Source organism: Medicago truncatula, chromosome 1, assembly GCF_003473485.1.
Source record: "Medicago truncatula cultivar Jemalong A17 chromosome 1, MtrunA17r5.0-ANR, whole genome shotgun sequence".
NCBI classification, from domain to species: domain Eukaryota; kingdom Viridiplantae; phylum Streptophyta; class Magnoliopsida; order Fabales; family Fabaceae; genus Medicago; species Medicago truncatula.
This window is the reverse complement of record NC_053042.1, coordinates 46,026,544-46,129,487: the sequence shown is the minus strand read 5'-3', so window position 1 is coordinate 46,129,487 and position 102,944 is coordinate 46,026,544. Positions and strand designations below refer to the sequence as shown.

Below are 102,944 nucleotides of genomic sequence, written 5' to 3'. Positions count from 1 at the left end.
ATAATGGATATTACTAGCCTTGCTTTATTTGTGTATGTCTTTTGTTCTTAGACTTTAGTCCTCTCATCTTTTAGTTTTTCCCTTTTTCTATACTATATTATTATGAGTTATGCCACAATTTAGTTGTTTACAATTCAGTTAAGGTTCAACGTTCTATGTTTGAAGTTAATTTTTAATTTTTGGAAACTTGTTTACGTAAATAGTATTTAGGATATTAATTATTAATTTTTTAAAACTTATCATTTTTTCATAATTTTTATGTATTCAGTTGCACACGATTATTCAGTTTCACAAGACTTTATTTAAAAGTGATTTCAAGAACTACAAAAATAAACAATTGGTGATTGTTTAATCTATCATTTCTTATCGTCAACAATAAAATTTTAAAAAATAAACATTTCTATTACTTTTTAACAAAATTGAACCATAAGGAACTAAAACTTAGAAATTTCTTTATATTATTAAAGGTAAACTCTTGCATACTTTAGAAATAAAGACGTTGCTTAGATGATTTTACTTTTTTTTTTTTTTTTTTTTGGTGTATTGTAATTGATTTTTTTTTTTTAAGAGGCTAAAATGAAATATAATACCAACACAAAATGTCATTCCTAGCATAAGGTGTGCCAAGAGAGAACAAAAACAATGTCTGAACAATATTTACAGAAACTGAAACAAAGAAACAAAACGACAAATACAAAGAAAAGAAACAACTAAGACATGCCTAACAATCAAAGCGGACGCAGCCACTAACTATGGTAATCGTAAGGACAGTCTTTTTCGTCTTCAACCACCGATAAGAAAACAACTTAATTTTGTCCACTAGCACCGTTATCGAGCACTCTTTAGCATTGAAAATTCAAACCAAATCAAATGCAAGATAGATTGTCGCACCTTAGAGCCACCATCATTGTTTGTAATTGAACTCTATTGCTCTTTCTTGACACATCTTGACTAAGAAGCATCTCTTGTAGTTTAATGTAAGTTCTATTTTGGTTTGTTCTAAAAAATTTACTTTGACTGTGATCTAATTGTATATAGTAAAATTCTGGTAAAAAAAATTGTATATAGTAAAAATGGTTAATTAAATATTTTGCAGCTAGATCTGCCAAAAGATTCAAACAAACCAATCTCGTTTGTTTTCCTCTTGGTAAGTAAATAAAATTAAAATTAATAATAATATATAAGTGGAAAAAAAAAATCTAGCTGTAAACAATTAATTTCTTTTTTTTTTTTTTTTTTTTAAAGACTATGAAATTTTGGTGCTCTTCTTTTCAAATAGGTGGCCCGCTGGCCACGTGAATATTGTACGGAAAATGCTTTCAAAAATAAACGTTAACCAACGGAAAACAAAAGCAACCAACCACCCAAATGAAAACATTCACAAATTAAAAATAAAAAGAAAGTTCCCATTTTTCAGATGGGTTTATATATGCAGTTTTTTAAAAGATTTATTATTGATTAAAATTTAGAATAAGGAGATGATGATAAGAAAGACTTTATAACTCAAAATGCACTTAAAAAAAAATGTACATTTACTCTCCTTCAGAGATATTGTAGAGTTTAACTCCAAAAAATCGATGTTAAGAAATATCATTTTGATTTAGATTTTTTTTATTTTTATATGAAGTTGATTTAATGGTTGGATGAAGGAGTCAGTGAGTTTGCAATTATGGAGAATAGGTGTTCGATCTTGGCTCAACATAATCCCAATAATATAAACATTTGTTGTTGTTTTGAAAAGAAGTTATCTCATAAAAAAATATAGTATATATTGTAATAGTAAAAGATTTTTTTTAAAGAATATTGTAATAGTAAAAGGTGTGAACATAAAATGTTCTGAATAGAATAAGGGTCTGACTACTTCGTTGCATGTTACTTATTTGTTAAGCTATAATATATAAATAAATAGGGTTCATATAATGTGGACCTCTCCAAATTCCTTACCATATAATTTAATTTTCAACATTAAAAAAAACATTGAAATAAGAGTTAATTTTTTTTTTGAAGAGGTTAAAATGCAATATATTACCACAACAAAAATGGCCTTCCTAGCATAAGTTGTGCTAAAGAAGAAACACCAAAATACAAACAGAATTCTTCACAATATTTACAAGGCAAAAGCCAAACACCAAGCAGCGAAGAAAGAAATAAAGACAATTAGCCTACTCCGAGAATAGAAAACGGACTTAGCCACCAACCATGATAATTGAGGGGAAGACTGACGTGTTTCCCCTTCAACCACCTGTAAGTTAGTGACTTGATTTTGTCCACCACCTGCGAAATAGAGCAAATTTTGTTGTTCAAAATCCGATTATTTCTTTCTTTCCATATTTCCCACACTGTTGCAAACCAAATGACCTGTATGATAGACCGACGAGACAAAGCCACCCCACCAATATGACTGAACTGATAATAATGACTTTGAGCAACCGACAGCAATACCGCGGAAAAACCCATCCACCTAAGAATGTGATTCCAAACTGATCCAAATAACAGACAATGAAAAAAAAGGTGAGAAGATGTTTCCACCTCCCCGCACCCTCCAATGCACAACTGAGCATCAAAATTAATGACACGTCGACGAAAAAGATTATCTTTCGTAGGTAGCCTATCTCAAAGCAGGCGCCACACATATAAAACAACCTTCAATGGTACATCCTTAAGCCACATAGAAGAAGCAGGAACCTCAGAATCAACATGAACATTAGCATTAAAAAATTTATAAGTGCTCCTAACAGTATAAAGTGAAGAAGATTCCAATCGCCACGTCCACCTATCACTCCTATCCACCTGCAAAGTTACATTAAGAAGCAAATGTCTAAGTTCCCCCACTAACTCCTCTTCCCACACAAACAGTCTACGACACCACCTCCAAGCCTCCCCATCCACCCCAACCTAACACATGCATATTAAACACAGATTCTCCCTTCAACTCTAACAACTCATATAATCTGGTAAAGCGATCTTTAAAACACTCTCCACCAACCCAAGTATCCGACCAAAACAGTGTATTTTTACCATCACCCACTACCTGATCAACATTCCCTTGAAACCACTCCCCCGACCGCAAGACAGAGATTTCTCTCCACCAAGCTGAAGCCTCACGGCCTCCCTCCCTCACCCTACCATCCTCCACGCCATATCTAGACGACAACACCCTAAACCATAACCTATCTCTCTCCACCAACAATCTCCAACACCACTTCCCTAAAAGAGCTATATTAAAGTCCCTAATTCTCCTTACCCCCAAACCGCCAACCTCCTGACTCCGATAGATAGACTGCCAATCAATCCAAAAAAATTTCATGTGGTCTACACTCCCCCCAAAAAAAAATATTAAAAATAGATTCAATAGAGGATACGATACCTGACGGAGCCTTGAAGAAGGAAAGGGCATAAACAGGCAACGATGACAGGGCAGACTTCAACAGGACCAATCGGCCACCCAAGGACAAAATTTTCGAACCCCACAATGACAGTCTAGCCTAAATGCTCTTAAAAAGCTAAACGACGCGCATCACCACCTATAGGCAGGCCAAGATACACAAAGGAAAAAGATCCAACCTTACAGTTCAAACCATTGCTGCTTCAGCTAACCAAGAACTAGGAATATTCACCCCGACAAGAAGGCTCTTTGAAAAATACTTAATAAAAAAAACTATGGTGCTGTGTTTTCGACGGTAAAAATCTTATTAATTAGTTTATCAGTATATTATATTTTTTTTTATATTTGATTCACTCGTTAAATTAATGTTACATTTAATGGTTGGATGAAAGAATTAATGAGTTGAGTAACAAACATATTAGGTATTCAATCTCGTCCCAACATCAGGTTGCGGTTGGTGAAGCCATGGACTTATTTGAAGCTCTTCAATGCTTAGTGATATATGTCTTTCAACAATATCGATTTCGAGCTTGACTCCAAAGTTACATGTGATGCTTTCCACTCCTGTCGAGAAGATGTTTTTGTGTTTGGACATGTCATCGCATCTTGTAAAGCTCTGTTTTTCGCTTTCTTTACAAACTCCAGGGTAGAGTTCATAAGCAAATGTAGCTGCTCATGCGCTTGCAGGAGAGACTACATTTCTAGATAGTCTCATTATTTATTATCATATCCCATCTTGTATTGAAAATATTATTATAAATGAAATGCAATGAGCATGTTTCCCTCAACAACAACAAAAATTCTTGTCCCAACATAATCCTAACAATATCAAGATCCGTTGTTTTTTAAAAGAAGTACTTCATGTGTTCCTCCGTTTCAAATTATACGTCTTTCTAACAAGATTTATTTGTTCTAAATTATATGTCATTTTATAATATCAACACATTAATATGACGTATATATATATATATATATATATAGATATAAGTTAGAACGGAACGGTGGGAGTATCTCATAAAAAAATGAGAGTGTAATAGCAAATGATATGAATATAAGTTAATGTGAATAAAATAAGGGTTTGATTATAAGTTTATGTAGAAGAAAAATTGAAGTATGGTGGTCAGCAAATCATAATTGGCTAATTAACTTTCAAAGTATGATTGCTAATGACTCAAGAACATGGTCAATTTGATTAGATTAAAAAAGAAAAGAACATGTTCAATTTATAAAGAAATTGTTCTGACTTCTCTTTGTGCATTGAACACGGAACCAACAGAGAGTTTGTTGCCACTGAATCGGGTTCTCTGCTACCAATATTTTTTCCTGCCAATTTCTATTATTTTTTATACAGGAAAATAAGTAACTCTTGACTTGTGAGGAAAAAATTAACAGGGAAGTAACTTAAATAAAAAACTATAAACGTATAGAAAGGTAATGGGTGACCAATTTTGAATGATATTGATTTTCAATAAGTTTTTGAAGACTAATTCATTTCTATGTGCTCTATTTTCAATTCAAGAACTAGAAGAGATTGTGTGGAGTTGTAATGGCAATAGGAGCCCAAAAGAGTTTAATTTTAATGATTTCATAAAATTCTGCTAGGATATAGTAAAAAATTTGAAGTGGTTTAATTTGTCCAAAAGTTTCATGAAATTGTCATTTGCCTAAAATTGAAAAGATGGGTATTCAGCAAGGGAAATGGCTCAATTCTCATTTTACAATATTTTTATAAAAACTCTCATCCAACTTTAATGTTTGTGCAACTACCAGAGTGGTTGGAAGCAAGTAAAGATCGATGTCTAGATCATGGTTCAAGTAAGGTTTTGTCATGAATATAGTACAAGGTGGAGAGAGCAATAAGGTGGTTGATGATTAATTTCACATCACCATTAATTTGAAGACTAAGGTGCAGAATGATTGAGATATGCATGTTAAAAGATGGAGACTAAGGTGTATAAAATGCCAAAACTTATATTTCGTTGGGTGATATCACCGAATCAAAATAGGAGGCTTTTAGGAAAAGGTATATGTTAAGGTTTGATGTCTTTTGGGATGAAGAAGGTTTGAGAAACACAAGGGAATTAAATGAGTGTGAGCGATTTGTGTGCAACTATGATGAATCTTGAGAGATCATAATATGATGTCTTTTGGAGAGATTCTATAGTTGGAAAATAATTTGTAAATATCTTGAGAGAGTGAAAATCATTAAGTGATTGTAAGAGGGTAAACGGGAGAATTTTAGAGAATGTTTTTAAAGAATATTTAGAGTTAAATTTTTAGGTATCTTTTGTAACTCTTGATTTAGGAAAGTGAGTTGGAAAATGGTAGAAAATATATTTCTCTTATTCTTTTGTATCTGTTATTCTTTTGTCGAATTATCATTAATTTAGAATCGAAATTTCTACTTAATTGACGAGGTGGTTGTTTCTCTTATTCTTTTGTTTCTGTAAAGATTTTCAAGTATAAATTTTACAATAATCTATTAATAGTAACACTGCCGATAAAGTTAAGAAAGGAGAAAATGCCTCACTGATGGCGAACAACCTAGTACTACTTTATTTTATTCTATGGTAGCTCTCATATTGAGATCTAACTTTAAATATTTTAAAAGGACCGATATATCAGATTCCCATCATTGAGATTGAAAAGCTAAGTTCATGTGATTAATATATCCTTCAAAGAAGAAAAAAAATGTGCGTTCACATATGTAATAATAAAAAAATATTGATAAAAAATATAATATCAAAATAGAATAAAATAAAACAACTAACGAGTATTGGGTGGGTTTAATGGTAAAATATATTAGTTTTTCATGACGTCGGAAATCAATATTTTTTTTATTTAACGTCACAAATCAATATTGGAATAAAAGAGATGCTTGTATTTAAGAAGGTTTTTAATATAAAAACTAAATTTTAAATATCTTTTGATTCCCGTGAGTTTGACTCAGTTGACAGGGATATTGCATATTATATGAGGTTTGAACCCCAAACACTCAACTTCTTTACAATTTAATTGTGCGAGCTCTAACCATTATGGCTCGTTTGGTGCGCAGGATAAGAAGACAGAATATGATAACACTGTCATATCCTACTTAAATCCGTTGTTTGGTGCATCAGTAGGAAATGATAAAATAAACCTATTACTAATAAAATAAACCTATTACTTATCTTATCCTATTGCTTCTTTGTAATTTTAATCCTTAGTTTTTGGTGGGTTAACAACCTGATAGCATAAAGCTATCAAACGCGCATTCTCTCTTTATGAGGAAACCTCCTTCGACACCCAGCTTCAACGTTTTTCATGTTCTATTCTTTTTTCTTTTTTTTTTTTCTTAAATTTCTTCCCAATCGATATCAAATCCAATCACTTTTCTTCATGCTTTGTTTCTCCAATAGATTTCCTTCCCCAATCAATTTGGTTGCTGCACATGAATTGGAAAATACCATTTACGATTTTCCACTATTTTCTTCATATGAAAATTGGCTATTTTGTCTAATTGATTTTCTGCAATCGATTTACTTTTCAATGTTCCTCCAATCATTTTTGCACAATTTGTTTTGCACAATTTTCTGCACAATTTGTTTTCTCCATAATTCTTTACAATTTTCTTCATAATTCTGTTCCCAATCTTTCTAAATTACGATTTTCTTCATAATTTTTTTTCTTCATAAAATTACAGTCAATATCAATTCCATCATTTTCTTCCCAATCTTGTTACCAATAGATTTAATTACGTGTGTAAAATTAAAGTTATGGAGTGTTGTTATTTTCATCATATCAATAATAAAAACTATGCGCCAAACACATGATATGATATGATAAATAATGCTATCATATTTCTTATCATGTGTGCACCAAACACATGATATGATAAATGTCTATCATATCATTATCATATCATATCTTTATCTATTTTCTAATCCTATCATGCGCATCAAACGGCCCCTTAAGTACTTGACAAAAAAAATCTTTCCACCACCGAATTTCACCCTCAACGTACGAGGCCGCTGCCGCACAAATTTCACTTAAATTCTCTAAAGTCAATAATCCAACTAGAGAGGGAAATAATTGAACGATTCGTATATATTTCCCTACCAATGGCACGTCTTTGCACAGTTCTGTTTTAGCATAATGTATTCTATATCTAATCACGCTATTTTGTTCTCTGTTGCAAAAGTAATAATCACTACACTATTCAACCATATTTTAAGAGAAATCTCTGACCTATTGACCACGACTATATAATTTATAATATAATATGGGTTTTGTTAGAAGCCGCACATAAAATTGTCTTTTAGCAACTCACACCTCAATGTATACTTTTCACTTTTTAATTATAATTTTGTTAAAAGACACCTTCATAAAAATTAGTTGGTGTCTTTTAGCAAATGCTCATAGAATAACTTGTTAAAGCACATCTTCATAAAATGTGTCTTATAGGAAAACCATATATATATATATATATATATATATATATATATATATATGTGTGTGTGTGTGTGTGAGAGAGAGTTTTGCTATAAGCCACCTATGATCCATGAAGGTGTCTTTTAGCAATTCACACCTCAAGGTGTGATTTCCACTTTTTAGTTATAACTTTGTTAAAAGATACATTCATAAAAATTAGTTGGCATCTTTTTAGAGGTGTAATACATTCACACACACACAAAGGAGGGTAATACATGGTTTTAAGTTGGTTTTCTCATCCTTTAAAAAAAAATTGTAATTATACCCTAAAACAAATTTATATATATTGTTGTTGTCATTAAAAAATATAAGAATTTATATTATATTTATAATATCGTTTGTGACATTGCAAAAGATAAGTATAGTTGTTACAATATAAAAGTGTAAAATATTTATCCTATATTTTTAATCAAAATCAAAATTTCATAAAAATTATTGTTTGTAATTTAAACGCATTATTGCCGGAAAAAAAAGGATGAACGGACACAGAGTATCCATCTTAACAATAGTTATTATAATGGTTGTAAGTGTATTAATATATTGATCTATTAGATCTAAAGGAGTGATATGAACATTTTCTCTGACTCTCACTTTTTTTTTAATTGAAACATATGCGAGTCTCATACTTTAAAAATGAATCACACATAAATAATGAAATTCACATGAGTTTCACACAATAAAAAATTGAATGTTAGATAATATTAGAAAGATAACGTTCTTATCATTTCTCATTGGTTCTAAAGATTTGTTTAGATGTCCTCTAACATGATTAATTTGTTTAGCTAAAAAGACATTTTCAAAAAGCTTTGGCCTTATTTATTTAAACAAAAACACCTAATTAAGTTGACTTAGATGTGGGCTAATTAGTGGTATCTCCTATGTTTTTGAAAACATAACATTATTTAAAACATAGCCAAACGAGAAAGGGTCGATCCCCTTTTCATGTGTTGAAACTTGAAACAAAAGCAGCAGGTAAATCCAACGCAGATTAGGTTCAACGATCGATTTTTTCACATGGCATGCATAAACAATGCATTTATTTTTGTTACTCATAAACAATGCATATATGAACTGATTAATCAATCTCACATTTATATCTATTAATATATTAATTTTATTCTACTTTTATATATATATATATATATATATATATATAACTTTGGGATGAAAGGATGTTGTTTCGGTCTATTTTTTTGTCAAGTAGTCTAATAGTTAGAGCTCACAGAATCTAATTGTGAAGAAGTGAGGTGTCCGAGGTTCGAATCTCATCCCCTGTATATAATATACAATATCTCTACCAACTGAGCGAAACTCACGGGGATGTTTTGGTCTAACTTTTACTTTTTGAGTAATGTTAAAGAATGTCTCCTGGACACTTTTTAAGGATCTTTAATGGTAAGATTTTATGAAAATTTGTATATTCAATGAAACTTATAATATTTGAATTTTTAAAAGAATATATTTTTAAATTTGAAATGCTTAAAGAGTGCTTCGAAAGCACTCGTTAACAAAACCCTTACTTTTTTTATATAAAATTTTAGGATAAAAGGATATTGTATCTGTCTAACATAAAGAAGACTTTAAAGTTCAAAGAACACTCACACAATATTTATATTTACTTTTTTTATAAGAGGATTTACATAACTCAAATTTAAAACGTACATCATCCGGTCATTATTATAAACAAAAGTTTACATTTTAAATTCATTTAATTAATCACGTATAACGTCTTTATTATATACGACATACTCCTTCCGTTTTAAAATATAAGCAAAATTCACTTTTTAGGTTCATTCATTTAATGATGTATGTGGTCCACATACATCATTAAATGAATGAACCTAAAAAGTGAATTTTGCTTATATTTTAAAACGGAAGGAGTACATCATTTGATAAATAAATTTAAAATGTCAATTTTTACTTATAATAGCGACGGGAGGATCCGTGTATAAATTGAGAGCAATGATATTTGAACAACCATTTCTTGTGACAATTTGTTGGACAACTAACTTATACAAAGAAATTTAGGTAGTGACACAAAAATTAAAACAATAAAGAGATAAAGTAAAATAATAATGTAAGTATGAGAGAGAAAGTTGTCACAAAAGTTATATATAAATGGTTATTAAAATATCATTTCTCAAAAATTTAAGGTTTGTCCTTTACCACCGGTTTATAAATTATTTTATTCGCTTCCATTATGCAATCATGTTAGGTGTCTTTATTTAACTTAAATTAAACACGAAACATTAATCAATTAGAGAATCTCAACTAATGATCTCAAACTGATTAAGTATCAATTAATACATATAAAAACATGCTTTAACATTGGTTTGATAAAGTGTGGTTTTGAGCTTTCGGCTTGAAACCGTGGGCGGTTTCGGCTTTTAAAAATGTGTCTGATTTGAATGAGATGATTAAGATGAGTGATATAAATACTCTTTTTAATAATTTAATATTTTTTTGACACCCACTCTCTTATTTGATGAGAGATAAAATTAGAATAGACTACTTTATGTGAGACTATTTTTAAAGTGAGAATTCACATTAATTTAACCAAATAAAAGATTGAGTTTTGAAAAAAGTGTGAAATTTTTGAAAACAGGCTATGAAATATTGTTTCATCTAAAAATCGAATTTAAATTCTTTCAAATGATCTGCCATTTAGTGAAATTTATTAATCACTTGAATTTTATCACTTAATTAATTAATGTATTCTTTTATTTGACAGAAACCGTTAATGAATTCACACATATTCAAATACTATATTCCAAATCCTACATTTAGCTCTAGTCATCTACATCCGATGATTCAAATATAGAATCTTTTTTATTATTTTTGTCCGGTCTATTTTGAATTTTTAACTATATTTAATGAAATTATTTATATATCCAAATAAACTAATAAATTTTTTTATTTTCAATTATTTATTATCTCATTTCACATATTTTTCTTAGATAATATTTGTCAATAATCTTAGATAATATTTGTCAAAAATGATTATTGATATGATTTTGAACTTTTGAAAAGGACAAACAGTAAACATAATACTTTTAAAAATTAAATATAAAAATAAAATGAGGGGTTATTTCTTATCAATTTTTTTAGTGAATTGAAATATTTTATTACATCTTTTTATGTAACTATCTATAATTACTCCCTCATATTCTATTCATAAGAAATAATTGACTTTTTAAATTTATTAGACAATATATAAACCATATACATCAATTGTCCAGTAAATTTAAAATGTCAATTTTTCTTATAATTAAATAGAACCGGGTGATTTGTACCCAAAAAAAATAGAACTGGGTGAAGTATTATGATTTAAAAAAAAAGTCAATTCTTTCTCTTCAAAGTAAATTGGAAAACAAATATTATCGTTAACAAATTTAATATACTATGTCAAAAAAAAAAAATCAAAACTATATCAAAAAATCTAGAATAAGCCAATAAGACAACAAAAATAAAAAGTTAATGAGTTCATGGATTCAAAAAATATTAGAAACAAGGGGCTAAAATCATCATCATCATCATCATACAATGAAGGGGTATAGTTAAGTACTTAAGTTTCTCTCATGCGACCTAAATGTGATATAGTTAGATGAGTTTTTTTCTCTATACTTTTATTTTTTTTTCAAGGTTTTTTTCCTCTATTCTATGAACCAAATAATTGACTGTGATTTTTTTTTTTAATTATTATTAGACTCAGCGGACCAATTCGCTCTACTCCTTTTTTTGGAAGGTTAGATGGAATGAGCCAAAATTTGAACTTACCCCGTAAAAAGTAACGGATTAAACAGGTCGTCTCGAGGAACTCAAACTGTTTTCTCATCTCTTATATTAACCTTCTGGTTCATAGAGGAGGGGTCTCTAACTCAAATTCTTCAACACAATTCGTCAATAGCTGAAATTCCTTAACTACTTGAATTCAATCACTTTAATTGACATTCATATATTTTGGGTCTTCCTAAATGGACTTAATAACTATCAAAATATGCTCAAATTCTAATCTGATGAGTAAAATATGAGCTTTCATCCATTGACCACTTTCATCAATTTTGTCATTTGTGGAATAGAGTCAACAGACGCAGCCAATAAAAGAATTTCGGAAGCAAGACAAGAAATAAAAAATGGATAGATGGTGGAATACAACATAAAAAATGGCTAAGATAATGACAGCTCGTTACTCAATTTTTTATGAGCTTTGGGATTTAATGGTAGTATTCAACAGGGATTGTGGTTTTGTTGGGTGGTGTTGGGAGAAAATTAAGGAGGTGTATTTAAAGGGATGATTGGCGGGGATTTTGTATACTTAGGTTTTTTTGGGAGAAAAATAAAAAGAGATTGGTGGTGTACTTATTAAAAAATGGGCGGTGTAAAAAGAAATACTCAATACAGTGAGAGTACTACTCCAGAAAGAGTGGGTAATTGTGTTATGTGTAACTCATAGATAGATTATAAATTAGGAGCAGCATTACTTGAGGCGATGCGGGTTGTGTTCCAAGAGTGATTCTTAAATTCTAGTCAATACTGTTTACTTGAATCGACAAGGCTCATATGAGTTTAGTACAATTGTTTTCGGTATTGTTTCTTTTCTCATTATATTTAAACTTTGAGGTCAAGTTTATTAAAAGACAAATGAGTATGGTTGTTGATTCCCTTGTAAGGGAAACCACTTTCTTATCTAGCCACCATAGTTTTGAGTTATTTCCTTCTTATATTGAGTAATTTTTATTAATGAAATGACTTAAATCTATTTTGGTAAAAATAAATAAATAGGAGCAGCATGTCATGAACCTTTTATAGCATTGGGCCTATTGGACTGATGTATTTGTGCTACGAAAATTACTTTTTTGACATGAGAAACTTCACATTGACACAAGTAAATTACGTTAGGGCCTCTGACATTAGTTAACTACCGTTGAGAAAATCGGTGGCAGTTAACTGTCGTTGCATTCTGTATCTTAAGGGTGTGTTTGTTATATGGATGAAAAAATAAAGCCTTGGAATGAACTTTCCCAGGAATACAATAATGAAAATTATATTCCTAGGAATTTTTTAAATAGTGTTTGTTTACCATTTTAAACCCTTGGGATTTTTGTCAAAATATAAATTGTTTTTTAATTAAAAAAAAAAAAGAAAAATCATTAGCTACACTTTTTAGTCATCGTGGGAAGATTAAATGGTAAAATAGGGGGTATTAGTTGGTTATATAGTAGAACGTGGGTTTTTTCTCAAAAAAAGAGTAGAACGTGGGTTATCATTTCTGGGAATTCAATTTTCCCAACCTTTTTCATGGGAATAAAAATAGCTAAACTTTGGGTAGAATAAATTCCTGGGTATTATTCATTCCTGAATATATCATTTATGTTCCTTTTTACCAAACACAGTAATGTTTTTTTCCCATTCTCTATTCCCAGGAATGTACTTTTTATCTCCCAAACAAACGCCCCATAAGAATGCATAAAACTTCCAGTTTCTGGTTACAAGTTCAAAACAACACAAAACCAACTTCACCCAAACTTCATCCCAACTTCAATTGCATGGATTTGCGTCAAATTTCTTCAAGTAATTAACAAGTAAGTTATTTTCTTCCTATTTACATGAAATGTAGGTTGTTTAGGGTGTTAGTTTTCATAATTTTAGCAAAATTTTAGTGTTTAGGTTAGGTTTTTGAAATTGCAAATTATGTTAGAATTTGATGTTATAATGTAGGGTTTTTGCTGGCATTATTGTTTAGAGTAGGTTTAGGTACAATGTAGTTGAATTTGATGTTGAATTAACACTAATTGTGCTAGTATTTTGAAATGCACATAAGGTGTTTGATGAAATGCCTAAGTGAGAAAATCTTGCTTTTTTTGTGAAATATTTTTGCAAATATGTTCAATTTTATAATGTATGTATGTTATAATAATTATAAGTTTGCATTTTTTTTTTGACAAGTTTGATTAGTTTGGACATAATGATATAATAACCGTATATTTGTGTAATGCATATATGTTATGATGTTTATAATTTATTTTTTTTGGCAAGTTTGATGAATGACATAATGTGGTATGTTACATAAAGTTTGATGAATGTGTTATATTAAATTTTATGAATGCCTAAGTTTAATTTATCATATATGCTTAAGTTTAATTTGTGATAATGTAAGGGCTAGAACATTGCTCCATAATTTTGACATAATGATAACCATAATGTGATAATGTAGTTAGATTAGATTTGATGAATGCATAAGTTAGATTAGGATAATGTAGTTAGATTAGGTTTGACGAAATGCATAAGTTAGATTAGGTTAGAACCATTGTTCCACATATTTATGTTTTTTTAAATTTGTTTTGTAAATATATTGCAGGGATGAATTTTGGAGCATTTGCCAGGTCCTTACCCAAGGGAGCCTAACCCGGGGCGGAAGCCGGAGAGACCATGTGCTGGGAGATGACTTACTAGCAGAGGGCATAAAGATGTGCACCATCACCGCTTACGTATGGATCGCTTGGAGGTGGATGACGTCAGGTTTTCTACTTATGGTGATCATAGAGACGTGCATCCATTTCAGCTTCTGTGCACTTACTCGGGATGGCTCATGTGCGGGAAGGAGATGGTGTACCGTCATTTACCTGAGTGGGTAAAGAGGCAGTTATCCTTTGTATAGGACGTTCCCAGACATCCGTCAGATGTCCCTCAGGTGCCTACGCAGTTGCTGACCACTGTGTTGATGGACGCTCAGGTGTGGTTATTCCCTACTTAGGGAGATGGGTGTGAGAGACCATGGCATCATGCGCCTGGCTACATGGCTTGGTATGCCAAAGTCTCTCACCCTCGTATTCTCCCACCTGATGAAGGATCTCCTCCTAGGTCGGCCAACGTGGATCCGATCATCGAGGAGAAGCATGCCAGGGAGATGTCTGACACACTAACGATCATCCGGGATGTGGTGCATATAGCTGATGATATTGTGGTCAGGAAAGCCGAGATGACTAACGAGGAGATTGTCCAGGAGGTGATGCGGATAGCCGGTACTGGTCGCCCTGCCCTTACGTATTAGATTGTCAGGCGGCGCAGGGAGCCGAGGCATGCTAGGCCGCATGGTTGATTGCGATTAGGCTTTTTTTATGTACTTTTTCACTGTGATGTATAATTATGACATGTTTCGTACATTTTGGTATTTCTATGATATTTTCCAACATACCTTTATATTATTTCTTGCGTTTTAATTTTATTTGTTAAATATTATTTTGTACGTACGTTTTAATTTCCCGACATATCCTGGCTGTTTTCTTTAATTTGCAATTGGATGCAAAAACAAGAAAAATTCTCCTGGATAACCTGGTCTAGTTTACTGGTATGAACGACAGTTAACTGCCGCTGGATCCAGCGGTTGTTAACTGTCGGTGCTTTATCCAACGGTTGTTAACTGCCGCTAGATCCAGCGATTGTTACCCAAAGGTTGTTAACTGTCGTTGGGGGTATTTTAGTATTTTAATTATGTCAATATGAAGTTTTCATTGTCAGAAAAGCAATTTTCTTGTGCTACTACCAGCGTAAATAGTCCATCGATTTTGCCCATTTCACTTTCGAAATTGCTCTTTAACACGTTGAAATTCCCGTTACATTCAAAACACAAAAAACAATCTCTAAATTCTCTAAAACATCAAATTTCTTCAAATTCATATCACCCATCAATTTTTATAATCTTTTATCATTGAATTGAATGTTTTATATGTTACGTTTTTTCCTTTAAATTGGTAATATTTTAGAGTTTATGTTAATTTATATTTTTTTTTAGTAAATGATTAAATATTTGCATGTTTGCATTATCAATGTTTTTTAAACTAAATTGAATATGGTAGTTTAAAACTTAAAATAACCCAATGAACCAATAATATATACTTTGCAATTTAAGTGTTTGATCAAATGTTTAAATGAACTTTTCATTTTTTATGTTGTGTATATATCTTATTAGGTAGATATGGACAAACTCCTAAGAAACATGAACACTTATCTAGTAGATCTGAATACCAAGTTAGGGTTCTCGGTAGATCGAAAAATCTATTATTACTAGATCGTTTACCAGTGCTACCGCACAGGTCATAAACATTGAAGAAATAATAAAAACTTAATATGGTATATAAGATTGATACATGTCAAATCTTTTCAAGGTCAATATTAAATCTTTTATAGTAAGCACAAAGAGAAATCTTCATACATTGTGGAAATCCTCTCTGTAAACAACATTAGTGGTATTGTTAATGCAATCACCGCATTCAATCTGAGTTATGCCTACAATATGATTTATACAACAAACCACCAACTCCATTAACAATTAGACAACATAAAATTAATTTACCATGAAACTATAAAGAGGGCGAAAGTTAAGGCCATTGCTTTTTGGAAAGACGCCAAGTTAAATAGTGTCCATAGTTCATGAGGTGATTATAGACTTTTGAACAGTAGTAGGAAATCATGTTTGCCAGATTTGGAGAATGACGAATATAATTAGTTTACACTTAAATTTGAGTCACCTTCAGGAATCAATATAAGTTGCAGCAGTCAATTAAATCAGCTAGCAGAAAGAAAAAAAAATCTCATTATCACTTCAGCACGTTTTGGCGCCATTCAATTTTAACCGAGTAAGGCTGCGTTTAAAAAAATGTCCAACAATTCAATATAGGAAAACTGCTCTTTGCGTTATGAACTGATCTGAATCTATCGCTAACAGACGTATTTAGCATCAATACAGCTGTTAAGAAAACTATAACATGATGACTGATTTGAATCAGTCCATACTTCTTGAAAGGCATAACTCTAAAACGAATTATATTCAACTAAGGCACTGCGCATATCAACCTATACACTAAACGAATGGATTGAAAATTCATTCCTGAAAATTGAATATAAAATATCCCATACTGTTGTATGGTCCTAACAAAAAGGAAGCTAAAACAATATGCTATGTTAGAGAAAACCAATGAACTTGTTATCATACTTGATAAATTCAAAGAACATGATAAGGTCATACACAACAGAACTTGAAAATTCACCATAGATGGCCAAGCAAACAAAACAACGCAAAAAAAAAAGACTTGCTCCAAACATTGAATCTAGGCTGCAGTTGTGACTCTATAACACACAAAAAGTTTAACAAAACATCGGTAACATTCAGTAATCTACTTCATCCATTTTTTCTGCCTTTGGCCTAGTTATGCTGGATGGCAGGTCTCCATAAACATTTTCAAAATCATCTCCTCCAACATTTTCAGCAGACCTCTTAGCTGGCACCGTGCTACATGGTGTTTTATCACTTTCCTTTTGCTTATTGTCACTTTTAGTTGAATCTCCAGGCTCAATCAGCAGTTTATGGATATGAATAAGCAAGAATGTGTCAGTTCTAATGTCTTTAATATAATTCAGAATCATATTTTATTAGACAGTTCTATTACCTCAAAAGTCGCATCATAAGACAGACTCTCCTCCTTTGCACCACGGTCATCAACTCCATCTTCTTCAGCAAATGTCTGCATAAAGTTATAAAATTAAAAGTGGTCATCACGAAAAGTGGCCATCATCAAAAGTGGTCATCACAACTCCATGACATTGCTGAAATAATTAAAAATAAATGATTATGACATGAATGATCTTATATAATTGTATGCGCATATGAAAATATTGTAAACATATAAGACCTTTCTCTGGTGACTCAATTAAATCCTTGATCGTCATCCTTCAATGTTGAAATACGCTGCATTATCATATAAGACCAAGTCAGTTAATCCCCTACCTGTCAGATGCTTTACACCCATTTGATATAAATATGCAATTCAATAAATGCCAATTTCAACGTGCCTGATATAACTAACAATGTTAAGAGAAAGGTACATAACAGATTCTTTGCTATAACAATGAATTCTCTTCAATTACTAATGTAGAAAGGTACATAACAGATGCCATTAAACCATGTGACTCATTTACCTGTTCAGTCGGATTCAACTAATTCTTTGCTTCTCCTTTGTCTGGTCCTTTTCTTTGATACTGTGCAGCGGCTTCTAACTTGCGCATCTTCATCTGTTAAGAGAAAGTGGAAGGTTTAGTAACATATGAGTTTGTTGGATTTAAGTTTAATTCGTGGTGGGATCTGAAAATATTTTGTATTCTACATAATGAGTTATATAGGTTCTCACATCAAATTCATTCATATATAAGATGAGTGTGAAGAAAGGGAATGCATTTCCAATATGTTGTTTCGAGCTTGATCATGTTTCTCTGTCAATTAAAACATGTCAGTTGGCAGGGCAACATGATGAAGTTCAAAAGAATATAGTGTATTGCATTTCTTTTTGCCAGTACTCATCTTATATGATGAAATTTGATGTGAAAACCTATATAGCTCACTAGGTGGAATATAAAATATGTTCTCTTCATTTTTTGAGTTTTTGAAGAGACGGTCAAATCATTACATTAAATATAAGATACTTCAATGTCAACATTTCCATAAACTTCCATTGATTAAATAAAATTCCACATCATAATGTGATACAACATCCTTAGGGATAATGTCATGTAAGACTTTCTTAATTGCGTTTATGTATTATAATTGCTCAACTTAAATAGAGATAAAATAAAACCATAAATTTTCATCTGTAATTTTCTGTTGTTTTACATGCATATATTGTTTTCTTTTGTCTTAAGCAAATGAAAAGATGTTGGTTTGTGTTTGGAGTAGTGTGGGAGAGAATGTTGCTATTCTGGTGCAAATCAGAATGCACCGACAGTTAACTATTGCCGCTTGAAGTATTTTAAAATTTTAAGGGTGTTAAAATGCAAATTTAAATGAAAATAGAAGAACATAATCCAAAAGTCCATATGTACCACCTTAGGTCCTTTTTGAAGAATTTAATTTGTTAACTACTTAAATTCAATCACTTTAAATAAATTCTTTTACACTAAATTTGTTTACTGAATTACTTTTGCACAATTCTTTTACAGAATTACAATTGTGTTAACAAACAGTATTTAATCAGGTCTGAGTAGATCGAGTTTTCAATACCAAATAACTTTTGAATCAAATAACTTTTTGCCTCAAAATCAAACTAAATCGCATCATCAACATCCTAAAATATCCTAAAGATATAAGTCCAAGAGTGGTGATAGGCTTACCACCCCATACACCTTCCACGTGTCAATTTTTTTTTTATAAAATAATCTTTTTAGGTCTTTATTTTATTAATCAATTAAAAACAATACAACCCAAACCACTCACTTTTCCTCTCCGGTTTCTCTGCCTCGCCGGCCATCGATCACCAGCGACGATGACGGCGCCAAAATACAAACAAAAAAACCCATCACTGAGTCACGTCCACACCATACCAACAAAAAACCAGACATCCTCACCGGAAACTTCATCCTCACCGTCCATCATAGTTGCCGTCGACCAAGAGAACCAAATCAACAACCTCATCTCAGCCACCCACAATCCTCACCACCAGTGTTCTTCCCACCATTGTCCTCGCCACCGTAACCCACCACCGTCGTGTTTTTAAGCTTTTCAGATCCAGAGGTCACATCGCCGACGGTATCAGTATTTCCGTTCAGATCTGACGATTTCGAGTGAGATAGTTAGTACGACAGCGATAAGCGGAGGGCAGCGGGGGCGGCGGCGCGGTTGCTCGGAGAAGAGAGATCAGAATTGCAGAGAGAGAAAGTTGTGAGAGAAATTCAAAAAGAGAGAGGGTTTTGAGGAGAGAAGAAGGTCTGAAATAAAAAAGAAAAAGAAAAATTAAAGAGGAGAGGGATTTGAGTGAGAGCTTTGTGTGAGGAAGAGAGTTACAGGTAGGGAGAGGTTTGAGAAGAGAGAATGGTTTGATCGGAGAAAAAAGAGGGAGAAAGTGGTTTGATGAAAGAGAAAGTGATTATGCAATTTTTTATTTTTATTTTTTTGATTAGATGAGACAAAAAAAAATTGAAGGCCACGTGGGCAGTGGTAGAAGGGGTGGATGAGAATGGGTGTGTCGATGTATCTTTTCCCATAAGTCCAATTCACATAGCTACCTTGGTGATTTCTAAGATCCTCGTATATATTTTTGTAACATCTAAAATCTAATCAATACACGTAAGATTATAAGACGTGTAAAGGACCGGCCAAAATAATAATATAACAATAGGTAAGCTACTACAAGAACACATGGCCCAATCACAAGGTTCCATGTGCCATATATGAGGTTGTTGAAAGTCAACTAGTTTAAGATTTCCTTCACTTCAGTTTACCAAATCAGAAGAAATTCCTTGATCTATCTATCTATTGCATTACTGTTAACTTTTCCTTTATGCATGTATGCTTCGCAAATCGCAATATAAACTTGGACTAGAATTCAACTTTTTGTGATGCACCATTATTAATGGCATGTAAAAATCTTTATGTCATCCAATTTTTATAATTGTATGTATATTAAAAATAATTCATGTAAGCTTAGCTCAGTTGGTAGGATATTACATATTATATACAGGGGCGGGGTTCGAACCTCGGACACTCCACTTCTCCACAATTTAATTGTGTGAACTCTAGCCACTAGGTTACTTGACAAAAACAAAAAATGAAACAAATATCAACAACTTAACTATTTTCTCTCCAAAAAAAAAAATTAACTCTTGGTTTTGAAAAGTCATTATGCTCCATTTTATAATGGTTTTCAAATGGATTTGAATTTTCTTCTCAAAAATATGGATTTGAATCTTGTCATTTGAGATGATAAGAACAAACTCTTACAATTGAGTTGAAACATATCTAATCATTGAGAAAAATTATTATATTTAGTGACAATGTTTTTTTAATGAGACTTACATTCAATTTCAAGGATAAGTAGCAGCAACATATATACCATGCCATGTATAGTTTAGTAATGTTGGGTTTTAAAGACTGGTTTAAAAAACTAGATGCAACTATATCTTTTAAGCCGAAACTCGCTAATTTTTCTGAAGTATCAAAATAGATTTATAACTAAAGAATAAACACTTAAATGGAAAAGTAAAAATTCGGTCATGAAAATGCAGCATTCAAATTCGGTCTTGAAAATGCACCACCGTTAAATTTGTTGAGTTAGAGCTTTAGTGTTCATTGTCACTCTATCTGATTCGAGAAAGTAGTCTCTACCGCTGTGTATATGATATTCAAATTAAAAAGAAAATTAAGAAAGAGAGTGCATGGGTTGGTTATTTCAATCCAAAACAAGAGGAACCAAAAAAGGGTACAAGAAAGAACATAACCGATAACCTATTAATATTTCATATGAAGACATTCAATATGATTCTCCACTAGTGAAATATACAAGGTCCTAGCTGAAAATGACTTCCAATATGGTACCATGATGCACTCTACAATTTCCATTTCATACAATACAAGACTATGTGACCAAAATACAATCATATTTCTATGTGACCAGATTCCGAGAGGAAGGAGTTTCTAAACAAAAGTCATCACCATCGACGACTACTGGTTGGCCAGAGATTAGACAATGCCCTGTTTAGCGGCAATGGGAAAACTGTTCTAGCTAACTTTCTTTATTGACATGACACCAACATAATAGTGCAAAAAAAAAAAAACAAATTTGATAATCAATAAATGTTTATGTTATTTTTTATCGATATATTTTAATTAGAAGGTAATGATGCATAGGTCAAGACAAGTGAAAAATTGTAATTTTTTTATAAAATGCACAAATTCCATTATAAAATTATTTATTTAATATAAAATGCACAAATTCTAATATAAACTTACTATTTTTAACTTCTTATACTATGTAAGTTTGCGCATGATAGAAAAATCCATCATAAATTTATTTATTATTGATTTGATCGACCATACTTTTATGATAATATTGGCTCCAAATCTTAATATTAAAAAGAAATAAATAACTAAACATGACTAATATGTGTAGTAAAATGAGTGGTGTAGGTCAATTTTTGGAATCAAACTCGAGACTTCTTGCTTAAAACCATGGGCGGTTCTATGGCCCGGCGACCTCGGGCACCTGCCCAAATTTTTTGCTATTTCTTATGTAAATTCCTATGAATTTCTTATATAAACCCCTATAAATTGGGCAATTTCTTTAAAAAAATTTATTATCTACTTGCAATTTCTTATGTAAATCCCCTATAAATGTGTTGCAATTTTTTTTTCCCGGACCTTACAATAATCCTGGCTCCGCCACTAACACTCATTCGACGTCTCTTAGCTTACCAAATCAAAGGAAAAGTCATAAATTTTTTTACTAAAGAAAAGTCATCATTTTTTTTTTTGAAAGAAAAAGAAAAGTCATCATGTTAGTATAAGAATATTATTGGATGTATAGTCAAAGATTCAAAGGTAATTAATTAAAGAAGATAGTTATGGAAGGCACGAGCATTACTTCCATCTTCAAAAAAGTGAATGCAAAGTCACATTTCTGCCTCAACAAGTTCAATTGCCAGCAACAATGCCTTGCTAGCAATGAGTTGGTCGTATCTAAATCTACTTCTACTCCTCATGACCCTATTTAAGACCTCCTTCCATCCAAGCAATACACACTTCACTTCAATAATTAACCTTTACACATATCCTTAACATTATATCTATTTCAAACACTATAGCTAGCAACCAAAATGTCCATAATTAATGTAATCTCAAAGTTTATGCTTCTTCTCCTCCTACTTTTGAACCCTCATTCCAATATTACTAAACGGTGTAATTATGCACCCTTTTATGTGGATGCTGCAAGACCCTTAGAACAAAATGTTCCTAAATATATAAACTTGAAGCCAGAGAAAGGCAATGGAGAAGGAAGAGTTTTCCAAGGTAGGAACGTGGAAGATTGTTTGCCCAAAGGATTTCGACGTTCTTCTGCCCCAAGCAGATATATTAATTATCAACCTCTTGGAAACTCATGTTCTTCAACCAAGACTGTGGTGAATGGTCCTTGATCTTAAGCAGTGGACATGTTATTCAGCAAAGATTCAAATTAAGCTTTCTTGAATTAATGTACGTATACAATCGTACTTGATATTTGTATTTGTTGTTGTGTATAATAGACTATAGATTATTATATTCAGCTATGTTGTTGAAGGTACTTAAGTATTATCACTTTGTATGTTAAATAAGTATTGTACATTGAGATCATTATGAAACATAGGAAAACATTCAAAGAAGAAAGTATACATATGCATAACCTATAAATGCTTGATTTTCTATTACGTACGTAAATTATATTGTACTTGTTTTTGTTAACAAGGACAAAGTGATAAGTTATATTTACTAAAAAAATGAATTAGGTAGCGATAAAATTTTGAGAAAGACAGCATAAAATTGGTATTTAATTCGTTGTCCATAAACGCAGCAAAAAAATATTTAAGTTTATACAAGTTCTGCAACAATATCATATGTTTTTGCAGAATTTGAGATAGTATTCAATAGCCCTGAATATATCGAGCCTCCAAGGTATGCTTAATGTAGTTGTAGGTGATCATGATATAAACTATTGTAAATTGAGTAATTGACCAAGCCTATGGTTAATTCAAATCCCAACGTGATTCATGATATAAAAATCATCGCCAAGTTTTTTGAGGAATGACACTATCTTAGTTGACAATATCACGTTGAGGATGAGTTTGTCATGGTTAGATCTAAATTACTTCCTCCGGTCTTATATATAAGAAAATGTTAAAAAAAAATTTGGTCCAATTTATAAAAAAAAATGTCACAACTTTTAAGGTGTAGTGAATGTTTAAAAGACTTTTATGCCTTTTATTTAACGTTTGTCTTTTTAATATTAGTGAGTGTATTTAATGCTTCATAATTTTTTATGAGGGTATATTTATAAAAATATTCAAAAAAATTACACTAATTAGTAATTAATGATTGCATTATTTTGATGTTTTTTTTTGTTTTTCTTCTTATAATAAAGACCGGAGGGAGTACAACGTATAAATTGATATAAAAAAATAAAAACAAGGTATAAATTGAGTAGAAAAAAAAAACCTCTAAAACTTGGAGGACATCATCTAAGTTAGGAGTAGTCTTAAATTTGCTTAACATGACTTTTGTTTTTGTCCCTCCATATTTTGTTCTTTTCTATTTATTTATTCACTTTTATAATAATAAATAGATTTTTTTTAAATTTTTAAAAAATGTACTCATGTTCATAGAGAAATATAGAGAGCTAGAGAGAATAAAATATTTTGATGTAGGGTGGAAAAGTGTATGTTGCATTTTGTTGAGTTGTGAATGCTTTGATGTTAAGATATTTTTAGATGAGAAGTTTTATGCAAGCGTTTGTGAAAGTGAAAATGTGGTGTCCTAATTTATTTTTTACAATATATTAGAAACGTCACAAATCTCTTTCAAAACTAGTGGATTTAATTTTACATTCGTATTTGGGATTTAGGGTGTCATAGTAATTATTTTGCTGAAAATAAGAGCAACATTTATTTTAAGATTCTCTCACCTAAATGATAAAAAATTCCTAATTTAGTGGGTTCTCATTTATGCAAACGTAAAAAAATAGAACACTTGTAGGAAGTTCTTATATTTTGGCGTTCATTGATGACTACTTCATAGAGATTTGGGTATATATACACCTTGAAGAGTAAAGATTATATTTTCAGAGTGTTCAAGAAATTTAAGCCCTCAATTGAACATGGAATTGGAAAATTGCAGTGCATACACACATATAATGGAGGTGAATATTTAAGACCATTAGACACTTACTTACGGTAGAGAATAATGAATTAGATATTAGAAGTCTTTGTAGTTGAATGATGTCGTTAAGAGGAGGAATAAAACATCGATTGAAAGAGTTAAATGTAGCTAGCAGAGCTTCCATATCCATTTTGGAGTGAAGCATTGAGCACATATTGCATGTCTTAATTCTTTCATCGTGTATTCCTTTGCAATATGAGATACCATTGATAATTTAGTCATGTAAGAATGTTTCTCATGATCATTGACGTCCTTTCAAATGTAAAGCATTTGTAAAGAGTAAACTAAATATGTTTATTTGCTTTGAGCTAGATGGAGCTAGGTACAATTTACGATCTTCTTATGAAAAATCTTATTAGTTGTGATGACGAGTTCATAATATATAAGCCAACGGTTAAAGACATTTTGAAACTCTTAAAATTATCACATAAACAAATGCAATCAAATGTTGAATCCATTGCATAGATAAAATCCACTCAAGTAAGAAATTTTTTGAAGAGGATAATTGCCGAATAATTTTTTACTGCAATTGATATTGGAGCACTTAAATCTCGGTTATGTGAGAAGATTGAGACATTGTTGTTGGTACGACAACTTATTGTCCCACTTGAGTCATGAGCGAGAGAACCGTTGAATGGATCCCTCTTTAAATTGGAAGCCCACAAATTTAAAGGAAAGAATATATAAAAAAACTCTAGAGGTGCTCCAAATCTCCAACCATCATTTGCTTTTAATCTAATGGTCTCAATTAATCATCAATTCACCTTAGGTTATCGCTGTTTTTGTCTCTCATTCCCATGTCGTATAAAAAAGTGCTGTTCTTGTTTAAAAATCCTTCATATAGCATTCCAATTCTTTGGTCATTTTAATTTTATTATCAATTAGATATCTGTTTCAAATATTCGCATGGCTGCACTTGAAATCAATAAATTACATTGTTTTTCTCTTCGATCCAAAAGCATCGACCCTCCACTCTCCTATCTCCTCAACTGTGTTTTTGGGTATAATAATAAAACACATAATTCAAACTTATCCAACCATAAGAAAATCTGAATAAAAAACGAATGAAAAATCCAAAAATCAGATCGCACGTCCTTTTTTACCCTCCTATGTAAATAAGAGAACCATATGGTACAAAAGATACTCCAATTTGATACAGCTAATGGTCTCAACTCAAGCCAAGAAGAAAGTCTAGAGATGGTGGGAGTCAAAGAGAACCCACAAAAGAAAACAACAAGAAGAAGACATAAACAAAAACAAATAATACAATGTCCACAAATAAGGATTCGGTGAAAACAATAGAGGATTGTCTAATTAAGTAAGTATGTAAGAAGGTAACCATTTCCATGAAAATAATTTTATTTCATCCACTAATTAAAGATAACGTCGATCATTTCACAACATTCAAGTCACCTACACCACTGAATATCAGATCAATATAAGTCTTTGTTGAGATCGATGTCAATAACAAAGAACGAAAAAAAATTGAAAATAGAGTGATAGTTTAACCAACTCTCGCCTAAATCATCTCGATATATTATACCAAACTCGGAGAGTGGTCTCACACACTACAAGTAGATGTTTTTTTTTATAAGGGACAAATAGATGTTTTATGTATGCGGCCTTTGATATATTTTGATTGACAATGTTTTGGATTTGTCATCCCATATTATTTGTTGGATATGCATGTATTTGTCAGTTTTCACGGGGCCAACAACATTCTCATTCCCCTTATGGCATTTTTTTTGTTTGATTCGTTCCCCATATGGTATAATTAATGGGCGATTGAGATATGTATTTTTAACTCACGAAACAATTTTTTAGAGTGTAAGATAAGATGCTTTTGCACACAATCATAAGACATGCATGCTCGATATACATGTTAATTACCAATAGGGACTTGCTAAATTTTTCTACCCTCCATTTACTGATCATAAGTTCATTTATAAGATAAATAAACACAAATTGAAGATTAGTGTGACCTATTAGTAAAGTTCACTTTATTAAAATATGTTCCAATAATCTATCATTTATGTGTCTGTCTTTCATAAAATGATAGTCAGTTGAGCTTAAAGAGAAGTAGAGCAAATATGAATTCTTTAATTATATAGGTCGATACATAATTTAATTTTCACTTCATCCTTTCAGGAGTTGATAATTTCCCTTTATATTATGCACTAAGGAAATGATTATATATCCATATAAAAAATTTAGATTGGTCTAAAGAAAACCTGTCCTATCTGCCGACACACTAAAACTGTATTTGTAGACGTCCATATATAGACATGAGTAATGAACTGTGAGTATATGTACTCAATAGTTTTTAGTTTATTTTTCTTTTGTCAAATAATCTATACTAATTAGATATGGGTCATGTTAACCAGTGCCCCCGGAGCAGTAGTTAAGAAAATCATAAAGATAAAATTTTAAATTAAAAAAGACATTTTATTAATTTTTAAGGGATTGACAACACAATTTCCAATATAATACATACTATATTTGATTCGTAACTAGTGCTTCAGATGAACTAATTAACATTGCCCATTATATATTTATCTCTCAAAAGTAAAAATTATGGAGATTTTGAAGTTTAAACTCCAACTGCTGCAACTATAATGTTTCTATCTAATGAGTTAAGCTCACATGAATTATATACTTAGCAGTAGATTATATGCAATATAATCAACATTTTATATCGTATATTCATTCAGATCTCAAATATAAGCAAAACAAATCGAACAAAATTGATGTATTTTGTTTATATTTAAGGTCGACGATATACTATAGCTTGTCAATTATGTAGAGCTAGCATCATCGGTAGAATATAGTAGAATAAAAACTTTCATTCAATTTTTATTTTATTTTTGATAAACAAGTTTTATTCATGTTACTTCACTTTGACATAAGGATGTCCCTTTGAAGGTGGTGTTATTTGCTCGGCGTTTGTTCCGGATCGCCTACTAAGAATAACCTCCATCGTCGTAATATTCTAGCTTATGATGATCAACTCTGCGTTGGAGGATGTGGTGTCAATGAAACATCAGTCCATTTATTTTTTCATTGTAATTTTTTTGGCTCGGTTTGGAACCATGTTTTGCGATGGGTTGGTGTTGTTGCGGCTTTACCTCTTGAGGCAGCAAGTCACATTAATCTTTTTAGGTGGCGCTGCTAAGTCGAAGCGTTCTATTTTACAGGTTATTTAGTTTGCAACAGTATGGAAAATATGGAAAGAAAGAAATAATAGAACTTTCAATGCGAAAGAATGCTCAATTATGCAGGTTGTGGATAAAATTAAGTCGGTAACTTACAGGTGGTTGAGGGTGAAATGTACATCTCTTGCCTTCAATTATCACGGTTGGTGGCTTAATCCGTTCACCATTATAGGTGTTGGCTAACTTCTGGAGCTTGCTGGGTTGGTTTTTTGGGCTCAAGCAATTTCATTGTAATTCTTGTAATTATGATGTTTACCTTGTATTGACTCAGGTGTTTCTTCTTCGGCGCATCTTGCGCTGAGAAGGCCTTTTTGTGGTATATAATTCATTTTAACGTCTTAAAAAAAAAGTTTTATTCATGTTGCTTCAACATGTATATCCTCGCTTTCATGTTACTTCAAACTTTCAAGTAAGTATATGTCCTATCCTATACTTAAAATTCAACAAAAAGTCCTTTCCTGAGGAATGCAGTGGCCGCGAATTGGTTCAATAGCTTTGATTTTGGTGGGAGTGATTTGGTGATTTCCCATTTGCAATATGTGGATGATACTATTTGCATTGGAAAAGCGTCGGTTCAAAACCTTTGGACTATGAAGGCGGTTCTTCGAGGTTTTGAGATGGCATCCGGTTTGAAGATTAATTTCTCCAAAAGCACGTTGATAGGGGTTAATGTGAGTGAGGAGTTTATGGCAATGGGATGTGATTTCTTGAATTGTAGTGAGGGTTGTCTACCGTTCAAATACTTGGGTCTCCCGGTGGGGGCAAATCTGAGAAGTATGTCAACTTGGGAACCGTTGGTGGAGACCTTAGGAGGGAGGCTGAATTCGTGGAGTAATCGGTATATTAGCTTTGGTGGTAGAGTTGTGCTTCTTAATTCGATGTTTAATTCTATGCCTATTTTTTATTTATCCTTTTTAAAGATGTCGGTGCATGTGTGGAGGAGGGTTCTTAGGATCCAAAGAGAATTCCTTTGGGGTGGTGTGGGTGGGGGCAAGAAGATTAATTGGGTGAGATAGAAGTCAGTGTGTCAACAAAAAAAGAATGGGGGCTTGGGGGTGAAGGATATTAGGGTGATGAATATTAGCTTGTTGGCAAAGTGGCGGTGGAAGTTGCTTGAAGGGGAAGAAGTGTAACGCTCCTATTTCTATTAAAGCAATTAAACATGCGAATAATACATTTATTCAAGAAATAGAGATTACGTCTTATTCAAAATTCAAAAACCGATAGACATGTATGTAAACCTCAACAGTTACAGCGGAATATAAATCAGAGTGATCAAATATATACATGCCATGAGCAAATAAATCATATCCAAAAGATAAATCTCAAAACCCAAACATCGGGTAGTCATCAACAAAATAATAATCCCAACGAAAATATAAACAACCTAATCTAGACCGACACGACAAGCCTAGATCAGAGCCGACACGACACCGATATCGGAGGAAGCTCCCGATATCCCAAGCAAAGACTCACCGAGACTACTCCTGCACAACGTCTACTCACCCATACAGGCAAGTAGGCGGTTAAAACCACTGGGGGTAAGCATTACATTATCATAATCCAGATAATAATCAAATCAAATAATATCATGTATTTGAATAATAATAGTCATGCATAAATACTTATATCACAACTTGATAGTTCATATCCACAGATATCAATCACATGAATAATTATCCAATCATAAATATTCATTCACAACATCAATCACAAACAATCATTATCAACTTTCATTCTTCTCCATTCATCACCAATCACATATTTCACATAGGACTCATGCTATGATATGCACTTATTGACACATAAATGCATGTGGTACCAAATCTCAACAAGGTCGTCACCTCCGATGGACAAGTCAACATCGCATGTAAGGCTCACCTCTGCCTTACAATAATCTCGAAGTAAAAGATTCATCCCTTTTACAGCAACAACGACTATGATGCATGGACATGTGTAAGGACTCGATAATGCGACAACAAATCACAATCTTAACTCAATATATAGGACAACACCCAATTATATTGATTATCTCCACAACATTGCATTATCAAGAAAACATGCCCACACAAATAAATCATAGAATTCATCATCACACATCAACATATTATCAATAATCAACAATGTCACTCAACATCAACTATATCATATAGTTTCACCAATTCAAGCATTCTCATATTCCAAGTAAGATAGCAAAATATATCTCATGATCATTATCACATCCCAATTACATATTTACATACTCAATTATTCCCTCTAATACTTCATTAAGCCCAATATCAAGTTTGGAAAAGTTTCACGACTCATAGAAAAAGTTATGCTAAGTTTTCACAAAAATTCACATGACCCATGTGTAGTAATTTGATCATAACTCGAGTTCTAAAAATCATTTGGACCTGAAACCAACGCCATTAGGAAGCTAACAAAATTATCTAAAACTTTCATGTTTACACCAAAGGCCAATTCGAAACAGAAATAGGTGAAAAAGACGCAAGAACGCGAAACAGGGAATGCTGGAACTGGCAGTTTCGCTTCTTGAGAAGCTTCTGGCCTGCTTCTGAAGTATGCTTCTGAAGTACGCTTCTGAAGGGTGCTTCTGAAGTACGCTTCTGAAGAGTGCTTCTGAAGTGTGCTTCTGAAGGCTGCTTCTGAAGTGTGCTTCTGAAGGCTGCTTCTGAAGTGTGCTTCTGGCCTGTTCGCTTACAGCTTTTCCAAAAAGTGCGTTTTTCACCATTTCGCGCGTAAAATGCAAACCGTTAATCGGATTTTGATGCCGTTTTCACCTACACGATCCTGACACTTGACTCTAACATAATCTATAAAAATTTCATGTTTCAACTATCCCCAAAAGTCATTTTCCAAAACCTCACATAATCACTTATTGGCGAAAACGCTTAAACATCGACATTTCACACGAAAAACCCGTTTTCTCCCAAACGACTCAACTAACATAACCACAACGTGAAAACAGAAATTCTCATAGGTTCAATTCATCCAACAATAACAAAATTTCAGTCAACAACCATATATATATCAAAAAGTTCATTTTGGTCCTTCACATGAACACTTAACTCAACGTCACCAATTTCACAAAACCACCAACAACAATTTATTTCTCATCATCAATCCACAATTAAGTATACCCAAATCATAATTCACTTACAATAACATCAGTTAACAATAACCACATTAATGGAATATGAATCACATCTCATTTCAATCAAAACATATCAAATTTCATCAATTAAGCATAAGTTCATAACTTAACATTTATACATACTTTGAAACATGTAATTCCACCCATAAACATACCATAATCATCAATTCAAACACAAGAAAATAGCATTACAGCAAGAGCACGAATTTAACAACAATTGTCCATCAACCCATTTTCATACAACATGAGAAAATGCAAAGATTGTACATGATTATGATAATAACTAACCCCCTTACCTTTGAAGTTGATTATCCTTAATCCTAGCTTCACTTCAGCTCCTAGGTCACCCACTTGATTCCTCAAGCTTCCCCTCCAACACTCTTGTTCTTCTCTTCACTCTTTCTCTCTCTACCTCTCCTTCTCTCTAGGAAAATGTTTTGTGAAGTGAATGAAAGATATTTTCCTATGACAACCCTAATGTTATCTCCCTTAATGGGCTCAACTCAAAATGCTAATGGGCCTAACCCATTCTAACACAATTCAAAAGTTTCTATACACTCAACGGTAATTACTAACAACGGTAAAATATAACCAACGGTCACTAACGGTAAAAACTAATCACTACACTAGTAACTTAGTAAAATAAGGGTCCTCACCAATTAATAAAATAATTCTCACCAAAATTACCATTTTACCCTTACCCGTCAAATGACCAAAATACCCTTCTAATACGGTAATCCATTTAAATGCACCCAATGACAATTAAATACACACAAGCACATTTAATCACACACAAACACAATTAAAAGTAATTAAAATAAATCTAGCTAAAAATTGGGCTGTTACAACTCTCCCCCCCTAAAAAGAATTTTCGCCCTCGAAAATTTACCTGAAGGAAACAACTCCGGATACGAAACTCTCATCCTACTCTCCGGTTCCCAAGTGGCACTCTCTCCAGTTGGTCCAACCCAAATCACCTTGACCAAAGCAATCTCCTTGCCACGCAAACGCTTCAACTCGCGATCCTCAATCCTAATCGGCAAAGTCTCAACCGTCAAATTATCTCTTACTTCCAACTCATCCACTTGAATCACATGAGACGCATCATGCACATACTTCCTCAACTGAGACACATGAAACACATTATGAAGATTCGACAAAGACGGTGGCAACGCAATCCGGTATGCTACAACCCCAACCTTCTCAATGACATCAAACGGCCCAACAAAACGAGGAGTCAACTTCCTACACTTTAAAGCACGACCAACTCCGGTCACAGGATTCACCCTCAAAAACACATGATCACCAACTTGAAACTCAATATCCTTTCTCCTCTTATCATGATAACTCTTCTGTCTACTCTGAGACGCCTTCATCTTCTCCTGAATCATCTTAACCTTTTCCGTAGTTTCTTGCACAACTTCCGGCCCAAACAAAGCACTTTCTCCGGATTCAAACCAACACAACGGTGTCCTACACCTCCGACCATACAAAGCCTCAAACGGTGCCATACCGATACTAGCATGAAAACTGTTGTTGTAAGTAAACTCAATCAACGGTAAACATTCGTCCCAACTGACACCTTGCTCCAAAACACAAGCTCTCAACAAATCCTCCAAACTCTGAGTAGTCCTTTCTGTCTGCCCATCGGTCTGAGGATGGTAAGCAGAACTCAATCTCAACTTAGTTCCTAAAGCAGCTTGCAAACTCTCCCAAAATTTAGAAGTAAACCTCGGATCCCGATCCGACACAATACTAGAAGGAATACCATGCAATCTAACAATCTGCTCAATGTAGATCTCAGCCAACTTCGCTACCGACATACCAGTCTTGATAGGAACAAAATGCGCTGACTTCGTCAACCGATCAACAATCACCCAAATCGAATCGAAACCCTTACTAGTCTTAGGCAACGCTCCAACAAAATCCATAGAAATGCTATCCCACTTCCACTCTGGCACAAACAACGGTTGCATCAAACCCGACGGTCTCTGATGTTCAATCTTCGATTTCTGACAAACCAAACAAGCATAAACAAACTCAGCAATCTCCTTCTTCATTCCAGGCCACCAAAACAACCTTTTCAAATCCTGATACATCTTAGTTGCTCCTGGATGAATACTCAAACTACTTCTATGACCTTCGTCCAAAATTTGCCTCTTAAGCTCAAACACATCCGGCACACAAACTCGATCACGAAACATCAAAACACCAGTCTCACCCAATCTAAAGTCTCCACCTTTTCCTTGATTAACCAACGTCACTCGATTCACGAGTTCCAAATCTTCCTTCTGACCATTCTTGATCTCTTCCAAAATATTGCTTGTCAACTTCAACATACCCAACCTCACACCATCAGGTGTCAACTCACTGACCAAACTCAAGTCTCGAAACTGCTCAATCAATTCCAACTCTTTAACCATCAAAGCAGACATATGCAAAGTCTTTCTACTCAAAGCATCCGCAACAACATTAGCCTTTCCGGGATGATAACTCAACTGAAAATCAAAATCCTTAAGATATTCCAACCATCTTCTCTGCCTCATATTCAACTCTTTCTGATCAAACAAATACTTCAAACTCTTGTAGTCACTGAACACCTCAAACTTAGAACCATACAGATAATGTCTCCAAATCTTCAATGTATACACAACGGCTGCCAATTCCAAATCATGAGTCGGATAATTCTTCTCATGCACTTTCAATTGCCTCGAAGCATAAGCTACAACCTGACGATTCTGCATAAGCACACCACCAAGACCCATCTTAGAAGCATCACAATACACAACAAACGATTCCTTCGGATTCGGCAAAATCAACACCGGAGCTGAAGTCAACCTCTTCTTCAACTCTTGGAAACTCTTCTCACACTTGGCATCCCAAACATAAGCCTGTCCTTTCCGAGTCAACTGCGTCAATGGCAACGCCAACTTAGAGAATCCCTCAATGAACCTCCGATAATAACCGGCCAAACCAAGAAAGCTTCTAATCTCAAAAACAGACTTAGGAGACTCCCACTGCAACACTGCATCAACCTTGGAAGGATCCACAGAAATACCACCCTTAGAAATCACATGACCAAGGAAACTCACTTCCTTCAACCAAAACTCACACTTAGACAACTTGGCACACAACTGGTTCTCTTTCAAGACTTGCAACACAATCCTCAAATGCTCAGCATGCTCTTCCTCAGACTTTGAATACACCAAAATATCATCTATGAACACCACCACAAAACGGTCCAGATAAGGATGAAATATTCTATTCATGTATTCCATAAAGACACCTGGTGCATTAGATACTCCAAATGGCATCACAGAATACTCATAGTGTCCATACCTCGTTCGGAACGCAGTTTTGGATATATCTTCCGCCTTTACTCTAATCTGATGATATCCTGATCTCAAATCAATCTTACTAAACACCTCTGCACCCACTAGCTGATCCATCAAATCATCAATCCTTGGAAGTGGATACCGATTCTTAATCGTCACCTTGTTCAACTGTCGATAATCCACACACAACCTCATGCTTCCATCTTTCTTCTTAACCAACAACACTGGAGCACCCCACGGTGAAACACTCGGTCTAATAAACTGCTTCTCAAGCAACTCTTCCAACTGATTCTTCAATTCACCCAACTCCGATGCAGACATCCGATACGGCGCAATCGAAATAGGACTCGTGCCTGGTACCAAATCAATTGCAAACTCAACTTCCCTCTCCGGCGGTAACTCGGTAATATCCTCTGGAAAAACCTCAGGAAACTCTTGCACTACCGGCAAATCACTAACCCCTTTCTCACCACCAACCTTCAAAGATGCAAACATCATAAACACACAAGCCTCACCATCTAAAGACTTCTTCACTTGCTCCGCGGTCAAAAACTTCCTATCTAACTCTTCTACCGACTTAGAAAAAGTCACACTCCTAGTCAAACAATTAATGCTAACCCCAAAAGCTAACAACCAATCCATACCAAAAATCACATCCATATGCTTCAACGGAAGACAAACAAGATCCAACTCAAAATCAACATTACCAAAATTAACAGGACACTTAGCACACATAAAAGAAGTAGTCACCGAACCGCTAGCCGGGGTGTCAATAACCATTCCACGCAACAAAGGAGTTACAACCAAATCCAAACGTTCAACACAACTAGCCGAGATAAAAGAATGAGTAGCACCAGTATCAATAATTGCAATCAAAGGAGTACTATTGATAAAACACATACCTCGGATAAGATTATCCGGCTGCTCCACCTCCTCGGCGTTCAAAGCAAACACCTTTCCCGCCGCCTTCTTTGGCTTGGTACATTTGGTACTAATATGACCCTTCTCTCCACAATTGTAACAAGTAGTCTCTCTTGCAACACCTCTGCAATCGACCGCCTTGTGACCCGCTTTCCCACACTTGTGACAAGTAAAATCATTCTTGCAATCACTAGCATAATGACCCATAGCTCCACACTTAAAGCACTTGACTTCCGCCAAACTTGGCCTAGAGCCTCCACCAGCTTCTCTCTTCTTTCCTTTGTCCTTGCTGTAAGGTTTTCCAGCCCCATGTCCTCTTCCTCTCTTTTCACCCTGAGCCTTGTAGTAATTAGACTTAGCTTTCCCAGCATCATCAAACATACGACACTTATGCACCAAAGTATCAAAGTCTCGGATCTCCTGAACACACATGTACTGATAGATGTCCGGCCTAAGCCCACTTTCAAACTTCACACACTTGGAAACCATAGCATCCTCCGCATTGATGTAGGGACAAAACCTTGCAAGCTCCTCAAACTTCGCCGCATACTCGGCCACAGACATACTCCCTTGCTTCAAATTCAGGAACTCCACTTCCTTCCTAGTCCTCAAATCCTCTGGAAAGTACTTCCTCAAAAACTCAGCCTTGAACCTTGTCCAAGTCACAACCTCTCCACCAATCTCAAGTCTTCCCTTAGCATTGGTCCACCAATACTCTGCCTCCTCAGCAAGCATGTGAGTAGCCAACCTCACCTTCTGATCATCACTAGTCACCATAGCACGAAAGATCCTCTCCATGCCTTGCAACCATGTTTGAGCTCCATCCGGGTCGAACCTTCCCTTGAACGTAGGTGGATTGTTTCGCAAGAAACGATCAAGCCTCCGCTCCTCAGCTTCTCCCTCATTCCGACGACCAATCGCCGCTTGCTCATTCGATTGAGCCAAAACCTGAGCCATCGCTGCCAAGGCTTGTGCAATCGCCGCATCATCACGACCTCCTGCCATGTTCGCACTACACAACCATCTAAACGATAAGAAACAACACAACAAAGATTAATCTAAACGCGACTAACCAGGCTCTGATACCAACTTGTAACGCTCCTATTTCTATTAAAGCAATTAAACATGCGAATAATACATTTATTCAAGAAATAGAGATTACGTCTTATTCAAAATTCAAAAACCGATAGACATGTATGTAAACCTCAACAGTTACAGCGGAATATAAATCAGAGTGATCAAATATATACATGCCATGAGCAAATAAATCATATCCAAAAGATAAATCTCAAAACCCAAACATCGGGTAGTCATCAACAAAATAATAATCCCAACGAAAATATAAACAACCTAATCTAGACCGACACGACAAGCCTAGATCAGAGCCGACACGACACCGATATCGGAGGAAGCTCCCGATATCCCAAGCAAAGACTCACCGAGACTACTCCTGCACAACGTCTACTCACCCATACAGGCAAGTAGGCGGTTAAAACCACTGGGGGTAAGCATTACATTATCATAATCCAGATAATAATCAAATCAAATAATATCATGTATTTGAATAATAATAGTCATGCATAAATACTTATATCACAACTTGATAGTTCATATCCACAGATATCAATCACATGAATAATTATCCAATCATAAATATTCATTCACAACATCAATCACAAACAATCATTATCAACTTTCATTCTTCTCCATTCATCACCAATCACATATTTCACATAGGACTCATGCTATGATATGCACTTATTGACACATAAATGCATGTGGTACCAAATCTCAACAAGGTCGTCACCTCCGATGGACAAGTCAACATCGCATGTAAGGCTCACCTCTGCCTTACAATAATCTCGAAGTAAAAGATTCATCCCTTTTACAGCAACAACGACTATGATGCATGGACATGTGTAAGGACTCGATAATGCGACAACAAATCACAATCTCAACTCAATATATAGGACAACACCCAATTATATTGATTATCTCCACAACATTGCATTATCAAGAAAACATGCCCACACAAATAAATCATAGAATTCATCATCACACATCAACATATTATCAATAATCAACAATGTCACTCAACATCAACTATATCATATAGTTTCACCAATTCAAGCATTCTCATATTCCAAGTAAGATAGCAAAATATATCTCATGATCATTATCACATCCCAATTACATATTTACATACTCAATTATTCCCTCTAATACTTCATTAAGCCCAATATCAAGTTTGGAAAAGTTTCACGACTCATAGAAAAAGTTATGCTAAGTTTTCACAAAAATTCACATGACCCATGTGTAGTAATTTGATCATAACTCGAGTTCTAAAAATCATTTGGACCTGAAACCAACGCCATTAGGAAGCTAACAAAATTATCTAAAACTTTCATGTTTACACCAAAGGCCAATTCGAAACAGAAATAGGTGAAAAAGACGCAAGAACGCGAAACAGGGAATGCTGGAACTGGCAGTTTCGCTTCTTGAGAAGCTTCTGGCCTGCTTCTGAAGTATGCTTCTGAAGTACGCTTCTGAAGGGTGCTTCTGAAGTACGCTTCTGAAGGCTGCTTCTGAAGTGTGCTTCTGAAGGCTGCTTCTGAAGTGTGCTTCTGGCCTGTTCGCTTACAGCTTTTCCAAAAAGTGCGTTTTTCACCATTTCGCGCGTAAAATGCAAACCGTTAATCGGATTTTGATGCCGTTTTCACCTACACGATCCTGACACTTGACTCTAACATAATCTATAAAAATTTCATGTTTCAACTATCCCCAAAAGTCATTTTCCAAAACCTCACATAATCACTTATTGGCGAAAACGCTTAAACATCGACATTTCACACGAAAAACCCGTTTTCTCCCAAACGACTCAACTAACATAACCACAACGTGAAAACAGAAATTCTCATAGGTTCAATTCATCCAACAATAACAAAATTTCAGTCAACAACCATATATATATCAAAAAGTTCATTTTGGTCCTTCACATGAACACTTAACTCAACGTCACCAATTTCACAAAACCACCAACAACAATTTATTTCTCATCATCAATCCACAATTAAGTATACCCAAATCATAATTCACTTACAATAACATCAGTTAACAATAACCACATTAATGGAATATGAATCACATCTCATTTCAATCAAAACATATCAAATTTCATCAATTAAGCATAAGTTCATAACTTAACATTTATACATACTTTGAAACATGTAATTCCACCCATAAACATACCATAATCATCAATTCAAACACAAGAAAATAGCATTACAGCAAGAGCACGAATTTAACAACAATTGTCCATCAACCCATTTTCATACAACATGAGAAAATGCAAAGATTGTACATGATTATGATAATAACTAACCCCCTTACCTTTGAAGTTGATTATCCTTAATCCTAGCTTCACTTCAGCTCCTAGGTCACCCACTTGATTCCTCAAGCTTCCCCTCCAACACTCTTGTTCTTCTCTTCACTCTTTCTCTCTCTACCTCTCCTTCTCTCTAGGAAAATGTTTTGTGAAGTGAATGAAAGATATTTTCCTATGACAACCCTAATGTTATCTCCCTTAATGGGCTCAACTCAAAATGCTAATGGGCCTAACCCATTCTAACACAATTCAAAAGTTTCTATACACTCAACGGTAATTACTAACAACGGTAAAATATAACCAACGGTCACTAACGGTAAAAACTAATCACTACACTAGTAACTTAGTAAAATAAGGGTCCTCACCAATTAATAAAATAATTCTCACCAAAATTACCATTTTACCCTTACCCGTCAAATGACCAAAATACCCTTCTAATACGGTAATCCATTTAAATGCACCCAATGACAATTAAATACACACAAGCACATTTAATCACACACAAACACAATTAAAAGTAATTAAAATAAATCTAGCTAAAAATTGGGCTGTTACAAGAAGCATTGTGGAAAAGAGTTTTAGTAAAGAAGTATGGGGAGGGTGTCTCAAGTTTGTTGGATGGGAGTAACTTGGTGTGGCCGAGATACGCGTCTCTTTGGTGGAAGGAAGTAGTAAAACTAGGAGACTACGGTGGCCTCGATTGGTTTAACTCGGTGGTAAAGAGAAAGGTGGGAAACGGGTTGGCTACAAGTTTTTGGAATGATAGGTGGAGAGGAGATAAATGCTTCCGTTTAAAGTACCTAAGGCTTTTTTCGGTTTCAAATCAAAAGGAGGCTTTGGTAGGGGAAATGAGGGAGATTTCGGAGGTAGGTCCGGGGTGGAAATTTCTTTGGAGAAGAAACCTTTTGTGTGGGAGGAGGTGCTACTTTTAAGTCTTAGACATAACTTGGAAGGGATGGTGTGGTCTCAAGAAGCGGATGTTTGGAGGTGGGGTTTGGAAGATTCGGGAGTTTTCACGGTGAAGTCGGCTTATCTTAGTTTGGAAGAGGTACTGTTGAGCGAAGATAGGTGGCGGGAGGATGAAAAAGGTGTTTTTAAATGTCTTTGGAAAATTCCGGCACCTTCTAAGGTAGTAGCTTTTGGTTGGAAGGTTTTTCTTAATCGAATTCCTTTTAAGGTTAATCTTGTCTTGCGACATGTGCTACCCCATGAAAAATCCTCTTTGTGTGCGGTGTGTGCAAGGATGGAGGAAACTTCGCTACATATCTTTCTTCATTGTGATTTGGCCATATCGATGTGGTTGAGAATTATGTTGTGGTTTTGTCATAAGTATATGCTTGTGTCATTACTCTATTGGGTTGTTTCCTTTGTTTAGGGGTGGTTTTTAAGGGGTTTTTGTTCGAGTCGGTGTTTTAATGGCAACCGATTTCCCGTTGTTTGTATTTTTTTTTTCACCCGAGCTTATTAGTGCTTCTTGCACGGACTTGTTGGTTAATAATATTTGCCGATTAAAAAAAAAAAAAAAAAGTCCTTTGCTCACCTCACTTGTGGATTGGCCTGTAACCGTGTGTGAGGGTATATAGCTAGACTTAAAACTAACAGGTTTTGTATAGTATAATTCAACTGATAATATCAGCAATTTTAAGTTGGTATTTTCGTCCAAATTTGAATGCGGAACCTTTTAATTCAAGAATTTTTGTGGTAAGTACATCTTCATCTATAGACAAGAATTTTTTTTTATTAGTCAATTTGTCCTTCAACTATTTGAAAATTTTAAATATACTTCTTTTTTTAAAATTGATTCACTAAACTTGTCAAAATAATTCATAATTGGTTACTTATTTTTTCTTTTTTATAAAAAAACTATGATAGATCTCTAAACTACGATCTACTAACAAATTATTGAAATGTTTTTGGATTAGATTAATTTTTTAAGTTCATCAAGAATGTAATTACATTTATTGACAGGTTAATTTAATGGCTCAATATAAAAAATCATTATTCTTTTTTTGTCAAGTAACTTAACTTAAAGACTAAAAATTTACCTCTTAAAATGAATAAGTGGAGAATTTAGAGTTTGAACTTTAATCCTTGCGTATGCAACGTGACATTCCCTACCAACTTATATATAATCACATGAACAAATAATTATTCTATCCACATGTCTAAAAAACTTCAAATAATTTAAATATCTCCAAATACTAATTAACAATTATATGTTAATAGCATATGTATTAATTAAGCTAGAAAGCGGCGGTTATCAAACATTTCCCTTACCTATTAATACACCAACAACCTAAAATTTGCTTATACAAAAGATAAGACAAAGAGAGGGGGATATGAGTGCATGACCATAACTTGAAGTAGTTTAACTTTAAGATTAAATTCTCTAGATTTTTTTTTAATACTATACAAACACTAATTTCTACAAAAAAAAATCGTAGTAGACTTCCTAAAATAAAAAATATATCTAGTAGATATACATATTAGAGGCTGTCTACTTTTTAATTAAAACTTTATGGACTTAACATAATAATAAAAAAAATAAAAATTTATGAGCATATTTTCCCTCGGTAATATAATTTCCTTCAACTCCAAGCAAGGGGTCATTCATAATCTTTCCAACAAACAAGCATTATGATACACTGCCGGAGAATATAGAACCTGGCTCTGTGCTCCTTCATCGCCCCACTGCATCTCCGCCTCAACGATCTAGAACCTCCATAAATTCTGTACTGCTTCTCTTCTTGCATCATTGATCTCTAAAATATATATATATATATATATATATATATATATATTACTTAATGTTTTCTTGCTACTATAGCTAGTACTTTAATTAAACAAAAGTACTGCCTATAAATAAGAGTGATATATAGTTGAAAGCTGAGAGGGAATCAAATTATTATAAAAGAAGATTGAAGGGCATGTTTTCAAATGGTTTTTGGTGATGGATGGAAAATGTTCATCTATTTATAAACATGATGATGTATGTGGGAAACATTCGTACTGTTGTTTTGGAGTTTTTGTACTGCAGACGAAAACGAAAGGTTACTCCTCTCAAAGCTATACACGTACGTAACAATGGTTTACCATAGATTAATTCAGGAAATTTTTTGTGTACATGTTGTGACAAGACGAAACATGAAACATCTTAGTTTTATTCTGTGTTTGGACCTTTGGGGGCTTCTAGGGTTATTGCGGCATCAACGTTATTGAATTTAAGTGAATTTGGATTTGGATTGGATTTGTCTAACACGGCCCTTATGAAAAGGGTAAACTTCGTTTATATATTGCTGCGATTGTCCTCGTGAGCTTAACTTTGGTAGGGGCAATGCATAATATATGTAAGGTCTGGAGTTCAAACCCTAACCACCACCAAAAAATATATATTGTTGTGACTTTTGATAAGTAGGCATGGCAATGGGGCAGGGTGTGGACGAGTTTTACCTTCCCCGCTCCCATACCTGATTCTCATATACTTACCCGTTACCCTACCCATATCCAACGGGGATGAGAAATTGAATCACATCCCCGTCCCCGCATTGAATAATTTTTTTAATAAAAAATAGAAGTTTTGTTTGCATCCCCATGAGCAACGTTGTAATACATTATCCAACAATAAGCTCACTTTCACATTTGTTAGACAAAATGATTTAGTTGATCCTTTAAATATCAATGATAGTTTTTATTAACATGACAATTATCAAACAAAATAACATAACATATCAACATAAAGTAATTTTTTACATTTGGGATGAGTTTGGATATGGGTTCGGGGTGGGTACCTATATACCCGTTACTCGTCCCATACCCATGTTTTGAGATCGGAAAAAATTCATACCCATACCCAAACTCAGTCAAAATGGAAAAAATTTGTCAAATTGAGTTTGGTTCGGGCGGATAACCACGAATATGGATTTTGTTGCCATGCCTGCTGATAAGCAACCGTGGATTTGGATCATTACATAGGTTAAGAAGAACCACATACAAGTGAATTTAAAAATCTCATATTTATTCAAAAGTTTAAGATATTTGATATATGAGTATTCTAATAACTTATATGTTACTCAATATTTAATGTTATGTCTAATGTGAGATTTTTTTAGAGAATGTAGTGTGAGACATGCTTTCTTGATCCAACACCATTAACCACTCTCACTCCTAAATAAATCAAATTTTGTCTGAATGCCAGTCGACACTTTACATAAACGGTTGTGAAATATTATTTAAATACAACTATCTTGATTCTTGCACTGTGTGTCACTGTAGTTAAAGTTTCTGTTTGTTTGGAGTTTGGATTGATGTGCTATATAAGTATTTGTATTTTAGTAGCAATAGCAACAATTATTTTTGTTTTTTTTTCTCTCTATTTTAAAAGAGCAATTATTGATGGGTAAAAATAACTTATCTTTGAACATGATCATAATAACATATTCCCTTAAAAAAGTAGTAATACATTTTTTACCCGTTTATAAAAAAAAAGTTGTACTCGTGTCGCTTAATTTTGCTCATATATTAAGTTAGGGTTTATGTCCACGGATCATACGCATACAAGGGATGTTAATTTACATCAATCTAAAATCACTAAGTAAACTAGCAACCTACAAACACTTGATTTTAACTAAAAAACCACTGACCTTTGTTATATACTAGTGTAACGCCCCGTGCCAAGCACGGGATACATTTTATTTAAAAAAATTTAATATGATTTAAATTTTAACATATTTTTTAAATATTATTGTTTTTGTTTCTTTTCATCCATAATTTTGGCGTTATGTGATATTTTATCTTCGTATTTAAAATTGAACAATAAATAATCATTTATTGAGATCAAAAAGTTAAATTTTATAGATGACTATTTTTGTGAGTGATAAAATAATCAACAAAAGTACAATTAAATCCAAAAGATAAAAACACTATAAATAATTAATATATTTCTAAAAAATTAACTAATTAGTAAGAGTTTGTATTAGCTTTGGTTTGTCAGTCATTCAATATATCAAATGGATATGATTACCTATGTTTTAATTTTTCACTCTTAATAAAAATATTAATTTTTTACTTAATCACAATGATCTCTACGATCACAATTATAAATAAAAAAAACCTAATTCAAAATTTTAGTTACATCTATTATTTTTATTGGTTTCATAAATAATATTCATTGACATTATTTTTTTAATTTATGAAAATAAGCACATTTTTGAATAAAATTTACCTCATAAATATATGTATATTTTGTACTTCATTAAAAAAAATGAATTTTTATGTTAAATTTTGAATATAAAAAAAGCATTAACAAATCATGTTTGGTTTTATATTTGTGAACAAAAAATAAGTTTAAAACACAAAAACAATATTTTTAAAATAATAGGTTATCGCTAATTATTCACACTTAGTGAAACTTAATTTTTGTATTTACTTTAGAATTTGTGTAAAGTTTAAGACAAAAGTAAATTGAAAATATGGAAACTGTTTTTTTTTTTTTTTATTGAAGTGTCAATACATGCAACAAAAACGCTTTGTTTAATTGAAAATTGAAATTCCCAAGACAATAAAAGAGGTGCCCTACATCACCATACAAAATAACATTATACCAAAAGGTGTGCAAACTTTACCAAAATAGACCTGTAATAAAAAAATAAAAAAAAAAAGCTTATTAACATTCTTCAACTCCTCAATAGTGGTCCTAGGAGTAAGTAAGAGAAACTCCTCATGTACAGATATGCAAGATGAATTTGGTAACTGGATCAATCCCGATGCAGGAGAATTTGTATTTGCACTAAGAAAGCTGTAATAAAAAGTATGAATCAATAATATTATAACTTAAGAAAAAAAATGTTATATTAAAAAATATATATATACCTTTTCCTTAGTTCCTTTGTTTCACCAATTTCAGGATTGAATGTGATTCTAGTGGAAGAAAATGCATTTTACAATGCTCGTTTTCCTATCATTAAGATTCAAAAGTATATGAATCAAGTATATATATTCGTATAAACAAACAATCACAATTGCTAGTCATAAATTATTACCTTGAAACAATTTAACTTTTGTCCACATAATGGCTACAACAGCATTTTGAGATTCACCGGAAGATAGGAAAGAGTTCAACTCCAACTCAATGACATTCATATTTTAGTTTTTACACCATCTCTTTCGTACTCTCTTTCAACTCCAACTCCAATCATGACTCCAATTACATCTGCATATATAACACACATTAAAATATCAATCAAATCACTATTTATTATTAAAAGAATATAACGTACAATTGAATCATATTAAACAAAACATTATTAATTCAATATATAAATTATTGTGTTATTTTTGTAAGCAAAAATAATATTTAAAAAAATCTACATAAAGAAAATTATAGTCACTTACCAACTAAGTAGTTGTTGTCGTAAAATTCATTGAAAACATCAGGTGCAGGTGTAAACGAATACACGTTTGTTGGGACCAAAACAGTTATAGATAGTTTGACTTTTGTGTTGATTGTGAAATTCAGTTTGTATCCTTTGCGTGATGGTCGATACAAATCACTGTTGCTAGCAACATTAAATGAGGAAATCGTGAACACCATTCCCTCTTGGAGTTGATTCTTGAACTTGTAGATCAATGTTCTTCGTATAGACGCACCAATTTGATCACCCTAGATAAAAAAGATGAGAACACTATAATTTAAACAAAAAAGAAAAACAATATGAAAAAGGTAACTTTCGATCCATTAGAACCAACTCCATGGAAAATGGTAGTTTTTTATTTTTGTAGTCTTGACCAAACCAAGCACGAACAACCTTCACAACCAATGTCCACGATTGTTTTCTTGGCGAAACATTAGAGATGAAGTTGTGTTTCGTTGACATTTTCCTTTGCAATAGAAAAATTATAGAAATAGTTTAGAATATAGATATCAGAGCACCAAAGAACAGAAAACGAAGAACTATATTTTGTGATTGTTGTGTACTCATACCCAAAATCTCTACTATTTATATAGAAAAATAGTATCATAACGGTTAATATAAATTAATTATCAATTTAACCGTTTTAAAATTAATATTATCAACGTCTTTAATATTATAAAACGTGCATTAAACGATTAAATTATATTTCATGTAACGTACAAAAAATTAACTTCATAACATTTGAAATTTAATTTAATATTTAATAATATCTTATAAATAATTATGTAATATAGTTTTGTAACAAACAAAAATTAATTATATAACCTTAAAAACTAATTAATACAATGAATTTTTTAATTAGTAAGTTAATGCCTTAGTGTAACGTCCCAAAATTCAAAATATAATTTATTCAGTTTATTTATTATAATTTTGTAACCAACCAAATTTTGAATGTTACATATAAATCTTAATTGAATACTAATTAGATTAATAATTATTTGATTTGTAACGTTCAAATTTTTATTGTAAAATATAAATTTTAATCGAAACAGTAATTATATTAATCATTATCTGATTGTAACCAACTATTTACTTTATGTACAATTTAATGTTAAATAAAAAACGGTTTTTAATAATAATTAAAACTATTAAACTTGTATTAAAAATTAGGAGGAAATTTAGGAACATATGCCAAGTAGGCTTTTGATGAGGTGGACATCCTTAGAGGAAAGGAATTTGAATTAGGCTATTTCTAAGAACTCTAAATTGTTAGTATAAAGATTTAAAACTCACTCACTTTGTTAATTTACACCAACCTTTCTTTAAATATTTATCACCCATTTTATTAATTTGCATCCACTTTCTTATGTTTGTTTATCAAAAAAAAACTTGTGTTGATCATTTTGGAATGTTGAAAGTGGGTGTAAATAACTAACAAAGTAAGTGTAAATAATTTGATAAAAATTATAAAAGTGAATGTAAATAATCACGTGGGTGTAGGTTGCTAACTTACTCCTTAATAATAGTTTTAAATACGAGTAAGTTATTAATTTACTCCTTCGTATTTTTAAGTTAGCAGCTCCCTATATATATATATATATATATATATATATATATATAATTAATCTAAGTGATACAATAGTATAAGGAATTTGAATTCTTACAATCTAGCTCTTACCATGGTGAACACAATGTTCTATATTTATTATGAACAAATTTGTCTTATCTAATAAAAATATTTACTTCCAATCTATAATATAGGATTATGTTTGGCGGACACACCTTTTCCATACCTCTTTTCTACCACCTTTATGTGGCATTCTCAAAAAAAAAAAAAAAAGGGAAAAAACACAGCAACGTAACCCCACTCTCACTCCCAGCCACTCACCCTTTTCCTCTCCTCTTTCTCCACCATGTCTCTGCCGGCATCCGGCCACCACCTGCTGTCTTCATGCCTCTCTCACCCCATCCACCACCTACCGACGTCTTTTTCTCTATCTCACGGCCACCGGTTCTCTTCCCCCCTTCGTGTTCTCTCCTCCACCTTCCTATTTCATTCTGTGCTCCTCCTTGTATTTTCCGTTTCAACATCCAATGGCCACCACGATACAGTTCCATGTGGCCAGAGCTCGCCGTTGTCGTTGCCGTGGACAAAATGCAGTTTTTCTTGTAGTATGAGATGTGGTGGTGGACAGGGCCGGCCCATAGCCCGTCGAGGCTGGGCGACGACACCGGGCCTCCAATTTTTTGGGGCCCAATTTTTTTTTTTTTATATGTAAGCCACGAAAATAATGGTTATATATCTATTAAAAACAAATTAATTCAATTTGTATAGATTGCTTTAGTGGTGTGGCCACTTTTTGATGAGTGTGAGGTCATGTGTTCAAGACCCACAAAAGTGTGATTTTTAATATTTTTTTTTAAATAACTTATTTATTTTTTTGGGGCCCAGATTTTTTTTTTTTTTTGCATCCCTTGTAAAATTAAAATCGGGCGTATGAATTTGTTAAGACGGTCCTGGTGGTGGACAGATATGAGGATAAGACAGTGGTTGTGGTGTGAGATATGAGGCTGATATGGCGTACGAGGGTGGTGGTTGTGACGGCCAGTGGTGGAAGACGGTGGTCAATAAGAGAAAGGAGGAGGAGGTGGTGTGGAAAAGGAGAGAAGAGAGAGGAAAAATGGTTGGAAGAAAGAAAAGAAAGAAACACGTGAGAGAGCTGGGTGAAGGAAGAAAGTAGGAATGGACAAAATTACCCTTACTGAAATTAATAAAAAATGCCACATATGACTCGTACAAGAGTGGTTTGCCACATTAGGTGGTTCACCTATCACCACTCGTAATATATATCCGCCAAACATTCTCATTTTCTTTAACTAATTTCTAATTTAAATTTAATCAATTTACCTTTAAATTTATCAATAATGTTTTTCATATTTAATTATTTTTGAACTATAATTTAACTATTTTAAAAAATAATTATAGTTACTAGCCCCAACGGGCATTGACGTGATCGTCTATTGTTTTTTTTATTTTACTTTATTGTATATTATTAAGTTTACACTTTCAAAATTTGATTTATATGTTTATAAATTTGAATTTAAATTTATATCATAAATTCAATTGAACTTCTAAATGAAGTATTAATGGAAAAATGTTCAATTAAAATATGTAATTAGACTACAAATTCCCTATCATTAAGTCCACAATTTATATCCCTAAAAAAAATCCACAATTTAAAAAAATTAGGTCTCCAATCACAAATTAGTTTATAATAGATTCTCTTAGGATGCTTTTCTTTAGAATTTAAAAAAATATATATATCATTTTTTACACTAAAATGAAAAGTTATTAAAATTATTTTTATCGATTTTTTCTTCAAAAAACAAGGAGGTTACACATAAACCAGGAATTTTTTTTTTTTTGAAGTGATTTGTGAATCCCTTCAATTGAGTGATTATGACCCCTTATTCTTTTAATTATACGGTTTTGAATTCCCTAATTTCAATTGAGCGATTCTAACCCTCCTATTTTGTCCTTTTTTTTTTTAATTTCATGGCCCAGCGCACAAATTTTGGCAAATTATAACAGCATGAGATTTTTATTTAACGAGGCTTTGACTTCTCCCACGATTACAAACACAATTTGTTACTATCTCCATCGTTAAAAAACGTTAGGTTTTGTTATTTCCAACATTTCTTTGTCTGCTTTCTTTTTTAATTTTTCCATATTCTTACTCATTATTTTTCCTGTTCTTGGTGGTTCATACAAAAGACATTGACGTTTCCAAAGGTTTAAGGTTGGCAAGTGATAGAGATTTCAAGGCAGTCAAGTTACATGTTGATTCTGAAGCTTTGGTGAATTGTGGTAAATGAGGAAGTATGATGAGACTTCTTCAATTTATCATAATGTTTTTGCGAGTAAATAGACAATTATCCCCTCGAAAATGAACCTTTCGTCAATTACCCACTGACATTAACAAAACTTCAATTACCCCTGAAATTGTACAATGTTAATCAATTTACCCCATCCGTCAAATTCTTCTATTAGTCAACATGACGTTTTGCAAAATGCCCTCGAACTTAAAAATTTATATTATTTTTTCTTATCTTTGACTCAAAAGTTATTTATAATTTGAATGGGGTTTTTAACTCTAGAAAACATTGTCATCTAATGAGATTTTACAACAATGTAATAATGTCTACATAATAAGGAACGAAGGATTGAAAGGTTGCACCAGTACTGAAAGAGTTAGTAGCAAGAAACCTTAAAAAAAAAGCTTAAAACCAAAGATAAACCTTTATTCCTTTGAGTTCTTTACTCAGTTCAGCAAGTATGGGCTGGGGAAAAAACCCCGCAGATGTATGATAAACTTGTCAAGTGTAGGAACATGAATCAAGGCATAAGTGTAGTAACAACTTGAATCAAGAAATGCATGGAAAATATTTATGATATTCTCGGTCAATTAGGAACAAACATGATATTTTTTGTCTTAAACAATAAGTTGGCTGATGTGAGATCTAGGCAATGGTCTAAGAGGTTGCTAAAAAGATAAAAAGTCATCCTACATAAGGCATTGATTTGAAAAGTACATATAAGTTTTTCAGCAAATGCCCATATGACCAGTATCCCAAAAAATTATGTTCCTGATCTGATTATAAGAGGGCAATCCGGTGCACTAGAGCTCCAGCATATGCAGGGTTCAGAGGGGGTAAATTGATTAACGTTGTGCAATTTTAAGGGGTAATTGAAGTTTTGTTAATTTCAGGGGGGTAATTGACGAAACTTACAATTTCGTGGGATAATTACCTATTTACTCAATTTTTTGGATTCAGATTAGGAGATTAAAATTTTTCATTCCTTTCGTGAGTCTAACGCTTGTGCAGATGCTTCAGTCAACATAAGTATTAATTCAGGTTTTAGTTTAATTGTTTATAAGCATTGTCCGACTCAAATTAGTCTTTTATTATTAGTTGACTGTATTGGTGTTTGGTCTTAACCCTTGATCTCTAATTTAGCTCCTAGCTTTGACCATCCTTTATTCAAAATTCCAAAAATAAAGATAGGATGTTGAAAATCAAATATTTGAGATGCTAAAAGCCAAAATTAGTTAATTGAAATTCGGGTCGAAATCGTATAATTGAGAAACTATGGACTAAAGTGCAATTAAACCAAATAATTAAACAAACATTATTTCTTTTTTCATCAATGTGGCATGGAAGTGGAAATCCTCGTCCTCAAGGAAAGCAAGATATACGACTCATATTCAATCTAAGCATCCATCCATTAACGAACGAACCCTCAATTTCAACTTTCCCAGATATATTGTGCTTCCTTCTCTCCCAACCAACCAAACCAATTCTCCATTTTTTTTTACATCAGCGGTTTGGTTGTGTTGTTTTTTGCAGCATCACCTAACGACCATGGGTTGCGGCTCCTCCTTTCCAGGTAAAGTTTTCAACTTTTCTTCAAATTCTCAATTTTTGACCTGCAGCTGTAAAGGGGTTGGAAAAAAATTGATTTATTTTTCTTGTATGGTTTTGATTTGTGATTTTGGGTTTGTGGTTTAATGGGGTTTGGTTTAATTAGAAGAAATTATTGAATTTAGGGTTTGATGGGTTTTTTTGGTTAATTTGATTTTGTGTTTTCAGATAGGGATTCAAGGCAGCTAGGTAGACCCAGTCCCGAGAATGGTGGAGGAGACGCTAAAAATCTTCGTGTTAAGGTATTTAATTTTATGCTAAATTCTTTAATTTTGAAAACATGTTTTTTGTTTTGTTTTGTTGTTGTTGTTATACCTGTTTTCAACATGGTTTTGTTTTCATGTTTCTTGTAGAATTTCTATTTGCTGTTAATTGAGGAGGTAGTTTGTTGCAATAGGTGCATGTTTTTTGCTGCAGATGGTTTATTTTGGATTTTTGTTTCACCCTATTCAAATAATTTTAATGATTGTGATTCTATGCGCAAATCCGAGACTTTGTATTTATGCAGTAAATAGTAATTAGTTCAGTTTTTGCTTGGATTTGAGTAACTTTTTTCCAAGATGGTAAAAGACAAAGGAAGTAATACAATTTTATTAAAATAACCACTGAAAGTTTAAAGCACAGTTTATTTCGGTTTATTTTTTGTTCCTTTGGAATGAAGCGAATTATTTTTTACACGTACTTTCTTAGTTAACTGTCCTATAAGGTCTGGTATAAATTTTTGTCGTGAGTTAGTAAAAGAATCACATCAAAGTTTGTGTCGCACGTTATAATTTCTATGCTATGGCAAAGAAATAACTATCAACCACTCTTACATTCATTTGTCAAACCTGCAATCGCATCCTTAGGAGCAGTACATCCAAAACAAAACCATGTGAGCATCTCAGTGATGACAATTTTCACCCATAATTAATCTTTTGTAAAACTTGGTCTCGAAAATATGCACAGCATAGAGCCATATATTTTATAGAATATATGATTTTGATTTGAAGTCGGATGTTGCCAATGTAATCATGCATTCACTTGCCAGAAATTAATTCCCAATAATAGCCATTAAAAAGGAAGGGATTTAGTTGAAGTTATTAATAAAAAATTCCTTCATACCTCAAATATTTTAGTTTAATCTTTGAATGACTCAATAACTAACCTTTAATTGTCACTGAACACAGCTTGTCCTCTTAGGTGATTCTGGTGTTGGTAAGAGTTGCATTGTTCTGCGATTTGTTCGTGGTCAGTTTGATCCAACATCCAAGGTAAGAATATGTGGCTTTTATCATATCTTTTTTAGTGTAAATTTTCCTAATATTGAAGGAATTGGTTATATGAAGTAGATTTAATGCTTACTAGATATGGTAATTATTCCATGTTGGAGTTCTTATAATTTTTAGACTTTGTAATGTAAGGTAACTGTTGGAGCTTCTTTCTTGTCACAAACAATCGCTCTGCAAGACTCTACAACAGTCAAGTTTGAAATATGGGATACCGCTGGTCAAGAGAGGTAACTTTCATTTATCTTTCCAGATTGCGCATCATTCACTCTACAAACCATTACAAGTGCTTATTTTGTTTGTCTTAGAGCCCGTTTGTTATAGCTTTTTTAAGGAAAAAATCACTTTTTTAAACAAAATAATCACTTTTAAAAGTATTGCATGTGTTTGTTACAGCTTTTTAAAAAAATCAGAATCTAAAAATAATCTAAAAACAGTTTCAAATGAGAAGCTGTTAAGAGCAGCTTCTCAAAAAATAGATTATTTTTAGAGGAGAGAGAAAATCAAATATCAAAAGATTGAATTTGTTTTGTAACAAAAAAATCCCTTTTATATAGATGTATCCAAACAAACTAAATTATTTATTTAATAAAAAGTGATTTTTACTACAATAAACAAACGCAAAATAAATTCTGATTTTTTATATAATCTATAAAAAATAATCTCTAAATTATTTTATGTCAAAATCACTTTTATTTTAATCCGTACGGGCCCTTAATATACCCCCTTTTCTCCCTCAAAAAAAAAAAATACCCCCTTTTCTTATTTCAAGATGTACACGTACTACACGCTGAAGTAAAATTTGATTGCCAATCATCTGTTTCAGGTATGCTGCCTTGGCACCACTGTATTATCGTGGTGCAGCGGTTGCAGTTATTGCCTATGATATAACAAGCCCAGAATCTTTCAGCAAAGCACAGTACTGGGTTAAGGTATATTTGCAGTCATCACATGTTTCTATATTTTAATTTCTTGTTTTGTATAGTTATTACTTGAATGATGTGATTAACCAACATCAGTGAAGACAACACAGTCAGTTTTAATCCTTCTTATTTATAGTCATTGTAGTTTAGTAATTTTAAGTTACCAGATAAACGTATATCTCGTGACTTAATGACAACACCCTTACCTCTTAATGGGTATAATATGTAGAGAAAAGGTGGTAGAATCATGTCTAGAAGACCAATAGCAGCCCCAGTAAGAAGAGTTGATCATAGAATAGCTCAAAATTTGTACAGGAAAACCAAGAATCAATGGCCTCTCCAAGGACCCCATGTTTGATAGAACACACCACCTCGTGAAAAATGGATTTTGTTTTTGTTTTTGTTTGTAGAAAGACAAGAAGTTCATAAAACCTGCATGTTAGGTGGGAATAAGTATGTACTTGGTTATTAGAATTAGAATTGTTCACCAAACCTGTTTTATTAATCACAGTGAAGTAGCACCAATATTTGCCTGTTCTGTGCTCTTTTACATTAAAAAATCAACTTTCTGCCCCTATAGAGATTGAAATAAACCGGTTTCCTTCGTTACTCCTTATGCACGTAAGATTGCATTTTTTGGTTTCTGTTGGAGTTGAAAGAAATCCGATCATTCTCATTACAAGATAAGTTGTTGAAAACGTTGTCAAAAGAATAGAAAATAGGTAATAATTGTCTTTGACAAACTCATGGTCAGTATCTATCTTTTGATGTATTGCCATTGCTCACACATGCGCAAGCGTGCAGACATACAGATACATGCATATATTTCTACAATTTCTGTCAGTTTCGTTTTAGCAGCTGAAATATATGTAAATATTTAGGAGCTACAAAAACATGGAAGCCCTGATATAGTGATGGCATTGGTTGGTAACAAAGCCGATCTTCAAGAGAAGCGGGAGGTTGCTGTTGAGGTAATGCAACAACCCTAAATAGTATAACTATCTACTAAATAAAACAATGAATTGTTTTCCTGATATAGTATGCTTTTTGTTTCCGTGAAGGATGGCATGGACTATGCAGAGAAGAACGGAATGTTTTTTATAGAGACATCCGCAAAGACAGCGGATAATATAAACGAACTGTTTGAGGTACCTTTGATGTTTACATCCTTTCAGTTTTTCAATTTTAAATTAATTATGGGATTTTGTATTTGATGAGAATGAGAATGAGTGAACAACAGAAAATAATCCCTTAGCTCGGTTGGTGAGCTAAGTGACTCTGAAGGTGTTTTAAGCAAGAAGTCCAGAGTTCAAATCCTGAAAACTAACATAACCACTAACTTACTAACATTATCCTGTCAAAAAAAGAAAATAATCTGTTATTTTGATTTTTATTGAAGTTGGGAATGGAATGGACATTCATCACATCTTACTCTTCTAACTCTACAATTGTTTTGAACCATGTTTTGAGTATAAGGTGCCAAAATGATATGGTCTGGTTTTGATGCTGATCATGTGGTATGAAGCTTGGTCTTAGGAAGTTCTGTTTATTATTGACTTACAGATCTTCGGGACTTTTCAAAGGCTGTGGTAGTAGTAAATTTTCTCTTTTAACTTTTGTCTTTGGTCTCTTAGGACATTGTTGACTATGCTACTAGCAAGCTTCCCTATGATGTTCTTGCTGCCTGAAGATAGTTGTAGCAAACTCATACCTATTCGAGGAGCTAAACATGATCTAGAGATTGGTATCCCATCCTACAAAAATCCATTTAATTATATCTTTTCCAAACAAAGGTAACATCTTGGTCTTGGAATGCATAGGGATGTAGGGAGTTTAGCCAATAAATAAACATTCTAGGCCAGAAAAAGAGAATTAGAAGGCCATGGATCACATTTTAAGGCTATGCAAGATTTCTACTTATAGAGAAGCTAAACAAGCATGCTAGAAAGTACAAAGACCAAGCCCCTCAAGAATTGCTACCATTGGTTGTCTGCTTCTTATGCATTGAGGATACAAATGAAAACATGATTTTGCTTTGAAAATAACACCGCTTTGTTATTCAGAAATTAGCTACAGATTAGTTAAGGACAAATATAAGTTCTTTACATCCTTGCCATCAAGTTCTCAAATCAAATTCTGACATTTGGATATATACTTTTGCAATATAAAATCGCCTTCGTTAAGAATACATTGTCAAATTATCAACAAAAAAAAAACATCTAGTGTTGTTGAGATCCGAGATTCTATAGAACTGTTATGAGTGGTTGAACTACCGTACTCGACAAAAAATGTAGAGTAGACCAGGGGGTGTACTTGAAAGGTTATTCAAACACGTAAGTTAGTGCTTGATTTGATCTAGCAACAGTATAAAAAAATGTGTGCTTGAGGGAGTCTGTATCTTCTCTTAATTCAGATGTCGGATGCAGGTCAGTGACAATTTGTTCACTATAGGCCAAGTTCCTCCATACTTGTTGGACGTGGCAGGGGGTTGGGTGAATCCTAGATTATGGACGACGAGGATAGCTTCTGCTGATGGAACGGTGGTGTGCATCTTGGATGTATCTAGAAGTTGTTGACACAACATCTTTGAAAAATACTCCCCTATTGGGTAATGAGTGTCCGCACCATACCAACAATCAGATATGGCCCCAAGGTGGGTCCTAGACATCCGGACGCACTTGAGTCTGATACTGGTGGAACCAACATGTTGGGCCTAGCTGAAACAATGCCATTGTTTGCTTTGGAACTTGATGGAAAGATGTAAGGAAGTTTATCATTGTTGCAGTTCAAGAAATGCGATTTGTGCAACTTGTCTAAGACACGTTATGTGGTACTGGACTGTAGGCTAATATACAGGCAAATTGACCGATGGTTCAATCTTGGGTTTAAGTGGTTTTACTAAGAGACTTGGTGGCTTGAGTCATTTGCTTTTGTGTACCATTGTTAATGCCTTGGTGTGCTATAACCAAATTTAATTGTTGTTATTCATGTCAGCATGCTTGATTTGTCAACTAATTTACTCAGTATTGCAAAATTCTAAATTCATGTTGGGTTGAATTTGTCTGTTGCTGTCAAGTTATTATATTTTGTGTTTATCATGGTAACCTCATTGAGATAAAGGTCTAAATACTGGTTATGATTGCATAAATTGAGAAACTTTGGAATGATAGAATTTTAGACAGAAAACAAAAACTTGCGTACTCTTTATAGTAGTTGGTTCAGCTTTTAAAGTATATCTTTCTTGTTATGAATCCTATGTTTCATTTCTGAGCTTTATAAGAAATTATCTCGATTTTGATATATGATTATGAATTCACTGTATTACTCAAAGATTTCGTAGGCAGTGGTTGGTTTGAACTTTGAACATTCCCATAAGGCACAAATATTGACATGTTTCTATTCACAGGAAATTGCGAAAAGACTGCCACGCCCATCGGTTACTTGATACTGCACAGAATGCATTTCATTGAAGGATTTGCAATTGCTTTGGATCCCTTAAAATTGTAATGTATAAGTTGTGTTTATGTATATGTTGATTAGATAATACCTCCGATCTTGTAATACTATTATGGACACAATGTCACAAGTATGAGTCCTGTCTATTATTTCATATTCAATTTAGGATGTCAGTCAGACACACGACGCCTTTGGTGGTTGTTGATCATGCTTTGTTGTGAGAATTTAGTTGAACCGCATAATCAATACATTATATAAACATCATTATTAGGTTACTTTTGGTTCCCTTAATTTACTCATCTCATGTAATTGGTCTCTCTATTTCAAAAACATTCTTCCCCTCTTTTATTTTTTTTCACTCTCTCCAACCCTCATTTTGACCTACAAAAATGTTGATGTGTCCAGTTTTTTGATGAGGTGTCCAATAAAATGCTTACTTGGCACGTCGCGGAAAACACTTATATATGTCAACAAACCATACTTTATTAATTCATAAATAACAATTATATTAAAATAATAATAGAAGAATTGGAATTATCAATTATAAATTTTGAGACTAAGAACCCTAAATCCCAATTTTTTAAAATCAGTGAAACACGCAAATCCTCTTCATACTTCTTTGATCTGTCTTCTTCGATCTTCATCTTCTTCTGCCTTCGTTTTGGTTGAGCATGGTATATTGTGTTGAGAAACTATTGTTTGTCACGAAGAGGGAAGAGGAAACATACTATGTTTCTGGGATCTCGAATTCCCTCTTACAAACCAGGGTAATAATGGTGATATCAGTAAATCTACTCTTTTTTTTTTTTTTTTTTTTTTTTTAACATTTTTACAGTTGCAGCGACGAAAAAGATGCACTTTCTTTAATTGGGTTAATGAAGAGATGACATTACGTGCAAAGGAGGTTATTTTTATCACTAATGAAGAGGATTGGTGATAACAAATATTTTAGTACTCAACATATAAATAATCATTGTAATAAGTATTTGAAAGTTGTTCAATTCTTTTTTTTTCCCCATGATCCTCTCAGTTTGTATTTACCTGATTTGTTTATATACGTGAGATTGAGAAAAATGATTTACAAACATGTATCAAATACTTTATGGCAACAAACAAATTCTGGCCGTGAAGCTTTATGAATCAGAGATATCCCTCTGGTTTGAAACTTTTAGTTCGCTTAAAACATGAATTTTACATCATTGGTAAAACATATTGTATGATCTAAAACGAGGTCTTTATTTTTGACTCAATGCAATTATAGTTTATGTTTTGAATTGACTGACTACTTACCCTAAAATCTTCAATTGTCAAAAGATAAAGGGTCGCGGTAGAATTTAGAAGTTCAGGTTTCGGTATCAAAAGCACTCATAAATTCGTAATCACAAAAAAAAAAAAAACAGAGAAATTATAATTTTTCTCTGTGGGAAAAGAAATTATAAATTTGTAAGGTTTTTTTTTTGGGTACATATAAATTGGTAATCTCAAAATTAATCCTATGCTTATGTATACAAAATTACTACCATTCTCAAAGTCTTTTTTTTTTTTTGGGTACATTCAACTCTCAAAGTTGACTCAACTGCTAATTATTATTTTTTTGAATATAAAAATTCAACTAGTAAATAATTGAAAGTTTGAAACACAAATATGAAATGAAAATCAACTTTCATTAAAATATAATGAAAATTACTACATGTTTATTGAGACAGCCACCGCGTCTATGCTCTCTTACCTAAGACACGACACAAAGACTTTGTCCAAAAAGGTCAAACACAAAAACCATTTCTACGTTCTAACACAACACAAAATCTTTGCGTTATTTATTCCAATTTCACTCTCTTTCCTAAATTGTCTTTCAAGTAACATAAACTTTCTTCTTCTGTTCCATTTTTCAACTCTTCATCACAATCCAAATTTCTCATCTTTCATCATTTTCCTCATCTGGGTATTCTCCATCACCTTCTAAATCTGAACAAAGCTCGATTTTTTTCATCAAAGTTTGCACCTTTGACTTTTTCTGCGTGTGTCTGAAAATGGGTGGGAGCGAGAATCCAAAGGCTATGGTTGTGGGTCGTTTGGCTGATTCAATCAGAGAGATTTCTGGGTTACCTGAATGTCAAAACGTTTGTAAGAAGATGTATGGGAATTTGATTCGTAGGGTGAAGCTTTTGAGTCCTTTGTTTGAGGAATTGAAGGATTGTGATGAGTCCCTTAGTGATGAAGAGATTGAAGCTTTTGAATCTTTGAGGGTTGCTTTGGATTTGACTATGATTCTTTTGAAGTCTGTTAATCATGGGAGTAAGCTTTATCAGGTATGGTTTTTTTTTTTTTTAATCCCTTTTGGTGTTTTAATTGAAAGAGTTAACTTAGTTTTGTATTTGATTGATGGAGAATTAAAAATTCATGATAAAGATATATGTTTATGTTATGTTCCAATTTTGAAGGAGGCAATGTTGATTCTAGAGGTGTGGAATTGACTTTAACGTAATGTTTGGATGTTCTTGAGTAAAATTGATTTTGCCTCCGAGTTGATTATAGCTTAAGCTAGAATTTAGAGCTTTTGTCTCTAAAATTGAATTTTAGCTTCAAATTTATTGGTCAACCCACTTTTACGTGAACGTGTTCAATCATAAACCACTTTATATTCAACTCACTTTTAGTCGGAATTAATGTTGCCCAGTAAACTCATTCAGAGTCAACTTTATTTTTACCGTAGAACCTAACACTAGCTTTATCTGTTATAGTAGGAGATTCAAATGCATTGATTTTGTTTTATAATTTGCTTGTAGCTCCTAACACTGCTAATAAAATTTATGTTACCCTTCTATTTTGTGGGACTGTATTCTAGTCTTTGGGTTGTATTATGTGAGATGCCAGTGCTTTGTACCAGTACCTTTCTTTGTGCACATGGAGAAAATTTTCATTTACTTCAATTCTAAGGTGTGCAATAAATTCCCATGTTTAATTTGAAGTGTGCATTGGTGCACGAGTTCAATATTTGCTTCCATCCTTTGTTCAAGTATGTATGAACAAATATTCAAGCTCAATTGCAGGAATACCCAATTTCTTAAATTCGCGTTGTTTCCTGAATTTGAAGCGTGTATTCTTGCGGTATAACTTTTTCGATCATTTTTATATGCAAATTTTCAAGTTTAATTGCAGTAATATCTAATTGCTTGATTATAGAGACCTGAATGTGAGGGATAAGGGAAAAAGGGGCTATTATGTAATAAAGAGTATGGTGAGGTTATATGGTAAATGAAGAGTTGATAGGATGCTTAGTTCGCAATTTTGTTATGCCTTAGTAGTATAAATAGTGAGGTGGGTAAGTTTAATTGGAATGCAACATTATTGCTAGGACCATTATGGTTAGGCAAAGAAAGAGTGTTCTCTTTCTTTGAAGGAGCTTTGCTCCGTGGGCGTTAGGATATTCATCCTTTTGCTGTTATCTTTCAATTACAGAAATAATATACTGTTATTCCACTATTTGTGCATTTTAATTCCCTTTTCTGTATTCTGTAAGTTGCGGCGATTCGGGCAAGCAACACTTAAGTTTGTGTTGTTTCCTGAATTTGAAGTGCGTGTTCATGTCGTATATATCAAACATATGACAACGGTTTTGAAACTCAGAAATTATGAAAGCTCCTGCTTGACTTTCATTGAATCTAAAGGCACTCTGTAGTATTACTTTTCTTTTCATGCATGACCAATGTGGACCAATGTGGTCATCAGTTTTTCTTTTCTCTAATCTGCAAAGTAAACGGTGGATAGGAAAACCTATGAACTGAATAGAACAGATGCTTAAAGTTTAATTTCGGAAAGAAAAAAAAAGTGTATTCCTCAAATCAGGCCTGTTCTGTGCAAGTTTTTTCCTTTCATGCGTTCACAGTGCACTAGCTGAATATTTCAATGTGGATAAATATGTCTAGAAGAGTGAGAGATTAACATCTTCAGATGTTATATGCTTTCTGGTTCGGTTTTGTTTACCAAACATGTATCTTAGTCAATTAAGACTGCTAATTTTAATCTAATTGTTGCTTTACATGCCACAGGCTTTGCGGAGGAATGATACCGCAGATAAGTTCCAACAAATTACCGAAAAAATTGAAGCTGCATTGAGTGATATTTCATACAACAAACTTGAGATATCAGAGGAAGTTCAAGAACAGGTAATTTTATTGTACATTAGATATTCACTTGCTGTGATTTTGAAGTTCTGCATAGTGCTGTTTCTGCCAAGGATAAAGGGAAGCATCAATTTACTGATAATTATGTGCCATATTTTTTTTTCCCGACTGTTTTAATCTCTTTCAGATTGAACTAGTGCACGCTCAATTCAAAAGAGCTAAAGCTCAAACAGAATTTGCTGATTTACAACTGGACTTGGATATAGCAGTAGCACAGAAAGATAAAGACCCTGATCCTGCTATACTCAAAAGACTCTCTGAGAAGTTGCATCTGAGGACTATGAATGATCTAAAGAAAGAGTCCAGTGAATTACATGAATTGGTCATAACAAGCAACGGAGAACTAGGAGACAGTTTTGAAACCGTCTCATCTCTTCTTAGGAAACTGAAAGACTGCGTGCTCGCAGAAAATCCTGAGGTTGATACCTATGACAGTGAGAATGTTCCAATTAAGCACCGGTCTCCTGTAATCCCAGATGATTTTCGGTGTCCTATATCTCTTGAACTAATGAAAGACCCTGTAATCGTCTCAACCGGTCAGGTATTATCGACAATCCTTTTTGTGCGAAACAATGTTCTGATGATGTCAGCTATGATTATTGATGAAATTCCTACTTTATTTTGCAGACATATGAAAGATCCTGCATTCAAAAATGGCTTGATGCTGGTCACAGAACCTGCCCTAAAACACAGCAGACACTTTTGCATACAGCCCTTACTCCTAACTACGTTTTGAAGAGTCTGATTGGTTTATGGTGTGATAGCAATGGTGTTGAACTACCAAAGAAGCAAGGGAGTTGCAGAACAAAGAAATCTGGAACCAGTCTTTCAGATTGTGACAAAACTGCTATCAAAGCTTTATTGGATAAGCTAACAAGTAATGATATTGAACAGCAAAGGGCGGCTGCTGGTGAGCTCCGGTTGCTGGCCAAGAGGAATGCAGATAACCGAGTATGTATAGCCGAAGCAGGAGCAATACCGCTTCTCGTAGACTTGTTGTCTTCCACAGATCCTCGAACTCAGGAGCATGCTGTTACAGCACTTCTGAATCTTTCCATCAACGAGAGTAACAAAGGAACTATAGTAAACGCAGGAGCTATACCAGATATTGTAGATGTTTTGAAAAACGGAAGCATGGAGGCTAGAGAAAATGCAGCTGCGACTCTCTTTAGTTTATCAGTTCTTGATGAGAACAAAGTTGCAATAGGTGCAGCAGGAGCCATCCCGGCTCTTATAAAGTTACTTTGTGAAGGTACTCCAAGAGGCAAAAAAGATGCAGCTACTGCTATATTTAATCTATGTATTTATCAAGGAAACAAAGCTAGAGCTGTTAAAGCCGGGATAGTTGCTCCGTTGATACGATTTATGAAGGATGCGGGCGGTGGGATGGTTGACGAAGCACTAGCTATACTGACGATCCTTGCAGGTCATCATGAAGGAAGGACAGCAATTGGTCAGGCCGAGCCAATCCCTATTTTAGTTGAGGTTATACGAACCGGATCACCACGCAACCGTGAGAATGCTGCTGCTGTTTTGTGGTTGGTATGCACGGGAGATCTACTGCAATTGAAACTAGCAAAGGAGCATGGAGCAGAAGAAGCACTTCAGGGATTATCAGAAAATGGAACTGATAGAGCTAAGAGAAAAGCTGGAAGTATATTAGAACTGTTGCAGCGAATCGAAGGGGAGGATAGTTTGCAAAATACCTAGCCTCTCGAGTGTAACTTTATTATTCATAGTTCAAATATAGATATGGTCAGAAAACTGTTCATAAACTTCATAGTAATTCATAATATGTTTGAATGACATTTGTTCTTAAAGGGAAATGTTGTAAATTGTCTTTTAATAAATGTTATGTGAGGATTGTAGATTCATTAAGTTTTTGTAAATTAGCTTTTATAAAGGTTAAGGATTATTGATGGATAATTTTCTGACATTGTCCCTCTAAAAAGAATTGGCAAAAGTTGTTACAGTGAATGGCAACATTTCAGAGCCAATTAACAATGCAAACGACCAGAGTGGAACTAGTAGCATTTCAAGCTTGTTCTATAAAAATCAAACATTTACCATAATATAATTTCAAAATTAAAAAATTGCACTGATAATGATCAAGGGAAAGGAAATCATGCGTGACACATTATCAGTCAGTCCTTTTAAGTCTAAACTTTTATCCAGATTGGCCTTTTAAGTTTTTGTTTTTCTGAATTGGTCTTTTATGTTACATTATACTTCCACGGCTGGTCTTTTTAACAAGTTCTGTTGAGATAAATCATGTGTGACATTTTAGTATCGAAAAAATTTACATACATATCCATACCATTTCTCTTATCACTTCGCCTTCAGAAAACTATTTCTCCTATCGCTTCATATTTGAATCTAAATTTTCAAATCCAAAATCTTTAAAACCAAAGTATATCATGTTCGCAAAAATGTCATTTAACAAGAATTGTTAAAATTTACGAACTTAAACCACGGTGTGAGGCGCGACGAATGGAAACATGAATGTTATTTATCATCAATTGTGCAATTAAACTTGTGGTTTGCACAATCACAAAATATAACATAAAGGACTACAATGAAACAAGAAGATAACACAAAGGCTAATGTTGCAAACAAAATGTATTAAGGACCAATTTGAGAAAAATATAACTTAAAGACCAATCTAAAATAAAGTTAAACTTAAAGGACCATATGTCTATTCACACTTTTCAGTCCATGTGACATTTTTCTTAAGCATTTTAGAGACTAAAAATGTTGATGGAAAAATTTTATAGGGACTAAAAATGCTGATGGGAAATTTTCTAGAACTAAAATTGTTGATGAAAAATTTTATAGGAACTAAAAAGTGTTTTGTAGGGACTAAAAACAAAATTTTGAATATTTATATGGACCATCTACTTAATTAACCCAAATTTAAATACTAGTTATAAATTAGTTTGTATATTTGGCGCGTTAACCCACCCGAGCTCTAGTAATCCAAAGAGTTGTGCGCAAGAGAGATGCTAGCAACAGATGCTCAAACACTCTCTCTTCGTCACACGTTTTGTGATTGGGCTATGTCATCCATATTTTAAACAATTTATTTGGCCACCGGTTAATCAAGTATTGCTTGTGTCTTCTCTGTCCAAACACCACCACCACTATCTACTATTCTTTCTGCTTAAAACAATCGTCAACAACTATGCGTGTTCAAATTTGTAACGTATGACCAAATAATCATAAAATTAAAGGTTGCACAAAACTAATATTAAGCTAATCTGCGTCAATTTCAAAAGTTCCGTAAATTGAAAATCAAAACTTTGAGAGGCTTAAGAGTCCAAGGACCTGCTGAAAAACATCCTCTGTTACTTCCTCAATGGAAAACCATTATTTTTTGGAATTTCTTAGATGGGTTTTGTATTATAGGCATCTGGGTCTTTATTTCTGCCATCAAAACTAGAACTTGGTAAGGTTTGAAGATGGGTGTTTCAAATAGGACTTCTTTCATGGATTTCTCTTCTAGTGATGGAAGGGCTTCTTCATGGGTTTGATTTGGATAGCGAGGATCTTAGGTTGGATTGGTTGATTTTGAACGAGTTATGGTTATGGGTTTGTGACTACTGAAGCAATAACAAAGTTGGATTTTTTTTTTCGTTTTCTTCTTTATTAGAAGGGGCAAGATATTGAATCTAGAAAGGTGGGGTATAGAGTCCAAGGATCTGCAGTCATCTATGGAGTCCAAAGACATCGTTGTTTTTTTTTTTTTCAGAAACAAAGGCATAAGAAAAAAAAAATACACAAACTGGTTTAGCCGGTTAACAAGTATATAGATTGATAAATGGGAAGACGTGGCAGTGTAAATGGGCGTGTGTTAAAAAGCGTCTGTCCAAGCGTTTGTTATTAGCATTAGTGCCGTTAAATGTAACGTTGACATGGTATTCTTTAGTAAAAGGCGAAAGAATAATTCGCTATGTCATCATCACACAGCTCCGTGCCTAATACCAGTGGAGATCACTTCATTTTATATGCAAGCACCACAGTTTCTATTATGCATTACTCTATGTGGGACATTGGTCAGAACATAGACACCCACCTATTCAATTGACCTTTCTGTTTTAAACAAGCATTTCATGAAACCAATTGCATGGATCAATGTCTTGAATGATATTTCATGAGATATCAGAGGCAGTTCAAGAACAGGTAAATTTCAATCTTTTCCTGTCATTTTGTACAATTTCCCTTACTGTGATTTTGAATTTCTTCAAAGCATTGTTTTTTGCAAGGATAAAAAGAAAGCATTCACACGTTAATGTGGTAAAGAGAGTGTTTGAAGGATAAATAGAAAACGAAACAACTATGTCGAAATTTGTAGTGGGAATAATTAACACGTGAAAGGAACCAACATTTTATCAATTATGCAAGGATTTTTTTTTATTTAGACGGGTAATATTTTATAAATCAGGATTTGCCTTATCTGTTTTACTCGTAGCAATATTTACATGATAATGTGGTAAAGAGAGTGTTTGAAATACCATTCGAAATGTAGTTTTAGATACCATTCCATTTTGTTTTCTTTTAAGTCATTTATGCAGTGGATCATTTAGATAGGACATGGTTACAATCCTGTTAACCACATAGGACCGAGGCCATCTGATCCCTTTGATTTAGGGACATTAATCCAAGACCAAATTAATGGAAACAAGTTTCTCCCTATAAGTAAAATTTTCAATTAAAATGAAAAATAAACTTTTTTTTTTTTGGGTGGTGTCCTAGTTCGAACCCCAAACCTTGCATATATTATGCATTATCCTTATCAACTGAGCAAGCTCACTTAAAAACAAGAGAATATGCACCCAACGCTAGGCCATTTTGAATAAAGTGTGATGACTTAAGGAAGAGGTGACTAATTAATTATCCAAAACAATATCGTTTTCTTTTTTTGTATTTCATGTGCATTGTTGGAAATAAGATTTAAACATAGTAAATTTGAGGTACATTTGAGGCTTGCTCTTTAGACACCTAGCAATTGTTCACAGGCATCTAAAATACGCCGAATGGTGCTTAATTGTCATTCAGACACTTTTTAAATTGGTTGAACCAATTTAAAAAAATGAACAGTAGTTAACTAAGTACCATTTTGGAGCGAACAATAATTAATTGCCGTTCCGTAGGTATCTGTGAGCAAATGCTAGGCGCCTAAAGAGCAATCTTCGATACGTTTTATCCTTACTTCGGGCTCTTGAGGTTCTGTTTTTGTAAGCAACTGCGATTAAACTAACTACCCCAAAGCTTGTTATAAATAAATTTATAATATATCAAATAACATCCTTAGTCAAGAGAATTTTAATAGGAGAAAAAGTGACACTTAAATACAAGCAGTGCACAAGATGAGCTACTAATAATTGTGCCAGCAATAAAATCTGAAGCCAAATTTGGTGCGTTGTATGTAGCAGCTTGTTAACTTCCCTACTTATACTATATCAACAAAAACCAGCATCGTAGTACATTATCCGGATCCCCTTCCAAGATTACAACACCCTTGCTATCATCGCTTGGTCCTTTAGTACCAAATTGGCTCAGCATACTACTAGCAAGTAGTTCTGCAGCACAACAGTCTATTACAAAAAGCAGCAGCCAGTAGTCTTTGCAGACATGACAAGTCGATAATTAACTAGAAGCAGCAAGTAAAACCAATATCAAGGCAAAAACACAATAAAAAGTAATATAGCAGAACCAATTTGTTCATCAGCTGCAGGATAAAAACAAATCGACTACCTAGCATCCCCATCATCAACTTAGCTACATTGTCGCGAATCGTTTTAATCGTAGTAGATCTTTCCTCCATAATTTCATAGAGAATTGTTTGGGAACTCGTTCAAATTGTTAGATAAGGCATCAAATATCATTTTTTATTTAGATATTTTTTCACCACTAAATAACATTAACCTATTAAAAAAGAAAATAGTAATTGACACTTTTGTCAAACACATCCATTTTCATTGTGATTACTGTACGAAACAGTATAGAAATTGTGATGTTGATAATTTGTAATTGTAATGAGAAAGGCATACATAGACCGTTCAGCCTACATAGACGAGAAAGATTACTTTTGCAAGTGTATAAGCAAATTGCAAGTCCACTATTTCAGCATGTAAAAGCACAATCAATATCATAGCAAACCCAGATTAAAAAGAATAGCAAATTGCGAGTCCACTGTTTCAACATAACAAACATACTTTCTGAATACAATAAAAAGAAGACCACAACAGAGCAAACATTAATCGAATTGCCTCAAAGCAATGGCTTTAATTCAACCATCAATATTGCTGATAAATGGCAATACACGGAATGTAAAACACGAGGCTTCACCAAAACAACTCCACCACATATCTATGTAACCACAATTGATCCCAAAAGTTCTGAAGCAAAAGACAGAAACATGTTGTAATTCAGAAGTCATCTAAGCAAAAGTTGACTCCAAAAATGTGATTTAAAATAGTGGTGATACCAGACTCTCATGATAAACATGTAGTTTCAACCCAAGTTTACCTAAAATCCTAGGATAGTTATACATACCAGTATTTGTATCATACCGAACTAAACCGGAACATGGAGTTTTTCCCAAAATAATGCCATTTTCCAAAATGCACAAGGGTCTAAAAGAACGCTGATATGTGGCTTGCCAGCCATCTCCACGAGGGATGATCATCAATTTAGTCCAAGACTCAGTAACTCCATACTGTTTCATCAACCATAGAGTTCCACTATGGTCAAAACACACACATAGGCAATTACTCAAGACATCTAGTACAGGATTGAAAATACTGCCACCGTTATCTTGTTTAGGTAGCGACAGTTTGCCGTAAGTCTCCTTCACCAAATCAAAGGTAAGAATCACCCATTGATTACAATCAAAACCTTCTTCTGTCGGAAACCAATTCAGAGTACCGTTGACATGTTTCCCTGGCCCAGTAGGAGGAGTACCGGGGAAATCCTGAATGGTTTTCCAAGAATTTTCACCAAAGGCATAAAGTTTAGTAGCAGGTTCATTACAATCACTCATAACTACTAGCACTTTGTACTTGTGATTAACAGGATCATAGCCAAAGCCATAACATCTTATTACAATATCATCAATCACAGCAAATGTTTTGGACATCAATCTAGTAGAAGGGTTCCACAATCTAACACAGCCTAATTGGAATTCATACAAACAAAGCAATCCATTGCATGAACCTAGAATATGGTACCTGCCATTCATATCAACGCTAATGGGTGCAACAGGTGATGATGGGTTTGCAAATAGTGGTTTAACAGGGAAAGATACGATTTTGCAGGTCCGGGTGACTGTTGAAGACGATAAATGTTGGTGGGCTATGGTTGGATTCACGGTAAAGAGTTGAAGTTGGTTTTCAGCGAATTGGGGATCGGAGATTAGGGTTTTCCATGATTTGCATACACACCTGAATTGAAGAAGTGATCTTACCGGAAGCCTGAGCAGGATCGCGACGACGATATCGTCGGGAAGGATTGGCGGTGATTCATCGGCGATCGGAGAATGAATTTTGTGTCGCATGGTGGCGGTTCTGATATCATGTTGAGTCGGGGTGTCGTTTTCATGATCGCAGCGAAGCATCCTCGAGCTCGGAACGGTGCTGATGTAATTTGTATTTGCTGACGTGTCTGTGATGATCATTCAAAATTGGCTTAAATGGATAAAATGTCCTTAAATTTCATATAAATAAAAAGTGACTAAATAGGCAATTACACCCGAAATTGTAACTTTCATCGATTATTTCTTGAAATTAACAAAACTTCAATTACCTTTTTGAAATTTTGCAACGTTAATTAATTTACCCCCTTCGTCAAATTTTTCTGTTAGTAAACATGACGTTTTGCAAATACCCCCTTAAAATTTTATACTTATGTGCAAAATACCCCCAATTTAAAAATTTATATTATTTTTTCATAAGTGGAACACTAAAATAAAGAAAAATACACACCATAAGCACAAACACTAGAACATGACTGGTCTAAACTCCATATCAATGAAAACTGGTTGAGAACCAATAAATTAATTTTCACATTTCTTTTGAATTAGAAAAGTTATTACATGTTGGCTATAGTACTTGCAATCTTATTCTAATGAAAAACAAAAAATATCAGCACAAGAACAAATCACTTTGCCATTTGCACTCTTATATCATATATCATATAATTCCTATACATATAAATAATATAAATTTTTCTCACACAACCAACTTTGTTTGTGCTTATGATGTGTATTTTCCTTTATTATAGTATTCCATTTATGAAAAAAATAATATAAATTTTTAAATTCGGGGGCATTTTGCACATAAATGCAAAACTTTAGGGGGGTATTTGCAAAACGTCATATTCACTAACAGAAAAATTTGACGGAGGAGGTAAATTGATTAACGTGAAATTTCAGGGGGGTAATTGAAGTTTTGTTAATTTCAGGGGGGTAATTGACGAAACTTACAATTTCAGGAAGATAATTGCCTATTTACTTAATAAAAAATCTATAATTTAAACTCCGGCTCTACATATTTCAATATATTGTCCCCTTTTAATTGAGCTATGCTCAGATGAACAAATAGTAGTATTATCCTATTGGTTTAATTGTTTAAATTGACATATAATATACTCGAAATATGAAAAAATGACGTTGTACGGTAAAAATCATTATTCTAACCTTATAATTTTATATTTTTATTATTTTTGATCCTATAATATACCCGAAGCTTAAAAAAGTGGCGAAGAGGTTTAATTTTTTCATAATTCTTTACATGCATCATGTTTAGGAAGTAAAAATATGGTTTAAAAAAAAATCTCGACTAGGAACAAATTAATTATTAAACCAACTTGGGTTGGCCCGGTGGTATGGCTTGAGATCTGGGAGTGTGCTCTTCCTCAAGATCTTATGTTCAATTCTTCCTAGTGTCAATTTGAGTATGCTAGTTTAACTTCTTCAACAAAAAAAAATTATGAAGTACCAAAAACTCAAAAAACAACAACGGAAATCTTGATCTACAAATCGAATTTTGAGTTGATTGTTTACATTATCAAAATACATAAAAAAGATCTGCAAAGTTTCATAGCATTTTGAAGATGTTTTGATTTATTTTTAGTTTTCAACCAAAACGTGTAAAATTGCAATTTTGTTCCGAATAGCGTATACTCACAGGTCAAATTTCGTTTCCTAATTCTGTAGATATGGTTAAAACATCATAAGAATCTTCACCATAAAAGTTTACTTCATTCTTCATTTTTTTCCCCGACTCAATAATTTATCTTTTTAAATATTGACATTATTGTCCTTTTATAGAATCCGTAAAAAAACACATAAATTTATGTAACTTTCATAATTTATCATGTTCAACATCATTTAAAGAAAAAAAATGATATTTGTACAATTATTTTAGGACAATCTTCTCTCTCGTATTTTCATTGTGAACTCTCTCTCTCTCTCTCTCTCTCTCTCTCTCTCTCTCTCTCTCTCTCTCTCTCTCTCTCCCTCCCTCCCTCCCTCCCTCCCTCCCTCCCTCCCTCCCTCCCTCCCCCCCCTCCCTCCCTCCCCCCTCCTCCCTCCCTCCCTCCCTCCCCCCTTATTCTTCTTCTTCTTCTTCTTCTTCTTCTTCTTCTTTCTCTCTCATATTCTCATAGGTTTAGGAGAATGTTTGATTTAGTTGAGCTGAGATGTATGCTTTAGGATGGTCAATTGGGGTGGTGTTTGGAAATGACGACGTCAGTTATTTGTCTGGGAGGACAAGATGTTGGGGGAGTGTTTTATCTAACATATTCTTGCTGGATGGTTTGGAAGATACGTGACAATGACAACTAATGCCTGATAAAGGCTATACTATTAGTGAGGTTATTGCTTATTCACGACGATGGAACCCATGCATCGAAAGGAATTTCACAAGTAAATTTGGAACAAATCAATTCCGTCAAAAGTATGGATTTTTGGTTGAAGCTTGTTACCAAATCAGTTACCAACTAAAGATAATCTGATAAAGCGAGAAATTATTCAACAATACGTCAATGTTTGTGTTTCTTGATGTGATAATGATAAAAACATCGACCATTTATCTTTAGGATTCACAGTCTTTGGAAGCTCATGGTCTTATAGTTAGATGTCGGTTGGGTATTCATACAATTAATCCTTTAAAGATATCTGATTATGGGTTATTCTTTGGCGCGTTTGGTGGTTTCTCAATAAAATTTAACAGGTGTATTGTCCAATCTTGGTGTTGTTCATGAAACATTCAAGAAACACTATTTGGAAAATTATGTTTGAAAATAAGGAGAAAATGTGTTTAAATAATCAAGTTTGGTGCCATAAGCACTTTTTGGACCTATTACTTTAATGTTTAATGGTGACATAAGCAAGTTTCAACGAAATTGGATGAAAAAATGATGACAATGTAAATATTTTATCACTTTTGGGATTAACCATCAAAATAAAATGGTATTCCTACATGATCATAGCCACTTAATTCACTTCACAAGAATGATCTAGAGAAAGGAAAGCCACACTGACACGGTTGATCTTAATTCACTTAACCCTACATGATATTAATTTTGTTGCTCTTGATAGATCATTACATATTTTAATGGACTAAATTATTCAGGCCACCATGCTGAATCAACAATACTCCATCCAATCTCATTCATAAAAAAGAAATCTTTTTTTAATTTATTAAATAATTACTGTATCTGATTTACAACGAAGATTAGATATATTAATTATTTAATGAATTTAAAAAAAAAAAGACCTTTTAAGATTAGTAAAAATTTCATTTCATAATAGGGATATTTTAATCATATTAGGGTGTAAATGATTTTTTTTTTTTTAAGACGTGTAAATGAATATTTAAAGTGTGTTAATAGGCAAATTATTCAATATTTATCTTTAAGTTAAATATGTTTTTTTGTCCATATAAATATCAATTTTTTGTTTTAATCCTTTTAAAAAATTTCTTCAACTTTTAGTCCCTCAAAAATTTTCTATCTTCATTTTTGGTCCCTCCTTTAAAGTGAACTCATGTAGAATTCATATGTTCGAATAAAAATTTGCAGAAAAAATCATAATATAGCCAGAAAGTTAAATTTTTTTAACAAAACATGAATTTAATATGAATTTTTATATGTTTTAAGGTTTAAAATTCATATTTAATTTGTGTTTTGTTAAAAAAAAATCTAATTTTTTTTGGGAATTTATTTTAGAATATTTTACACATTTCTGCACAATTTCATTAAAAAATACAAAAATTAAATTAAAAATAAAGATCAAAAGTAGTGATTAAAAATTGGGTCTCGTTAACAAGTGCCCTAAGGGCATTGTTTAAGGAACCCACAAAAAGAAATTATGTCTTGAAAATACAAGTCAAACACTTGTTAAGGTCAATACCATATAATTTCCAATGCAAAAGTTGCTACTTTTAGATGATTAAACAATGCCTTTAGGACACTTGTTAACATTTTTCTTAAAAAATTTATACTCTCTTCGTCTCTAAATAATAGTTGTTTAAGGTTGATGCACGGTTATTAAAAAAATGATTAATTGTGTTGATTTTGATGGTAAAATTAATATCATTTACTAAAGCACCCTTATTAATTGTAGTTAGTTGGATAGTTAAGTAGGATGAAGTTCAATAAATAAAGATATTATAATGAAAAAAATAATAAATGCTGCATTGATATTGATAATTATTTTGAAAAAAAAAAAATAGATAAAAGAGACAATTATTTTGATCCGGAGGAAGTAGGATTAAAAGTTAAAATAATTTAGAAAAACTAAAATGAAATGAAGTTGGCATATTCATAAAGACCACTTTTATCTGTTTAAGTTGGAACTAACCCAACGATAAATCTATACAGGAACTAATCTAACTGGCTTTGTTAGAAAAACATGAAAAATTTGAACTATATTGCAGAGCCCTCAACAAAAAGGACTCTTCCAAAAACTAACGTATGTCGTTAAATGTGACGCTGACACGGTATTCTTTAGTAAAAGGCGAAAGAATAGTTCGCTATGTCATCATCACACAGCTCCGTGCTTATACCAGTAGAGATCATTTCATTTTATATGGGAGCAGCAGAGTTTCTCTTACGCATTAGCCGATGTGGGACATTGGTCAGAACATAGACACTCACTCCACCCATTCCCTTTTTTTCTACCCTCCAATTGCCGTTTTAAAAAAGCATTTCATGTGATCAATTGCATGGATCAAGGTCTGGTCTGGAGCGTGTTCTTGAGTGATATTTCATACACCAAACTTGAGATATCGAAGGAAGTTCAAGAACAGGTTAGTTTATATTACATTGGTAAACTATTTGCAATTCCTTTCCTGTCATCTGTACTATTATCTTCCCTTCCTGTGATTTTGAATTTCTTCAAATCATTGTTTATTGCAGGGATAAGAAGGAAGCCATCAATTTACAGATAATTATATTCCATGTAAGATTCCTACTTTCTTTTATTGCGGACATATGAAAGATCTTGCATTCAAAAATTATTTGATGCTGGTCACAGAACTTGCGCGAAAACACAGCAGATACTTTGGATACAGCCCTTACTCCTAACCATGTTTTGAAGAGTCTGATTGGTTTATGGTGTGAACAGCAATGGTGTTTAACTAACAAAGAAAAAGCAAGGGAACTGTAGAACAAAGAAATCTGGGACCAATCTTTCAGATTGCGACAGAACCGCTATCAAAGCATTATTGGATAAGCAAACAAGTAATGGTATTGAACAGCAAATGGGCGCTGCTGGTGAGCTCCGGTTGCTGGCCAAGAGGAATGCAGATAACCAAGTATGTATTGCCGAATCAGGAGCAATACCGCTTCTTGTAGAGCTGTTGTCCTCCACGGATCCTTGAACTCGGGAACATGCTGTTACAGCACTTCTCAACCTTACCATCAAAGAGAGTAACAAAGGAACTATCTTAAACACGTGAGCTTTTCCAGATATTATAGCTGTACTGCAAAAACGGAAGCATGGAGGCCAGAGCAAATGCAGCCGCAACTCTCTTTAGTTTATCGGTTCTAGACAAGAACAAAGTTGCAATAGGAGCAGCAGGAGCTATCCCTCCCTTCCCATTCTAACTATGAAGTCTAAAACAAAACTAACAAAGTTTAAATTAAGCAAGGATTTATTTAGACGGGTAACATTTTATAAATCTGAATTTGCCTAATCTCTTTTTTTTTTTAAGTTCATAAGATTGTCAAATTTCATAAACTCATACGAGCGGCAAAGTTTACTTTCAACAATTTCAAAAATACTTTTTTTTTTACCAAAACAATTTCAAAAATACTTGATTAAGCATAATGACATATTGTATTCTCTAAATCATTTATGTAATTTAAGAGACCAAAATAAAAAATAAAAAGAAGAAAAAAAAATTAGAGACCAAATAAAACCTAAAAATAACTTTGAAACAAAAAATACAATTTAGCCTTTAAATAAGACATTCATTATAACTAATGCAGTTTTAATTTTTCAACATTCGAATTTAATTTCTTGTTTGTCAATTATTTTAGAATGAATTATTTATCAATCTCCCATACTACACTCAAGGTATATAATTAGTAGAAATATTGTAAAGGGGGATTTCAAGGTATGGAATAAACAAAGCAGCCATTTAATTTTCCAATGTGGGTGAACGTCTGTCACTTAGTATATGCAATCAAAATCAACAACACACTTCCTACAATATCCAATCATTTGCCATAAACTGAAATAGGCTACAGACAAAAATGGTTCCCATGCAATTCATTCCAGAATCCCATATGGTCTTATTGAAGAACAAGATTCCTATCTTTCCAATTAAGTGACCCTCTTACAAAATCAACAGAGGAAGATTTTATAGCACCATAAAGCTTTCATCAGAGAGCTCAGTGCTTCATCCTAGAATATAAAACCTTAAGCATAGCATTGGTTTGACATCATCAGATTAACTCGCCTCCCTGAACCAAGAAAAGCCTCAAAAGACAGAAATGCACGCATCAATCAACCTAGCTTTTCCATGAATGTTTCAACCAAGGTTTGGCCATTGACTATTTTTGTTGTTGCAATAATTAAATCATATGCCATGTTTTCCTGCAAGACAAACCGCATAAAAAATTAGGAGACGAAAACAAGAGAATATAAACCTAAAGCCCAAATCATTTTGAATAAAGTGATATGATATAAGGAAGGGGTGGCTAATTAGTTTTCTCTTTTTGTATTTCATGTAATAGTTTTCTCCTTTTGTATTTCATGCGTGTTATGTGTTGGAAATAAGATTGTGAACTGGAAGATATATTTTATTTATCCCTACTTTGGGCCCTTGAGGTTCTGTTCTGTAAGTAACTGCCATGAACTAACCACCGAAAAAGCCTGTTTGATGAAAAAACACAGATGGTTCAAATCAACTCAAACCTTCAGTTAACCTTCAATATTAGAGTTATATTTTGGCTTAATTGCACTTTTGGACCCCTATCTTTCCAAAAGTTGCGGTTATGGACCCCTAACTAATTTAAATACAAAACAGCCCCCTATGTTTTGATTCTTTGACAGTTTTGGACCCCCAAGGCAAAAAAATAATAATAAAAATTGACACGTGGCACCTCACTTAGGGTGCCACGTCAGCGTTGACCGAGTCAACAATGGACTGGGGGTCCAAAACTGCCAAAGAATCAAAACATAGGGGGCTGTTTTGTATTTAAATTAGTTAGGGGTCCATAACCGCAACTTTTGAAAAGATAGGGGTTCAAAAGTGCAATTAAGCCTTATATTTACTATCTAGATTAAAAGGTATGCTGGACCAGATGAAAGCAAAATGATGCATAAGACATAAGCAATATCATTGGGGATATCTTAGTAGGAAATCATTTACAATAAATAACCCAAACCAACTTGAGGAACTATGAAATCTTGAGCCAGCTGCATTCAAGAGTTCTGTTGTTCTAATTTCTAATCTAAGTTTAGTCTTCTGGGGTTTTGCCTAGGTTTGTCACCCGTAGTCTCCCTCATAAATGTATCAAGAAATCATTCACGAAAAAAAGCTTATGAGAATGTATTTGGAAATAATTTTATTTTTAAATGAAACTCTCTGTTTGGGAAGTTACAAAATAGGAATTGATTGACTTGGTGGTTCGGGTGAATGAGTTAAGGAGAGAGTTAAAAATAGGAAACAGTAAACACACCTGAGCACTGAGAAATCGAAGAGCAGAAATCTCCGCAAATGTAACACCCCCAACAAAGACAACAAGCACCAGGGAACGCCTTCCATCAGGTACCCTGTAATATGTGTGGTGTCAAACTAAAAGGGAACTTGACAAAATTCCAAGATTTCTTCATTTCAGATTACAAATTTTGACACACCAATGTTAAATATAAATCATCCGGTTCTAATAACACTTTTCAAGAACTTATGCCCAAAAACTGAAAGCAAATGAAAATGATAGAAATCATTCCCACAGTTGGGATATTTTTCTAGGCAATAAACCTCAGCTATGATTCTAATAATATCCTCCTCCTCCTCCACAATCACAACTCACAAGTAAAAAGATTTGGACAATTTTGAAACGTTTAACGAGATTTGACAAAGACATTTACACAAATTCGTAAGTACTGAATTATTCTTATTATTTATAAAATAAAATTAAAATAAAAAATTAAAAAATATAAAATAAAAATTCTGATGGTTATATTTGTAGGCATTTAATTGATGGTTAAGAGAGAGATGCAAAATCTCAAAAAGTGGCATTGTTCGAACATACTTATCTATGCTGTTTGAAACCCCATAGAAAGTATCAAATGACGGGCTGTTTGAGAATCCACCCTGTACGAGCCATAAAGCAAGCAAAACATAAAATATAATTAGGAAAAGGAAATGGAATGTTGGTTATGACGTGACCTTCATTCAAATAAACTTTCACATATAACATGAGAAAACACATTTGAAAAGAATAGCAGTAGATCAACTTGACAAGTAACTAACCCTTCTAGTTTCCAAATGAGGTCCAGGCAACAGTTTCAAAACTTCTTCAACAGGGCGCCTAAAAGATCAATTATTATATTCAGACTTGAATCGGTTTCATTATCCAAACATAGAAATTCACTTCAAACTTTAATGCAATTAATTAACTAATCAACCGCAGAAAGGAGAAAGCAGATAGTATATATTTAGTATCCAAAGCTTCACATTTTCCCTTTTGGTGTACTATACTTAAAATATACTATCTGTTTTCTCCTTGCTGCCTATTGATTAGTTAAATATGATAAAAAGCTTCATATTTTCCTTTTGGTGTACTATACTTAAAATATACTATCTGCTTTCATGACAGATTGTTTGGAGGTGTTTCTCTGTTAGATTTTTTGATGAATCAGTCATGCAGGAAGAATTCAGCATGCCTTGTTGCAGGACTCTCAGTATCTTAGGCTATGTTTGGGAGTTCAGAAGGAGAGGATACGAGACAGCTTTTGGAAAAAAGAAGGAAGGAAAATCCCCCAACTTGAAAGGGGGGTCTATTTTTCCTCATAATACAAAATGTCAGGAAAATCCCCCAACTAAGCAACTTGAAAGGAGAACTTCCAAAATCCTTTCAAATATCTTCTATAACTATACTCTTCTACCCATCCTTTGCAAAAAAATCCTTTCAGTTAAAAATAATCGTCACACTTCAAAATCTAAATTAGCTAAGCAGCTGAGCAACAATGACATACATCAAGTAAACATTGGAGTTCACTCTCAACATGCCTAATTCATAGCTCAAAATATACGGCCAACGGTATCAGGTATTGAGATATCATTGTTTGTATATTTACACCAAAGACCTGATTTCTTACTATAATTGAAAGCGCAGGATGTGTAACATTGTAAATTGTAATCTGGAGTTCTTTACGGTCAGCACTTGATAGAGCGGAGGTATGAATTGTAAAATTAAGCAATATTAAAAGATGAAAGAGGTGAATTTGTATAATACTATGATTAATGGGAGAAGAAATAGATGAACAATCTGCAAAATGCAGCCAAGAGCAATGCTCCTCAGTGAGAAATTCACAGCCTAACCATATCAGGTTTAACAAACTCAATCCTTACTTCCCCTCACAAACCTACTTATTAGGAGAATCTACTACTATGTGCCAGCTCACCACCCACACGTTCTCCACACTATTTTTCTTCTTTTTCCTAGTGTAAACCCTCCACACTTTGGGCCTCTCATTATTAAAGCCCACCAGCACATCACCCTCAACAGAATCCGGCCCAATTTAAACTTCTATCAGCACTGATCCACTGCTACCTAAGATTTCTAGCAGTAAAGCATTTAACAAAATTTTCAGTTCCATGAGCTATAGTTCTTTATAAATTTTAAATAAAACTATATTTGTAGGTAAATTTTGAATTAAGAAAGTCAAATGCCATGCACAACAAAAACTGGGAAGATCTCGAGTATGAAAAACGGAACATTACCATCCAGATCGAATGGCATGCTGGATAAGACGAATGCTAAGAGGTGCGTATCCCGAGAAGACGTAAGCAATATCATTGGGGCTGTCCAGTAGAAAATCATTACAAGAGTTAGTAAAATAACTCAAGAAGTAGAAAGTGACAATTCGAAAGACCATGTGAGAGACTTCACAAGAATTGTGTATATCTGCATATGAACCATGTTCTATATAAACCTAAACAGTTTAAAAAATATATATACAAGTGCAATAAGCATCATAAGTTTTAACAGATATGGACATGTAGAAAGATTTGGAATGCTAAATCCTAAATTTTCTATTATTTCACAAAGTACAAATATGTGTACCATATTTTATTTGTGTCACATAAATATCCGTCACCAAGTTTCCATAAATGATCTAAATTGTGGCCATGAACTTAATAGAGTTTATGAACATAAAAAGCGTCTACCGAACACATCATCTAGAAGATATTACTTGGCTGTATCAGTGTCTTCGACCACAAGCTGCAGGGTACGTTTTATAGTAAGCCAGTTGCTTTTTGACTCCTAAAAGGATCAAGTGCAGATTAATGTTAATTATTGAACAACGAATATATAAATGGATTTGTCCTTGCAAGTAAAAACTAGTGTATTATACCTGCTTTTTGAAGAGTCCGGCTTTCTCTAAATTATTTAGTGTTGCTATGTGCTCAAATCCATAGCTGTGCAGTAGCTCTCTCCTAAATTAGAAGTTACAAATATATAAGGCAACATTAAGTACTTAAATAAAATCTGATAGTATAGTGTACAGAAGACAAAATGAGAATACAATCATAGGTTAGTCATTCCAACGACCTAGAAGAGTAACAAAATCGAAAAGGGCTAGAATTAAGGATCAACAAAGCATGCAAGCTTGCCTGAAGTAGTCAAAATGCTTCTTTGGCAACCCAGCATTAGTGATAGAAAATAGGACTAGAAGACGTAGGACCGTTGTTAAAGGCTCCTGCTTATGGATCAATTCTTCAATATACTCAAAGCATCTGCATACATGAATGACATAAGTTTACGTACATAAAAATCTAAGAACAATAATGCATCACCACCTCGTCAACTACAGTAACCTAGATAACAATGTAACATTAACTGGTTTTATCAAACCTTTCATATTCTAAATCCATTCTATGTAATTTCAAGTCCACATGTAAAGTATAAGTTGCTAGATCTACATACAATAGACTAGAAATTAAATAAATTCAAGTATTATCAACAGATCAAAGAGTAATTGTTTATTATGCCCGAGACTGTTATAGGACAACAGGTATTTATAGGCTCTGTTTGGCCAAAATATGGTAAAAATAAGTTATAAGTTAGGTAATCAACTATCACCTAACGTATAGTGAAGGATAAATGTAAAGGCATGTGAGAGAGTGGTAGAGTTTATTTTTATTTTTAGTTTAAAAGAGGGTGAAGAGAACTAAAATCAAAATAAAAATGGTAAAAGTGAGAAAAATATAGCCATAAGTTACAGCTCAAATGCTACTTGAGAAGTAGCATTTAGTTAAACAAGCTTATAGTCATGCCAAATAGACTACAGAGTAGAGCCATATCCAATTTTAAAACTTAATTTATATAAACTACTCTAATTAGCAGTTAGAAGTAAAAAACATAGGACACAGACACTGATGCATACTCCCTCCGGTCTAGAATATAAGCAAAAGGGTGCTCATATCTTTTGGTTTAAAATATAAGTAAATATACCTTACTTTCACTCTACTTAATGATGTATATCCTAAAATACTATGAAGCACGAACACCTCTAAGTTTATTAACCCATCATAAACTTTAGCATCAGGACCTCCAAAACAGGATAACAAATTGCCATAGCCCGCTCGAATCATATATAGGTATTTAAATTCTATCAAATTAAAATATAATACTATACAAAACTAACTCACATGTCATAACTCTGGGACTCAATAATTGTATGCTCCATATCAAGCTGGCCAAGAAAAGAAGGCTTTGACGTGAACGTTGATAGGTGCTGAGCGAGATTTATGTGCCTCTGGCAAAAAATGTAAACAATATTATGATCTGATTCTTATTATGAGGATCCTGCTAAAGAAATTTCAATATTATAATGATATTTTTTCTTACTGTCATCTCTGGCAATGAGTTTAGCTTTTTTACAAAGTCCTTCAACTCTGAAACTGACTGCGTCTGGATATCATGAAAAGAAATATATCAGAAACTACTTACAAATTGATTTTAGTTTTCAAAAGTTTATAAGAACTTTTTTTTTTTTTTTAAGGAAGGAACTTATTTAAATATTGCTGAATTTTAAAGAACAAACACCATATTCAAATCTCAAACAGCAATTTGTTTCACTGATTAAATATTGCTTCTACCAAACAAGCATACAACTGTATAAAGTATAGCAGTAAAACTATTAAGAGTACTTGATGTCTAAGATCTCCAGAGAAAGAAAAGGAAATACCAGACTTGAGTGGATTCATTGGGATTAATTTACATGAAAAGTGGGTCTCAAAACATTCTTCTTTATTTTGACAAAATCAACAGTAAAATCAAGGCTCAAGTGTAAGATCATCTACTCACTGTTGTTGTCATATCTGTATAGTCTTGCTTCATGGATGTTGCTTTTTGACGCAAAATCTGCAATACTGCAGACAGCAACTAAGAAAATAGATCTACAAGGGAACCAAAGATACAGCACGTGTGTGTGTGTGTGTGTGTTTGAAAGAGAGATGGGGAGAGAGAGATTAAGACAAAACTATGATATATATGAGGTAAAAATGAATCAACCTGGACAACAACTTCAAAGTTGAGATCCCGTATCTCCTTAAAAAGCTTGTCACTAACACAGACATGCAAGTAAATATTAGTTTAAGAAATAATATCAGCAAAAGGTAAATGAAAAAAAAAAACGTGTAAAGAAACAGAAAATGGATGTCTGACTAAAGATCTATTTCTAGCTTAGCTGTCAAAGCTTGCAGTGCGAGCTGAGCATCCACAATGGAGACTCTCAATTTGGAGTTCTTAAACGGATCCCATGTGTACACATCACTCTTTTATAATTTTTTAATAACAGTACCTAATAAGCACTCAGTCACTCCAATGGAGACCCTCTGACAAAAGGTCTAAATCGGTCCCACCACGAACTCTTCATCATTTACATTCCAACAATACAATGATTATTTTAATAAAAAGTAGTGTGGGGTCCACTTAAGAATAAGGGTCTTAAGTGAGACCCTGGGTCTTAGAAGACCCCCAAGAAAAATTTCTCCAATGGGGGTACCTATTAGGTACCGGGTCTTAAATGATGAAGACCTCACCATTGGAGGTGTGTCCTGTAAATATACAAGCGCCAAAATAGAACAAATGCCACATCAGCATATTGCTTGTAACTGCCTCAAAGTTAGTTATCAGTGGTGTAGGATTAGTTTCACTGTGGCGAAGGATAAGCATCTTTATAAACACTCCATAACTTGATCTCCAAATCAAGATTTTCATATCAATCAATATCAAAACATTTCCTTTACTTTCCCTAATAATAACACAGACCGTGCAAATAAATTTTATTTTAATGAATATTACAAGAAAATGAAAAATAAAAGGTGTAAAGAAATAAAGAGGATTTTGAGCTATCGTTTGAAAGAGGTCTCAGAGAAGAGAAAAGGGGCACATCTAGAGACACATATTTCTTTTTAATATACATATACCATAACATAACAAAGAATAATAGTAATGAAAGCACAATTAAAGGTTAAAATCCTTTTTTACTAAATATCATGATATGGAGTGAATATGGATTTCCTTTAATAAGAGTAAAAATGTAAAGGATGATAGAAGCGAAAGCTTCTTAAAGTTAACTCATTTTTACTACAGCAATAACATTTACCCAAAACCAGACCTTATCCCATAAGTGGGGTTGTTCAACATAGATTAATTAATGTCATTGGGCACTAAAAAAGAATGCAACATATAGTTGTAATCCCTTTGTTTGCTTGAGTTAGCTTCTGAAACATTGTATATGCATGAGTTTTGGTACGTGAAATAGTTAAGCAGAAAATCATTCTGAAATTAGTCATAATATAGGTATCAGCAGGCGTCTAGAGGGATTCAACATTTGACAAAGCAAACTAGTGTTTTTTTGTTTTTGCATGTCTATTCTGCAGCCCCTCTGAGTGTCGTTTGTGTAAGGCAGTCATAGGAATGTGCACTTCTAGGGTTACCCCAATCACACACCTAAGCGTTAAGTGTGAGAATATAGAAGTTGTAGTTAGTAAGGTGACAACCAACTTCGCTGTAACTAACTCGCAGAGTTGCTGTAGATTAAGTCATTGTTAGTGAATGATAAGGCCAGCTATATATAACTATTGGCACCATTTGTAATTGTAATCAGAATCATTTCATAACAAACGAGGTTCTGAAATTATGACTCTCTTGAGGATTGGAAGAGTAACAAAAAAATGATATAGACCCCTTATGTCATTGAAAAAATGCATTACATCGCAAACTAGATGAGCAAGCGAATAAAAGTAACCTACCTTGAATTAAGTGGGACTTTAGTTTTCTTTCCTTCTTGTTGAAGACCCAAAACAGATGCATCAATCTCAACAGAACCATTGTTGATGTGCAGAAACTGCAACGATACAAATTCAGTAATTAGAAGTAAAACAGTCGTGTTTTCAAACCTATTTGCACGTAGTATAGTAACATTTTTCTCATGACCAACTCATGGCAGTACAATAATCCATCAACCCAATGTACAACTTTAAAACTCCTTGACCGAACACCGTTAGAAAATTTTCCTTATTCAAACTTACAATATCAAAAAGGAACAAAGGGGAAGAGTTTATTAAGTTGAAAAAACTTGTTAGGGAATATTATCAAGAGAAAAGCCTAATAAAATAACAGTGATAAAAAAAATTATACAATAATATTCATTCCAAAGATGTAGGCTATTTTTGCATTAACTTGCCTCGTCAATTAGCCCCTCATACGTTAACTGGGAACACAAAGGAGTAACCATGTCCACCTGCATTCAAAGCATAAGTTAAATAACCATCATCCATGTTGAATCCAAACAAATGTAATAGCAAGACCTTAAAAGGACATACAATTAAAAATGTAAAAGTGCAAGTAGGAATTACCTCTCTATCTAAGAGGATTACTGTATTTATCTCTGGCACAGCCATCTGAATAAAGAGAAAACAATAATAGGATTACTGTGTATTTTAAATGACTGCAATTTCATAAATTTGCTTTTGTTTATTCTTTGGCTATAAGAGAAAACAGAGTAGTGCATGATTACATCAGATGAGTTAATCGGTTCCTCAGCTTCCATTCGGTTTAGGATGTCTGCAATACGCACAGATGCTTTTCCTTTTGCCCTCACATGTGGTATCACTCCAAAAGAAAACTAAATGATAAAATCACAGTTAACAAAACACATTAGAATCATGTTAGACTTATGTTCATGATATGTTGAATTGAAGTTGATGTTTATTCAAGGGAGAATTCTATTGGACTCTCTCTTTTTGTTTGAGGTTAAATGTTACATGGTTAAAGCTTCCGTGTTAAGAAAAACAAACAGCATGATGGATTCAAAACTACAACCTCTAGTTTGTGAATGGCCTTTGCAATATGCCAAAGTGAGCTTGCATCACCATCAACTTGGCATTCCTAGCACATAGAGAAGGCAAACAAGGATAAATAATTAAGCAAAATACTACATGCAAGAAACTTGAAATTTAAAAATATAGCACTAAAAGAAACTCGATAAATCAATCACAAGCCGTAATAGTAGCAGCATACTTTGTAAGAAAGATCAAGTTCAAATGATAGTACATCCTCATCCATTGCCACCATATACAAGGGATATTCCCCTATTGTAATCATATGATGTAATTTTTCATCCTCAAGAACCTGCACACGAACAACAATCATTTTACATTGTCCGCGTCAAGATCTCGTGCTTTAAAAAGAAAAACATTATGCTAAAGTCAATGTAAAATGATTGATTTCAAAGGAAGGCTTACTTTCTCACAAGCAACAGTGCGGCGGGGAACAAAATAAACATGATATTCTCTCTGTAGTCCTTTTGATATGTCGTCGTGAACATTAGAGCATATGAATCTCATCAAATTAAGTTGAGAGCGCACAAGGAAAATCACTTTGTTACAGTCACTTTGAATTGGCTCAGCTGAAAGATGCCGCAACTCAACTCCTTGCTCCTGTTAATGAGTTAAATGTCATAATTCTTTTGAGGGTACACGAAAATGTTAAATCATGTTATAACTCAATAAAAAAACACCAGGGTCTGTTCCAGTTGGCTTATTTGAACTTAAACAGGGGAAAAAACCACATGTGAGACTGTCTGGGAGAGCTTTTAGAAACAACTTATGGCATGTTCATAAGTTGTTTTCAGCTTAATTTCCATAAGCACTTCATATACTGCTTTATTTTATGTTTTGTTACAGAAATAGCTTATACATAAGCACTTATAAGTTAAACGCTTAATTAAGGTATTTAACGAAACATGATGTAACTCTAGCATTGTATTAACTAGAAAATAAGAATTAACAAAATAAAAAACAGTAAACGACAAATAAAGTAAAGAAAATTGCCTTGAGAATGGAAGTTTGTATGGTAAGCGAGAGAGAGTCACCAAGCTTGGGATCAATCACCAAACACTTCTTTCCTCGAACCTGCAAAGTCACAGACGGTTCAGAAATCAATGATCAGTGCCGTAAAATGAATAGAAAGCAAAATCAAACAAATTTCGGAGTTCTGAAGAAAATACATTCTTGAGGATGTTGATGAGTTCCTTTTGAGATTGTTCCCTGAATTCAACAAAAAAAAAAATTAAAATTTAGATTAAGATTAAGATGAAAAGTGAAATTGAAGTGGAATTGAAATTGACCTGATGGATGTGAGATTAACGGGAGCATTATCAAGGTTAGGAATCTGAGCCATTGTTGAAAAACAATTACAATCTTCGTTTTACCAAATTTTGATTCGATTATTCAATGGAGAATCATTTCAATTTCAACTTCTGCATCTTCAGTTCTATGTTCAATTCATGTAACACAAATTCATTATACAAAAATACGTATTACTATTTTTCAAAAAGAATATATAACACTAAAACAAGTCACTAAATAAAAATGTCGCTTTGGCCGAGTGGTTAAGGCGTGTGCCTGCTAAGTACATGGGGTTTCCCCGCGAGAGTTCGAATCTCTCAGGCGACGTAATAATTCTTTTTTGCGTAAACTATTTATAATTTCAGGGAGAGTCTTTGTTTTTTATTTTTATACCGAGAGTATAAAAATCTTCAGTCGTCTGAGGGTATAAAATGGTTTTTTGGGCAGTATATATTTATAGTTGTTCTCCACTGAGAGTATAAAAATACTGACTGTGGGCAATATATATAATTTTACAAAAGTAAAATATGTATATATTTAAATATTATATTACATTTCATTTTTAAAAGAATCAAACCAATATGCATCATAATTGTTCTGTATGTTTTTTCATCTGGAAGCTCTTGATTCCGTGTGTAACCATGTTTGTTGCTTCTCTTTTGAATGAACGAATTTGGAAGCTCTCTCTTAAATACTTTTAAGCTTTTATATAACCTTTACAATTCTCTTAATACAAAGAATCCCTTTATTGGATCCAAATAAAGGGATGTGAGACCCAAATTGTAATAACGGTGAGGAATTCCCGAGTTACTTCCTCTTTTTCATGTTATCAAGGGGAAGACGAGTTGGACAATTTGGTATGGGCGTGAAAGAAAGAGGGGATGTAATAGTCATGCCAAAATTTCTTGGACAAGAAAAAAAAAAAAAGATAACTTTCTGGGTTTGAAACCAGCTCGCGTGCACTACTTGATGTGGGTGGATACCTGGCAAAGGCAATGTTGGAGGAACGGTCCGGAATCATTGGCTTAGGTTAGAGAGTGGTAATGATACGATGCTTGCAATTTTATTCATAAATGTTTGGTACATCACTTGTATGCTATAAGCTGCCTAAACTAACGTCATTAGGTTATACAGCATCACCATTTACAAATTACAATACATACATTTAATAAAGCTACCACCAATATCCCGACCTCATGCATGATCATATGAAAAGCTCATCCGCTTCCCATCCAGTTTAAATTTTTTACCCAATTCTTCTAAAATATGTAGCTATGTTTGATGATTGATTGCGAGAGCCTCGGTGTGGCATGATGTCAAACGCTCCAGAAAGTCTGTGGCTATTCAAAATATTTCTCAAGTAATGCCCCGTGTATCAGAATCCAATAGCTCAAATCAAAAAAACATTGGCCAACTCTTTGATGATAGCTTCAGATTGTCCAAATACGAATAAGCATGAGGATGATTTACAACTCCAACAAATTAAGAATTAGCTTTGTTAACTCTTCCTCCCAATGCTTTCAGATTTGTTGGATTTAGCTCAATATACTTCCCTATCCTGAAATAAGAGTACAACAGATGAAAACTAGTTAACCCGTTTGTACAAAAAAAAAAAAAATCAATTGAAATATTATTGTTGGGATTCTATTTGAATATTGCTGCTGCTACTGAAAAAGACTCCCGCACGCGAGAGCTAAAGACGACAATTAAAAGCACAAAATTTACCCAAGGTCTGGTGGAAGTCTAAAACCACCGATGCGAACTCGCTTTAATGAATGAATCTGAAATATGAAACAAAACATAAAGCAAGGCTATTAACAAGAATTTATTCAACATCATAAAATAAAGAAAATATCAAACAACATGGAGAGTATTATATTATGGATCTAACAATTTTGATAATATATGTGAGAAAAATATCAATTACATGATAAATAAACTGCTAAAAAATGTGAAACACGAAATATTGTCTAGTTTGATTGGGATTGTGTTTACTAAATTTCATCATTTTTGCATATTACACATGCTCAAGCATTAGAACTTTTCGCATTTTGAGGGTCATATAACGAATTATATATATAATTAAAGGTTACCTCAAGTCCAGCACTTTTAACAAGTTCACGAACTTCGTGCTTCCTTCCATCATGAACCTATGAGAATCCAAATTAAATCAAGCAAGCATATGTCAACTAAGTTCGACTGTTTTTTCATCATCTCACAATTTGAATGCTCTAACAAGCATATTGAATTGAACAGACTAAAAAGAAGCCATCTTGATAATGCAGATATAAGGATGTCAATGGCCTGTATTATTGCTAAAATGTGAACCAATTTTTCCATATGACATGCCCATTTTCACATTAATGGTCAGAGTTTTTTTAAAGAGACTATCTTTAGTGTTGAACATCAAGGGTTCTGGAATAAAATGGGGTATTCAGAAAAAAGAAAAAGAAAAAAAAATATTCACTTGAGAGTTCCTTTGCTTTGAAGTTTAAATAAGAGGCGGAAAATTAAAATACTCAAAATCATATAACTATTAAAACATTTCAACCTATGACTGCAGTCAAAGAAAATCAAAATTTCAATGCAGAGATATCTAGGTATGTGTGGCAGCATCTACTAGAATTGATCCAAAGTAGTGTCACATGAAACATAGTCAATAACTTCATACTTACGGTATACCATATTCCTAAAACACTAAGTATGGATTAAAAGACAACTTTATTAACGTTATGCATCAGGAAACTATAGTTCAAGATATCATGTCATAATCAGCTAATGTGGTGGTTAAAAATTCACAACCAGTGTTGGGTGGCATAATTGATATAGTAGATCAAAAATAGATATATTTACCACAATACGAAGTCGAGATCTTTGTGTATCCGGCATACGTGGAAGTAACTCTACACTATCAGGTACACAATGGACGCCCTCAATTGTTGTTCCCTCACTTATGGCTGTTAAGTGCCTCTTATGAACTAGACCATCAACTGTTGCAATGTATCTGATCAAACAAATGTAATGTTTTGGAAAATGAGAGAATTCACAGGAATGGAGAACTTTAATTATCTTAGAAATAATAACACAGACCAAAAACGAAAAATAACATAAGCCATACATAAATCATAATGATTTAAGTCACAGAAAAATATCAAATTAGAAAGCATTTATAAAGTCCAAGTACGAATCTTGTGATGTATTCTTTCTGTTCCCATAGATAAGATACCGATCCAAACTAATGAAAAAGTTCAGGAAAAAAAATACACAAGTCAAACTCATAACTCACTCTTTTGAAAAATTAGATGACGGATGTGAAAGTTTTTGAGCAAAATCTCCTGCGAACAAGAACCATTGGATAAAGTATTAGATGAAACTGTTTGTTTAGATTAACAGAACCACTGTTCACTCAACAGAGATAAAATTGCTTTCACAAGAAACCACATACCATCATTAGTCACAATAAGTAACCCAGTAGTAGCAACATCAAGGCGCCCTACAGTAAATAATCTTGGTGGGGGTACACCTGGATGCTTTTTATCCTAGAAATAAAATTGTTTTCAGGTGATGGAGAGAACATTATTATAAATGGAGAAATATAAAACTACATCCTAAAAAGACGGAAAATTACATATCATCTCAAAAGATTTCTACCAAGTAAAAAAAGAAAGAACACTGTCTATAATTAAATATAAATAAAGCTCAAAGTGACACATACCCAACTGCTCAAAAAATCATCAAATAGACTTATAACAGATTTAGACTCCTTTTCCCCAGATGAGCATATGTACCTGTGAAAATGTAATTGCATCACTTATCAGGATAGGATATCATATTACATACCCTTTTGAATTCATTTGCATAGGATATCATATCATTTTACATACCCTTTTGGTTTGTTCAAGGCAAGATAAACTTTGTGAGGCTGCCTCTTAGGAAGGCGGCTTCCATTGACATAGATATTATCCTTTGAGGGATCCACTTTAGTCTACACACCACAAAAGTGTTTTTCTCATAAGCCAAAAACATTAGTTTCTAGAAGAAGAAAAACTGAAAAACAAAATCATATAGCTTTTTTAAAAGCAATGTTAGATATAGTTAGATATTAATTAGAATTAGTAGTCAATATTGTTTAAGGTAGTATACTAGTTAGTTATGATTGAATAAAAAATTGATATGATGGCATAGGATGCACCTTATATAGTGATCCTAACGTATAACTAATATAACCAACTTCTAACTAGTCATAACCAACTAGTATACTACCTTAAACAATATTGACTAGTTCTGATTAATACCTGCTTACATAAAATGGACCTAAAAGCTCTAATCCATGAAGTGATCAATGAAATCATGGTATATCAACACTAACACTATGCTGCTAAAAAACCTAATTTGGTGAAATTTCATAACGGCGGGGAACAAACCTGAGGTGTATTACAGACAGAACCATTAACGGTAACCTTGCCTTTAAAAATAAGGTCTTCACAGCTTCTCCTAGATGCAACTGAAAACAGAAGAGCACGATTACAAATTTAGCTACGCACATTTAGTCCAATATTTTGGCTCATTAGATGCATTTTTTAATTCAAATAACTAAGCCTCCCTACTTTTCAAGCTAAACAAGTTCGATTATGTTGTTATTTCTGTTTCATATAAAAACATTAAGTTCTGATACAATCCGAATATTATTAAACAATTATGAAGAGTTTAAAACAACTTTACACTTTACAAAATGATTTAGAAGCTATGAAGCACACGTAGACACCATACACGACATTGACACAGAAAATAACATAATTGAATGTAATCAGATGTGACAAATGTTGTGACTGAGTCGAACACCGGACACGCCTTTGTTAAAACATTATAGAAATTGGAAGTAAATGGTAACGAAATATCACCTCCGGAGGCGGCAAGAACCTTACTGAGACGAGTACCGGAGTCGTCCTTAATATTTTCATTATAGAATCTCCTTGCAGCTTTAGAATATTTAGGCGGCGCTGTGACCGCACGAATCTTGGTTTCTTTTTCACCCTTCTTCTTGTTTTTGGTAATTTGGTCCTTCTCTGATTTTTTGGTACCGGTTTGAGCATTAGCCATTTCTTTGAGAAAACTGGGAGGAGGCTCTGATAGAAGCTTGAAGTTGCCATCTTCGCCGCGAACAATCCACGGAATCATGAGAGGACCTTCGTCATCGTCGTCGTGGGGGGTTTGAGTTTTGGGCTGAGGAGTAGGCTTGGGTTTGGGGTTAGAGGGAGAGAAAGAGATGTTGAATTTGGAAGAGGAGGAACAAGTGAAGCGGGGGAGAGTGCGGAAGGTAGAAGTGAGTTTGGTTGATTTGATGGTGGTGAAATAGAGTGCTGTCATCGCCATTGTTGCCGCTGAACCCATTTCTTTTTCAAATTGCCGCAAAACAAAACTGGGAATTGTATCTGTAGCTGCTCTCGTTCTTTTCTATCTTATCCGTTGGCTTTGCATACCCGGGGAATAGTATGGGTTCCCTCAGTAATATTTTGATAGCTCTCTCTCAATTCATTTATACTTCCACAGCTTACTACTCGACATAACAAAATATTAATATCTCTTTCTTTTATTTATCATAAATCATAATGTAAAGTAAAATAGTTTTGTTGGATAATAATAATATGAACTTAGTTTGTCTAGTAAAAAGTAAATGATAGTCAAGAGTGAACATATCATAAAATTTCATTATTTGTATACGACTAAAGAAACTTATATATAATGATTTTTTTTATTTTTTTTTTACGTATAGGATCTGTTTGGATTAACATGTTTGAATTTAATTACCGACATTAAGTTTTGTAAGACCGGAAGAATTTATGAAAATAACAATTTTCTTAAGCTTTTTTCAACGTATTTTATAAACTCTCCAATATAAAACAACTTATAGAATATACAAAAACAATTTAATGTTATTTTTGTTTCGTTATAAAAATAGTTTAAGCAAGCTTATACATAAGCACTTATCATGATAAGCTTTTGTGCTGTAAGCCGCAAATAAATTGTTTATCCATCCAAAATACTGTTTTCTTAAATACCATAGTAAAATAACCTACTATCTTTTTCTATTATATGTAATGTAACAAAGCTTAACATGCAGATAATCTCAATCCATATCGAAGTATCATGAAGCACTCCTTCGCTTGAGTAAATTTTCAATGTTAATTGACATCAAATATTATGGAGAAAAGGACAACAAAATGTACAGATCAGAGTCAAACCAAAAACATAACCCTCAAGTCCTTATCTCGTGGACAACTTTGGCGAGGTAGAGAGTCTAATCAATCTCAAGAAAATTATTATGGCAGGTAACTGTGCAAAAAAATCTATCCAACTTGCAAGCATTATTTTTGCAGGCAAATTCGAGACAAATTCGTGTAGAAGTTGATTTTAAATGTATATAGCCACTTTCTATAGTGGGCATATTCACCAATTGATCAGCGGAAATGAATACCAAAATGTTTGTCATGTGAAAACTTTCAGGTTCATCAAAGTCCTCAACCTGAGAAAAATTACACAAAAATTAGTTAACACTATCAAAATGTTTGGTATGTGACGGCGCCATCATTAACGTATAGTTAACAGATATGTGTTGTTTTTTGCACTTACTAACTGTGCTTCCCATCATGAAACTGGGCATTTTTTGAGGATTTAAAAGTCTTCAAAAAATCTGTAGCCTTCTGCAACTCTTCCTTCTGCCTTGGTTTGTCCCATTTGTGTTCATTTGCCAATATTTCGATCACACGAGGCAATGCCCTTCTTGCTGCATCAGTTTCAAGGAAAGCAAGACGAGTCCTCCTTGCAATGAAATCGATAGCAGATTCACAGTATTCATTACGAGCACAGTAAGCTACCTCTGCCTCCAGATATGGGTAACCGTGGGCAAGTCGCTTGCCCAAATTTTCATTCTGAAACACAAAATGTAGTCAATTTTATGAAAAGCAGAAGCTGACAAACCTTCTATAACACCCATGAAGCTGATAAACATTATTATTATTACCATAAATAACACTACAAAAATATCTCAAAAGAGGATGTTGGAATATCAACACCACCACTCCCAAAGTAAACATAAAAACGCAAGAGAATTGAAATGAACGGCCTTACTATGGTTTACAAGATCTTTTATTTACAATCAATAGCATGATCTAAAAAATCACATCAACCCGTCACCAGACTGTAATATGAAGTCTTGTAACTTGGCAAAATGATACACCTTACAAAAATAACAGCAAAGGGTTTTTTTTTTCAATTGTGTGGGATTGGTTATTCTTTTAAAAAGATCATGTCTAATGATTAACTGTTTAAATCTAAATCATTTTTTATGGTTCAACATTCGATTTTTTTAGTTTCCCTCAACCTTAAATTATTAGACTACTCTTCATCTGATGCAACCTCCTCACTGAGGCTTTTTAAGCTCTTTTCCACACATGCCCAAATCACCAAAGGCAAAATTCTATCATCTTTTCCATGACAGGGGCTACCTCAATTTTCACCTGATGCATCATTTCTATCCAAATTGCATGCAAAAGTGTTTTCAATTTTGACCACGGTACTAATGGTGTCATTTAGGCAAATTCTTTTGAAATTCTAAAACAATGCAAACAAGCTCAACCAAAATAGAAAACCGTTGAACTATTTTAAAACGAAATTATAGTGGCATAAGGATAAAGGTACGTCATCATTAAATATAAGAAATGGAAAGAAAAACACAAAGCAGAGCACTGTGTTCATTTAAAGTGTGAGAATCCCAAAAGTAACTGAAAAGTTGTAAACATAGCTCCAAAGCGAAGATGGTACAAAATCACCCGGTCCATTTTATGTAAGATGCATATGTAAATGCTTTGTTGCTTAATGAAAATAACAATGAGAAATATAAAGCAATAAAAGCAAACCTGAGCGATGGCAGCCACACGCTCAGCCAATGTTCCATATGCATGAGACAAATGCCTTGCAGCAGCAGAGTCCATTACCCCAGGGACAACTTTACCACTATATGTACTTTTCATGCGCTTATACTGTTGAGCAAGAACTGTAAAAGAAGAAGGCTCCCACCCTTCACCACCAACAATGCAGAGATTGTTGGTCACACATCCATTGGCGGGGGTCAGCTTTCCAGACTTTATAGCTGCATCAACAGCATCTTCTGCCATGCTGAAACACAGAGATCATAACAATATTAATATGCATAGAAACTTTTGTGTGATGTAAATATAAACTAGAGTAACTAGATTACCAGTACAATGACATGTCATGCCTAGTCAGTGAAACCACATCTAAACAAACTTCAACAAGCTGCTGTTAAATCATTACCTACGATAGGTAGTCCACTTGCCGCCGGTGATGGTGACCAAACCAGGGTAATCCTCACAGACAACATGGTCCCTTGAGATACTCTCAGTACTTTTTGCTGTTGGATCCACTGCTAATGGGCGAATGCCACTCCAAGCAGAAAGAACATCAACGCGGCGAACCTAAAAAATTTCCATCGTTATTTATTCCCTGTTAGCCAACAGTGTAAGACCGAAAATGCAACACACACGCGCTCTCTCTCACACACACACGTATATATATTAGCTCCGTCCCTAAATATAGGATCTCCCCTTGAGTAAATCATGGGAATTAAGGAAGTTGGTAGGTATATTAAATTTGTTAATAATTGGCATTGTTTTTACAAGTTTATCCTTCAAGAGAAAGAATTAGCTAATGTTTATATTAAGAGTATTTATTAGAGATTGCAGAAAAAGATGTAACTTAATTAGGGGTATGCTAGTTAATAAATAATTAATGTAGTTGAAAATTCAAATATGGTCTTTTAGAAAGGAACAAAGAAAAAACTCGTGAGGGTCTTATACTTAGGAACAGAGGGGGTATATTTTAAAATGACATCTAGATTGATTGGCAGCTCAGCAGCATCAGTTGGCTTGCATTTAATCAAGAATCAAAAGGACATACATAATTAAATAAGAAATAGAGTCTTCCATTTTTTTTTCTAGGACAATCTAACATACTTACAAACAAGTAATATCTCAGAGAACTTGTAGTTATTAATCTAAACATCAGAAATAAGAGTAAAAAAACATTAAAAAAAAATAAAAAAACTACAGCCTTTCCTATAGGTGGGATTAGCTACATGAATTAAACAACATCAATGTGTTTTATCCATACCGACTCTTCAGAAAGTAAGAACACGTAATGAGTTAAAAAAATTATCTATACTGGCAGGTACAACATACCTTAACATTAAGGTAATCAGATATTGCATCCAATATAAATTGTATTTCATCTTCATGCGGTTCTGGAAGATATGTAATGCTAGTACTAGAATCTGTAGTTCCAGCAATGGTTCGTCCCATCCATGGAAGCATGAAAACAACACGTCCATCCTTAGTTTTGGGAACAATTAAGCCCATTCCCTCAGGAGAATAGTAATCAGGGAGTGTAATATGTACACCACTGCTAGGAGCAATCATTTCTTTTGCATTTTTGTCGACCATTTTCCTTACAGCGTCACAAAATGGCCCGCTTGCATTCACAATCACTTTTGCATATGTATCAAACTCCTCTCCTGCATTACAGAAAATAGCAAACAAATGTAATTAATTATCAGGGTAAAATAATTAAATTTTACTTTTTATTCTTAAAAGAAGCTGCATTTATTTTATCATACATCCCACACTGACGGGAAAGTTATTCATCTTTCAGTCAATATTAACTAGTATACCTATTGTTAGATGACGTTGGTCAATTGCTTAGTAAGTGAAAAAAGCCTATCGATAAAACTAAAAACCTTGTATATAAAAACTATTTCGAAGTATACACAAAAGCAAACACTAGAGTTTCACATTTATTTTACAATAAGACCAACTGTTCTCCTCCGACTGCAGAGGTTTATTCACTTATGGGATGAGGATGTGGTAACAATTAGAAATTAAAAGAAAACTTACCGGTTAAATTATCTCGAACTCGTGCACCAATTATTCGTTCTCCAGCATCATCCTTCAGTAAGGATACCACTTCCGCATGGTTAAGCACTGCCGCACCAGCTAAAGCAGCAGTGCAAGCCACTCCAACATTAAGACGTGAATCATTCATCTGCCCATCATAATAAACAACTGTGCCCCTTAGGCTTCTATCCTTTCCCTCCCTTAATAGAGTGGGGAAGAGATCAACAGATTCTTTTGTAGAATAATATCTTGATAAGTGCAGCAGTTGTCTTCCTGCGACCAAATCGTACATTTTCAAGCCCGCCCAGTAGTACACTACTTCAAACCAGCTAAAACACGGTGTCATGCACGGCAATGCATGGCATAGGTGTGGTGCATTTTCAATAACCCGTTTACGCTCATCAAGTGCATGAAGTACTAACTTGTATTGTCCAAAGTCAAGATTAAAGACGGCTTTCTCCAAGTAACGAACACCTAACAGTTCACAAAAACACTGATATTAGAAATGGGAAACAAGGGCTCAATTATCCAAAATTCATTTCAAACAGGGTTCAGTTGAAGGCGAGAGGGAAAATAATAAAAAATCTAGTCATCAACCTTCATAAAAGTTTAAATTATTGGGTGTAGAGTTCATGAATGGTTTTATATAAAACACAAGTTGGTGCTTCTACATTTGCATATTTCCACACCACATTGTGCAAATTGTATCATTTGCTATGGAAGACTCGTTTTCAATACATCAGCAGTCAAAACACAATATTATTAGGCACAAATCAGATCCCAAAAGAAACAATAATATGAAACACGGACACAGGCACATACACTGGACACGACATGCACACCAATGCATCAACATCGATAATAATTTGAAAAAATGCATAATTCAATGTAATCACAAGGGTCAGTGTCGTGTGACACTATAACACACCAACATCTGTCCTAACAGGTATTCGATCAAAAGTTTTGGTGCTACAAGACAATATAGTTAGTTGTGTTCAGTTACCAGATGTTTATATTTTCACACATGTTGCACTGCACTCTCATTAAAAATAAAAAATAAAAAAAAAAACATGTTGATTCATTAAGCAAGAAATTATATTATATACAATTGAATATTTTAAATTACAGATTTCATCATCATAAGTCATAATCACACGTTAAAACTATTTATCAAATAAAAAACAAAAAAATCCATTATCTAAACACGCATGATTCATTCATTATTATTACTATTATTATATTGTAAATTTGCAACCAAACTTGCGCACGTTACGTACCTCCATGAAGAAGCTTCGTGGATCGCGACGAAGTTCCGGAAGCGAAATCCTCCCGTTCAACGAGCCCAACCTTGAGTCCACGTGTCACGGCATCAAGCGCGGCACCGGCACCAGTGGCACCACCGCCAATAACAAGAACATCAAGAGGATTCGCCTTACTGGCAGCTATCAACACCGACTGCTGCGTTTCCCTCGACGGAACAATGGCATCCGGAGCGTGTAGCTTCTGCCGAAGAGCTTGAAGGGAACCGGAGTCGCTGGAGGAGATTGAGGGATTTTGAAGGATCAAAGTGCCACCGTATGTGGTGGCGATTACTGCACCAGCGGCGAGGCTGAGTTTTTTCATTCTCGTCATAGCGGAAAAGCGCGTTTGGAATAAGCGCGGTGGCGGAACGGTGATTTGTTATTATTAAATTAAAAGTGAAGGAGAAAACGGTTTATTTAAGATTATGAAATTGTGGAGCGGTGAAATCACGAGTGTGTGGAAAAGTTGAAAGTGAGAGAGAAAGAGAGGATATTCGTATTCATGTGGTCAATTCAACATCGTGTGAGTTATGTGACGTGTGAGTGTTAATATGTTTTGTAGGGTCAAAAGACAAGAACTGAAGTGTAGGAGTTAAGACAAGTGTCACACACTTTAAGGACAGTTGTTTTTTGTGTTTTCTACTTTTAAATAGGCCAGTGTCATTTTTTAAGCTTCAATGAAAACTCATAAGCTTCTTTATTTCTTTTTCATTTTTTTAATGTAACAGCATAGTTAAAAATTCATATTAAAGTCAATAGCGTTAAGATGGGAGGGTGCAAGTCTTTTTTATCTTAATCAAATTCGTGGGTCTAATTTACTATTGGGTATGCAGGCTGCAGCATCCTTAAAACTCTTATTGAGAGCTTGACAGTTGCACGCGGAGGATATAGTAGTTAAAAATTTATTGGAACTTCTTTTCATTTGTCTTAATAGACGGTATAGCAATCAAAAATTAACACACTTAAGACATTCGATCTAATAATTCTCATATTTTAATCAATTGAATTAAGACTTGTAAACTATTTTTTCATTATTTTATTAAGAGGTTATGATACTTTTTTTTATATAAAACTAGGTTATGGTACTTTGATTTTTCTTGCTTTCGATGGCAGTGGAGAGGTTAAAAAGGCTTAATTGCAAATTTTAATCCCTCCATTGTTGCCATTTCGTTGATTTGATCCACCTTTTGAGTTTCAACATTATTCATAGTACAAGTTGGGATTTTTAATATGTTCAAACCCTGGTGGCTAGGGTTGGGAATAGGCCAGGCCGGCCTACAGGGGCCTACGGCCTAGCCTGGCCTGGACTGTTTAGTAGATAGGCTTAGGCTTTTTAGAAAGCATGTTTAGTTAAATAGGTCAAGCTTAAGCTTCAAAAAAAGACTGTTAAGCCTAATAGGCCGGCCTATTAATACTTATTTATTGAAAAATATTTTTTTTATATTAAAATAATTGCATATATTAAAAATATAAACATCTTTTTCTCTATCTATTAGTCCCTTAATAGGCTTTGTTGTTATAGGCTTTAATCTAGTTGAAATTTACTTGTAGTGAAATAGGCTTTTAAGTAGGCTTTAAGACATGTTTAACCTATTTAGTAGGCCAAATGAACTATTTGATGGCCTTAATGTGAAGTAGGCCTGTAAGTAGGCTTTCAGGCCAGTCCAGACTTTTAAATAGGTCAGGCCAGGCCTAGAAAAACGGCCTATGATAGGCCATAGGCCAGGCTCAGGCTTGTGATTTATTTCGTAGGTCAGGCTCAGGCCTATCAAAGTCTGGCCTGGCCTATTCCCACCCCTACTGGTGGCATTTAGTATGGGAAAGGATACTTGTTTCCTATCATGGGAAAGTTTTTTCTGACCATTAGATTTAATAAGGAACATGCTTTTATCATAGACACTCAATACATAATTTTTTTTTCACTCTTCTCCATCTCTCTCACCCACCACTTGCAGCAATCTCACAATCTGGAATTCACTCCTCACCCTCATTCAACCTCCATGAGTAGTGATTCAAATGGTATGACAGATTTTAAATGGCTTGAAGTATCTTCATGAACGTGATATAGTCCAGGTAACGTGAGTGAATTTGTTATCATGATGTAGGCAGTAACTGGGTCTAAAATTTCATATCTTAATAAACAAGAAAAAAAAATTAGCATAAAAGAGAGAAAAAATATGATGTAGGCAGTTATATGATAAAATTAGTACTCCTCTTTAATCTAATGGTAAAAAAAACTTTCCCATGATAGGAAACAACTTCTCTTTCCCATACTAAACCCCACCTCAAACCCTACGTCACGATGTTACCTTAATCTCTTCCACTATATCCTCAGCATGCCTCACCATCCTCGGCCCTCCAAATCCAACCATCCTCCTCGTGAGACCACCTATGACCCTCCAAATCTTTCAATAAATTTTTAAGAAGGTTATTCTCCAAAACAAATAAATTCCGCCGCCATATAAATTCTCATTCACTATTTGCTTATGCAATCCCTTCACCTCCTCCGCTGTTACCTCCTTTTGGTTTGATATTTCAAAAAGTCTCGGATATTTTAAATAAAATGGTGTTTCCCCCTTGGAACTTTCCAAAAACTCGTATTCCTTCCATTCCCCATCTTTCTTACCACTTTGTCGTGGAACCAACTTACTCCAATGTAATCTTCTAGGTTGACAATATCATTTCTATAAAAATAAAAAAAATGTTGAATATCCAGCCGAGCCTTCAATTGAAAGGTACATTATCCGTGATATATTGCACAAAAAATAATTATTTCATACACGGGAAGGAAATGCACTGAACTGACGAACCTATAAACACTTTTTCAACTACCAAAAACAATTCTTCATGCATCCCTTTATCAATAAATCATTGACTTTTCAAAAACAAAATTAACATATGTGTGTGTTGTGCACATCACTTGAAAACTAATGCACTGTGAATATCGCTTGTGAACTTGGACTAGACTCAAAGATAATATCAAGTGCCTGGACAAATAAAAGTATTATATTAATAATAAACCAGTGCACCATAAATGTCACATGTGGCCACTAAAACATGAAAAGGAAACACAAACAGAAACAAATCACTTTGCAAATCATATTGTCGGGTCACTTCTGTTGCAACTGTGGTGTCTATCAATGACTAAAACAAGGAGGGACCTCTGAACATTTCAAAAACAATATCATATAACAGGGTCAATTTTGCTATTACAATTTATAAGACTTGAATGAATCTTCCCAAAACTCTAAGGACTAAAATGTAATAATCCTTTGAAATTGAGTAACATGTTACAACCAGGCTTATCTTAGTGGTTCATGGCTGAACTGCATGCAATAGCACTTCACCTTCGAATCCACTGTTTCCAGTATTTATCTTCTCATCATTCTCGAGAAGCTTCTTACCTGTTGACATAAGGAAATCAACATTGAAATTTCATGAAAAAAGAATGCAGTGTGATACATTGATTAATCCAACGGTGTATCATGTTTGTTCAAAGAATGTATTACAGCATAGCAGATCAATTGGTGAATGTGTATGCTGAAGTTTTCATCAAGTGTAACCAAACTAACCTCTTTCTACTTCATCTGCGTCACAATAATCATCATGTTTGCTAGTTCCTTCAAGCCACTCCTCTAGTTTAGCTTCTTTATTAGCTCTGAAGTCATCAAACCTTTCTGACAATGACAACAACTTAATGCTAATATCACTTTCATCGGTCTGTTCGTGTTGAGACTCGTCTTCAACCTGACTCGATATAGGCAAATCATCAGGTTCGGTTCCCTGTAATGATGAAGTTATGCCGTCTGATGTGATTGACCATGGCAAATCAGGATATCGTAGCTTCTCTTCGTTGGAATCTACTGATCCTTTACCATCAGGCTGTTGCCACTTGAGACTGTTAACCTTCTGTTTCGCCGACTTTAAAACATTTGAAAAATAGTTACTCTTTTTATCATCACCTTCCTGAGCATAAAAAGCATGATTGCCCCAAAAACGAGTTCTTTCTGTCTGAGAATTTGGTGATGATGTTGATGAATGGATTGACCCTTTTTTTGGTTTTTTTGTTTTCATAATTTCCAGAGATTTGTTTATGTCACCTATCATCTCATTGACTATGGAAAATCCACACTCTTTCATTGATCGAACTGCTGTAATAGAGTCCTCCAAGTCTTCAGTGTGCAAAGTTGTTTCGTGAACCTTTTCGACAATATTTTTGTCAGCTTTAATGACATTTGGCACTGCATTTTGAGCATGTTGTTGGATAAAGTAAAGCCCCACAGATGGTTCATTAGCCACGTATTTGATCATATCCGCCATGCATTCACTTATCTCCACAAAACCATCAACGGTAGAGAATTCATGCATCTTCCTGAAGACAAAATACAGTTCATTACTGACCAAGAAAGAAACATAGTAAGTTGACTAGGGTAAAACAAAAGTGATTAAAAAGCCTAATCAACATTTACTGATACAAAAGGCTAATTTAGACAACCATTAGATTGATACATTCAATTGTTAATCTGGATTCAACTCCTAACGCGTGTTGCAGCAGATTAACAAATTCAGTTGAATGGATCATATTATATATGATGAGAATGGAATTTTAAACTGACAGGATTTCATATTTTAGTGGAATAATTGGAGGATAAATTATTGTAGTAAGCTTCACTTAAGTTTGACTAGTGACTACCAAAAAATTAATTCAAACACATATATATCTGCACGTGAATGAATTCCATGAGAAGTTTTATCACTCTAGTGATGTTGAGCTGAAAATTTAAATCAAAATTCTTACACTTCAAAACACATTGAAATATGCCTACGGCTGCTGCATTATTTATGTGTAAGATTGAACAAATGAATGATTGACTAGACATAGAGAGGAGTATTTATATAATTATCGACTACACACCGGATTTGCTTTTACAAAAGAAGTCAAAAAGCCCAAAAAAGATGCCAAATCATAAATCTCTGACCCATAAAGGTTCTAAAAGAACCGGAAATTCTCAGACATAAGCAAAACTTCGGGAAAACAGAACCGGCAAATAAGGAGATTGTGCAATTCAGGGAGATGATAAAGGCAGGGGGGAAATATTTGAAAAAAAGAAGACTCCTTCGAACAAACATATTTCCATTAACAAAAATGGGAACCATCCCAATTGAAATAAATTTCCAGAGAATGTGAGACTATCATACTACTTTATCAACATTTTTTTCAGTTACAGAATATTCAAATTCAAGTAACAATCATTACCATTTTTCTTTGTATCCATTTACCATTGGGCTCCTGAAAAAATAACGTGCACTATTTCCTAACTACTCCCTATTAGATAAACTTATAAGCTTATGAAGTTGATTGATTCACAGTTTGCACACTCACGTGAACTTAGTAGCTCCACTCAAAGAACATCAGGCACTCCCAAGATGAAACCTTCGTGTAGAAATCAAAATAATCATGGTGGAAACTAGAGAGACGCGCAAACTCTCTTAGCATATTATAAAGTGTACTATGCTTGTTAAACAAAATGATAAAGTGTACTATGCCACAAAATGTGAATTATCTAGTACCTACTTTTCAAAGTTCAAAAGTGAGCATACCCACAATTCTCAGCCTCACATTTTCTTACATAAATGTATAAGAATTCATAAGAAGGTTTAGTATTTGAGGCTAAACAGAAGAGAAATCAGTCTAACCTTTAGACACATCAATTAGAGAAACACCTTTAAAAAATCAGGAAGCAAACACCTACAAGAAAGGCCATGATGAACAAAATCATATATCATGTCTATAAGAGCAAATAACTCTGTTCCAACCGGATAAACTGAAATAGAAAATGTTACAGACAGATAATGCACAATTGTGAAAGTCAAGAGTGCAGAGACAGTAGAAAAGTCAAAATTAAGTATCACTATTCAGAAACAGTTTATTTAAACCACATTCAGATATAAAGTACAGTATAAAGAATTATAAGCATTTGAAATCAAGTCAACAAAGAAAAAATAATAAATAAAGGCAACCTTTGCTCCTCTTGATAAATCATCTAATTATTATTATAAAGGGAAAAAAATATGAGAATAAGAGAACATTGATTTAAATACCCTCTACAGGAATTTGAGCGATGAGAAAACGTACCCAGAAAAGAAGATAAGATGAGAGACACATGACCCTTCTCTTGTTATTATGGTTTTTATCCACACCAAAGAACTCGACAGTAACACACACGCCCCAACAGCAGTAACTTCGTTTAGCTCGCTTTGTCTTTGTCTACTCCCTCATCTCTCTCTCTCTCTCTCTCTACTCCTTTGAATTCTTTTATTTTAGAAATCAAAATATAATAGTATTTTTTATTTGAAGTTTTTTTTTAACCAAATATTTTTACGCGGAAACCGTAAAAACTAATTCATTGACAAGGATAACATAGTTGATAGAAAATTCTCTTCAAATTTTTTAACACAGTTGCATTCTCATTGAATTTAAATTTAGAATCTGATTTCGTTAAAAAGAGTTTTTACCACTTTATTCAAGTACTCCCTCCGTCCTAAATTGTATGACGTTTTGAACATTTCACACATATTAAAAAATGTAATTAATATTGTGTGGGAAAAAGATATTATGAGTTGTTTTACAAAATTGTCCTCGATAAATGATATGGGAAAGATAAATGAATGAATTGAAAGAAGAGAGAGTAATAAATAGTTAAGGATATAATAGGAAAAGTAACAATAATTTTTCATTGGTATTGTAAAGCGACATACAATTTAGGACAAATATTTTTTCTAAAATGACATACAATTTGGGAGGGAGGGAATATTTAAGTAAAAAGTCTTGTTCCCAAAAAAAAAAAAAAGTAAAAAAGTCTTATCTTTTGTACCACTCCCAGCGACGGATGCATGTGTGTTGTGGTGCGGGCTTGTGCCTATACAAAATATTTTAAATTTTTAGTTGACATTTAGATCAAATAACCTACAC

General features: G+C 33.6%; 7 protein-coding genes, 2 non-coding genes and 1 pseudogene across 15 annotated transcripts; 3 read left to right on the top strand and 7 right to left on the bottom strand.

Annotated features, from left to right (window-relative positions):
• The first annotated feature begins 50,212 nt into the window (after window positions 1–50,212).
• LOC25484933 (ras-related protein RABF1) lies at window positions 50,213–56,410 on the top strand. 2 transcript variants are annotated; one of them, XM_013614002.3, is made up of 9 exons: window positions 50,213–50,453; window positions 50,657–50,730; window positions 51,658–51,741; window positions 51,892–51,986; window positions 52,583–52,688; window positions 53,561–53,650; window positions 53,741–53,827; window positions 54,314–54,472; window positions 56,086–56,410. In XM_013614002.3, the coding sequence occupies exons 1-8, from the start codon at window positions 50,429–50,431 to the stop codon at window positions 54,365–54,367; spliced, it is 615 nt and encodes a 204-aa protein (XP_013469456.1). In that variant the 5' UTR covers window positions 50,213–50,428; the 3' UTR covers window positions 54,368–54,472; window positions 56,086–56,410. The 2 variants fall into 2 exon arrangements, with proteins under 2 accessions (XP_013469456.1, XP_013469459.1); XM_013614005.3 differs by lacking the exon at window positions 54,314–54,472 and having other exon boundaries at window positions 50,216–50,453.
• Window positions 56,411–57,861: 1,451 nt separating this feature from the next.
• On the top strand, window positions 57,862–62,245 carry LOC25484932 (U-box domain-containing protein 14). Its single transcript, XM_013614001.3, has 4 exons — window positions 57,862–58,444; window positions 60,185–60,301; window positions 60,447–60,860; window positions 60,947–62,245. The coding sequence occupies exons 1-4, from the start codon at window positions 58,166–58,168 to the stop codon at window positions 62,027–62,029; spliced, it is 1,893 nt and encodes a 630-aa protein (XP_013469455.2). The 5' UTR covers window positions 57,862–58,165; the 3' UTR covers window positions 62,030–62,245.
• A 1,951-nt stretch (window positions 62,246–64,196) lies between these two features.
• Window positions 64,197–64,288, bottom strand: LOC112418852 (uncharacterized; annotated as a pseudogene).
• Window positions 64,289–65,567: 1,279 nt separating this feature from the next.
• Window positions 65,568–68,044, bottom strand: LOC25484931 (F-box/kelch-repeat protein At3g23880). The gene is made up of 2 exons (XM_013613998.3): window positions 66,875–68,044; window positions 65,568–65,898 (listed from the first exon to the last, which is right to left on the bottom strand). Exons 1-2 carry the CDS (start codon window positions 67,992–67,994, stop codon window positions 65,774–65,776), a joined length of 1,245 nt encoding a protein of 414 aa, XP_013469452.1. The 5' UTR covers window positions 67,995–68,044; the 3' UTR covers window positions 65,568–65,773.
• A 4,214-nt stretch (window positions 68,045–72,258) lies between these two features.
• LOC112418849 (U5 spliceosomal RNA) lies at window positions 72,259–72,375 on the bottom strand. The gene has a single exon (XR_003008925.1). It is a non-coding gene; the product is annotated as a U5 spliceosomal RNA (small nuclear RNA).
• A 1,569-nt stretch (window positions 72,376–73,944) lies between these two features.
• Window positions 73,945–84,877, bottom strand: LOC25484929 (vacuolar protein-sorting-associated protein 33 homolog). 2 transcript variants are annotated; one of them, XM_013613996.3, is made up of 22 exons: window positions 84,702–84,877; window positions 84,582–84,621; window positions 84,406–84,486; window positions 83,818–84,012; window positions 83,594–83,704; window positions 83,396–83,461; window positions 83,091–83,198; window positions 82,930–82,974; window positions 82,758–82,814; window positions 82,324–82,418; window positions 80,579–80,630; window positions 80,372–80,428; window positions 79,913–79,975; window positions 79,714–79,820; window positions 78,676–78,798; window positions 78,417–78,498; window positions 78,255–78,325; window positions 77,782–77,862; window positions 76,309–76,366; window positions 76,088–76,149; window positions 75,512–75,605; window positions 73,945–74,423 (listed from the first exon to the last, which is right to left on the bottom strand). In XM_013613996.3, exons 1-22 carry the CDS (start codon window positions 84,752–84,754, stop codon window positions 74,334–74,336), a joined length of 1,791 nt encoding a protein of 596 aa, XP_013469450.1. In that variant the 5' UTR covers window positions 84,755–84,877; the 3' UTR covers window positions 73,945–74,333. The 2 variants fall into 2 exon arrangements, with proteins under 2 accessions (XP_013469450.1, XP_013469449.2); XM_013613995.3 differs by lacking the exons at window positions 73,945–74,423; window positions 75,512–75,605; window positions 76,088–76,149; window positions 76,309–76,366; window positions 77,782–77,862 and adding an exon at window positions 75,077–75,177 and having other exon boundaries at window positions 84,702–84,817.
• Window positions 84,878–84,947: 70 nt separating this feature from the next.
• TRNAS-GCU (transfer RNA serine (anticodon GCU)) lies at window positions 84,948–85,029 on the top strand. Its single transcript has one exon. It is a non-coding gene; the product is annotated as a tRNA-Ser (tRNA).
• A 711-nt stretch (window positions 85,030–85,740) lies between these two features.
• On the bottom strand, window positions 85,741–90,234 carry LOC25484927 (putative ribosomal large subunit pseudouridine synthase SVR1, chloroplastic). 2 transcript variants are annotated; one of them, XM_013613993.3, is made up of 10 exons: window positions 89,604–90,234; window positions 89,127–89,206; window positions 88,587–88,687; window positions 88,418–88,490; window positions 88,148–88,241; window positions 87,989–88,037; window positions 87,556–87,706; window positions 86,796–86,852; window positions 86,428–86,483; window positions 85,741–86,260 (listed from the first exon to the last, which is right to left on the bottom strand). In XM_013613993.3, exons 1-10 carry the CDS (start codon window positions 90,091–90,093, stop codon window positions 86,185–86,187), a joined length of 1,227 nt encoding a protein of 408 aa, XP_013469447.1. In that variant the 5' UTR covers window positions 90,094–90,234; the 3' UTR covers window positions 85,741–86,184. The 2 variants fall into 2 exon arrangements, with proteins under 2 accessions (XP_013469447.1, XP_024641004.1); XM_024785236.2 differs by lacking the exon at window positions 85,741–86,260 and having other exon boundaries at window positions 86,424–86,483.
• Window positions 90,235–90,766: 532 nt separating this feature from the next.
• LOC25484926 (glycerol-3-phosphate dehydrogenase SDP6, mitochondrial) lies at window positions 90,767–96,506 on the bottom strand. 2 transcript variants are annotated; one of them, XM_013613992.3, is made up of 7 exons: window positions 95,948–96,505; window positions 94,671–95,144; window positions 93,960–94,291; window positions 93,037–93,197; window positions 92,619–92,877; window positions 91,333–91,631; window positions 90,767–91,225 (listed from the first exon to the last, which is right to left on the bottom strand). In XM_013613992.3, coding segments are annotated over exons 1-7 (1,881 nt in total). In that variant the 5' UTR covers window positions 96,303–96,505; the 3' UTR covers window positions 90,767–91,224. The 2 variants fall into 2 exon arrangements, with proteins under 2 accessions (XP_013469446.1, XP_024640994.1); XM_024785226.2 differs by lacking the exon at window positions 90,767–91,225 and having other exon boundaries at window positions 91,332–91,631; window positions 95,948–96,506.
• Window positions 96,507–98,959: 2,453 nt separating this feature from the next.
• On the bottom strand, window positions 98,960–102,289 carry LOC25484925 (uncharacterized). 3 transcript variants are annotated; one of them, XM_039829872.1, is made up of 4 exons: window positions 102,074–102,289; window positions 101,669–101,720; window positions 99,544–100,343; window positions 98,960–99,375 (listed from the first exon to the last, which is right to left on the bottom strand). In XM_039829872.1, the coding sequence occupies exons 3-4, from the start codon at window positions 100,337–100,339 to the stop codon at window positions 99,287–99,289; spliced, it is 885 nt and encodes a 294-aa protein (XP_039685806.1). In that variant the 5' UTR covers window positions 100,340–100,343; window positions 101,669–101,720; window positions 102,074–102,289; the 3' UTR covers window positions 98,960–99,286. The 3 variants fall into 3 exon arrangements, with proteins under 3 accessions (XP_039685806.1, XP_013469445.1, XP_024640982.1); XM_013613991.3 differs by having other exon boundaries at window positions 102,108–102,288; XM_024785214.2 differs by lacking the exon at window positions 101,669–101,720 and having other exon boundaries at window positions 102,108–102,289.
• Window positions 102,290–102,944: the final 655 nt, after the last annotated feature.

Coding starts and splice junctions, on each gene's coding strand:
- LOC25484929 (XM_013613996.3), bottom strand. CDS start 84,754: ATGGCTCAGATTCCTAACCTTGATAATGCTCCCGTTAATCTCACATCC. Junction 79,821..79,912: donor ACTCATTGCCAGAGATGACA/GTAAGAAAAAAT, acceptor ATTTTTTGCCAG/AGGCACATAAATCTCGCTCA. Junction 78,326..78,416: donor CCGGACTCTTCAAAAAGCAG/GTATAATACACT, acceptor TGATCCTTTTAG/GAGTCAAAAAGCAACTGGCT.
- LOC25484925 (XM_039829872.1), bottom strand. CDS start 100,339: ATGCATGAATTCTCTACCGTTGATGGTTTTGTGGAGATAAGTGAATGC. Junction 99,376..99,543: donor CGCAGATGAAGTAGAAAGAG/GTTAGTTTGGTT, acceptor TTATGTCAACAG/GTAAGAAGCTTCTCGAGAAT.
- LOC25484932 (XM_013614001.3), top strand. CDS start 58,166: ATGGGTGGGAGCGAGAATCCAAAGGCTATGGTTGTGGGTCGTTTGGCT. Junction 58,445..60,184: donor ATGGGAGTAAGCTTTATCAG/GTATGGTTTTTT, acceptor TACATGCCACAG/GCTTTGCGGAGGAATGATAC. Junction 60,861..60,946: donor TAATCGTCTCAACCGGTCAG/GTATTATCGACA, acceptor TTTATTTTGCAG/ACATATGAAAGATCCTGCAT.
- LOC25484931 (XM_013613998.3), bottom strand. CDS start 67,994: ATGATCATCACAGACACGTCAGCAAATACAAATTACATCAGCACCGTT. Junction 65,899..66,874: donor TCGGTATGATACAAATACTG/GTATGTATAACT, acceptor GTTGTGCTGCAG/AACTACTTGCTAGTAGTATG.
- LOC25484926 (XM_024785226.2), bottom strand. CDS start 96,302: ATGACGAGAATGAAAAAACTCAGCCTCGCCGCTGGTGCAGTAATCGCC. Junction 94,292..94,670: donor AGTTCGAGATAATTTAACCG/GTAAGTTTTCTT, acceptor TCTGTAATGCAG/GAGAGGAGTTTGATACATAT. Junction 93,198..93,959: donor CTGATTACCTTAATGTTAAG/GTATGTTGTACC, acceptor GAAATTTTTTAG/GTTCGCCGCGTTGATGTTCT.
- LOC25484927 (XM_013613993.3), bottom strand. CDS start 90,093: ATGGGTTCAGCGGCAACAATGGCGATGACAGCACTCTATTTCACCACC. Junction 87,707..87,988: donor TCATCTAATTTTTCAAAAGA/GTGAGTTATGAG, acceptor TTGTTTGATCAG/ATACATTGCAACAGTTGATG. Junction 86,261..86,427: donor AGACTTCCACCAGACCTTGG/GTAAATTTTGTG, acceptor CTCTTATTTCAG/GATAGGGAAGTATATTGAGC.
- LOC25484933 (XM_013614002.3), top strand. CDS start 50,429: ATGGGTTGCGGCTCCTCCTTTCCAG. Junction 50,454..50,656: donor TTGCGGCTCCTCCTTTCCAG/GTAAAGTTTTCA, acceptor TTGTGTTTTCAG/ATAGGGATTCAAGGCAGCTA. Junction 52,689..53,560: donor AAGCACAGTACTGGGTTAAG/GTATATTTGCAG, acceptor GTAAATATTTAG/GAGCTACAAAAACATGGAAG.